The 138,629-nt window shown below is 42.4% G+C and overlaps 2 protein-coding genes across 10 annotated transcripts; one reads left to right on the top strand and one right to left on the bottom strand.

Moving 5' to 3' along the window:
• The first annotated feature begins 11,417 nt into the window (after nt 1-11,417).
• Nucleotides 11,418-33,201, top strand: AMN (amnion associated transmembrane protein). Of its 3 annotated transcripts, XM_053946808.1 has the most exons (12): nt 11,418-11,495; nt 13,538-13,656; nt 13,770-13,814; nt 23,482-23,569; nt 25,103-25,338; nt 26,849-26,986; nt 27,067-27,175; nt 28,249-28,331; nt 29,275-29,461; nt 30,177-30,351; nt 32,449-32,551; nt 32,813-33,009. In XM_053946808.1, the coding sequence occupies exons 1-12, from the start codon at nt 11,435-11,437 to the stop codon at nt 32,906-32,908; spliced, it is 1,440 nt and encodes a 479-aa protein (XP_053802783.1). In that variant the 5' UTR covers nt 11,418-11,434; the 3' UTR covers nt 32,909-33,009. The 3 variants fall into 3 exon arrangements, with proteins under 3 accessions (XP_053802783.1, XP_053802782.1, XP_053802785.1); XM_053946807.1 differs by lacking the exon at nt 32,449-32,551 and having other exon boundaries at nt 32,813-33,201; XM_053946810.1 differs by lacking the exons at nt 13,538-13,656; nt 23,482-23,569; nt 32,449-32,551 and having other exon boundaries at nt 32,813-33,201.
• A 2,185-nt stretch (nt 33,202-35,386) lies between these two features.
• On the bottom strand, nt 35,387-130,383 carry CDC42BPB (CDC42 binding protein kinase beta). 7 transcript variants are annotated; one of them, XM_053944578.1, is made up of 38 exons: nt 129,979-130,382; nt 101,704-101,795; nt 88,751-88,834; nt 85,124-85,219; nt 80,623-80,771; nt 78,588-78,681; nt 77,086-77,286; nt 76,077-76,325; nt 75,039-75,118; nt 73,906-74,072; nt 73,697-73,816; nt 71,739-71,872; nt 69,789-70,031; nt 68,117-68,227; nt 67,419-67,663; nt 67,127-67,232; nt 66,490-66,614; nt 65,624-65,729; nt 63,870-64,018; nt 63,129-63,223; nt 62,962-63,041; nt 60,293-60,382; nt 59,780-59,869; nt 59,275-59,380; nt 56,755-56,891; nt 56,036-56,175; nt 54,401-54,482; nt 51,022-51,238; nt 50,570-50,632; nt 47,705-48,301; nt 44,646-44,743; nt 44,450-44,534; nt 44,183-44,303; nt 43,973-44,090; nt 43,007-43,045; nt 42,769-42,877; nt 42,607-42,677; nt 38,837-40,577 (listed from the first exon to the last, which is right to left on the bottom strand). In XM_053944578.1, the coding sequence occupies exons 1-38, from the start codon at nt 130,154-130,156 to the stop codon at nt 40,446-40,448; spliced, it is 5,199 nt and encodes a 1,732-aa protein (XP_053800553.1). In that variant the 5' UTR covers nt 130,157-130,382; the 3' UTR covers nt 38,837-40,445. The 7 variants fall into 7 exon arrangements, with proteins under 7 accessions (XP_053800547.1, XP_053800553.1, XP_053800548.1 ...); XM_053944572.1 differs by lacking the exons at nt 38,837-40,577; nt 43,007-43,045 and adding an exon at nt 35,387-36,114 and having other exon boundaries at nt 129,979-130,383; XM_053944573.1 differs by lacking the exon at nt 43,007-43,045 and having other exon boundaries at nt 129,979-130,381.
• Between the last annotated feature and the right edge of the window lie 8,246 nt (nt 130,384-138,629).

Here is a 138,629-nt window from a genome sequence, read left to right as displayed (position 1 = left end):
AAAGCATTTGCTAGCCCTGAAACATGCTGATTGCAACCTGCTGTGTTCATCTGCTTCTATTTAATAGCCTGTGACAAGCAAGTCCAGAGACACAGCCTGACTGTGGTGCTCTTTAAAATCCTGCTTAAGCAGAGCAGGCTTGCACCACTGTGTTTTCAGCCTTCGTGGGCTTGAAAAAAACTATTTCATCTCAGCCTTTAATGTCAGGCTGCATCGGTTTTCTGCTTTTTTGAGGCATAGTCACAATTTTTGTCTAAGGTGCAGTTGAATTCATGCCTTTGTATTTCAGCTTGTCTTTGCCGTTGTCTTTTTTGGCTGTGCCTTCACACACAGTGCCTGCAAGAAGTATTTATGGATATACAATGCATGCTAAGTGGTCTTCATGGGTTTTCCAGGCACCTGCTAGAATACTGCCTGCTGCTGACTGTCCTGACCGTCAGCAGCAACTTGTCTTCCTTTTCTTGCCTTCCATTGTCCGGGTACTGTACTCCCTCTATGGTACGTGGCTGTCAACCAGGTGCAAGCTCAGATATGGAGGCACGTGCTAGCATTTAATTTCTAGCATGGAAGGAGGATGTTCTGCACAAGAGATAAATATCTATAGATATACCTGCATCTATATCTCTAGATATCATTGTATGGCACTTGCAGTTTTATGCAGGCTGCATAAGTAAACCCATCACTTACGCTTTAGGGCGAAGGTTCGCTCAACTTGTGTCATTTTAATAATTGTGAATGTAGGCAGCTGAGCTTTTGTGTTTGTGCATCACAGAATTTTACTGAAAACAGGATTCCCAAGTGGAAATGTCCAAAGGACTCTCCTCCCATTGCTAATGCATGTCTCGTAAAATTAAATGAAACCGTTTGGCCATCTCAAAACAGTTTATGTCCTGTTTCAATCTGGGACTTGGAGGAGATTTTGAGTATAAGCAGGGCCCGGCATATTCTGCAGATTTGTGACTACAGTTTCCAACTTCTGTGACAGAATTGCGCTTCTAAATCCAAGCTTTTTAAAAGAGGAGGAAAAAAAGCATTTCCAGCCTTGGTGATTGAAAGAGGACTTTGAAACATGTGAATGTGTAAACCAATAGGGAAGTCTTCCTGAGTCTGCACACAGCCTAAACTAGTAGCTTTAAGAGATCTGAATATCTCGTCTTGGTGGGATATTGACTCAGAAACTTCACAGAGAAGTTTAAATATGAACACTGCTAACTATCTAAAATGCCGATCACTGTAGCAGAAACATCAGTCACTGTTGTATTTCACAGATCTCTATGCTGCTTTCCACATCTCCCAAGTGCCAAAAGCACCAGCTGCCAGAATCTTCAGCTTCACTTGGGCAGCTTTTATAATGCAGTAATGTGCTATCGATATAAAAATATTTTTGCATACGTGCTTTTTATCACAGTTAATAAAACTGAGGCCTACTGCACTTATTTTTTAAAACTACATGAAGCTGCCAGAGAATTTCCAGTTTGCCAACCCTGCGTACTGTGAAATCCAGGATCTTGCTACACAAATGTAGACACCGCCTGCTGTGGAATACCTGAAGCCTTGACTGTAACACCCCTTTCTCCGCAGAACTCACAGGCCATCTCTGTAGAGTTCTTACTGTGTACATAGAAATCGGTTTCCTCTGCTTTCCAGCAAGGAGTATGTAGCATTTTGTGAAAACAAGGCCACTGTATATTCTCTTAAGTTGAAAGGAAAAGACACCTGGTGCTTTACTCAACACTTTTAAGTTATTTAACTGTTTCTCTCATCGCTGAAATGCCCTTTATCCTTTTTCTCTTTGTTCCTGACTGAGATATCCGAAGTTTTCTAGGGACTGTCTGTTTAAAGTGATTCGTGGGACAACACCCTGCCCCCACCTAACGTATACTCTTGAATCCTGGCAAACTCCTCGGGGATGCCACTGTTGCAAGGGGGTCCCAGAGTATTTGCATTACTTTGAACAGAGTTTGTTCAGTGGAACCACGTTGTCCTCTACTTAGTAGTAATTCTTAGCAGCACACAGCTGAAGTCTCTTGCTGGTGTTCTTTCTTCACGGTGACACTCCAAGTTATGTACAAACCTCTTCCGTTTCCAGCTTCCTCTAGGGAGATTCCAGTGTGTGACAATCTGGATGTTGCCCTTTGTGTACTCTCTTCAGCACAGAGTGAGTGCACTTGTTACGTAGAAAGTCTTGAATCGTAAACAGGATTCAACTATTTGGGTGTTTAAAGACCAACCTGCAATTATGATGCATGACCATGTCTGCATTGCTTCTCTGAGCTAATTAATTGGGGTCTTGTTTCAGTTACTATCTACACGGTACACCTTCACCTGCTGACTTACAATATGCAATGTTGATTTCAGCCTTGTACTGTAAATGTTGTTCTTCACAAAGAGAATGTGCAATAGGAAAAGGGAATGGTGGGTGGCATACTTTTGATGGAAAAAACACGCTAGATTTTTTAAAACATGGAAAAAAAAAAAAGAAATGCAGTTTATTTCCTTTTCTCGTGGTGTTTCTGCTTGGAAAAGAAAGGATTAAGATATGTGCCTGTTTCTGTGCCTGGTGAATTTCTCAAATGCAAAGGCAATAGAGATTTGTGTTGGCTGGGATTTAAGTGTTGAACCCATGAATGTTAGGCTGTGTTATATCACTTCTGTTTCCTCAGCTTGCCATGATTATGGCTTGCTGAGCTGGAGTTTAAAAGCTACCACCTATTTGTATTTGTATTCCATCACCTGGGATAGGCATTTCATCAACAGTGCAGGGTATCTGTTGATATTTGTTCAGTTTTTAAAACACTGGTGCTCTTTGGTCCAAGACAGAGAAGTGTGTAGGGAGTGACAAGGAAAGTTGCCTGCACTGCAGAAGAGTGAAAAACATGACTGCAGTATTGATGCCTTTGATATGATTTAACTATGCAAATATACAGATAGGTGAGGGGGGAACTTCTTGGGTTGCATACCTAATCTATTAGATTTTGCTCTGTAAATTACTTGTATGTGTGTAGGTACATACATGTACACACAGACATGCATGCACATAAATATGCAAAGTCTTTTCTTTATGTAGAAGTGATGAAACAAAACCCTTTCCTCCAAGTTATACTTGATCGATTGGTGCAAATATAACTTGTTGCTGCTAAAGGAGGATCTTGGCTAAGGGCAAACTTTGATTCATATCTTTCAGGTTTGAAGACCTGTATGTAGCAAACACTTCGTTTAGCTTTTCTGAAGACTCTGAATTGTAATTTAGGACACATGTTCTTCCTCATGCTCTGATAATTTGGAGATTCCTGTATTTTAAACAACTATAGTGATGGGCAACTTTTTGATTGCAAATTATTTCCTCTAATTTGGAACAAAAAATGATAAAAAGCATCTGGACTTCTTCCCTGGAATTCCTGTCCTGTTCAGTCAATCCCTTCATATTCTGGTTGACCTAGAAGTCAAAGCTACTGCAATAAAAATGATTGGTTTGGCAGTTTAATCTGAGTTTCTAATACTGTGTACAGTGTATAGCAGGTGCTATTTCTCTTTTTTGGAACAAGGAAATCAAGGATGAGATGTGAAGTAATTTGTCCAGAGGCACAAAAGGAATCTCCTGGAGCCGGGACTGAATGAGAAGTTCCAGTTCCCTAGTGTTATCTCTGAATCATGAGGTTTTCTCTTTTAATACATTTGTCCCTTAAAGGAACTGGAAAATAAGTTGACATACCCTGAAGACCCAAATCAGGACAGTAAGGGCTAGAATTAAACATACAAGCTGTCGTGATACGGGGTTGTACATGTATGTGGTGGCACAGACGTGCAGAGTGAAGGCCAGCACGGCATGTCAGTGTCAGAAACAGCAGCAAACCTGTGTCCTGCTCTGTCTGTTCAGAATTATCCAAAAAAAACAGTCTTGTTTGATGCTCCTCTTAACTAAGGAGGAAGAATACCATTGTACAGTGAAGTGGGTTCATCTTTGTTCTACCAGTCAGTGTGACTGACCATTTCTTCCTTGTGGGGCTTTCTCCCTTTTTCTGTAAACCAAATTCTGGAGGGCTTAATTGTTCTTTCTTGCCTCTTGATCCAGGCCTTTGCAGAGAAGCACCAGATAGGAAGGTTGTGGAAACTTTGGACTGCTGATTCAGGGACATCCTCTTAAGATTTAGAAGAGTAGAGTTATATAAGGGATCTGACTATTCCTGTTTATCTTCTAATATATGGTCAAGACTGCAGCTTCTGTCTTCCATTTCATGATGTCAGCGTAGATACTAGGCTGTGTTTTTTCATTATTTCCCCTCCAAGTTAGGATTAGTTCCTTAGGGTTCAAATAAGCTCTGAATTTCACAGAGAAGCACCTGAACCAAAACCCTGGATTCAAACATCCCAGACTTGATGTGGAATTCAAATCTGGATCCCGACTCTGTGGCTTACTAACCTACCCATTCAGGGAAGGGTTTGTTGTCTCTATGTGGTGTTTGTGTTTTTGGTCCTTTGGAACTAAGCTTTTAATTTGGTTGCCAGTTCTGCAAGGACTTTTTAACTTCTTAGCAATGCCGGTGTTCACACGCTCCATTGCTGGCAGTGCGATGCGTAGTGATAAAATTTGACTCTGTCTAAGGGTTACTGAGATAAACCAGCATTATCATTCGTAAAGGTCATTTTCTTGCATAGTGTTCTGAGCTTTGTATTTGAATATAGCTCGCACCTGAAAGGACACATCTTCCAACTATGACCTGCATCACTGGCAGAGAGTTGTGTAATCTGTACTTGTGGAATGGGAAGGTACAAGCTTCCATCGTTGCTGATGCATCGTGTAATCCACCTCTTTTGTTTTTCTTGTAGCTGTTGTTCGATTAATACTTTTTTTTTCAGTTTTATAGAAAAAAAAAATGGGAAGTTCAGGATTTTTTCTACAAGGTATAAAACTCCAATGAAATAGTGGTGACTAGAGAGCTGTGAAAAATACCCCATTAGGAGATGATGGGCTAAATGTAGGTCCATTTCTCTTAGACAAGTAGGATAACCTTTAAGATGCATGGAACAACATAATAATCGGGAAAACTAAAGCTGACATTTGTTTCCAAGAAATTCTGTGAGAACTATCTATGGAAAAGACATCAGTGATTGAGAATAATGTACAAATTAATGTGTTTGAAACTTGTGTATCCATTTCTTTAATCTCATACTCTTCAGTGAACGGTACACTTGTGTTCAGTTTTATGATCAAAAACAAAGACCAAAGAAGGCCAGCCTCATTTGATTGTGTATATTCTGCCTGTCTTAATTATCAATAGCTGTAAGGATACAGTGCAAGTGATCTGGTAACCAGTGGTTCTCGTCCTTTTCTTTTAGGGGGAAAAACAATTTTAAAATGTATAATTTATTGCTCAGCAATAACCATGTTGTTAAAATAATAATAAAAAAAAAGGAATTAGCAACATGTCTTAATTTCCCAATAGCATTATTATATGTTGTATTTCAGTTTACTGTATATTGTGTTTTTGTATTTATTTGTGTTTGGAGGTCTTGCTATGTCTTTTTGTGTTTAAATGCTAATAAACAAGGACAGTGTGTAAGAGTATAGAATGCTGAACTCTGAAATGCTAAACTGTGTTATTAAGGGAAAAATAAATAAGTAGGAAATAATATTTTTTAAAAAAACCTGGTGTGTTGAATTTGAATGACTGCTGTTGACTTGCAGATGGCCAGGGTGCATCCTTGCTCCTCTGTGAGCCCACTGCATGGCTGTTCTGTGCTTTGTGCTCACACACCCAGTAGAGTTTTACTGTGGCATTTCCCATCCTCTGCACAGGTAACTTCCAATAACTTCTGTCAGAGTCCTATTTTCCATGTGCTAACTCTGCTGGAATAAACTAGGCGATGGCATTCATCCTGACATCAGAGTTGAGAACCCTTGTGCAAACAGAGTAGAAATAAATTGAATGGCTTTTCATGCATTTGTGGTACACTGCTTTCCCAAAGAGGTGTGAGAAAGGAGAGTTGAAGCATAGCTTAAATGTCTAAAGATGTAGATTTCTTATTTTTTCTTCTCTTGTGTCATTAGTGACTCTTCTCAGCTCAGAACTGCATGCCAGGTGTGTGCTCGAAGTCACAGAACATGATGCAGTCTGTAAAAACACCAGGCAGTTCTGGAATGTGTGGAGCAATAGTATTTCCACCACGTTTCAGATTCAGCCTAGGGATGAAAACCCTCATCCCCTGGGGTTTTGTATGAAGCATGCAACTTTTACTGAGCACCACACTGTTGTTTCTTCTCTATCGTCCCTCCCACCCCACTCTTACTGAAATTGCAGTTTCCCTTCCTTCACATCACTGCAGGGGCAGTACTGGGTTTGGCAATGCAGGAATGTCCTGCCTGTGCTCAGACACAAGACCGCAGTGTCTTGGCAAAAGCCGCCGCGTTGCTGGCCTGGAATGTGAGAACGACCTGGCCAGCCCATAGCGGTGTTTGGAACAGGCACTCTGAAAGTGCTGGGCAGCCGAGTGCCTTCCCTTGATAAAATGCCAGAGAAATGGCAAATGCAGGCAGGTGGGCATGGTGAAAGGGGAGGGTGGCTAAGAAGTGCCGTCCTCACCTCGTGCAGGATGTGCTGAGGTGGATGTTCCCTTTGCTGCTGAGAGCAGTCACTGTGTGTGACTCCGGGTGCTCCAGCCTCTCTGTCCTGCTCATCAGCCTTTCCACTCACACTCCCAGCCTTGGCACTTGAGGCTACAATGCCTGAAGCTCTTCATATCTCTGCTGAGGAGTGTGAAGGGGTGGTGAGCTTCCTTGTCTTAATGAAGTGAGTTACCTTCCAGCAGAGTCCTCTGCAGAGGAGTCTCCTCCTCCCAAATTGGGGAGCTTGGTGCTGCTCAGATGTGACACTTCCATCATTACAGAGCAGCAGGATAAGCAGAGAGGAAATAAATTGCTTTAAACGTGAAGGCAAACACTAATTCTTCCCTCACCTCCCTGCTCCTCCTCCCCCAGCAAGGAATCCTAATTGAAATGACACATGGTGCCCTTCCTGGCTCCAGTGAGGCTTTATAAAAGGTTGCTCCTTCATGCAAGGTCCCAGAAGGTGACTGTCAGCTTCGTGGGGTGCTTTCCCCCAGTGGGCCATCTGGTACTTAGGGTGACAGGAGCAGAGTGCCAGCTCGGAGAGCACCAAGCAGCCAGGGAGAGCAGGGTGAGGAGCTCCTGGGCTACAGAGGGTGCTGGCTGACAGGAACACTGCCAGAGCCTGGACCTGCTGCTAGGGCCAGCCTTTGGAAGAACTGCAGGGTTTTTTTTAAAAAGCTTTTGGGAAGTTTCCAGAATTTCAAACCTTGGGTTTGCTTGTTGATTGGTAAGAAGTCAGAGGTTTTCAAAATGTTCAGTCCTGTTTATCCTGCTCCCTGTTTGCTTTGATGTGACCAAGTCCTGGAATTGTCTAAGGAATGGGGAAATATCCAGTGATCAAAACAAGTGGTGAAATAGGTGATTTCCCCCAACTGTCCCCAAAGCCAGTTATTTCGTGAGTCAGTTGTGTGGTTCCTTCCTGCACGCCTGGATTGAGCCCTGGAGGCTGTTCCTATCAAGTAATGTGTCTGTCTTCTTGTTTGGCCAAAACAGGTGAAAAACCAAGTATCTTCCCTACCCTCCTTGGCAAATGTGGCACCTGGGGAAGCTGAGCCCACTCAGATCTCTCGCTCCTTCAAGTGGGTCTTTGGCAGTGAACACTGGACCTCAGAGAATGCTCTGGTGTAGGCTCACAAGAATGGGGAATGGCCCAAGCCAGGAACTGAATTCCCACTGGCTGGGCTGGCAAACACAGAAGAGACCTCAGATCTCAACTGACTTCCAGCCTGCAGGCTGCACCTTGGGTTAAGCAATGTTTGGGCACAGCTGGTTTGGTTGCAGCTGTGTTTTGGCAGCATGGCTGTGTGAGTGGAGGTGGGAGCTGTCTGCAGACACTGCTGTGAACACTCGATGGCTGCTCTGTGCCAATGCAGAAGCTTTGCAGAGATTACTTGGATTTCTACCAGGTATTTCTACCTGGCAGGTAGAAGTGGCATCTGCCTCAGCATACCCTGTGCCATCAGCCACTGGAACACAGGTGAGGTGTGAGCCTGTCCCCAGCTGTGGCCCCTTTAGCAGGTGTCCCTGGGGTAGGTAGGGTGGCTGCTGAAAGACACTCAGCTTTCCCAGGACAAAAAGAAATCCCAGCCATGCACAGGGTTGGATGGAGTGGGCTGGTTCCAGTGTGCAGCTTGGCCTGGGCTCAGGGCTGAGAAGCAAACCTGGTTGCTCACACCCCTACATGCACACAGATCTTGCTCCGTAGCTGCTCCTTGCAGACACCCCTAATAGGAAGCCCTTGTTCCCCTGCTTCACCCTACAAGATAAGAAGTGTGTTGGGGTGTGGCTTCCAGGTAGCTCTGAGATCAAATGTGATCCTCCCCAGTGACCTCTCTAGCCTTGCTGCCCTGAGTGTAAGGTGACTGTGTGGTTGCTGGAAGCCTGTAAGCGCTGGGTGAGTTCCTCTTGCTGAATTGGTATGGAGCTCCAAAGAGGGATTTAACTCCACAGACTGTGTATTCAGCTTCAGCTCCTGACCAGCCATGAAATGAGGCTGTGCAGCACACACAGCTCCTCTGACATCAGAGATTGGTTCTCACAGTATAGATGGTGCTTTTGCACCCAAGATTATAATTTTCTTAAATTAAAAGAAATCTCACATGGGGATTTTCTCTGGTTGATGCTAGGGGCTGCCTGCTTTAAGGGCAGCCATGAGACAGAAAACAGCTAGAGGGGCTGTCACCTGCCAGGCCATTTCTCCTCATTTATTTAAGCTTAGCTTCATGTTCAAACCTTCAGCAACACTGCAGTGTGCCAAGGAGACTGGCAAACATTGTCTGCCTGGGTACTGCCCAGTTCCTCCAGGGGGTGACTTCAGCACGGGGGGTTTGGGAGCCAGTTTTTGGCACACCTCTGCCTTCTCCCCTTTCTCTGTCTGAGGCCACAGCACATAATATGGTTACCACAGAGTAATTTTTCCATGCACTTAATGACTCTCTGGGGACAGTGCCATTGCTGCTTGGCTGTTTGAAAGGCTACAAGAAGTGTGTGCTGGTGGGGGCCAGTCATCCACCTTGGGGCCTGGTGCCCACACCATCACTGCTTTGTGCTCAGCCCTGAGCTCCCTTTCCAAATGCAAAGTGCTGGATCTAAGTGCTCATGCTGGGGAAAGTCCCTTGTGTGGCAGGATACAACTTTTAAGCAGTGAGGAGAGATGCAGTTGTACAACAGCGAAATTCTGAGAGGTCCTGGATGTCCCTGAAGGGCTTTAGGAGGTGGCTTTCCTGGCTGGCTAAGGGGAACAGTGTTTTTGGCTTTGACGCCTGTTTATAACTCAATACTGGGAAGGTCAAGCATCCACTGAGTGCTGTTTCCCCTCTGTAGTGGTGATGTTCTTGTCCCCACCAGGGGCATTGTGGGCAGCCAGCACGGGGGAACAGAAAGATGGGCAGGCAGCAAGGAATAAAATGTGCTGATCTCTGCATTAGGGCAGCTGCTTTAATTTCTGGGGACTGATTTCTCCTTCCTTTCAATTTTGTTTCACTCTTCCTGTAACCACCTGACCCAAACCTTGCTCCTGTGCAGCCTTCCATTGTGCCTGTCTTATCCTGAGGCACAACAGCATCTTGGGACAGTAGCAACAACAAAAGCTGGGATGGAAAGGAGTGTGCTCCAGCCAGGGGAGAGTGAGGGCCAGGTTATTCTGACTGGGTTATTCAGTGATGCTGCAGTGAGCACCTGGCCCCAGTAATAACTTTTGCTAGAATTTTGGTCATTCCTCTACCCTGCCCTGTCCTACCCTAATGCTGGAGCAGGGACTGTCCATCCTTGAGCAGTGTTTCACAGGCAGATTGGGGATTTTTGACTTGTGCCTGCTTGCCAGATGAGTTCCAGCTTATTTAAAATCAGGTATCAGCTTTGGTGGCACAAGCAGCACTGACTGAGAAGCAGCAGCTGCAGAGTACAGAAAGTAAAACTAAGGGTGTGGAGCACATCCCAGCACACTGGGTTTCAGGGGCTGTGGCACTGCTCTCTGCACAGGGTCCCATGAGCAGTTTCTCCCATCCTGGCTGTGCTGTAGGATGCTGAGGCCACAGACAAACGTGCACCTGCCCTCTGCACACTGCAGTCCTTTCTCCAAGCTCTTATTGCCAAGTATCCATGATTTATAGTTTTCCCCTCTATATTAAAATAAAGGACATCTCACTGCAGCCAGCATTCACCCCACAAGTCCCCTAGGAGAGATTTGTGAGTGGTAATTAGAGTGCAGGAGCCTTTCACCTCGAGGACATCTCTCAGCATTGAGCTCCCTGGGTAGAAAGTGCTGACTTGTGTTTTGGCTGATGCCCAAGCTTAGAGCTGCAGCTCTAAGGAGCTTTTCTCCTGGCACCTCAGTCTGTCTGCCACATTGGAAGCTGCTAGGCAGCAGGGGGAGTATGAATGGTGGGATGGGGAGGGTTTGCTTCCCACTCCTGCACTCCTAAATCCTCACCTGATGTCAGGTGAGAGCTTCTTGTGGTCTGTGTCCCTTCCACTGGATGACCCTTCCAAGAACTTCTGCAGTCTCTTCCTGGCCTCTAGTAAACCCCTGCATTCACCAATCTTCTGCCCTTGCCCCGCTGGTACTGGGGTCAGCTGAAGGGCAGCTGAGCCCCACTGCTCTCTCCTTGGCATCAGCCTCTGCCACCATCCGTGCTCTCCCCCCACCCTTTTCTGCTCCTAACGCACCCTTGGCAAAGACCTGGGCCTGGACCTGCATGCAGCACTGCTCCATGCTGTGGCAGATGACAGGGATGGTGCAGTTCCCCCCTCCTGCTGCATCCCCATGCACCGGTGCCGCTGCCAGCAGCCGCCACAGGAGCATCGTGGAGCTGTGCCGGGTAATGATCAAATCAGCTGGTGGCCAAAGTACAATTACCAGTCGTGGCTGGGAGCTGCTCCCTTCCAAGAGAGCTAATTGAAAATACATGGAGGCTATTATTAGTAATTACGAGGTAGCCGCTGTTCAGCAGGGGAGAGTGGTGTGGGATGTGCACGCAGCGTGTTCATCCCAACACCCTTCAGCTGGTCCTGGATGGGTGGGGGGATCGTGGGGGCCAGGCCTGGTGAGCCAAGCTGGGGAGATCCCCACTCTTGCCTTCCCAGCTACCTCCTCAGTGGCTCTTTTAGATTCCCAACGGAATCTAATGCCAAGGAAACAGGGAGATTGGGAAAGGAGCTGAGCATGAACCAGCTTCTGGAACAGAGCAAGGCTGAGGTTCGTGCTGAGGTTTAAACCTGCCTCCCATTGTGGTGAACTCCCTGCTCCCTCCAGCCTCCCCGGGCCGAGCCCATCACGTGCCCGGGAAGGTGCAAGGTCCAGCTGGGCAGGGATCGTGGAGCCGAGGGATGGCAGCCGGCTGCGAAATGAAGCGCCTGCTCTTCCTCCTGGGCATCCTGCAGCTCCTTGGTGAGTACGCCCAGGGCCCGGCCGCCGTGGCGAGCAGGGGTGACCGCCGGGCGACCTCCGCGTTTCGCGTGTGCCCCCGGCAGCCCTGGTTCGGAGCGGAGTTGCGGGCTCTGTCACTCACAGCGTACCTGATAGGCAAACGGGAGAAGGCATTTCCAGCGGGACACGGGGAAGGCAGGCAGGGACCGAGGCTGGGATAGCCGTGCGGAGCTTGCTGAGCCTCTCATTTGAAGTCAGCAGCGCTGCGCTGCAGGACACGCTCCCTGTTGAATATGCATGGAGCTTTGATGTTCAAGTACTGCGCTTCCCGGGAGACGGGGCCGATTAAATAGCACACTGGTACTTCCAGGGCTGGGGAGGGTGCAGGCACGCATGGGGCAAAGGGAATGCCTCCGGCCGGCGGAGCCGCTGCTGCAGGCGGGCCGGGTGCGGAGCCGTGTCCAGGGTGGGCCGGGCTGTGAGCCCGCTCGGCCTGCGGGACGTGAGGCTTTGTGCGATGGGGCTGGCCGAGCCTTTCAGCTGGAGCTCCGAGCCCTCCATTCCCCAGCTTCCCGGGGCGGCAGGGACACGAGGGAACCGCAGCAAGGACGGAACAACTTGCCATTGCTGTCTGGGGGCTTTTTTTTCTTTCTTAAGCTCTTTTCTTGGTCTTGTTCTGAGCCAGGAAGGTGTTTATGCCCACAGCACTGCGAGCAGCTGCTTGGCTCCAGTTCTCACCACCGGTAATGTTTTTTCCCTCTCGGAGGGTTTCAAAGGGGACGCGGCACGGGAGTGTTCGCTCTGCCTCAGGGTTCCCTCAGGCACCCGCAGCCCGGCGTGAGGCAGGGGAGCCCCTCCGCGGGTGTACCTGGGCTCCAGGGCTTTCATTCTGGTTAAAAACACATGGTTTCCTGTTCATCTGGAGATGGCTACTACGGCCAGCAGTCTCACCAGAGCCCCTGGCAGAGTGAAATAGCGCAAATTACACCTCAAGGTGATCCCTGTGTGCTGACAGAGCCTCTGCAGCCACATCGCACCCCATCGTTTGCAGGAGCCGCGGCCAGGCTTTGTGCAGCGCACCTTCCTCTCTCAGCTGCGGTCGTTCCGAACCCCTTCCCGCCCCAGGCTGGGCCGCCGTTCCTTCTCCTGTGCCCCAGTCCCTGCCACCATGGGCTTTCTACAGTTTGTAATTTTGTGGGTCTTTCTCCTACAGAAAAGATGATCCATTAAAAGGACAAAAGTAGGGCTGGGGTTTTTTTGTAATTTTCTCTTTGTCTCATACTCACTTGCCTGAAGCCATTTAATTCAGGCTTCTGGAGATTGATTCATCTTTGGCTGAATATGCACCCCCTGCCCAAGCCTGGGCAGTGTCAGGCTGGGAGGCTGCTCTGCTGTGCTTGTGCAAACAGAGAGGTCAGAGTGCAAACCCCCTCTGCCATGTCCTGTCCCTGGCCAGCAGGCTCATCCCTGAGTCCAAGGACAGGACTGCCACTGTCTCAGGAAACCCCAAGGGGAAGAACCCTGTTTCCCAACATGTTTATGCCTCAGGCTGAAGTACACCATGGAATCCTCCCTCTCTAGTTCCAAACACATGAAACCAGCCTGTACTTGTGCTACATGTCCTATGGTAAATGCCCTTTCTTCTCTTGCCCTGTCTTAGTGGTATCACAGCTCTGCATACCTACTCTGTACCTTCTGGAAACCGAAGGCTGAGGAATCTTTCCTTGTTTAATTAGTCTGAGTGACAACTAAACCCCCTGCAAGGATTGCTTAACTACCAGGTGTATGTTATTCTTACCCTTTGCCTGCAGGACACTTCCCTGCCTTCTGTCTGCCTGCTGTTTGTCCCTTGCTTCTCTTCCTGTCTGGGTGGCTAAAAACATTACCCAGCCAAAAAAAAAAAAAAATCCCCCGTGTAGAGAAGGGCTGTGACTGCTCAGCTGGGACAATGCAGGAGCTGGTGTTGGGTAGAAAATCCCTAAATCTGACCTGTGAATGCCGAGCCATCCTAAAGCACATCTCAGAGCAGGCTGAGTTAAACTGGTTTTTCTGTTCCCTCCCAGCTGCCACCGCTGCCGTGTACAAGCAGTGGATCCCCAACACCAATTTTGAAACTGCCTCCAACTGGGATAAAGGCAGAATCCCCTGTGCCAGGGATGTGGTTCACTTTGAGAAAGACAAGGTATAGACATTTTAAATTTATTTTATTTTTGTTTTCACAAAGCACTGTCAGGCATTGGAGAAGCCCCTTTACCTGACAGGGCAAATCACACTTTATTCTTGCTTTTCTTGCAGGTTGTCTCAGTCTTCGTCAGGTCTCCCCACGCGCTGACAGACATGGTAAGGCATGGTGGGCAGAGGTGTACGAGGGAGGGCGAGGGCAGGGCCAGCCCTGGGGCTCTGCCTGATGGCACATTCCCCTGTCCCCCTCTCCACAGAATCATAAAATGGTCTGACTTGGAATGGACCTTAAAGGTCATCAGTCCCAACCCCCTGCCATGGACAGGGACATCTTCCATCAGACCAGGTTGCTCAAAGTCCCGTCCAACCTGGCCCTGAACACTTCCAGGGATGGGGCATCCACAGCTTCTCTGGGCAACTTGTGCCAGTGTCTCATCACCCTCACAGTAAAGAATTTCTTTCTAATAACTAATGTCCTACTGGCCTCTGTCAGTTTAAATTAATTCCATGGACTTTGGCACTTTTCTCCATGGTTCAGGCAGACCAAGGAGGCCTCAGCTAGGGCAAGGAACAGGAGTCCTACAGCAGCCTGGGTTTCTTTGAACGGTGGAACCAAAAAGCCCATTTCTGGTTGTTTTGGTTAGTTGGTTTTGTTTTGGGGTTTTGTTGGTTTGTTTTGGTTTTTTATTTATGGGAGATGAGAGAGAGTACAGCAAAATCCAATTTAATTTGAAAGAAATTGATTTTTTTTTTCTCCTCAAAGGAGGGATAAAGCCCCTCTTCATGTGATGGAGAGCTTAGCAGTAGTTGGCTGAGGAGCGCCAACCCACAGCGTTGCTGACAGAGAGGCACTAGCCCTGGGCAGAGGCTAAGTGAAGCTGACATCAAAATGTCTTGAAATGAAAACAAACTGTTCTGGGAAATCCCAAAATGTTGCTTGAGAAATTTTCTTTCAAGTGTCATTGGGTTTTATATTTTTTTGTGGTATTATCAGTCTAGCGGTGGCAGGATGGGCACGACACCCTGCTGAAATGTGTGTGTTGAGTGATATAAGATTGGGAAGGGCTCAACTCGGAGGGAGTTTCTGAGCAACCTGGTTTTGCCCCACATGAGGAACTCTGCCCCAGAGCAGGCTGACAGGCAGCCATGGAAATATGGGCTCTCAATCTCTGTGGCTTGGAGGGTAAAATTTAACAGGGAGGAATTAAAGGGAAAAGCAAACCCACTGTCCCAACCTGCCAGTGGGGGATGGGTCATCAGTGAGCCCTCTCTCACTGCTGGGACAGGAAGAGATGGGATGGGTCCTGTTTGGAAAACCTCCTCCTCTAGACCTGATGAGCTTGTGGGCGAGGTTCCTCTCTCGCTTTTAGGTCAGCTTTGCTCTTTTATTGGCCATTAAATTTGAAGAAGCCCATGAAATTTATGTGGTGTAATTTGTTCAGGCTGTCTATGCCACTAATAGTTTTGATGCTTTAATAACGCCATGTGCCACGTTTAATCCCTCTACAAATATTTGGAGAAGATACTTTATTTATATGGCATTTTAAATATGAATTTTTGAAGGAAATAATGTACTGGGGAAATACGTACAAATGTAATGTAATAAATGATGTGGAATTTACCCAGAGAAGAAAAGAGCAAAATATCACTCCAGTAGATTTTATTTTACTTACAAATGAATGTATAATATTTCTAAAGTACTTTCATCAGAGGCCTGCAAAGTGCATAATTGCAGAGCAGCGTCAGTCATTACGGCTGAGCCTCCCGCAGCCAAGCTGGAGAGCAGAGCTGAGCAGCCTGAGGAGAGGGAGATCCACACAACCTTTGCAGTGCACAAACCAACATCCACGGCCCTGCCCCCTGCTCGGGTGGATGGCTCCTATTGCGCCTGAGGGATGGGTCAGGGTGCCCCAGTGACCCCTGGCTCATCCCTGTCAAAGGATCCAGAGTGCTGCCAGGAGCCTCTGGGGACCCTCTGCTGCCTTGGGTTTCTCTGGGCCCCTGCTGCTGGCAGGCAGCTGCACAGGCTCCAGGGTTACAGTGAATTTTGTGGTCCCACTGCTGTGCGGATGGGGAGGACTGCTGGGGGGATCTGTGAGGGAATGAACATGGGCTGTGAGGGCACCATTCCCCTCCTGCGCTGAAGTGCACTGCAGGTGAGCAGCCAACCCTGCCCTATAATCCGTACTGCAGCTCACACCTTCCTTCTGAGCATCACTGCCCCAGCCATCCCCTGTGAACTGTCCCAGCATGACTCTTAGTGAGGTGGTTAATATTTCTTTTTAATTTCAGCTCAGGCACTTCCCTCCTGTTCACTGCCATGCTCTGCTGTCACCAGGTGATACAGGGACTGCCAAGGTTAGGGATGAAAAAGGAATGAAACCCACCACCTGAGCTAGGCTGCCACTCATGCAAATGGCATGAAATTTGGAAACCAGCTGGTTAGGAAATGAATTGGTCATGAGGATTTTTGCAGGAAGACTGGGCTGCACCTGTTCGGCTGCCAGCCACGCGCACTGGAGCATTAATCACTTAAATCAGCAAGAATACATTAAGCTTTAGAGTCACCATGGAGATGCTATACAGCCTTTGGCCAAAAAAAAAAAAAAAAAAAAAAAAGCAGAATGTTGTTTGCTGTAGTACCATGGAAGGAAATTCACGGCTGAGGAGGGATTAGGCTCTCAGTGATTTTCATGAAGAAAAGTGCCTGCTCTGGCAAGTGTAGGGGAGGATGCTTGGTGCTGGTGGTGAAGGGACAGCATGAGATCTCCTCTCCCAGCTCCCCAGCTGAATGGAGTGTCAGGTGGTCCTCATGTGTCACCATCGCTCCTCTCCTAGACATTTATATGAAAGCTCACTTCTGTATGGTGAACTCTCCAGCTCCCCTCCCCATCCATCCCATGTGGGCACCAGCCATGTGCAGGGAGATGCCTTCTTGGGAGGAGGCTGTTGGGGCACAGAGCCTGCCTCTCTGCTCAGAGCTCACCCACTGAGCACCCAGCTCAGAAGTTATTTGAAGTTTCAAATGGATCCCTAATTCAGTCACACATAAAATCCAAATCCAGCTTAAAGTGTAAGTGGCTTTGATGCACAACCGTTGTGATTAAGTTGGATTTTCTATGGTGTTTAGCTGCCTAAAGATGCAGATCAGTGTTTAGCCAGCTTTTGGAGGTGCCTGAGACTAAATGTGCAGAAAAGCTGGAAATGGAGGTGATGATGCCTGGCATGGGTGCTCCAGGGCCGGGCAGACTTTGGCTTTGTTTGTCTCCTGATGGGGAAGAAAGACTCCTGAGAGGGAGTGGACCCTCTGGCTATGTCTGTGCTTCCAAAGGGAGCCAGGCCAGGGCATGGCTGCAGCAGTGAGCCTGGTGTTTGCCCCAGTAACACCAGCCCTGGTGCAGTTTGTGCCTGAGCTGGCCAGCACTGACATGTGGGCCACGGATGGATGCTGCTGCTTCTATTTTCAGGGTGGCAGGAGTTGGGTTTATTCACATGGGCAGAGCAGCCTTGCTCGACCCTGGGGTCAGGACACTGGCTGGGGTTACTCAGCATCCCTGACATCACCTTTCCAGCTCTGCCCCATCCCCGAGCTCTGCTGTGGGGCGGCATCTGTCCGTACCCCCTCCCTGCCTGCCCCACGAGGGGCTGCAAGGCTGGGCAAGGCTTTGGAGTGGCACTGGGGTCTGACCAGGGACACCTCCCCCAGCCTTATATTTTTAGCTGCCTAATTGCGAGAGCAGAATGTACTCGGCTTTGCTGCAGGATGCTCCCGCTCGGTTCCTGGCAGAGATTGATCTTGAAATGCCAATTGCTCTCCAGGGGCACCGGCTCTAATGAATTGCCACAGTTCGCGCTAGTCCCAGGCACCGGTGCCCCCTCCCCCACCTCTTCCCAGACAGCAGGGTAATGAGACAACCAGAGAAGGTATTATTTTTCCTTCCCCTAAGATGAAAATAAAACATTTCAGGGGAGTGTGTGCCAGCACATAATTCCAAGATGGAGTCCTGCAGTCTTTTCTGTGTCAGCATTTACAATGAAGGTGCGTGCAGGAAAGGAGCTTGGTAAAACAGCCATTTACACTCATCTTCCCAAGTCTATTTGCTCATTTCAGGCTGTTTTCCAGCAGGAGGAGTTACTAAAGTCTGTGATGAGCAGAGCAGCTTGCCAGCATCCTGGGCTGTAGCAGATGCTGGAGCCATGGAACGTCTGCCATCCCTTCACTGCTGGGCATGGCCCCTCTGCCCACACCTCAAGCCTCTTCCTGGCTTTCTCTGACCTTGTCTGTAGAGGAAAGTTCAGGGAAAGGAGCTTGACTAACCTGAAATAGATTTGGCAAATGGCTTTAAGACTCTCTGTGTCTTCTGCATCCAGAGCTCAATGTCTTCAGCTATCCAAGGGGCTTCCCTTGTCCCTGTAACACCTGATTTCTGTACACTGTCGGGACCTGTTCAGCTAGAAGTCTGTACTGGGCATCTGCAATCAAGTTAATGGGCTTTTTGGGTCTCTTGTTTGTTTTTATCCTCCTATGGCTTTCACTGGGCCCTGTGGGGAGGTTTGGCAGGGGCTGTTCAGGGCAGCACCTGTGTGGCATGGCCAGGAGCTGTGGCTTCTCTGTAGGGATGGGGAGGACCGCGATGTGTTGGGAACCTGATGTGTCAGGCCACCCCTGTGCCAGGGGATGTGGTGGCAAGGCCAGGCTGGGCAGGTGCTGTGGGAAGCCCGTGTGCTGAAACACAACCTAAAACGTGATGAGCAGACGCTGCAGGGGAGCCGGCTCTGGCGTCAGTGACAGCGCGGCTGTGCTGCTGCTGCTGGCCAGGAGGGGAGGGAGAGCAGCCAAAGCACCTCGTTAGCTTGCAGGGGATGACGCTGAAATGATGATATCCCCTGGCACACCGCTCCTGTGCCTGTGCTCCTGCCTGCTCTGGGTCAGAAGCAGAGGGGTGAGCTGCTGCAGGGATCAGAGCAGGGCTGTGGGCATCCCCCACACTGCTGGTGGGCCCAGGGACAGCAGCACCAGCTTCTGTGCCCCAGGTGTGCTGCACCAGCCTGCACGGGCATGGGCTTCATGGGGATACTGGCTGCAGTTCTGGCCTGGTTTCCTTGGGAAGATAAAGCCCCATTCCTCATGGGACCAGGTGTCTGGGCAGGGAGCAGCAAGGTGCTGCTCCAGCAGCAGGTGACCCTCCTCGGCTCACACAGAGGTCTTGGGGTGGTAGGAGGTCATCCTGCCTTGCCGGGGACCTGGAGTAGCCGCTGTGGGATCGAGGGCCGTGGCAGGAACAGGCTGGCTCTGGCAGCAGACTGGAGATGTGGGGTGGCATGTGTGGCTGAGGGGAATGATGCTGTCCTGAGGGTGCAGGTGAAAGCTTCACCTGGACCAGAAGGTGAATAAATGGAGCCTCAGTAATGAACCCAAGAAATGCTGCTGCAAGCGAGGCCCTGGCAATGCTCCAGAGTTGTCAGAGGGATTCACCTGTGGGTGATCCTGGCCCTGTGCCTTTCTGGGGTGTCAGCCAACAGCTGCATATCACCCAGGCACCACCACCAGCTGCACTGAGACCCCCCAGCCCCAGGAGACACTGGGAGAATTCCTGCTGTTCCCACCTGTGGGCAGAATGGGCAGGGCCCACCCGCCTGCTGCCCCGGCTGCCTGCTGCTGTCTGTGGGCTGCCACTGCCCCAGCAGGGCTGTACTGGGAAAGATGAAATGGAAATCATTTCCCTTGTGCATTATTGCTTGTGGTGGGTCACAACAGTCTGTGTTGGAGCCATAGCCCACCTGTATCCTATCCCAGTGATGTTTTTCAATGGAGGGCTACCAGCACCAGGGCCAGAGCTGCTCCTGGGCTGGGTGCCAGGCAAGGGGATGTACCCAGGGGCTGATGGCCACTGAGCTGCCTGCTGGTGCAGCACTGTGGAGCTCAGTGTGCCCAGGCAGTCTTAGTGTTGAGTGATGGGGATGGTGGTACCATCTCATCCAAGCAAGGAATTCAAATGTATTGATGCTGCAAATAAAAGCAAGGCTGAGGGAAGACCTGGCTGCAGTCACAAGTGTTCTTCACCCAGGTTAAAGCACAAGTGCTGCATTTTTCCTGGTCTGATGATGGTGACATGCCAGTCACAGTGCTCTTGTCAGTCATCTCAGCCCGATGCTTGTGACTCAAGGATGTGCCAGAGGCTGGTTCCAGTCAGAGGCCACCTGATTGGAAAGCTATCTCTCGGGACTTTGCTATTTTTTTATTTCACATTTTGGAGGTTATTTTCTTTTTCACTTATGTGTTGAGGGAGCCGATTCCATCTGGTAGTGCAATGCTGGGGCTGGTCCAAGAGCCACATGAGGTCTTTCCTTTTTTTTTTTTTTTTTTTTTCTGAATTTGATAAGAAAAATGGTGCCTGTGTTTCAGTTGTCATTACACTTGATAATGATAACCGAGGAGATAAGTGATTTACCTATATCAGGGATGGAAAATGACTAATGGGACTCTAAGCATTTGCTGTATTAATGGCCCTGGAGTACAGGTTGGCAGGAGGAAGGGAAAGCAGATGAAACAGCCAGCTTTTTGGCTTTGGTCCACTGGTACCTGTCACTGCTCAGTTCAAAATGTACTTGGAAAGTGGCCCAACCTGTATGCGATTTCCATACTAAACTCCCAAAGGTAGAAAACCACTGCCCAACCAGAGTCTCTATTTGTCCTCTGCAGTGACCTGAGATACTTAACTTCTGTTAGGAAAAAAGAAAGGGCAAATTATTTACAAAGATCCACTGGATGATGGAGACACTCCTGAAATGCTGCCCAGTGGTGAGAATCTCAGGCAGAGCTGGTGGTGGATGTGCAGCACAGCTGCCTCAGTGGGCAGGGAGCCATAGCTGCAGGGCCCAGCCCCAGAAATTCCTGTGGCAAAGCAGAACTACAGAGCTCTTCCTGAACTTCATGTTTGTGGAGATGAGGTGACTCTTGCATCATGTTGTGTTGCATCTTAATTCCAGGGCTGATGCTTGCAGTGTTTGGGCAATCCCAGGGTATGAAGGGACATGGTGTGTGCTCACTCTCATTTCCCTGCCACACTGACACCCACATGAGCAGCTTCCTTTGGAAGGCACCCCAGCCTGGGATTTTGGCCTTGGCAGTGGAGGGGGTTCTCCTGTGGTGGCTGGAGAAGCTGCATCTTGTCCAGAGAGCTCAGAGGCCAATATCTCCAGAGCACAGGTCTGCAGGCATGGGGCAGATTTGGCATGAGCCATTTCTCCCAGCTCTCCTCTTGAGCAGAGCTGGTGCTGTGTCCTGCTGGCCCATCCAGACCTGCTTACCCTCCCAAGCACATGCAGGATGCACCGCCTCGTTTGGTCATGGAACTGGTGTGGTGCATCTGTGTGTGCATCCCTAACTGGGCAAGTTGTCCTCTTATAGCTCATCTCCTCTCTTACCATACTGAACTCAGCCCTACCACATGAACCCTCGACATGTTTTTCTTCTCCCCTAGTCAGTTTGTGAAGGTCTGAATGAACAATCCCCTTGGACACAAAAGCTGCTTATGTCTGCATGGGTGTTTGGGAAGCTCTGACCCATGGCCATAGTCAAAGTGACAAGTACAGGGAAGAGAGCTGTCAGGCAGGCAGGGATGAGAGCAGGGACTTCCCAACCCAGTGGTCTTGACCCAGCCACAACACTCAAATGTCAATTTCAGCAGCCTGGGAAAGCAAGTGGAGACCAATGTAATGCTGTGTAACCATCCCCCTCACCAGCAGCTGCTGGATGATTTTCCTTCTTCCCCCCAGAGATCCCTGCAGCTTTGGGTCTGAGTGCCCAGAGCTGACTGCTGTGAAGAGTTGGTACCCTGTGCTGGTGAAAGGATCTCCTGCATCCCATCCAAAGCCCCATGCTGAGCAGCTCAGATGGCCCCAGCAGCCAGCTGGCCACCCTTCCTGCCTGGCCCCGTGGTGCACAGCCAGCCACAGGGGCCAGCCTGCAAACCGGGCAAGAGGCAGGACTGGGCTGGCAGTGCTGCTGGCACTGGCCTGAGCATGGGCAGCAGCTGACTGCTCCAAAATGTCCCATTGCCCACTCCTGCCTGAGCTCACAGGAAAACAAGCCAGGGCACTTGAAGTGAAGTACAGCATTTTGTGGTCGAAGCTGGTGGCGTTGCCCTCACCCAGCTGAATGCAGGCCAAGTCTTGAACCTCAAAACAGACATGTTTTGATGGCTTTTTCATCTGCAGCTAAAGGACATGATACCTTTTGTATCCTGGCAGACCTTTCAGCCTTTTTCAGTGCTTCAGTATTGGACAAATTTCCTCTACTCAAAAGTAATAGAAATTCAGAGAACCTGATGGCAGGACACAGCCTGTGGTCTGATGGAGCAGTGTCCATAGGCAAAGGCTTTTTCCTGGCTAGGGGGAGACTCCACACCCTTGGGGCACATTGCCCCAACCTCAGTTATTCCCAGTGTCATCCCCTCTTGTCCTGCCCAATGTATGGCATTGCTGGGTCCAAAGCAGATGGTGCAGTGGAGTACTGTGGGACTCTTCTTGGTGACAGCCACCCTCTGCTCTCTATCCTGGCTTCTCATGGTTCCTGAACCAAGAGGGCACCAGGGCTAAGGCCTTCAAAGTGCTGCACCAACAAGGCACTAAACTTCTTAACAGGTGCCTACCTTCAGTTTGGGGTTGATGAGCTTTGTGCCTTGTCCCCCTCCCCCCTCCCTTCCCCATGGTGGTCTCTGAGTGGGACTGAGCATCCTCTGGTAAGACTGGCCAGGGACAGAGAGCTGTCATGGCCACCATGCAGCACTCAGTCATAAGTCTTGCTTTCTCTAACCTACATACATATTTAAAGACAATTAAGTAGATGAAACCTTAAAATCCCATTTAATTTTTTCTGCCTGAGCAAAGGACCCTGTACGTTGGCATAACTCAGTCCTGGTGGGCTTTCAGCTGCTGTTTGGAGTGATGCTAAAACACTGGACAGACCAAGTTAGAGAAGGGTGCCTTGAGCATTACTGACTCTAAAATATTGGAAAAAAACATGACTTTCCCTCTGCAATTTCTAAATGTAAAATAAGATGGGCTGGGCTGAATAACCTGTTTGCTGTGGATGAGTTGCCTGAGTCGATCATTTGTCAGGGCCTGTCCCAGAGTTAGCAGTGCTGGCTGGTGACCCACGTGGCCACAGTTTCTTGCTGGAAAAGTTCCCATGGCAGAGCTGTGCCTGTTGAGGTTTGTCAATGGGTGGGCCCTGCAGGCTGAAGCCAGGTCAGTATGGTGACCCTGACTACTGGTGATGTCCTAGCCAACAAGAAGAGAGTCTGGCTATGGCAAGCTGATCCAAATGCCACTGTGTGTTTCCCTTAGCTTGTGCTCAGTGCAAATTCACTACCTGACACTATACCAAGCATAGCCTGGGCCCCTGATTTATATTTTGTGGGGCAAGCACAGCCCCTGGACGTGGGAACCCTTTAAGTGAGGGGGCATCTGGCACTTGCAGAGTAAGGTTGGGTTTTTTTTTTGTGTACCAACCATGTATAAATCCATTCCTGAGCTGCTGCGAGTGTGCACAAGAGGAGGAGGAAACTGTCAACAGAGCCATTTTGCTTTTTCCTTTTCTTGCTTCTCTGAATGCATTTCTGTGTTGTGGAAGACAACATCACACTGCCTCTCCCCATGTGCTTTCCCATGCACATGGGGCACAGCAAGGGTAGCTCCTGATCACTGTAAAGTGCCTGGGAGACTGTGAGTGTAATAGGCAGCGTAACAATTAGCAGTGTTATTTGGTAACAAGCCTGGGTGGCTGGCAGCAGGACAGTAACACTCTGCATCCTTCATCTAGTACCTGCCCCTGAACGGAGAATTCCTGCTGGCAGCTGGTGCAGCCTTCACAGCTTTCGATGGCAGCTGGGATCCAGGCTGCGACTCAGGTATTTAGTGCCCAAACCAGGCACCCCATCAGCCTGTGATGAATCATGTAAATCCAGCCCAAATACCTCTACAAAGGTCTTGCCTCAGAGCAAAGTGAATCACTCCTCTTCAATACTTACCTTTTCTTTGATGACCTCCCTCACATCAGATCATTTTTTCCTCCTAGATCACCTGTCTTCTTAAAAGGTAATTATAGTAAGGAAGCTTTGAAGTTGTAGCAGAGAGGCAAATACTGTTTGTATTTTCCCCTGCCTATTAAGCATGTAGCCACATCAAAGCCCTTATTTTCTCTGCCGTGGTGTTTCTAAAGAAGACCAGTTAGGAGTTACACACTGGTGAACCAAACCATGGCCATCACAACAAGCTGGCCTTTGGCCCCACACGCATCCTTCCCTCCCCTCCCCCCCTCCCCTCCCCTCCCCTCCCCTCCCCTCCCCTCCCCTCCCCTCCCCTCCCCTCCCCCAGCCCATGGCTGAGACAGCAGCTTTGTGTCATTGGTGCCTGCTTTTATCTGAAAGCTGTTTTCTAGGGAGGTGTATTTTGGGTGCTTAAGAACTGCTCCATGCTTTCAGTGGCAAGTAACTCTTTAGTTTCTCTGCAGAGAAGGAAGCATTCAAACAGAGCACCTGTGCCTACATTCTGAATGGAAAAAAAAAGAGAAAAAAGAGAGAAAAAGTCTAAATCAGTCTCTCCAGAGGAAGGATTGTATCTTAAGACTGTCTGGAGCCACTCTGAAATCTTTCATCCCTATAATTTTTTTTGTTTTGGGGCTATTTGCCCCCGAGCAGGGATGTTCTGGCATCTGTGCTTGGCAGTGGGCTTTACCTGCTTACCATGCACTGCTCCCCTGAAATCAGCTGGCATTTCTGGGACAACTTTCACAAATGGACTTCTCTAAAGCATGATTTTAAAATTAATGCAAATAATTCAGTCACTAAGTACCTGCGTGCTGGCTGAATTGGTTAAAGTTCAGCTGCTGGGAAGGGAGAGAAGGAATCAGGGCACTGCATGATAAGACTAACCAGCAGGGAAATGGTTAATGGTTAAACAATTGATAGTTAAATGGGACACTGGCTTTGGGGTTACCTGCTGCAGGGAATAGGGCTGGTCACATTTCTGCAGACCTGCCAGGCTGCTGGGAAACTGGGACATGAATTATCATACCCACTTTTATCAGGTTTAGCTGTTACTCAGCATTCAGGCAGATGTTTTCCTCCTTAACCAGAAGGATAAGCTTTAAAAAATGGGGGAAAAAATATCCTGTGGGATCTGGGCCTGGAAGCCTACAGGCAGATGTGGGATTTGGGCTGAGACCCCAGCCCTGAGTTCTGGGAAGCTTTGCCAAGCTCTGGGAAATGCCTGCAGTGGGTGCCCATGAGGGTGATGCCAGGGCCAGCCCTCGGCTCCCTGTCCACAGGGTGAGATCCTTCACTTCAGGCCAGGCAGCGCCTGGTTTTACCAACCCAGATGCAGCTGCTGGGGCTTTGGATTTGGGTTTGGGTCGCGCTCAGCCTTTTCTATCCCTTTTCCAGGTGGAACAGCGAGGTTCACCGACACTGAGCACCGCTCGTGGTTCGACCCCACGCTGTGGCAGGATGTTCTTCCCAGCGGGGAGCTCAGGCCAAGCGGGCCCATCTTCTCTGTGGATGAGGAGCGCGTCCCGTGCCGCTACGATGATGTTATCTTCCAGCCCGAAACCTCCTTCCGGGTAAACACCGACTCATCGCAGCCCGTGATTCACCTCCGCAGCATTTCTGTCATGGGCCAGGTAAGGTGGGGAGGAAGAGAAACTGGCTCGGCACCTTCTCACCACAGCCCCGAGTGGGGGAGCGGCGCTGCACAGGGAGATGGGGCACACCCGTGGGGCTGCGGCTTCATGAGCTGCTGCTGCTGCTGTGGATGGCCTCGATGGCTTTTTGCGTCAACCAGTTTGTTATCGGCTCCCTCCCTGCAGTGTGGGAGTGCAGGCTGTCTCACTATGAATGTTTAAAAAAGGGCCAATATGCACGGGTCAAACCATCCGCAAAGGGCGGCTTCCCTGGCTCCCAGGGGCCGCTCCCTTCCCCGGCACGTGTCTGCAGCCGTGCTGCTCAGGGACCCTCTGGGGACACCTCCCTCCTGCACCCGACCTTCACATGGCCTGTGGCCCAGTGATCATCTCCCAGCTTTGCTTCAGCACTGCTCTTTAATTGATTGGAGGGATAATTATAGAAGTGCTGGCAGCCTGCTGTGCCACAGCCTGGGAATCAGGCTCCCCACGAGCCCTGTTCCTCCTGGTCAGAGGAGCAGAAGATCATAGGAGCTGCAGCAGTAAACACAGGCTCCTTCCAGGAGTGGGAGATGTGGCAGGCATTTCATAAGTTATTTATTATTTCTGCTGCTGTGCTGGCTGGGATCTGCCATTTCGGGGCCAGGCATTAGGTAGCTGCTTTTTGAGTAACAGACTCAGTCAGTGCCCAGGCGGGTGCAGGCGTGTCTGAACAAGGCAGCGCCCCAGTGGAACTCACCCCAGGCCCACATAGCCCCAGGGATGCAGAGGTGGATGCTCTTGGATGTTCAGAGTGATGCTGGTCCTGCTGATGCTTCAGACTACCCCACAGCACGCCATCCCCCCAGGGACCACTGCTGGCTGTCCCTCAGGGCAGGGGCTGCTGCTGAGCAGTGAGATGGAAGAAGGTGCTTTTTATGATCATAGCATATTTCCTAAGAACTGACCTTATGAGCTTCTCTATCCCTTTGTAGCCAGCCTACTCTGTGCTTTGTGATGACTATTTTCACCCCAGGGCCTGAGAAATCTGCCTGTTGTGCCAGAGCATGGAGACACTTCCTGTGGAAGAGAGTGGGTGAGGGAATCACTGGTGACTTGGCAGGATGAGGCTGGTCAGTCCAGCTCAGTCTTTGCTAATACCAAGCGCATAGAAATTCTTCCCAGATAGAAGGAAAACAGCTCAGACCCAGCCCCCTTCCTCCCAGTAGTGAAAAGCTGGTAACTTGAATTCTCTGAGCCAGCAGAAAGATGGAAAGCAAAAGAAGAAAAGTCCTAGCCATGTCATTGTCATTGTTTTTGGTTTTAGAGAGTTTTTCTGTTGGTCCAGGGGAAAAGATAGAATGGGTGTATTGGCAGGGTTTTCCTGCTGCATCATTGCCTGCAGTGGGGCTTCCACGTGATGGCCATCAGATGTCACACCAGATGTCCCAGCAGCATGGCTGGGTGCCTGGGGCCAGCACTGGGACCTGTCCTGGGATACTCACCTGCTTTGCTGCTCTTCCCTGCACAGGAGCTGAACACCCCATCATCCTGGGCTGGGTACCTGGGGGGCCCCTCTGCCCCGCTGCAGTTTCATGGCAATGGCACTCTCCAGGTGACAGGCACTGGCTGTCCTGATAAGTCTGGCTGTGCCTGCGGGAACGCCCTGGTGAGTCTTCCCTTTCCCATTTTGGGGGTGCCGGTGCAGTGTGCGGGGCGAGGGACTGACGCTGCCCTGCTCTCCTTTAGGATGGCCCCCGCATCTGTGCAGCCCTGCTCAGGGCATCAGGGAGGCAGTGCCCAGAGCCAGCGTGCCAGAGCCCTTTGCAGCCCCTTGGCCACTGCTGTGGGGTCTGTGGTGAGTGGGGGACACGGCCCTATTCCTTCTTCCTGCCACACCAGCTGCCCCAGCCTGCTTCCCCTGGCTCCGTGGGGGAAAGCTGGGAGCAGGGCGTGCTTGCTGCTGGTTGTGAGCTGAAGTTTTGCTGTATCGTGCTGCCAAGGGTCCCATCTGTGGGTCCCATGTACAGATCCCATCGTGCCACCTTCCCAGCATGTCTCTCTGATGAGATCCTGGCTTTTGGGAGCCTGTTCTGAGTCGCAGCCCTTTGTCCCTGCTTCTGGTTTATCCTGTCAGGATGTCACAGCTCGTCAAGCTAATAGGGCTCTGCTGAGTTTATGCAGCCGAAAATATGCAGAGGAAATGCAACCTTTTCCACTGTAATGTCAGCTTCCCAACAGCCAGCTTGTTTAATTTCATTTAAAATAAAAGCATGCAGATTGAGTGTTCTCTCTGCAATGGGTGCTCCTTCATTAATCTGCATAAAATGTTGCTAGGGGCAATTTTTCGTGCACAACTGTACCTGGATACTTGGTATCCAGTACTTGGTATGTCATACCAAATTCATTAAAATGGCACCATATGTTTCTCCAACGTGCTCCTAAAAGCCTAGTCTCTTGCAGTCTTTAGGAAAATCTAAAATTTCAGCAAATGCTGAAATTTTTTATCAGGAATTTTCTCGGGTATTTTTTCTCAGGAAAGTATTTGTCTCCATGACTGCAGTGCAGTGGTGCGGGGAGCACAGGTGTTCCCTCCTCTCAGCCTTCCCACCAAAGCCAGGGTAGTGCTGCTGCACCACAGCCTCATGGCCCCAAAACCAGGGACATGAAGAGCTTCCCAGGGGGATAAGTGGGAGAAAACTTTCCAGGGAAAGTTTTTCTCCAGAATATGATGGAAAGTCAAAAGCCTTTTCTCAAAGCCAGCTGACAAAAAGACCAGCAAGGGAGGTTTGTCCCTCAGCCCAGCCAGACCAGTTGCACAGGGTACCAGAGGGTCCTTCAGTGCCTATTGTGGCAGTCAGAGCTGTGCTGCCGTGGCTGCTCTCTGCCCACACGTGGTGAGTTTGATGTCTGTCTGTTTTCTGGCTGCAGGGGCCACCATTAACCTGGATTTTACTCCCGATTTTGACCTTCAGAAGTACCAGGACAGATTGGTCCAAGAGTTGCTGAGCCAGGTACTAAGCCTGTCAGATTGGGAGGGGCTAATGAAACCACAAGCCACTGGCCACATCTGCCAGTGACTTGATGGCTGTGGGACAGTCTGGGGCAGGCATGCAGTCCCAGCAATGCCAGGGGTGCAGCTCACAGCCCACCACCCTGCAGGGCCCACGCTCCCCGTGTGACCTCTTGCTGTGGGAGCTGGGTCCCTTGCTCCCCACCACAGCCCCACCATCCGCTCAGCTCAGGGCAGGAAGAGCTGCTGGCTTGCAATGGGGAGGGATGCAGAGGGGTTTGCTTGCAACCCTGCTCTAGAAAACAGAGAAGAGCAGGTCTAGGTCCCATGGGAGCTCAGTGCACCCAGCTGGGATGGTGCAAACCTGCAGCAGGGCATTCCCTGGCCTCTGGGCAACGCTGAGCTGCTTTTCCATTCCCCAGTAGGCAAGCACTGGGTGGGTGACTGGCACTGGCCAGCTCTCAGATGCTCTACAAAGCATCACTTCATGCTGCTGCTTGTCAGACACAACATGACTTCCCTCCTCTTTGCCAGGGGCTGCTGGGGGAGGAGGTATGCTCTGCGTTGCACTGGGAGGTTCGATACGAGGATATTGCTGTATTGATCCTGAGCTGAAAGCTGTCTGCCTGCCCTCCTTACAGCCACACGTCTTAATACAGCTTTTAATGGGTGTGATACATGAAATTGCTTTCTCAGCGTGCTCTCCTCCATGGGGGCTCTTTGTGTGCTGGGTGCTGGTCACAGCTTGGGAGAGAGGGGATATACAAGCCTCTCCTTTGGGAAATACAACAGCACTGCTGTGACAGGGATGGCAGCTCTATGGTGGGGCTCACATGAAGGTTCAGGTGGGCCTTGCAGCTGCACCCATCGTGGCTGTCAGGAGATGTGACTAATTTGTGCCTACCCTCTCACTGGCTTTACGTGTCCCCTTGTGTTTTGGGAAGCCCAAATATGCTGGCGTGCAGATGGCCATATCCAAGGTGCACAAAGCACAGACCTTCCTGGGCACCATGTCCCGAAGCGCCGCTCCTCTCATCCAAATCGTGCTGATTGATGACAGAGCAGGAGTGCAGGCGGGCACCGCTGCGGAGCAGCTGGCAGCAGACATCATGCAGAACATAGCACAGCACGGTAACGCCCCTGTCCTCCTCAGCAGGTCCCCTGCAGGGGCACCCAGAGCCACTGCTGGCCAGAGCTTTGTATTCCCTGCCAGCAGCCCACATGTCCAGGGGGGTTTGAATGTCTCTAAGGATGGAGATACGACAGCATCTCTCTGCAGCCTGTCTCCACAACTGACCATCTTCACAGTAAACCAGTTTTTTATATATAAATACTTAGATAAATGTAGGTATTAGAGTAGAATTTACCATATTCAGTATCTGCCCATTGCCTCTTGCCCTGTCACTGGCTGCTGCTGAGAAGAGCTGTGGCTAACCAGGGCAGGGCAGAACAGAGTGGAAGGGTCACCTTGCTTGCCCTGCTGGCAGTTCTCCTCCTGCAGCCTGGGATACTGGTGTGCTTCCATGCCATGTCTGGCCATGACCAGCTTGGTGCCTGCCAGGGCTCCCCTGTCTGCAGAGCTGCTCTGCAGCCAGAATGCTGCTTGTGGAGGCAGACAATGGAAGCTGGCAGATGCTGATGGGCACCAGGAGACTTGGTGGTCATTGTGTGGGTGGCAGACCCACAGAGGCTTGTCCCCAGAGTGCATCCACCTGTGAATCCCATCCCTGTTCCCAGGGAAGGGTGATCAACCAGGCAAGCAGGACCAGACCCAGCTGAAGGCTCCCTCTGCCATGGGTGTGGGGATGTGTTTCCATGTACAATCCTCATTCCTGTTTCTTCCCAGGTGAATCTCTCGGCATTTCAAATGGCAAAATGGAAGTGGCCACTGGCAGCACTGCCAGCGGGCAAGTGGGGAGCCACCCAGTGAGCAGGATCACAGCGGGGACAGTCATGGGGCTACTCTTCAGTCTCCTGTTCCTTGGAGGGATCCTCTTTCTCTACAGAAAGGGAAAGCTGAGGTAGGGATGGGGCTTCTGCCAGCAGCAGATATTCAGGCTGCCTCTGCTTGGGAGCAGCTGCCAGCCCAAGCTGTCCTTCCAGCCTGGCACACAGGGGCACACGGTGCTGCCCAGAGCTCCCACGGAGAGGGGCATGGCCTGGCAGCATGCTACCCCCAACATTACTGTTCATAGAACCACAACATGGTTTGGGTTGGAAGGACCCCAGAGATCATCTAGTTCCAACCCCCTGCCATAGCCAGCGACACCTTCTACTAGACCAGGTTTCTCAGAGCCCCAGCCAACCTGGTCTTGAACACTTCCAGGGATGGAGCATCCACAGCTTCTCTGGGCAACCTGTGCCAGTGCTTCACTGCCCTCACAGTAAAGAGTTTGTTCCCAATATCTAATCTAAACCTGCCCTGTGTCAGTTTAAATCTTGTCCTTGCTCCTCATGGTTTTCTGGAGGTGAGGTGGCTGAAAGGCACTTCTGTACTCTTGGACTGTTGATTCATTCTCCTCCTTGACCAGGAGGAGCTGCCTTTTGGCAGGGTGCATTGTGCTTGGGGCTGCTGCAGCTTGGCTGGGGCTCTGCACAGCCTAGTCATGGTGCCTGGTGACATCTCCTGTTCCTTGGCAGCATTAGTTTGCAGCCCTGCTGGGGAGGGGAGGACTGAACCTGCCAGCATCTCAATAGAAATGCATCAAAATAATGCAAAATACTCATCCCACAGTTTCATAACCATTAAAGGGAGAGAGAGCATCCAAGAGCAAGTGCAGCTTCTGATGCATTGCTTGTTCACACAGCATAGAGTATGGAGTGCAGGTCCCGGGGGGGGGGGGGGCTGGAGGGTGCACCTGACTGCACCACAGCTGGGAACTAGTCAGAAATACCCTTCTCCATCACCATTTTCCCTCACAGCTTGGATATGGGGCCTGGCAGTGATTAGGGCATCCCAGCAGTGCCCATGGCAGGTGCTTGGGGCACCCACCTCTGCTGCTCCAACATGCACCCACCTTCTCGTGGAGGGTTTTGCAGGGTTTACTGGCTGCCTGCTGAGACACTGTGGGCTGTCTCACTTACCCTGCTGTGGGCAAATGGAGTTGACTTTACACACTTGATAACCAGGGGCCAGAAATTGCTTAAATTTTCATGTGCAAAGTGCACCTGTGTCTGCCAGGAGGTGCTGAGCTTCCTGGTGCTGGGGCTGCCGTGACACAGGCTCACAAGTCAGGTTGTTTGTTCCCCCCCACCTCCTCCACTGGGATTTTGTGACCGTGCAGCACTGGCCCTGGCCAGGAACACTTGCCCTGCTGCTTGACACATGATGACATGATATTTCCTAGCAGTAAACCCATGCCTTCATTTAATTTCTAAATAAAACTCCCAGACCCATAACTGCTACTTGATAATTTATTTTTCACTGATGCTTCTTTGGATGCTGGACAGGCCTTTGAAACCAGTTCTGTCAGCAGCAGGAGGGAATTTTGTGTAGCTGCAGGAGACAGAACTGAACTTGAGCCCAGGGCCTGTCCCACTAATGCTGCAGGTCTCCCTTATTTCCACTGAAAGGGGCCTGGCAGAGCTTCCCTCAGAGCTCCTGAGGGGATGTGCATGGACCTGCTGCTGAGCCCACCTGCAGCAGGTGCCCAGTGCTCAGTGACTGAGACCCTTAGGATAAAAGTAATGAAGAAAATAATACAAGTAGTGATGATGATTAAGATGGAAAAATGAAAATGTGATAAATGTAATAATAAAAGTAATGATAAAAGTAATTAATAATTGTTGAGATTACAGTGGGAACAGGTGTCAGCTCTGTTGCAATTCATTTAGGCCACAGGGAAGGAATGATTGCTCCAAAGTGAAGCCTGTGCTAGAGTTGTCTGCCTCTGCAAACTCCTCCCTCCAGAATGCAGGTCCCAGATCTCCAGGCTTAACGATTTCTGCTGGATACAGTTGCTTGTCCCTGGGAAAGGGTACAAACATCCCATTTCAATTACAGCCTGACATTTTGCCCCTGTCTATTTTCCCATCCACATCTTAAGGATGCTGGGTTTCAGCTGGGGGAGCTTCAGGGATGGGAGGGATGTGGATGGTGATGCCCAGCTCTTCCCCAGGTTTCCTGCCCTGCGCCGGCACCAGCCCTGGCAGAGGATGGAGGACCCGGCGTCCCCGGCACCAGCCAGTGACAAAGGCTTCGACAACCCCATGTTCAGCGTGGTGAGGCACCACTGCCAGGGACACCGGGGTGCTCAGGGCACGGGCAGGAGCTGCTGGGTGCCATGACACTCTTGAAAACCGCTTGAGGTTACCCTGAGAGGGGCCCTGCTTTCCCCAGGCCAGGAGGGGTTTGTGAGACATTCCCGTTCTCCCTCAGCTCACCAGCCTCTTGGCTGCTGCAGGGACTCAGCTCTGGGTGGGTTTTGCCAAAGGTTTTGCTTCTCTTCCCCATAAGTTGTTTCTCCTCCCTTGCTGTTGCAGGAGCCTCCAGATGCTGACCTTGGAGAGGAGACACCCAAAGATCTCCAGGTCTTCTACCTCAACCCTCTGTATGATGCAAGCGAGACGGAGACGTGATGGTGTGGACTCATGCTGGGGGCAGACACCACTCCCTTGGGGACATCACCGCCTCTCCAGCCCTCACAGCCCCTCACAGTCCTTCACATCACTCCTGGTGGGATTTAAGTCAGAAGCAGATCCCACCTGAATAAAAGTGTCTGTGCAGTGAAGGAAACCATCGCAAACCTTCACTGTTGGGATTCAGTCACATGGACATGGCCTCCTTGGTGTTACTTCTGGGTTTTAAACTGTATTTTGCAGGTGTCAGTTCTTTTTAGATAATTCAACATTGAGATTTGGGTCTCAGATGGTATCCAGAGAAGCTGGGGTCTAGCTCAGCACCCCATGCTTTAGCCAGCACTGTGCTGGATTTGCCCCAGGGCACACAGCAGGTTGAAGGAAACATCCCTGGATGCATGAGAGAAATTCAGTGCTCAAACACATTTTAGAATATGACCCAGAGCCTTCAGGGCCTGGACCCATTAGCTGGAAGGGTGTTTTGGTTTCCAGCAGCATGCTCAGTGCTGGGGATCTCTGCTCAGGGTCCCCATTCCTCCTCTCACTCCTGTCCACTGGGCGCTGGTGCAGTGCAGTCCTGATTAAACAATTCTCTCCCCACAGAAGCTTCTGGAGCTTGCTCCTTCCTCTGGGCCTGGACTGATAGGTAAGAAACCCTCTTGGACCTTTGGGGATTTATTCTGTTTATTCTCGAGGTGAGAAAGTCTTCTCATGGTAGAAGGGGAAGGAAGCTTGATGCCAGGGTCCCCAGGGGGGGGATACATGCAGGAACTGAGGGCTGGGGACAGTCGCAGCAGCCCATCTCTGCTGAGGGTTGGGGCAGTGGCACTGAGGGGCCTCGTTAGTGCTGGCCTTTGTCAAACACCATCATCTGCCCACAGTGTCAGGCAGTGCATCTTTATGGAGCAGGGCTGATGGGTGAGGTGGAAATTATGGATATGTATGCAAATGGATGCAAATTTACACTCTTCTGAGTATTCAGTAGGGCTTGTTGGCATATTCCATAAGGAAGCAGCTATTTTAAGTTTATAATATTTTGTTCTAGTCTCTGGAAGACATAATCCCTTCTCAAAGGGCTGGGAATTCATCATTAGGTGCATCAGAGCCCTGACAAAAGGAAACAGGCAGCATGTGGTGGTGGGACCAGCCGTGCCCTCTGGAAACAGGCAGGACAAAAGCACAAGGCAAGCAGGGAACAAGGCCCCTCTGAGCTCCTGGGTGCTGCGGTGAATTTGCAAGTGGGGCAGAGCCAGGAGGAGTCCTGTGCTCAGGGCACACACACCCTTGGGATTTCACCTCTCCTGACGGGGCTCCTCCACCAGTACTGGGACAAAAAGCAGCTTGCCTGGACAGGAGTCTCTGCTGCCTCTGTCAGGCACTTGTTGCTGGGTGAAATGGTCACTGGTCAAAAAGCAGAGGAAGCTGTCAGCCTGCAGCAGCTGACATGGGGAATACCCAATCCCCACCATCCTATGGTCCTACAGGCAGTTCATCACTGTGGGGAGCAGTGACCCAGGGACAGTACCCAAAAACTCACCTCACAACACACAGTCACTCCTGTGGCATGAGCCCAAGGTAGATCCCCAGCCCAAGCCCTCCCGCTGACCCCACAGGGCCGGACAGCCCCGCATGGCCAGGGCTCGGTGCAGGTCAGCAGCCGTGGTGTTGCCACGGTGCCTGTGAGAGCAGCCACATCCTCCACCTGCTACAGCCCTACTTTCTGCCTGTGAGGGCCTTTTTGTGTTCTTTTTCCCTTTCACATCAGTTCATTGCAGCCTTCAAATACACACACAGAGGAATTTTCTTTCTGGGGCCAATGCAGTGATGCACACTCTACCAGGCAGCCCATCACACCAGCACTGTCCACACAAGGACAGGGCTCAAGGGTGACCCTCAGGGCTAATTTCTTCCCTCCCTGGCTATTTTTGGGCCTCGCTCATTGTGAGTGTGAATTGTGACCCCTCGCACTGGGAGGGGTCTCTATGGCTGCATCCCCACAACATGGGCAGAAGGGGAAAGGCAAGAGCGTCCCATGGCCTGAGGGAGAGAAGAGACAACCCATTGGCAGCAGGACCATTGCCCAGGATGGTGTCAGCATGGTGTTCTTCTGCAAGTAGCTGAGGACCTCAGCTTTGTGTCCTGCCTGGTCACAGGGATTTGAGGGTGAGCCATGGGCAGGCATGTGCTTGTGGAGTCGGACACCATCCTGGGACACATCACTGACACGGAGGCAGACCACCCCATGGCAGGAATCTCCACCTGGTCACCCCTACGTGTATGAATTTGCTGTTGGTGAAGCTTCATTTTTAAAATGCATTAGCAGCTTGAGGTCACTTACAATAGAGGCTTTAATTAATGCAGAGATCAATTTTTGTCAGTGCACGAGCAGAGCACAGGCTGTACTTTTCCTTCAGGAGCCACGTCCGCTCACTCGTACAGAACGCGCCGCAGGGATGGGGGAGCTCTGCAGAAACAAAATGAAGCACCAGAGTCAGTTTGCAATGCCGGGGACCAAGAGCTGCTGGAAAAACAGCTGTATTTGTGATTGTATCCGTGATTGTATCCATGACTGCTGCACGCCGACACACACAGACAGCCCATGGTGCAGGCAGGGCAGAGCAAAGGCGTTTGGTACATAAGTATCTCCTGGGATCCTGCCTAAACAAGGAATTTAATTCACAGACATCCTTGGTAAGCAGCACATCAGATGGGTGGTTCGTATCACGGAGGCTGTGCACACAGGTCTGGGCACCTGATGGCTTTGTTTTGCTTCTGGTCCTGAGTGTCAGGGGTCCCCCACTGTGACAGACTAATTCAAAATGCATTAGTGTTAATGGCAAGATCTCAGGAGTCATTGCTTCCTAGGGTGTCAAAAGAAAAAGCAACCTGCACACTATTAATGGACACCAACTCGTAGCATAGTGCCTTCCCTTTGCATGATACAGCCACTCAGAGAAGTTGTGCAAACCCAGATTGTGGCAGAGTCCTCAAAATATCCCTGAGCCTGAAGAGAGATTTGGCTCAATGAATTTATTTTTTTATATCTCTTTCAGCAGGAGGTAGCAGTGGCGGGAGGGCATTTGGCAGGGACTGGTCTCACCGGAGTGCAGGAGCTGGCCAAGGCACTGCGGGGTGGCAGCTGTGGCCGTGTCCGTCAGCATGCAGGGCTCCGCACTGCTCGTACTCACGGGACTGCAGAGCAGGGACTGCATAAGAAACAGCAAATGAGGCGAGGCTGAAAAAATCTGAGGGTTTTATCTATGAGAAAGCATCAATAAACCTGCATGAACCTGTGCAGTCAGATGACAAAAAAGTGCTGCAGCTTATTGAGGAGCAGGGAAAATATTTGCTGCAAGGACAGGAAGGGGCTGATTCCTTAGTCCATGTTCCTCCTCTGGCTGGAGCACAGCACTGCAGCTCCCGCTGGCTGAGCACGTCCCGCTGTCTTCTGCTCCTGTCCTCAGCTAACCCTGCCGGCAACGCTGGCCTGAGCACCAGGCACCGCTGGGACCTGCTCTTGCCAACGTTTGGCTTTCCTGGGCATCCCACACCAGGCCTGCAGTTGATGCCTGGTCTCGTCATCACCCCCTGTCCCCAAACACATGTTTAGGACATCTTGCAAGCCCTGAGATTGTGCTGGCTTCCCTCCTGACTTCCTGACGTGGTCCTGTGTCCATGGAACCCCCTCCCCTCAAGCAGAGCCCCTCCAGCCCCACGCTGCCCTGCCAGCACCGAGCCCAGGACACGAGAGCAGCTCTCTCCCCGCAGGAAGGGGCTGCCCTGCACTGGGCGAGGGTGGCAGCTCTTGAGCCCATGAGCTGCCAGGAGCCCCAAGGCTGCCAGGGAGGAATGTTAAGGGGAAGCTGAGAGGGGAGCCACATTTACAGGGGTGCAAGCAGGCAGAAGGGCGGCCAGAGCTGCTGCCACAGCAGTGGAAGGCAAGGGTTGGGCAGCTGAACACTGATTTTTGGATTGTCCTCCTCCCTTCTGCCTGCCAGAGCCACTTCATCCAGAGCAGATGGTGCAAACTTGGAACACGAGATGCTCCAGTAGCCTGGCATGCAAGAATGCCATGTGTCCTTTTTGTTTCAAAATAAGCTAAACTCAGCAAGACAAGGGTTTTGGTCATGATACAACACCTTCCATTCACTAACACTGCTTATTAACTGCACCTCAAGGTGCAGTTCAGTTCCCACAGTCATCTCTTCCCTCAAACACTTTCCTGCTTCTCAGTGCCAGCTCTCAAGGTTTTCACACATCTACTTTCTCTCAGGCATGCCAACCTGGTGCTGTGCAGAACAAGGGTGCCTGCAGCACCTCCAGCATTTCCACACTCAAGTCCCCTCCCTGTGGCTTAACTGTGTTAAGCACTTACCCTGCAAATTAAAGCCAGCTTTTATGCACCCCCCTCTCCCAACAGATTGCACCTATTTAGGAAGCTGTTTATCCTCAGCACACCTGTTCTGTAGACAGAGATGGTGGCAGATGAGTTTAGTTCTTGGGTGGCAAGTGATACCATGACATATTCCAAAATACTCAGCTTTTAGGGGAAAAGATCTGTGTTAGAAGTGACCAACTGTTCCAGTGAGTAGTACACCCACCACTCCAGCTTCAGGACCTGATGTCATACCTCTGTGACAATGGAATGAGGAGAGAAACAGGCAGACATCAAATTACCTTCATTCCTTGCATAGCTCAATTCCTCTCAGTCATAGACTGGTAGCCTCCAGGGATAAGAAAGTGCATTGTCAGAGAATCATTTCACCTGAATTTCTGCATTTACGGAGATTTTCCTGAGGGCTCAAGAGGACTCTTTAGGTAACTAGAATCAAAATCCATATGGGAAAAGATGATCTACAAAGGGCTGTGGTGGAGGACTTGGGAAGGTATTCTGCTTGGCCAGACTTAAGCAGGGAAAAAAAAAAAAAAACGAATAATGTATTCATATGAGCAATTAATTAATTTTTCTAGAAACATTCTCCTGCTTAAATTATAACCAAGCCTTGGCACTGCTGAGTGCTATGATTTAATGCCCCCATAATTAAAGACTTTGTTGTCATCCCAAGCCCTCACTGTGCAGAGAAAAATCAGCTCAAGAGCAGGAGAAATGTTTTTTAAAAGTCAAAGGCTGATTAGCATGAATACTTGTGAGAAGGCTTCCAGCACACAGCCCTCAAATCTCCTGTCAGCTATCACCCCATCCCCAGGGCAGAGTGTGGGTGCACTTTTCCAAGCCAACTCATCCCAGTCTGCCCAGGTAGGTTTGGTCAGGCAAGGATCAGCAGGGTCCAGAACACCCAGCTCGGCCTTTCCTGTGAAGGGCGAGACAAACCAAGAAGCAATTCAGGAACACCTGGCACTCCACAAGGGATGAGGGATGCTTACCTAGGACACCCTAGAGGAGATGTTGGCACTGTCTAGCCACACTGGACTTTGTGGTGCATGAGGAGAACTGTAAAAAAAAATCCCTATACGAGGGGCTGCACCATTCACACACCAATCTTTGAAATGTTCCTAAGCCTTTCCTTGGGAATACTGCTTTGACAAGTGAAAATTATTTATTGTTTTATGATATTTAAGATGCATGAATAGAGCCTGCAGCCTCCTTACCATGCTTCAGCTGTCAGTAACAAGTCATATATATAATTTAAAAAGGAATTAATAGGGCCAGTAAATCAACAACATGACAACACTAAAACAAACTGAGGGCACAAAATTTCAGTGCTGTATTCCACCAAAAGGACTTCCATGGCTCCTGAACACTCATTCACCTTCAGCAATATGCACCTTTCTTGTAGTGCTTGGATATGGAGCTCCAAAATACCTTCAGTTCATGTCAAATGTCCATGTGAACAAAGTGAATTTACCATGAGACTGAAGCAAGTGTCAACAGTAGATTGTTTTCAGATGTCAAGACAGACAACTATAAAATTTAAAACCTCCCTCTTCTGCTTTATTGACATGTAAATTGTTCAAAAATGTTCTCACAATTCAATAATTACAAAGACTTAGACTTACATTAAAAAAGTAAAAACCAGAAAACCCCCAAAGCAGTAGTGTCCAGCTCTAACTGAGCCCCTTTATCAAGAATCTGAGAAAAAGAGCAAGTACTGTCGAACACTTAACGTAACAGGATTAAATGTTGACTAGAACACTCAGTTTAAACTAAAGATAAGTGCACGTCCTATACAGTGTTTCAGAAAAGAACATTAGCCATTGGTATATCATTAGCCCATTTAAACTGAATTTTAAATAAGTGACATCCAACTGTCATAAAATTGGCACAGAAGGCACACTAGTGTGACAATGACAAACTGGATATGCCAGCCACTGAATTAATTACAAGCTTTTAATGAAACATGGTCACAAATCTTTGAGTACTAAATGTATAATACATGGAAGCATGAGATTAAATATACACGCAAAACATCACCGCACGTGGGCCATCGCAAAATATACAGGAGTGTGTTGTGCATTTTTCTACATGATCAATACTTGATTAATAATCATGGGGTCTTCATGCAGGTGAGGATACAATTAATGAGAAAAGCAGCACCCCCAGTTACACATCCTTCACATTCCACTTTGGTAACCAATGAACAGACTGATGTTTTAGTGCGATACAGTCCCTTGGGTCAAGCAGACTGCGAGGGCAATGTGTCCACAAGAAGGCTTGCTAGCTAAACAGCGTAGTGTGTCCTTACACCAAAAACCCAGGAGAAACAACTTCTCAGGAGGAGAAAGGCAGGAACGAGGAGTATGATTTTTTTCACAGCAGTATTTTAAAAGCCCTGACTAATGACTGATGAGGACTAAAAGCAGGGAATGGTAAAGAGATAACTGTCAGTAGTCCTATGTACAAGACTTAAAAAGTTGGTAGAAAGATAGAAAGACAGTTATGCAGCTGTATATGTAATGGCTAAATGAATTAAAAGGCCACAAAACTATAACCAGCTTTTCTTTGACTTCCTGGTGATTCTACTGATGTTGGAAACTACCTACAGCTTCCTACCATTCTCCTTAAGATTTAGGAAAAAAACAGTTACAGGAAAAAGGGAAAAGTGTATTCATCTGAGGATGTAACTAGCCCTGCTCACATTTCCTATTTAGAAGTCCAAATTCTGTCTAAAAGGATTTCCTGCTAATCAGACATTACATCATTCTATAGAAAAATAATATTCCTGATACTGTAGCAACATTATCAGTAACTCTCTCTATTTCTCTTTCACCATAAGAATAAGACTATTTACTGGTGGCCTTAAATGCTCCTATGCAATAAAACTGTGTCACAGCTGTGCAGAAAGGAATCAACCGTAACCGAGCAGTGAACAATTCTGCATAAAAAGCTCAACCGCTATTAGTAAAGAATTTTCTTCATTTCCATAGTTTGTATCTACAATCTGGATATATAATTATTCTTGTACAACCCTAGAGAGTCTGTGTCAGTCTTGGCACTAGCATCTGAGACGGCTTTGCCCTGCTGTTGAACACCATGGAGTAGTGGATGACAGGAGCTGGAATGGCGAGAGCGGTGGCATTACGCATCACAGGTCGACTGGTCCAGTCCATCTAGTGTAAGCTGATTCCTATGAGGAGAGTTGGGACTTGGGGGACCACTTGGATTTGAGCTGTTAGATGGAGTAGAGTGTTTGGTGGAGTCTGAATCAGGCTGTTAATGAGAAACATTAAAGAATTATGTTTACTTGAAGTGAATTCTTTACACTCAAAAGCTTTCAAAGGCCCTCAAAAATAAGGGTGAGCAACATCTATGAAGCAGTGTGCATTAGATTATTCCACAGTTAAACATTTGAGCAATTACTTCCATTACCATCAACAGGCTCTAGTGCAGTCCTAAAGGTGACTTTCTGACACAACTGGAATTATGGTAAAATATGTGGAAATTGCTACATCTCTTGCTCCTCTCCTTTAGCCATTGCAAAGCTTTCCTGATGGAATGCATCTATTTGTTCACTGTTTAGAATTTACCAGCCTGCAATTTTTATAGCCCAGGAGTAGCTTTACCTGCCCATGTAAACATATAAAAACTATGGTCAAATCATCTTCAGTTTGGTGAGGAGGAAGGAAACAAGCATCATGAACTGTTTAAAAAACAGCAACAAGCCTGTGATGTGCCTGACAAATGAGTGAAGGCAGCCAAGAATCTGTCTGGAGATCTGGAAACAGAATATACTTAGTGGGTACGTCCTACATCAATATCTAATAAAGACTACCCACAGTTATTTCCCCAGTATGAGATTAGTTGTTGGATATTTGCCTTCACAGGCTGGTCTCACTTCAACAGGATGGCTGGCAAGTTTCCCACCATTCTGGCATGTTACAATTCTGAGCACTGCACAGATTCACAGCTAATGAAATACTGCACAAAAAAAAAAAGAACCTGTTACCACTGCAGCAGGTTATTTTGAAGAAAGGGAAATATATACTTAGCAAATAGATTGAAAGAAAGGTAACATCCTTCAAGAATGCTGTTCAGAAGATTTTGCATGGCTTGAACGAAAATAAGATAATCTATAACAAGATTATCCTAACAGGATCTGGTTCATAAAGTCAAAAATCATGGGAGAAATAGTATAAAGCCAAAAGGTGTTATTAGACCCTCTTTCCAGTTTCAAACTACTATTTTTTTAAATTTAACAAGTCATAAAAAATTGTAAGTGCTACCAAAAAGAGAAAACATTGTAAAAAATCCCTTTTGAAGTGTACCTCTCATTAGTCATGCCTACAAACAACAATTACCACTAGAGCACGGAATATAATGGAGTTTGGGAAGGGTGAGCAGAATAACTAACATAGTCCACCATAACCACCTTTGAAAACCAAGACTGTTTCAAAAATACTCATGTTTAGAGATCCCCACTTTCATGTGCTTTTAATGGCTAACTGAAGGTTACAAAGGAAGTCAGACCACAGGTGCCATCAGAACTCTGGACTTGGCATGTGCTAAGGCATCCAGCAAAAGTCTGGCTTCACAAAAACATGCTTTAAAATTCAGAGCATTATATGGGCCTGCAGCTGGGTACCAAAAAGCACTAAAAATATCTTAATCAGGACTTTGCTTCCCAGGAATAATTCCTAATGCTTTCTTTGCACAGACAGTGCTTTAGCAAAGCTTAGAAGAAAACACATGATAAATCACAGATACAAAAATCATCTATCTTCTCTATTTAGATTCAGGAACATCAGTTTTGTAGAGCCAGGACATTTTAAGTTTGGTGACTACTGGCACTTACTCTTATTCTTGCTAAAAGCAGTTTTATGTATTATAAATTTGATTCTTTCTCAAGTTACATGACAAAAAGTCTTCCTTAAGGCAGCACAGAAAATTACTTAACTAGTCATATTACTTTGCTATTCTATGCTAATATCCCAGAGAACATTTTTAGGAACTTTGAGGACATTTCAGCAATTAGTCAAATTTCCGTTGCCTATAAAGCTTAATCGAAGACATTACACTTCTTAAAATATCACCATAAGAAGATCTTTTCACAGCTTTGCTTTTGTGCTAGCATATCTAACTTGCAAACATGTATTACAGGCTGGGAAAAACACTTATGGAAAGAAAACATCTCCATAAACATCTCTGTGAAGTATTTCCTTGGGAATGTAATTTACTGGAAAAAGAGAACAATCTACGTCAACAGGATATCGTTGGTCTCCATGTACAGAAGCTGTTTTACCTCTTTGTCAAACTCCTGGTCAGGGTCAGACATACTCCGGGAAGGCATGGCTGCTCCCACATCGCTGCCACCTGGAGAGAGAAAAGGACAAAAGGCACTTTACAGCTCCTGTTGACATCACAGATTACAGCTCAGAAGCGAGCAGCTTGCTCCCAGCCTTACCTGATGAGGGCCATGAGATGTAGGTTTTGTTTCTCTGCTGCTGCTGCTGCCGTGACAGGTTAGCTGAAGATGGACAGGATTTTTCATCCTGGGCAGGAGGTAGGACACTCTACAGTGTAAATGAAACACCTTGTTAGCCAGCAACAAAAGCTATCCAAGAAGAAGTTGTTACTCATGAAAACTTTACTGTGCTTTTGAAGCTATTACAACCCAGTGTTGGTAGAAAAACTGAACTTACTTGACCACATCCACATATTTTCAGTAACAGACACAAACCCTGAGAAAGACAGAGAAAGAACTAAGCCCCATAGCAGCCACTGGAGCCTGTCAGCCAGTAAACCCTGTATGAAGGGGCAGGGACTGTACTAACAGCTCCACTTTCCTTCCTCCTCCTGCTGAAATGACAAATGCCTGACCCATATCTGGGCTATCTGAGAAAGACAAGAGAAAGCCTGACTAACAGCTCTAGCACGGAGGGTACATACAGAACATAAAAGTGTACCTTTACGTCTTCCTCTTGTAGATTTAACACTAAAATAGCTCATAAAATGCTATATTAGTTAAATACAAAATAAAATTAATGCTATAAAGCACTGCAAGTCACATGCATTTTAGTTACCTCCACAGAATTAGTTTTTTTCCCCCCTTGTTATTGCTCTAAATTGGTGAAGTGCCACAAGCATACCATATTCCAGTTCCTAACAGTTTGTAGCTACTCCTACCCTTGCTAGGGAAGCAGAGGAGGGACAGGAAGAGGAAGAAAGCAGAAGGGAGCCTTGCAGTGAGGAATGGTCACTCTGGAGAGAGATTTCAGCAGAGATAGAGCTCATGTGATAGACGTGCTCAAAGCCTGTTGGGGGTGATACCAAGAGCAGAATGTTGAGAGGATGAGGGGAAAGGAAATTCATTCTGTTGTTTTAAGACAAACAAGAAAAAGGAAGGAGGAGACACTGATTATATACAAAACTATTAACAAGCTCCTGGCAGTGGTATCTGTCTTTCAGTGTCTCATTCATAAGTCAGCTAACAGTATTTCCTTGCACAGGATTTAGAAGCATTGCACAGCAGGAAGGTTCACCTTTCTCAAAAGGATTTAAAGAAGAATTCAGTACAGGGATAATACTTGAGCCCATCCAGCTCTTCACAGCTTTTGTGAGCAAGAACAAATGTACATATGTATCCCTCCCTTATAAATGTATTTTACCAGTGGGAGGTCCATGAGGACCTGCATTCCATCTCCTGGTCCCATGTGAGCCACGTGGTTGAAATTTGTTGGGTTAGAAATCATCTTTGACCTTAGCTCAGGGTCTCTAAGCATTTCCCTAAAAAACAAGAGTGATTTTTACTATTAGCATTCCCAGTCTCTGCATGTCATCATGTATATTCAGTTAATGTTTTACAAATAAATTCTTACCGCCTTTGCTGTAACCGCTCTTCCTCGGGAACCTTAAATACGAATCTTCTTTTGCTCCTGGTTCGAAGCATTTGCTTCTTGCTATTGTCAGAGGTTTCTGGTACACTGAGGCCAGCTCCTGCTGTAACAGCACAAACTAATTTCAGACACAGAGGTCCAGGCTGACCCAGACACATTCAACAGAAATTTAATCTAGTGCAAAGGTAACATGGTGAAAATTAACCAGTTAGAATGAGTTCCACGTTTCTACCCTTGTTCAGGACTCACCTGAAAACTTGTTCTTGAAATATATTAACCTTGGTGGCTCACAGTTAAGGAGGTTCAGTGTGCCATCCATGTTTAATGGTCTGATCTGTTTTGAGGAAGGAGATAGAGAATTACCTCAAGTCTAGCATACACTCTGAAGAAACACCTCATTTGAAAGTAACCCTATTAAGTTCAATATTCAAAGAAAATTACTTACCCTTCGCAGGCCAATAGTCTGGACCCATTCCATAGTGTTAACGTCAAACACATCAACACCATACTCGCTATACACTGTTACATATGAAGAATTGCAACCTGCATCGATGGAAAACAAACAGAAAACCCTAATGTCATTTCAGTAGTGCAGAACTGACAAACATTTGAGCAGATTTCAACAGTTACAAGTTTTCTACTATGTGCAAGATACATTTTAAAACATACTTTTCAAAGCCCCGGTTTCAAACAGATTTTTTTGTGAGAATAGATTTGCTAATGACAACTACCAGCACTGTGGAAATATTTAAATTTGGCTCTTTCAGTATTTTTAAAACTTCACATTGCCATTTCATGAAATTGCAAAATGGCATCTGAAGTTTTCAGATGCATACAAATTTGCTAGGTGGTAGAAACTGAGCAGCTAGCTTTGCTATGGATTACTTCACTTCAGAAGAAGCAAACTAACTACACATCTGCTGAGTGCAGAGGAGATGAGAAAGCCACCATCTGTGAGCTGGGTCATGAACTCATGATGCAGATCTGCTCTCAATTTCCTTCCTCTTTTGCTTACAATTTTCTAGCTTTAGATATTCATGTATGGGTTACTTTCATCAAGTCGACAGAAAAATGTCACAATGCTTAAAGCCGTAACTCATCTTCTCTTTTTAACTTTTTTTTTTTTTTTTTTTTTTTTTTAAGCATAAAAGGCATCAGCAGACAAGTTTATTTTAGGTCAAACAAAAAGCAGAGATCTCTAGAGCTTTGTATCAACATGCTTCTGCTCATGTAAAGACTGTCTCCTGATATAAAAAGCAGTTACTAGAAACTTAAGGGACTTAATATGGAGAAGATGCTTCAATACACAAAATGAAAATAACCCAACAGGACACTAAACACAATCCAGAATTTTCTTAGAAGAACTGAAGTATAGTTGTGGTGCTATTTTTAAAATTCATTAAAAGAATGCCTTGGACAGCTATCATAAAAATGTAAACCAAAAGTGATTTATGGTCAAGCATCTATCACATGCGGTCTTAGTTGGCTTGGATGTTCAAATCAAGAGGGAGAACCGAGCATCAGGCAGAAACATCATCTGTAGCCAAGGCTGGCACTTGCCAGTCAGAGCTGATGAGCTTGACCAGATCTCAAGTGGTTCCCAGAGAGCGGTGTCAGTGCCTGCACTGGGCTTGCCCATGCTCCCGCCTCCAGACCAGCTGGCTGCAAGGCTTTGCACCGGGCTGTGCGGGAGCCAAGCAGCCCTAGGACACCCACCCACGCTGGCTCAGCACAGGACACCAGCACCGGGCTGCTGTAGGGGCATCCCTGGCGTAGGGTAACAGCTGGGCTAGTGCTCACCCTGCCCTCTCTCGGGGCAAGGGTACTGAATGCCCCACACACAAATTCTCTGTTTTAGCCCAAAACCTCTCTACAACATGGTGTTTTACCACAGCAGAATCACTTCCACTTTGTTGGTCTCTCCTATGAAGACTGGCTGAGAGGGTTGGGGCTGTTCTCAGCCTGCAGAAGAGAAGACTCTGGGGAGACCTTACAGCACCTCCCAGTACCTGAAGAGGCTACAAGGGAGCTGGAGTGGGACTTTTTACAAGGGCATGGAGTGATACAACAAGGAGAAATGACTTTAAACTGAGAGTGGGTTTAGACTAGATATTAGGAAGAAATTCTTTATTGTGAGGGTGGTGAGGTACTGGTACAAGTTGCTCATGGAAGATGTGGAAGAAGCTGCCCCATCCAGGCTAGTACTCAAGGTCAGGTTGGACGGAGCTTTGAGGAAATTGGTTTAGTAGAAGGTGTCCCTGCCCATGGCAGGGGAGTTGGAACTAGGTGATCTTTAAGATCCCTTCCAACCAAACCATTCTGTAACTTTACAACCTCCTGATGGGATAGTTAAACCCACCATCACTAGTGACAGACACTAGGACTGAGAAGGGAGGACAAGTCTAATGAAAAGGGAAATAATTCAGTTTCCTTTGGCAGCAGAAAATGTTGCTCTTTCCAAAAAAACAGCCTGAGGCCAGCACCACTCAGGACTGCACATACAAGAATGTTATAAAATAGTTTACAGTAAGAACACTTCTAATAATAACAGACAAAACCATTAACTAGCAAGTCTAGTTTGCTGAAATGCAAAAAACTGTAAAGCTGATTAAGGAAAAGGATACATTAGTTTTAGCTAATAGTGTTTTAAAGTAAATTTGCCACTACATTGTTTCCTTGGGACTTTGCTTCAGACTTCTGTACAGAACTAGGTCAGAGTAAAGTAAGCAAACAATTTCGGTTCAAATCAAATACAATTAAACACATTCCTATTAGGGCCTGGCCTGATCAAACCAACTCCTTGCTGTACTACTTAAACAAAAAACTATTTATTTCCTTCAATCATTCAAAATTCTTAATTGCTATTTGAGCTTCAAACAGAAATACCAGATTTATCATCAACTGCCTTTGACTACTGAATATTGAAAAATGCTCTGCATGTGCCTCTGTTCTACTAATTATGATAACCAATGCTCTTGAAACAAGCAGAGTGGTTCAAATATTACCCTCTATGTATACTATTTTGCATATTGTCCCCCTAAAATTAAAACCAAAAGGAGAAAATTTTTATCTCTTATCTTTATGAACCTTTAGACTTGCAGTTACATTTCTTCTTCAACTTTCTACTGTTCTTTGAGTACAGTACACAGAAGACACCCTACAGGCAACTGGACATTCATGCTCTCTAGGTGAACAAAAATCTCTACAGAATTTCATGGACAGGTAGTCTTGCACTGTCCTGCATCCAGGACTACTCTCTGTAAAAATTATTTTGCATCCCACTATTTATTCTTCTGTGTTCTGTAGTAAGACAGAGCATTTCTTGCAGCATCCAGGATCTCCAAGTCCAAAACTACCACCAGGAAGAACCATGTGTCTGTTAACTCATCAAAACTGAAACTCGATATTCAAAGACAAACTGAAGCAAAACTGAATACAATGCTGAGTATTTTTTGACAAGTAAAGCAGCAACAGGGATATGGCAACAGAAAAACATATACATACTACAGGCAACAGGAGTTGCAGGCCACATTAGTTCCTGCATGCGTGACCTTCGACCTTGCGAATCGACGTAAACTCCCATATGGCTGAAGCAAAGCAGGTATTCCTCATTACTGAGCTCCACAGCACAAAGGGCATCAAAAGACTGCTGTGAGAGGAAGATAAGCGAGGGGTCATTAGGATTTACCAGGTTTATAGATTGTCCATCTCCCTGGATGGTCAACAGAGAGAACCCAGACTGGTAGCCAACACAGAGCTTGTCCTTGAACACTGTCATCCACTGTACAATTCCTGGAGCCTGAATTTCACTGAATTTTTTGTGGAAAGGTTTAGTTCTGTGAATTTCATAGCAAAAAACCTGTCGTTTGACAGCCACAAACAAACAAGTAGAAGAACTCTTCTTTAGCGTTCCAGTTGTAATCAATTGGCAGCCTTTAGTTTCTGCAAGCTTAATGTCAAAGTTTCCTTCTGACCCATCCAGAGAGGCCCAGGGGTAAAGGTGGACATGATGGTTCCGACCACAGATGAGGATGATGATTTTTTCTTTGGGAGCAAGCTCTATCTGGTACACCTTCTTGCAGTCAGCAGCTCGGACTATCACTGCAAAGGAAACAAGAGCTGCCATAAGTTAAACAGGAAAATTACCAGGCCCGGAAACACTGCAGTGCTACGTAGTGATGCCTGAAAATTAATCTAAACACAGACATGTACCAGGTGAGGAAGAGCACTTATTACACATGTTTGATTCTCTGTTATTAATTCTCAGAGCAAACAATGAAACAAAGCATTCCTGTCACCCTCTCTATTCATAAAAAAAAAAAATCTCAACAATACTTTGTGGGAAAATGCTGCTTAACATGTAGGATAAATGAAGAAATTTCTTTATATAATTGTATTGGTACCATCTGTACAGTGAAAGATGCTGCATCTTTAGAAGTGGGTCCCACCTCCAGGAAAACATCAGCATCTTCAGTAAATTTTGGAGGAAGACCAAATTAGCAGAATACAAAGACAAGAAATATAAAGTATTTAATCCTGAAAAGTGAGGAGACAAAATGCTGTACTGTTGGCAGATCTCTCAGCCAGGTACAAAGCAGTACAGTAAGGGGGTGTAAAGCACATATATGGAAAGGCAAAAAAAAGCTCTTTGTGATGGGGAAAGGATAAGTAGGAATGGGCTTAGGCTGCAGGAAGAGAGGCTCAGGACAGGCACCAGGAAAACCCTTTCAGAACAAGGACTAGTCAGGCTTCCCATGGGGAGTTTTGCTGTTTGATGCATTCTTTTAAAGCAGGGTTAGAGGCAGCTAGTGGGGTTGGGTACAATGTGTGCTCTTTGGGGATCTTGGCTATAGAAGAACTTTCAAGAATGCAGTGAGTATTTAATATGGTACAAAAGAAGAGCAGTTCTAAACTAGGAAACTTAATAGCATAAGTCAATAAAATTAAATAGCAAGTTTCATTTTTCTGCTAGCTGAATATATGAAAAATATTTCTGAATTGTAGTTAAAAAAAAAGAGAACTCTTCACTGGAAATTCTTTGCATTTTTTCAGTAATAGTTGAGTAATGTAATCAAAGTTATGAAATTCTTTAAACTTGGCAATAAGACTTTAGCTGTTTAAATCACAAAGTGCTGTTGTGGTATACCCTCACCTGAATAAACAGATGAAATGTCTGAAGAAATGCTCTGTGAAATAACGGGCTTTGCTACAGAGAAATGGTTTCCTTCCTAGCTCCAACTCCAGCTTATTTGTCAAGAATTAAGCAATATTCTAACTAAAGACCTTTGCTATAAACAGTTGGCAGTTAATTAACACTAAAAATTACAAGTAAAATATGAAAAACAGAATATGAAAAATGAAAAACAGATTACGATTTATAAAAACGCTATTAACACACAGAACTGGCCATAGAAAACTCCTGCTAAACATCTCTTAACTTAAAACCAAAACTGATAATTAATTTAATTTTCACATTTACATATAACATGGTGATGCAGTTCCTTTAGGAAATGACCTTTCAAATTAAATTTACACCTTTTTTTTATGCAAGAATCTGTACTGGAATTCCTGGAATTATTTGCATCTCAAGTTATGTTTATATCTAACTACTTAAAGAATGGTGACCACTGGACGTTTACTCAAAGGAAATTCATTACTCCTAAGAAGAATTCCAAATATCTGCTGTCTCCATGTATAAAGCAGTTTCTACTGGAATTGGGCAATGTCTTATTCTAAACAAGAATTTTCTTTTGACCCAGAACCACATCCCTGATATAATTTAATTCTGGAAGTCAAGTAAGTTTTTAAAAACCTGTATTCACTGCTTTATTTTACATTGAAATGCAAGCTTCAGCATGAGTAAAACCCAACTTTCAAATAGCCACATACTAAATTACACAGAAAAAGGAATTGAGAAGATCACTGACAAGACTAGCACCCCAAGATGCATTTGCTTTGGACACCATTGGTCTTCAAGAGAATGTGAGTGGTTGACAAATTTCTGGAAGAAATAGACAAGACATGAAGGCTTTAAATGGAAGTCTACAGACTTTGTGTGTGCTGTGCATGCTCTGTGCCTCTGTGCTGAGGCATTTTGATACCTGCTGTGGGAACACAGCTACGGTGAGAATGTGTCAGAATATGCCCAGTAACTCATCCCTTTAATTTCAGCCAGTCACCTGAATGCAATGATAATGACCAAATTAGTGCTTGTATCTCACATTTACTTTTCCTTCTCATCACTTAACTGAGTGCTTAATACTTACTATACATGAAAGGCTGTTGGGCAACCTATATTACAGCAGCACTAAAAGTTATGGAGCTCATTATTTTGTATGTAATTACTGCATGCATTATGGCCTAACTTACCATCACGGGTCACCTCTATCACATACAGTCCTTCTTCTGAACCAATTGCTATTCTATCTCGATCTAAACCAAGAGGGAAAAAAAGGCCATTAATTCAGCTATGCTTGGTCTTATCTTTAAAACAGGCTGTTTGTTTTGGACAGCTGAAAAAATTTCTGCACTAACAGATTTTCACCAGCAAATCAATTTTGCTTGAGTTCACACAGTCTGTCAAAAGCATGCTAAGTACCATATTGCTAAAACAACCTGCTGAACAACTCAACAGTATTATTTTCTCCAAGTGGATGAAGAAACCTGAATATCAATGCAAGATTAGCATTTTTCGCCCATTATTAAATTCCTATGAAGGAATTCAGCTGAGGAATTTATTTCAAGATGTCAGTGCTCTCATTATAAAAGCCCATCTAAAAGTTCCAACCTTCATACACTGATAAAAGTTAAAACAAACATACCTACAATAGCAGCAGCTAAACTTGCTTTAATAAGAGGCAGTGTACTGTCATAGGCTTCTTGTGGAATATGCACAACCTGGTTCCTCAGCCTGTTTTTCAGCAGGATAGACTGCAACCCTTCTAGGATTCCAACCCACTTTCTCTTTTCATTCTCATTTTCCGTCAGGATCAGTAGAGAACAAGACTTTGAAGGCAAACCTAAGAGAGAAGCTGTCACCTTTTAAACAGAGAGAGACAGTGAAATTAGTTAGAGTAATAAAAGCTGTTTTTATCACACAGAACTGTGAAAATAAACTACACCTTCTCATGACAATGTAATGAGGTACCCAAGGGGCATACACAATACAGCTAATACAGCCACAGTGCTTCAAAAAAATCGACCAAAAAACAACCACTGCACAAGCCACAGTGGCTTTGTCTAGAAGTACTCAGCCTTGCTTAAATATTCTGAATCCTAAAATATGGGCAGGGAATGCTACAATAATCGATGCATGGCAGTAAAAGGTGCCTTCCTGCTCTGAACCATTGTTTGTCCTGATCCCTGCCTCCCAACCAACCATAACTTACTGAGAGTGACACACATGCTTTGTGAGCCAGATTTAAACCCAAAGGCATTGCTATCATCAGTTTTAGATTTTAATTTTGTTATCTAATTTTCCAAATATTTGTCCAGGGGAAGAGCACATCATATCTGCATTCAAAGGTCTGGAGGAAAGCAATATTTGAGACTGAAGTACTGCATTCTCTCATGCCCCTGTGTTAAAAGAAAATCACTATGGCTTCACTTAATTTTCAGTTAAATCATCCCATAGATCTCAAAGCAGAATGCGTTCTAAGTAGAAAAACTATCCAGGAACTTCTGTTGCCTGAAGAATGTATACAGTAATTCTTAATATTTTGGGTTTTTGTACTGCATGAAGACACTAAAGGGTTTATGGTATCATGAGAACTATACTTTCAGCCACAGACAAACAGGCCAACAGCCAGGATCAGCCCACACCACAGACTCAAGTAACAACAGTTAAAAAGAAAAAAGCAACGAAAGGTGTAAAAGTGCAAATCTGAAGGCTGTACATGGAATATCAGACTTTAGCCTACATGCCGTTATAAGAAAATCATTGTAAGGATGGATGTTGTGATAATGCAGCACACGCACACACACTTCCTGGAAGAGTGAATGAAACAGTCATCTTGAAGATAAAATATATCTGAAAGTAAGCTTGGGACAACAGGATGTCGAAGTCAGAAGTTCAGAAGCAAGATGAAGGTGGAGGTGAAGGGAGGTAAGGAAAGAACTGAGTTGTTGCAACTGCTCATAGCTCTTACTACCCTGCATAAAGGTTTGCTCTTGTCTAAACTGTAACTAAGCATTAATATTTTAAAGACAGATAGAGGCATAATGGATAATGTTTAGAAAACAAAACAAAACCAGATTCCAGCAATGGTTTTCCCTTTGAAGTATGAATTACTCCTCAATCTATTGAAGCTGGCAACTTACATATAGTAAAATGCAAGAAAAAAAAAGTGAGCAGTTGGTCATAATATACATTGCATTATTCATCATACAAAAATCCATTATTTGCTACGAAACTCAAGGCTTCTTAACTTGGACTGCTAAGCTGTGGGAGCACTCCACTACAGCCAGCTGTTACACTATTATTAGAAATGTGTATCGATGGCAGAACTTAAGACTGCAGTGTCTGAATGTCAGCATGACCTAACATCCAGCTTTAAAAACTGGTTACCAAGGAGAAATGTTTGAATCTGAGACAAATTCTTCTCTTCTTGAATTCATGGGGGGGGGGGCAGAGGTGGGAACATTTTAGTGTTTGGCAGCATTCTGCTATTGTTTTCTGCTGGTAGAATATCCAGAAGAAATGAAAATCTGTCTTTCGTAGACTACCTATATCACCATGTGTTATGTGCAATGACATACAAAAGAAGGACCACATTTTTACACAGATTATATGAATTAACAGTTTAAACTGTTCTGTACATGCTACTCTATATGACTGTATCAGCAAGATGCAGATCTAGAACTGCAAATGAAATTGATCAGATTCAGTGGTTTCCAGTTTTAGAAATTCCTGCTTTTAAAGGAGGACAAAGAACTGAGAAAAGAGGTGCAATTCAGCAGCTTCTCTGGTCCCCTACCTAAGTGGACATAGTCACACATCAAGTTCATTCATCATTCCAGTTAATTCATCACATCTCTTTAGTAGGGGACAATCTTATCAAACCATGGAGATATTTGGTCATGTATATCCACACAAGTAATTTTACACAGGGCTATTTGACAAAAATTATTTTTATTATTTAGATACCCTTTCAGTTAAAAACTGCAGGCAGAAATTAGAGCAGCAAGTCAGGCAGGCAGAACTGTATGGATGCCTTGTTCTTAAATGAATGAACCATCATTCTGCACAGCATATTTTCTCTCCTCAGAAGTCCTTTCCTACAGTATTTCATGTTTGCTAATTTAAGAAGAGAGCAGGCAGATAGGAACTAAAAAACCCAAAAGCCAAAATACAAACAAGAGGAAACTTAATGTAAAGGTAGTAGTAAACCAAAGTATGAAAATTTACTGCAGAAAATACTTTTACAAGAAAGAAGAAAAGCAGAGACACAGACGCAGACAAGTAGCAAAGACAATTCCCAAGTAAAATACTGAAGGACCAAATTATAGGGACTGCAACTGACTGACAGCTCTTTGCTTTCCATGTTTTCCTGACTTGATTCTAAATGCGTGAAGATCAGAGAAGCTGAAAACAATGAGTTTCTGTATTCAAATGTAAGGGACTATAGATACTGGCTACTAATGTATTCTTTTCTAAATTTTAGAATTCCAGATTTAATATGATTCACACAAAACATAGGAATTAAATTCCTATTGTTAAAAACTAAATACAGCATTCAGAGAGAACATACACTAAAGGGGATATTATAGCTCAGTTAATTATTTTCTCTTCATTTTATTTTTCTTCTCCTAAAAGTATATTTTATATACTTAAATATGAAATTCAGGAAACTAGATCAGTTTCAGAATATTCTGTTACAGCATTGGTTCCTAAAGCAAGAAAAAACAGAATCTGGTAGTACCAATCGAAAAAGAGAGAAAATATATGGAATTATAATCAGGAAAATAAAAATGTGACAAACTTTATATATAATGAAGCAGCTAAAGAAGGAGAACTTAGTTCTTTACATTTTAGTTATAAGAGGAGCACAATATTGCTCTTCTACATATGTCAGCAGCCCTTGTCAATTCTTACACTTACGTATAACTTAATCAGCATTAGACATGGACAGCATTTGCCATTATCAAAACAAAACACTGGTATTTAACTGGTATTTTCTGTAAGTCAGTGGGTAGCCATACCCTGAATATACAAGGGATGTCTTTCCGAGTTGCGTGTATTACATCCGACGCTAGGACAGAGCTCACACAAAAATCTTCATCTCTAGTGAGAAAAGAGAACAAGAATATCACATACAAGCACATACACAGATTAGTCAGCAAAATCTAATTGATATCACCACTGTTTCAATAGGCTGCAATCTCCTAACACCACACAGAGCTCACAACTGCTTTGTTATGCTCTAACCATCCTTGACCCAAACAACTCACAAGCCTCAATAATGTCTCTACAGCATCTGGTACGTGTATCTCAGTCCACCTGAAGTTAAGCGGGGTGGCTTTGTGTAGTTTTGGTGTCCAGCCACACCTGTTCTACAATTAAAAGCAAGAATATTACTCTTCCAGCCCAGCAGACACATTAGAAATGAATAATTCATACCTCAATGTGTAGCAAGAGAGGGGCCTTTGGAAAAAAAGAAAAATCACATAAAAAGCTCTTGGCAACATAATTATAGTTTGTGGGTTTCAAAATAAGGGTTTTCAAAACAGCTAGATGTTATTCTCTATTACAGTAAAATAAACAGACATCAGAACAACTTTTGCATTTTAGAGTGCTCCACCCCAGAGGGCTTGTCTATACTAGCCTTTTTAAACTGAATTTGACCAAGTTGATCACCGTAATTGCCAATTTTAGTCCAAAGATGACACTAATATCTGAAATCTGCCCATGCTAGAATTCATAGCTGTGGTGGTTAACATCTATTAAAAACATCTGAGAACCCTCAGATGACAGCCTCAAAGGGGCAGCCACAATAAGCAGATAAAGCATGGGACAGTTGGTATATGGCATCTGGCTGAGTTGCTCCAAGCAATGTACTGATGGGAATGCTGCTATTTGCAATACTTCCACATTCCTGCTCCTGCTGCCAGCATGTCAGAGAGCTGACACTGACAGCTCCCAGTGAGTGTGAGAACAGCACAGCAGTGCTGGTGTAACCCCACAGTACTACTGTCTGGAAAAAATAAAAATCAAGGTGCTTGTGAATGCAAACTTTATATTCAACACAGGTACAAAGGTGCTGTAACATTAAAAGGTATTACGCTTTCTTGATATTTCCATAAATTGAAATAGAAAAACTTCCTTGGTTACTCTGATCAACATAAGTCTCTGATATTTGGTAGACGGTGTTCACTGGTTCAGATGGTTTCCCTTGAAGTAAAAACTCCTGTTAAAAGGCAGAGTCAGAGCCATTTGCAGTGGAAATCAGTTGGTGCTTTTCTGCAGACTACTTCAATTTTTCTAACATTCCTGAACTTATTGGGTATGGGATGATCTGTGACTTGATGTTGAGGTCAGAGTGCATGGGAAAAGCAATCTACCAATATATACTTGATTTTTACAGATGCATATGGAATTCTAGGAAGAAGCATGCTAATGCTGTGAATACTGGTGATTGCAGTGTGAGTGACTGTAAAGTCACTTAAGTTGTTGAGACAACTTGATCAGCCTAAACTCAGTTGCAGTTTATGTACAGAATACATGAATCTTCTTAGGCCAGAGCTCTCAAAATCTTATAATTTCTTGTGTACTAGGAATAAACACTCCTGTTAAGAAAAAAGTAAAGGGGATTTCTACTCTGCTGTAACAATACAAACCTGAGATCCAAGACTTGACTTGCCACAACTCCAGGCTGGGTGGATTTTCCTTCAGGCACATCATATAAGAACAGTTTACAGTCACAGACAACTGCATAAGCCCTCTGCCACCCTTTCTTAACTCCTGTAGGCTTTGGGACCTGCAGGTAAATAATTGATTGCTTATTACGTGTTAGCACATGTAGAAGACATAGAAAGCAGGACATTTAGAAAAGCTTATACTTAGATCAATGGAATTAGAGCACATTCTACTTGTCATTCAAAACAGGATGAAAAATATCAAGTAATCAAGCTATCATTTTTCCTCTTTTAAGTTCAACCACTCCTTGTTACAGCTTAAAAAATATATTAAGACTTGTATAAAGATATTAGGTTTGGATATTCCACCAATGCCAAAATGGTAGGACAGTTTAACTTTTGTATTATGCTTACATCAAAAATGACAGAAATTCTTTCTTAAACCATTCTTTTTTTTCCCCCTGCTGCTTATGAACATTGTAGCTACTAATCTACTGGCCTTCAGCTCTTGTAGTAAAACCAAGTGTTTCTCCCACATCTAAAGCAACAAAGGTTAAATAAGTTACATAGAAGGCACACAAAGCTTTAAGGCCTTAGCACTATTTAGGAGATGTGTTTGAACACACTTAAGAGGTTCCAAGCTGTAGAGCTGTAAGTGAAGTTAAGTATTCTTCTCTTGTCCAAGAAGAAAAGACTGTTACCTTGACATAACCTTTGTAGGCTGTTCCTATTCCTCTTTGCACATCTACTCCAAGAGGCCTTTTGGCTTGTTCAGGGGGTATAGGGCAGACCTGAGGTGCACTATCCTTGCAGGAAACATGGCATGCAAATGAACACACTAAGTACAAAAGAGAAAATTCACAGTGAAATATGTGTATGAGTCAACACATCATAACAGGTGATTAACATAGTCTACACTCAGCAAATTAATTAATCACACTGAAACTGGCAGTCAAATATTGCAATAGCTCACTATGCTGAAGGAGTGAACACACTTAGATATTGTAAGAGATTCCCCAAAGTGCTTTTATTTCCTCTTTTTAGCCTATTACATTCATAAAGGGCAGGAACTGAGTCCACATTTCAAGGAAAATGAGTTGGGCAGCCTTGCTGGTGTTAAGCACTAACTAACCCAGTCACAGAAGAGGAACAGTATTAATAAAGAAGGAATAAAAATTACAGGGTAGTGCTAATAGATGTTTAATTTGATCCACATATACAAGAACACTGCAAAGACAAAGTAAAACTAAACTGATCAAAAATCAGAAAAACACATTCATTAAACACAAGATATAGACATAAATAAAGCATAAATAAAGTAGAAATCAGGGACAAGGACTGAAATACTGCATGATGGAAGAGCCATATATTCCTATTGCCCAGACTTCCAGTATGTTCAAATAAAAAGCACTGCATGCTTTCTTACCATTTACACCACTTTGTGCTGCACCAGCAAGGGACAGAGGTCTCTAGGTCTTGTCTACAGAGCACTTCACACAGAAGAAGTACACAGAAAAACCTCATAATACATGCTATTTCACATGAGACATGCAACAACTGTGGAATGAGTTAATGTGTTGTATCGAGACATCTGACCCACAGCTTAGGGGTGAGATCTTTCCACTGAGATTTTGCTTTGTTTGTCCCAGCTACCCTGGTTCTACCAGTAGGCTTGGGAAGGCAGGAAGAGAGGGGCACAAGACTCTGATGTGTCCTCTGTTTCCTCCTAACCATAGTAGAAGTGGGAGTCTGGCAGATATCCTAGGTACATCTTGTTCTGTAATTATGAAGTTTCAAAGGATTCCAAAAAACCTGGAAACAGCCTGCTTCTGCTACAGCCACAGACAGGGCAACAAACCTCCTCCTCATGATGCCTGAGGGAAGAGACAGCAGAGGGGGCAGCCCAGATCAGATTGCCTGGCTTGTTCTTTGAACTACTGTCTGCTCCCAGGAGGGCATGGGTTACCAAATAGTCATACACACACACAAAGTACTGTAGGTGCTCCCCAAGATTGGGTAATAAATTCAGCTCTTTGAGGAGGCATCATGATTATTTAGGACTGTGGATATTAATGTACACCAGTTACAGAATAGGGAAAATCCACAGGATAGAATCAGTTCCAGTCTTCTGTCAGTGTAGCTGTATCCATAGTCTCCAGGATAAGAAAGAGGAAGAATTGGGAAATGCAAGTGAGAGAGGGGGACGTTTGGCAAAGTTTTGCTCTATTGGAGTCATCTCTATTTTTATATCAGTGTGATTTTAGTTTTTTCTGTAGCAATCAAGAACTGATGTAGATTAGGCAAAATGGAAAACTAACGATGCAGAGCTTAATCAAAATACACAAGACAAAAGAAGAGTGAAGCCGATAGCTACACTAAAGGAAAAAGACAGTTTCAAGCTTGCAAGAAGAGATGCAAAACAAGAGCTCAGAACTGTCAGCAACAGGAGACAAAAGGCAGCCCCAGGGCAAGTGCTGGCAGAGTGGTAGGTCCTCCTGGAGAAGAACTGCCACCAGAAGATCTGCCAGGAAAAAAGCCCTGAAGGGCAGATGAGGCAATCTACACGTGATACTGAGGGTGTCAGTGGAGAGGCTGCCACTAGCAAGAACTAAGCTGGCCACAGAAATAAAGTTGTTTATACTGCAGTATGTATACAACACGGATTTGTGGCCAATTTACCTAAGCTCATGTGTCTAATCAATATACAGTAAGTATTTTCAAATGAAAATACCTCCATATACTTGAACACGAATTCAGTAGTGATACATGCATCAGAGAAAGCATTTTAAATAAAACTAATGGACAGCAAGACTGTCCAAGGCTACAGGCCAAAAAACAGAGCAAACAGGCCTCCCAACATATGGGGTTTATGACCAGAATAGCATAAAATAGACATAATCAGATTAATATCACCAGGTTATTCCTGCACTTTTCTCTAGTACAACAAAAGAAACCAGTCCTGCCTCCCCTCCCCCCTCCTTTGCACTGTAACAGCACTAATGGTAGTAGAATTAACAATATGCAAGGAAACCATACTTCATTATGCATCATCATTCTCCTAAAGAGACTTCAGGAATATGCTGTGATGCAATAGAAAGGAAAATCATTCAGTGGCACCCATCCCTCTCATTCCTTCCCCAAAAAAATTGTTGTCTTAAAATACATTGGGATGCTTTTTTGAGGGGCTTGCTGGAAATGTACAAAAGGTTTCACCAACTCACCATCACAGGCATAACCTTGTCGAACTAATCCCACCATAAGAGAGGTGCAATGACTACACTGAGTGGGGCTTGTGAACGACTTGATACTGAGCTGGTGAGCTTTAGGCTGAAAGATACATTCAGGATAAAAAATAACTTCATTTTCTGCACTGAAGTAATGCAAGCACCTCCCTCCACCACCCTCCAGTTTATCAGTGTGTACATTATGAAGCCTGGGCTTCTTTTATGCAAGTGCATCTTGTAGCAGGTGCTGCAAGACAACAGTAACAGTTTTATTTCCAACTCCAAAAGACACTCAAACCCAAAACTACAACCATGTTTTGTCATCCCCTCCAACAAAACAAAACCCACTGATATGCATGTGGAAACATTTGATTAAAAACACAGACCTAACAAAAACACACACATGACAAACCCAAACAGGACAAGAAAACACAGATGGCTAATTTATAAATGATATTTTTTTCCTTTGTTCTTTAGAATAAGGTTAGCACAGTCCCCCTACCTTTGGTACAGCTAGAGAAATGGACTGAATGGTGGGGGAAGGAGCAGCAGGCATCCTCTGAAGCCGAATTGGTTCCTGAATCACAAGAAACTGTAATTGAGCAAAATAAGGCTTCAAGAATTTGTTTCAAGATTGGGGTGGCAGAGCTTGTTGATCTGATTTTTTTTTTCATTTTTTGAAAATTATCAAAAATTTAATCATCATAAATATTGCCATTCTGATTTAACAGAAACAGATTGTGTTTTAAAGCACTCACAGGAAAGCCTGCAGACTAACAAACAAGCAGCAATACAGAAAACATGAAAATGAGATACATCAACATACACAAAGCCAGTGAAAAGGTTTCATTTGCAACTGTCCTCAAAGAAGGTGCAATTAACACTGAGACATTGCAAATATGCAGCATTCAATCCTGCTTCTTCATAATGAATGCTGCAGTATGTATTTATCATGAACAAGACAGAGAGACTTTCTGGTGAATTACTCTTCAGGGTAAAATAACGGGTCTCTTACTTCTTGTTGCTGCTCTGCAGTTACAACTGAAGTAGATGGTGAAACCTCTGACTTGGGACCCTGCATTTCCTGCTCACTAATAGAGCTGGTCTGCAAAAGGGACAGCAAACATGTTAGATTAGATACCACGTATCTGATGAAGTATCCTCGTGTCCACAAAATGGAAACAAGACCCGGTGCTGATTTCTATATGAAGTACACATACATTTAACATCCACTCTGAGAAAAGATCTTTCCTCAAAACAAACCCTGACACCTGATGGAAAAGCTAGAAGTACTGAAACGCAAAATCAAAAGCAGACAGCATAAATGCTCTAACAGTTGTGTTCTCCCAGCGAGGCTGTGTCTAATCTCTTGCTTGCAGGTGTGGAATGATGTTTGAGTAGCTTGGCAATCATCCCTAAAATAGCTGATTTCTCATGGTAGCTTACTACACTAGGATTTTTCTAGCATACAGAAGCCAGCAAGTCTGCCACAAGAAAAAAATCTTACAGTAATAATACTCAATCTTTAAAAAAGTTGTTTAAGAATTATTGGCCTCTGTCATTAAAAGAATCATGTCTAATTAATCACAGTGTCTTACATTTCACTAACATTTAAAGCTAGCATCCATTACAAGCCATCTATTAATTTCACACTTAAATTAGCAACTACTAATTGCCAGCACAAGGGGGAAGTATGCTACAATTGCAGAGCTAAAGCAGCTGGGTGTGGAAGTAGGATTCTGTATTACTGTACTCTCAGGACATCATGAAAACTGTGATTAACAAACATGAGATTAGACTTCACATCAATGATGTAATTAGCACTAAAGGCAACAAGTAATGAATCACTCACTTCCCAGCCAGTTTAGACAGGAAGACTTCTCCAGTTAGCTCACTAAATTTGTTCAGATACTTGTTATTTTTGTTTTGTTCAAAACTGATTGGAAGGGCTGGGCCATTTAAAATCAAATTGCACCATTATGTAATATGAACAATTTCAAAATACTGTGTGATTCAGCTTTAGTTATATAGATAGTCAAACTATAAAACAGTAAGCCCTGAAGAGGTTTAGTGGATTAAGTTACAGAGAAATTAAGGAAGAAAAATATCTAGTTTTAGAGGGCCATTCTTACTAAGACAGGTCACAACAAAATAAGGACACAAAACTACCAGCAAAAACTTACTTCTTCCCAAAAGGCTAGCAGAGAAGATGTAGACGAAGAAGAAACAGAATCCTTTGTTGTAACAGATATGAGGGATAAAAACGATCGCTTATCACCCACAGGAAAACTTCAGATAGAATATTAGTTGACTAGCTAAATAAAATTTTATATGGCCAAATGAAAATCATTCAAACTAAATTAATCCCAAAGCAGATGATACCAAATATCTTTATATGTAATTGTGGAAAAAAAAAAGTTAATGTAAGTTACTAAGCATAGTATCAGCAATTTTAATGTAATTCATCAGAAAACGCCACCTGCATTTCCATAGAGAATATGTATTTATTTCAGGATCCATCCAATGGAACCTTATTTAGTTATGGACTTGATATTTTACATGTTACTGTTTTACATCTATCTGGTACTTTTAAAGCAATGTTTTAAAATAACAAGGTTAGTAGATAAAAGCTAGTATTGAGAAAGTAGCATATATCATGCTTCTCTCTCTTCCCTCCTTGTCACCCACAGAGCACATCTTCCTGCTTCAACAGAAAGGCAGCATAGCCATTTTGTGACTGGGAGCAGCAAATACACAAACTGTATGAAAATATCACAGCATGTCCATGGACTTTTCTGTTTTTAGCAACTGTGACAATTAAAAAAAAAAAAAAGAAAAATAAAAAAGAGCGTAGACGTCTCAGATAGAAAATCTAACCAGACTGATGAGGTTTTAACCTGAGCCCCCCCCTCTTAACTCCACTTCATAAACACACTGTTACAGTTCAAGCCCTTGGTTTTATCCTAAACTGTCTATGCTTTGCAAAACAAAATTTTAAAAAAAACCAGAAAAATCTTCAAGGATCAAGAGTTCATAAAGTAAGGAAATGTGATTCAATGTTGCATTTAACAGCTGCTTCCTCGGGGAATGCACAAATCATTTGAAGTGAAACACCTACTTGGAGCTGTGATTTGAATGATTAGTTTTCTAAGGATCACAGGGTGTGTCATGATTAATTTATTATACCAACATCTGTGAGTCCTCTGATTTTCTTCCCAGCTCCTTCTCCTCTAACCATTCCATTAAGATTTGGAGCCAACAATTTTAGAAATCTGTTTAAATCCTCCTTGAACTGTGTGAACACTTTTTCTTGTAATAATCGGCATCTTCCAACTGCAAAGCATTTAATTCCTTATTTGTAACAGGGTGTGCCAGCATTTCCAAAAAACTCTGAATATATTTCATTTAGCAAATGTTTGAGATTAATCTAACCAAAGGAGCTAGAATGGGTAATAATTAAAGTGAACTTCTGAGAATATTTCCCAGAGATGCCAGCTTCTCTACAAAATGCCAAGCAAACTGACAACTAATGGGCATCCAATTCTGTGCCATGCTCATTTGGCTAATATGCAAGATACCAATCTGCCTTACAGTGCCTAAGAGTTACTTTTACATTATAAAAATATATATCTCATTTATAAAATATGTATCTCATTTTTGTAGTTATTTTATGTAATAACTCACTCTGAAAGTCAAATCACGCGCAAGAGGAGAGGTGTTGAAATAGTCAAAAATGGAATCTTGAAAGTCTGGAAGTTTGAGACCTAAAACCAAAAGCAGAACAGGCTTAGCTAAAAGGCAACATCACAGGTTGTGTTAGAACTCTGTTAGAACATGGTAAATGTAATTACCTGAATCTGTTCTGTATTTTTCTTCCATCTTTTTCTTCAGACCTTCCATCTCTTCCAACAGTTCTCTGTTTTTTGCTTCTGATTCCTTTAATTTACTAAAGTAAAAAAATATGATCAAAATGTAATCTGAAATGTCTCAAAGGCAGGAATGCCAGTACATAAGGTTGTTAATTTCTGGTCCTAAATCTCAAGACTTTCGGAAAAAGCCTTTTTGTTTGTTTGTTTGGGATTTTTGGGGGGCTATGTTGGGTTTTTTGAAGGGCATTGGGGTTTTTTTAAGTGATTTTTTTAAACGATGATTAATTTCACTCTTCCCCTGAACAGACATCTCATTATTTGACTAGATATTTAAAACTGTACTTAAGAGTTCTGCTACCACTGCAGGTATCTGCCAAACAAAATTATTCTAATAGTACATTGACTCTTAATTCCCAAAAACATGTCTAACTCTCCAGTTAGAGAAGAAATGGTAGTGAATTTGCTTTGAATTTCCTCTTACAACTTTTTTTTTCTCAGATGCTCAAGATTTGTAACTTACTATAGCAGTGAAGTGTTTACTTGAAGAAATTTTTACAGTTCTCATTTGACTATGTAAGAAATGCATTGTCTGTAGAATGGAATCCTTCTGACAAGAGTCCAATATCCCAGGCACAAGGAGCCATTTTAAGGAAGTTGCTGCTATTCTAATCAGCAGTTTAGATCAGCACATTAATCCCCAAACAGAACCAAAACCCTCATTACCTTTCAAAAGATATGTTTGCATCTTTAACTTTCCGTAGCTCTTCTTGAACTAGTTGTTTGGCACGAATTTCTGCATCAAGGGCCGACTGTAATTCCAGCCTTGCTGACATATCCAACTTCTGACTGCGTCGCACTTTCCAAAGTGGATCCTGTTGCAATAAGTTACTGAGTATTACTATCAACTGTCTAAGGATATTTCTCTTCTTGCCCAAAGACATAAATTAGCTTGCACACTGGTTCAGAGAATGCTCTTTCAATCAGCTATGGATAGCATACCTGCTGCATGAAAATTAGTCAATAGTCAGTCTTCATTACACAAAAATGAAGAAATGAACAATTTTAATATTGGTTACACCATTAACACACTATGCTGGAAACCAAAATGCTGGATCACTGAGCACAGAAGTCAGACAGAACCCACTGGAAATGACTAGTTTTCACTGTCCAATCTAGAACTGAGTGTAAAACTTGCACAGTGATATAATGGACTTTCAAAGATGAGTGAAATGACAACATTTAATGTAAAACATACTAACATAAAACATACCAAGAGTAGCAAAACTATGAGAAGAAAAAAAGGAAGAAAGAATCTGGGTCTGGACATGCCCAAGATACCTGGAACATTTGCCTAAGCAAGTCTTATGCTTGCTAAGTAGCATATACTATATATGCTGCTATGCATCTAACATATGCTACATACATACAACATATGCTATACTTCAGCACACACCATGCAATTCCTCCCTACTACCCCAAAAGCTAACATTCTGAGCTTTTCCAGGCATTTTTCAGTGTGGACTACATTTCTGATATTCCCTAATGAATACCTGTCTAGTCATAGATGAACTTGCAAATCACAGTCATGAAAACTGAGAAGCACTTTTTATGTTGAGAAGTAAATGCCTTAGAGCAGGTTCTGTAGAAACTAGTTATAATACAAAGAATAGACAGTGTTCTTTATTCTGGCAGTACCTAAGATAAAAATGCAAACTGCATTTGATCCAATCTTTCTCCCCATTAAACCTCTCAATATTGTACTATAGTCTCCTTATGATGCAGACAAATGTCAGCTCACAGAAATAAAACTTTCTCTTATTCTCTCATATTCATAGGTTTGGAAGGGGTGAGTAATTTCTCATGCACATAAACCAGCAGCAGATGGATTCCGGATGGCAAACTCGTGATTGGCATTAGTAGGGATGTGGGCTCCCATGCCAAGCTGCAAATGGCTCTTCCTTTCCTTATGCAGGTGTTTTTCTCTTGAAACCATACTCCTTTATGAGAGCTCTTTTATTAAATTTTGGGGAATTCATGTTACTATTGTATGGGAAAATTATGGCACAAAGGTCTCATTGTTCTGCATGTAAATAAAGCCACATGCTCTGTGTGTCCCTAGTTTCTATTGGTATAAGACAGATAATATTTTTTCACAGAAGAAAACTTACTTTGTTGTCTCAATGTAACAGCAATTATTCAATTGTGCATAATATGGTAAGGTATATTTCTGTACTCCCCTTTGATGGTTTAACTTATTGTTTCTTTTCTCATTTGTAGTGTTTAATATCTGTGATGACAGATATTAGTATGAAACAACTGCCCCCTGTAATGATGAAATTCTTATCAGATTACCTAGTTGGATTTGCAAGCAGTAGCTAAAAACTATAAAGCAGAGCAGAGGATTAATTATTTCTAGGTACAAAAATGTAGCTTCTCAGACATGCCCAGAGCATCCTGAGTGTTTCCTATTTCCTTACCAGTGTTCGTGACCCCAGACTGGAACTTCTCAATGATTCCAGTTCTTCTGTCATCTTGGAAGCTAATGCTTGGAGATAGCCACGAGCATCCTTCTCATCACTTACCCTGTTGTGCAATTACAAAAACCCATAACTTAGCAGTTTCATGGTTCACAGCACCAAGTAGTGTACCACCAAATTAACAGAGGGTCTGCGCTGGGTTTAGGGACATAGCAGGAATGAACAGAGCAGGGAAAACTCTCCCAGCAACAGAAAACTAAATACATCTCAGATTGCCTGCCTTAAATTTTTCTTTAGTCTGATTTTCTTGATTGTGGCAGTTGCTAGGGAAACTGAAACCTCCCTTTTTCCATTAGCAGGAGTTCTGCAGAGATTAGCTGTTATACGAAAATTATCTGCATATTACTTGCTCAATTTTTGTAAGGGCTACCTTCCAGTCCTTTTTATTTGCACGCTGAAATTCTTGCACACAGCTTGCTAAGACAGTGAATTATATAGCAGAGAAGAATGGAAGTACTAAGTGCTTGTCTAGTACAGCTAGCTCTGTATGTTCTATATGTTAGAGGTTCTATATGTTAATGTTGACCTTTTAAATCATGACCAAATTCCTGAATGAATTTATCAAGATATTCCAAATTGGATGATTTAACAATCACTTTAGAGACTGAAGAAAGTTGACACCCAGACTCTGCTTTGTGCTTGTTTTAGGGGCATCTGGCAATTTTAACAAAATCAGCACTCAGAAGTACCATGCTTTTGCTGGTCTCATAGACAAGGCCTAGCTATATGTTAAAAAAAAAAAAAAAATCCAAGCAGTATTTCAGAAGTTGAAAGTGGCCACCTCTGGATCTCTAACCAGCACATACCATTGAATGATTTCTGCTATCTGAGCTTCCCAGTGAGCAACAGACTCCTTCTTTGCTGCTAGGTCTTGGAGCTCATCTTCCAGCTGTCTGTTCTGTGCTGTCAGCTTGTCCACGAAGGAGCAGAGCTGAAACAAGAGATTAGTTTCACTTGTGACTTAGGGCAGTTTCAGACTTTTTATACATGTGTACGTCTACACACCTTTAGAATCTGAACAAACAAGACCATCCTGGGCTATCTGGATGGGCTTCCTTTTTGTGAAACTATCAGTTCACAGAAAATAATCTAAAACAAAGGAAAACAAAAAAGAAAGTGTAGAGGTCAGAGAGGAATAAGGTTTAACTGTAAACCACCAGGAAGGCAGGGAGTGTGTGTCAATGATTCCCTCTCTTTGCAGCCTTCATGAAGAATCAAAAAGGGTGGTGTCCTCTTAATTGTGGGAATCATTCCCCCAAAGAGCAGAGTAGCAAGATGCTAAAGTTACTATGTAGCCAAATCTCTAATATTTATATAGCAAAAATTATGTTTTTAAAATTCAGATAGTGCCTGAGTATTCACAGATCCTGTTTTGATCTGTGAGTAGACTACTTCAACATCAGAGATTAATGAAGTATGAATTATGTTTCCTGAAATAATTACCCTCTCATTTTCTGTAGTTAGTTTTTTGTTATCTTCCAAAAGCATAGATCTTTCACGCTCATATTTCTCCTTCATTGTTCCTACTGCTTCTTCCATTTCACTGTGCCTATAGAGAAGGGCAAGAAATAGAAACACTTACACTGTCACATTGCTGAACCTGTAGACTGGGATTTTCAAAAAGGAACAAACAGAGTTAGGGTGAACTACTAGCCTGCACAGGCACCCATGCAATGCAACACGTACACACAACAAAAAGAAATCCACTGTGAGGGAAGCATGCCCAGAAGCTTACCTCTCTCGCTTTGTTTTCTCTAATTTGTCCTTTAATATCATGATCTCTTTCTGGAGTGCAAGCTGATGGCTCTCTGAATCATGTACTTCCTTTTTTACATTTTTTACTTCCAAAACATGTGATGCTTCTCGTCGGACCAACTCCTCTTCATAAAATAAGATTTTCTTTTCCAGCTCAGACTTAACTTTGGAAAGCTCCTGCTGATGTTCCAGTGTGGCACCAGCTGCCCGGCCTCCCTGCTTCAACTGCAAAACAAGAGGAGAAGCTATCAGGGACAAGCTATGATCTTTATATTTTGAGTATGTTCTTAAAAGTCAGAATTGTCCAATTGGTGGCACTTTGGAAAAATTTTTATTTGGGCACCGAGTGATTTAAAAGGTGCCTGTCCTCAAGCATTATAAATGACTGCTCTGCTTACATGACCCGAATAAGGGGCTGAAATGGCTTGCAGAGGTAACAAATTTGGATCACATTGGTTTACTAGCTGCTTAGAAATTATATTAACTGAGCATTTTCAAGACATTAGTATCCAGCAATTAAAGGCTTTCAAGCAAAAAAGGCAAATAAATCTGGATGGGTTAGGTCAGATTTCTAGTAATGCTGCAGTTTTTAAGTTTCTCACTGGTATCAACAGTTGAGTAAGTCAAACTATTGCAGCTTCTAGGCCATGAGTAAATATTTGTCAAAAACCATGTAACCTTTAGAGCTTCCAGTTCATTTTCCAGTTGTTTGGAGAAAACCTCGCTGTGCTCACGGAGCTTGCGTTCTTTTGATGCTTCTGCTACGACTTCTTCAAGTTGGGCTTCAAGCTGTAATGAGTCATTTTAGGTCATTTCAACACAAGATAACACTATCTGGATCATTCATTTCCTTGCCTCCATATGGCCTAGCAGCAAGTTTTACTTATTTCTATTTTAAGTTGCACCACTATAACAACCATCTCAGAATGTCACGATAATTGTTTTGCCTTCAGTGATTCAGGCATCCATCTGTCACATGCAGAGAACTATTATTTTATGACTCTTTGTACTGATGTGAACTACATCAAGCCCATTCAGGGATAACTGCAGAGCTTCTATTACAGAAAGGAGAAGGAAATGGCACTAAGAAGACACTGCAGCTGAGAAAAAGGAAAGTCTCCCACATTTACAGGTTAGCTCCATGCTTTAGTATATCTAAGTAAGGCAGCTTAAAAATATCAACCTTTAAAACAAATTACTGCAAAACACTTTAAATATGAACACTGAATATTTTTACTTTGCAATTATGGAACAAAATAAGCTTGATCATCCATTTATTGACTTCAGAAAGCTTATCAGAAAGACAAATTAGATTTAGTGGCAACTAAGGCAACTGCTGGAATTCAAGTAATAGCAGCACAGTTTCAAACCCTGACAGGAAAAGCAAGATTTGTTTTTCTGTGTTCAAATTAAACTAGCAAAGTTGTTTTTAAAAGGACGGTACTTAGAACTGTGGAACAAGATAATGAACTTCTAGATTGTGCTCTGAATGGAAGATTGATAAAATTGTTATGAAAGGGAGCACAGAGGAATTTTTAAGAACAGACAGGAGATTTTTAATGCTCTACATGAAAGTATTTAACTGCATTAGCAACAGCACTTGAATGCCTGCTGCACTCTGCTCTAGAGATGAGATGCCACAGCAATTCATCAATTCCTAGTTAACTATCACATCTTGTTCATGGAGAAAAGCCTTAGAAACTTCATCATCTACTACATTTTCATAGACTACCCTTCAATTTGCCAGAAGTTTTCTAGCAATGCTTATATGGCTCTTGAATTTCTCTTCTATACTTCACCCAGAGAATACAGAAAACATTGTGATTTTTCAGTGATTAAAACACTCTAGATTAACCACAGTAATTTTTTCTTACGCTCTCTTCTGGTTATCCACTCCATCTCATGAAAACTATAAATTGCCTAGAATATTAATTGGAAATTAACTCGCTTAAAGACATTACAGATACTCTTACAATGACTTAAGTACAGAAAAAGGAAAACCCCATATTTAGTTTTGCATCACTATTCCTCATTTCAGCTGAAGAGAAACATTCAGTTAAAAAAACAGTGAAGTCAGAATACTCCAACCTCAGAGCACATGAAGACATTCACTGAGCTTTATAGGTTCCAAGCTGACTGTGAGTCAAGACTCTACAAGAATCAAAACACCAGAACTAATAAACTGGGAATGTAGAAAGAATACTTTCCTCAAGATTCAAATCAGCCTGAGCGCAAATAAAACCCCCACAAAAATCTCCAGAAGACACTCAATTTTTCCATACAATCACATATGAGGTACAGGGTGAGCAGCAGCTGAAACACATGAGTGCTGGCTATTTTATCAAGCTACCTCCTTTCTCATCTTCTCTGATTTACGGACGTCCTGCCGCAGCGCATCAATTCTCTGCATGCTCACTTCCAGCTCCTCCTCTTTGTCGCGAAGTTGCCGGGACAGCTTCTGCTTCTGGGAGCGCAGGTCCCCCATCCTCTCACTGAGCTCAGAGAACTCCTGCACAGCCAGCTTCCTTTGTTGGTGGGCATCCCTCAGCTCTTTGGACTGCATCTTTAATCTCTCTGAGGCTTCTACCAGTTGCTGGTTTAAAAAAAAAAAAAAAATATATATATATATAATAAAAAAGAGTAAATTGAACTCCATATATTCTTTCCAAGAAGAAAGAAACTGGAGCTACATAATAAACTTGTTTTGACCACCTCTCATAACTACTAAAGATTTCTAATTCTTAATTTACACAGTTATTTAGCTAAGCAGCTGCAGTGACATACAAAGACAGCCATTACTCTACTTCTAGTGTGGCAGCTCCAAAGCTACCTTTGGTATCCCCAGAAGTCTTTCTTATAAATGTGACTACACAAGGCCACCTCACCTCCAAATAACTTAATTTTAGATTACCACCATGTACCTGCACATTTGTAACCTTGTTTAAAGGAATGCTTCAGAAGACAGGAGATTCAGGAGCAACATTAAATAGATTGTACCAGCACTGAGGGGTACAATGTGAGATTTTTCAGAAAACTGAGGAAGATTCCTTAAAACGAATTATGAAACTCTTAATACTTAATTGAAAGTATAAAAACTATTTCCTTTACTGAAAGTAGTTCACAAGAATTAACAGGATTAAAATACAAATGGAACGTTTGACATAAAATCATTTGAGAGTGGGAGGAAAAAATAAGAAAAAGAGCAGAATGACACAACCAAATAAATATATACTGTACAAGGGAATTCTAAAAGTAGGAGCTCCATTAGTAGGAGCATTGCAGGAAGATTAAACTCCCAAAAAGCATGCACTCAGACCAGAAGCAGCATACTCATACACTCTGCTACTCATACACTCTGGCAAACAATCCCTACCAGTGGTTAACAGACAGAAGAGAGACTGTTAAAGTCTAGTGTAGAAACAGCCCAGAAATTCTGACCCAAGTACTACTTTTGGATCCATATGAATGCTCAGGAACAATATGGCTGGCAGACTTTTGCAAAACTAGTTATTCCAATACAGCTAGCTTTTTTTACTATTATTGAAAGTGGTAGGGAGTTTATGCAAATCCCTATTTACTTTACAACAGAATATGTTGCTGACTTAAAACTGAAATACTGCTACATTTTAGGAAGAAAACAAAAGGGATAATTTACACAGCAGCAAATAAACTCAATGATTACATAAAAGTCATCATTAGCCTTAAGCAAGAATTAACCTTTTGCTTTAAAAAAAGAGTAAATGGGCTCTTTCAATGAGCTCTGCTAACTTCTGTGCAAAGATCCTTTCCCCCTAAATAGACAGGTGTACTCCAAATGTCACCAGCAGGCCGTGGTGTCATGTAAACTGACCCATGGACAAAAACTCTAATTCTGCCAGGGATACCAGCCAGGTATCTGCTGGGTCTGTTTCCTCCCTCATCATTCCCTGAAACTGGAAGAATAGAGGAGAATAATACTTGTGTTCCTGATCCCTTAACAAGTCATCCCAAGGCTCTGAAGTCTCTCCTGACTACCCTCAGGCTTCTACTGAAACAGCTGAGGAGAATTAAACAGCTTAATTAAAACAATTTTAGGTGTTTATTTCATCTAGCAGAACACAGTTGAAATAAGAAGCCCATCAACTTCCAAAAAATAGAAGAGTGATACTTTGGAAAGCTACTGTACTGTTCAACAGTTTCCCTAAGATCTCTGCATAGTGTTAAAAAGCAGCATTTAAAACACTAAAATTGCAATCACAACAGAACTGTTCTAGAACTACTCTACACGACCATTTAAAAAACTCTGTCTTTGGATCAGTACCTTATGAAGGTCCTCCTTTTCTTGCCTCAGTACTCTGCACTGCTTTTCTAGTCCTTTCAGCTTGTGCATGGAGTCTTCATGTTCTTGTCGAAAAGCCACTGCGTCCGCAAGCTGCGCTTCCAGTTTGCTTATATCTGTAGATTAATACATATTAAAAGCAACTGATCCCAAATTAACACCAATAAAACAAGCCACATTACTCATGCAAATTGCCATCACTTTGCTTGGAAAATCAACTTCTTTCCTATTCTCACCATTTTAGACTGTTTAAAGTACTTTGGGACATTGATACCTCAAAATAATTTTATTTTTCTCAGCCCCAAGATTGTTACCTCTAAGTGAAAAAGCCTTAGCACAAGGCTTTGCTTTGTTTTTGAGGACCACAACTTCTAGGCCTAGAAAATCATAAACTAAACTTGAAATGTTCCAATTCCAGTTCTAGTAATGTGTTTCCTAGATAGTTTTCCTTATGCAACAAAAAGGCAACAGTCATTAGTGCATCCAGCAAGACAGGCAAGGACTATTTATTTTCTAGATAAGAACTAATGAATAGTTTGGGAAAGAAATACCACCCTGCACAAGGTAACCAGGAGACCTGATTGACCATACTCCGGGCAGCTTGTTCTCACTTTACTTTCAAAGACAAATAAACAAATTTGATTTGAAATTATTGGTTTTAAGTGCAAAAAACCCAACACAGCCACCTTTATATACTCCTGCTCAGTCTTACCAATTCTAAGAAAATGAACAGCCATTCTCTATTTGGTTTTAATTACCACTTCTATTAAACAAATAAATAAGAAATTTCACAGGGAATAACTGTCTCACTCAAGTTCCACTGATATCTGTTGCAGAACAGGAAAATAGATCCAAGTATTCAGGATCACAAGCAGTTATAATGCTTGAAGTATTATTCCTTTCCTCACCTCAGAACAAACTTTCTCCTACCCTACATGAACGAAATCCACTTCTTTTTAAATAAGAACATACTATTAGAATTTATATTTAACAGGACATCACTGGTAGAAGAACTAGATAAACCTGAACCCTTCGCAAAAGCAGACTATTAATCTAACTATTGTGACTCAAACCTAATTTCAGAATACAGAAAAATAGCTTTTTTGGGGAAGATAGTCTGTGTAGGAGAACAGAGCTGATTTTTGCAGTGCATACACCTACAAAAGAGTATATTGTCAAATGAAATCGGGAAAAGACACTCTAAAAAATTCAGCATCAGCAACTTAGCATCTGAACTCACACTATACAGGCCTCTATAAAACTCTCAGCCAAGTCATTAGGATTCAGAACTACCACTTTATTTATCACTGATTCCCACTTAAAAATTAAGTGCTAACAGGAGGTTTGCATGGATAAACTAATAGCATTGTCAAGCAACAGATTTTCAGTGATATGGGTGAGTCAGTCTTCCCTCAGGACAGATGCCAGTATTTGTTTTTCTGCAATGCTCAGTGCTTCCTAATTAATGCATCACCAAACACAGAAACACAAAGGGAGCAGAAGCTCAGAAATATTTAAATGCGAACTACTATTACACATCCCCCATCTACTCCTTTATGTTACTGGAGAGCAATCAGACTTCTATCTCCTGTCTCTTACACCTGCTTACAAGTAAAACCTCTCCAACATAATACTCCTCCCCAAATGGAGGAGTAAGAGAACAAGATCTCCTGAGATTTTTAGGGAAACAAATATCACACAAAATATTTAACTAAATCCATCCACACAATTCATCACACTCTGGACTTCCCATGCTAGTATGTGCTATCAAGCCAAGCAAGTGGAAGAAGTAGCTAAGCACTCATCTGGAAAAGGCTGAAATGCCTCTTAATATTGAACAAGGCTTAAAACACCCTTTGTTTCTTAAATAGCTCAAGAACATTAATTCTACTTATTGCAAAACAAATTGCATTACTATAATTACCATGCCAGAGGCTTACCTGTTAATTTGTTCTTCAACCGTTCAATTTCTTCATTTAGTTTTTTGATCTCCTTATCACGGCTTGCATTTGCTGTAACACACACTGGACCTTGGAGGTTCTGCACTGTCTGTGTAGATTCTTAAAATCCAAAAAGAAAGGAAAAGATTTTCAATAGAATATATTCCAATGAGCAGAGCTAAGAATCCAAACAAATATAAACCACTAACCTTGCAGTTTTCTGTTCAAATCCTGCTTTTCTTGCTCTAATTTCCGTATTTTCTTTTCATAGCCTTCTATTTGTGAAGTGTTCTTTAAGTCTCGCTGTACATCTGTATCTTTGGTTACAGTGTCAGACTGCAGCACACTCTTTAAAGTGCCTCTATCAGATAAAGAGCTGAAAAGAAATACCTAAGTTAGGACATTTTAATAAATACTCACAGCAGTCTATAGCTGGGACATGCTGCGATTCCAGCAAATATGCACCTTAAATTTACAAGTACAATTAGTGCAGTAATTGTTACTGTAGAGACAATTCTCAGGGTAAAGTTATTATTCCCTAGCTACTGCTGCTGTAGAATTAAGATACCTGCATGCAGGACTTCAATGATGCAGGTATACTTTGACTTCATAAAGTGCCTAAATGACTGAAAATGTTAACTCTCCCATGCCAAAGGTTACAGGTACCTGGCAGAAATGGAAGCAGGTAAATGTACCTGCACTGAGATAGCTGAGGGACAACCCCAAAAGCTTAAAGCATGGTAAAGATGGATTTCAGTTAATGTTTCACATGATCTCACTGTGAAAAGGATGACATACATGTTTTGGGTTCATGGGGTAACAAACCCCAGCAAAGAGAAATAATGGAGTAACAAACAGGTCAGAATACCCTAAGATCAGAGACAAGCATATGTTTGAGAGATCTCTAAAGTCAGATGGAGGCCATTTCAAAGACATGCAAAGTGAGCCACTTTGTCCATGCTCAGAACCCTCTATGTTAACTTTGTCTACCAGCAGGACAGTGAAGCAATGAGATAATCCTGAACAGTTCCTGGCAGATGTCCAGTGTGGATAAGACTTGATCTCAGCCTCTCAATGCAGGAACTGCAATTGACACATCTATTCCCTTAACTTTCTTTCATTTCAAATACATAAAATATTAAATATCAAAGCACCTAATCTTGGCAAACAGGATCAAAATATGTTCAGACATTAAAAAAAAAAACCAAACAAGGAATAAAAGTTTGGCTGCATGTATCCCTATGGACATCAACCTTTCTATATGTTTATAAAAATGAGAATTCCTAGGAACTAGCTGCATTTGGGAAACAAGTTTCCTTTATAAAACATATCCTTTGCTTACCTGTCAGTTGTGTATGTAAACCCAACGAATGGCAAATGCAATCCAGAAAAGCCTGTATGAGAACTTGGTGGCACCACTTCCTGCATGAAAACAATGTGCATGAAAACCCAAGAGAGAACCCATGCAGAGTGAAAGGCATTTCATTGACCCACAACAGCTAAAAGAGAGACAGCTAATGGAAAGATTTTTCTTAATACACCAACTGACAATTGGCAGTTATGCTCCACTGCCCCTGAACAAGCTTTATTTCAGATTAGGTCGCCTAATAGAATAACTTGAATTTTGGAGCCTCTTGAACTGGCACTTGAAAGGGCAGCATTTCAACAAGTTCAAAGCACAATGCAGCCAGTAAAAGGAAACCCAAAATTTCAAGTTCCTAATTAAAAGTGACCTGGTACCAAAATGCATGCTGTTAGTCTTACTGTTCTAGTTACTGTCAGACATGTAATCAAAAAACATGCCAAAAGCTCTTAATTTCTTGGAATACAAGCCAGTGAAAAAAATACCACAAAAGCTCTCTACTCCTCCTGAACCATTTGTAAACTACAAGAAACAGAAATGGAGGAGTGCAACACCAATGTTCCCTAGTCCAAGAACCAGCCTCCTGCTTCTCAAGTCAGTGGAGAAGTAGCAGGATGAGTCCTCTCACTTGGACAGCGGTGCTTGCAAGCTACACAGAGAATATATGTGTATTTGTAAAGACAGCGGGGTTTTTTTTCACCTTTGAAAAAGCATAAATCCAAATACTAGCTCTCTGTTAAGGTAAACTGAAAGGGCAACTAAGAGGCCTTTTTCCCTACCTAAGTATGTTTTAACTTTGACCATGTAACAGTAATGCAGTCTGGCAAGTGCTACCACTTAAAAAAGCAGCTCCCGATTTCTGATAACACAAAATGCCAAGAAGTGAAAAACTTGAATTTTTCACATTTGGAGTGACTTATTTTTCATCTATTTATTCTGAAGTAAGTTCTCACTACTACTTTACAATGCAGCAAGGATGCATACTTCCATTAGTAATAGCTAAAAACAAAGACTCACTGGATTTCTTAGTACATCATCATCTACATCAAAGTTCGAGGTGTCAGAAGGACTGCTAACTTCTGGAATGTAAGGTGCTTCTAGGTTTCGGATGTTATCCCAATTAAGTCCTTCAAAAAATGCATGAGACTTAAAATCCTCTATTCCATTCTGTCCCAGTCTTCGCTCCCTGCTGCAGATAAGTCGCTGAATAAGATCTTTTGCTTCTTCAGATACATCTGTAACATGGGATGGAAACTGAAATCGTTCCTAGAAAACAAACAGAGAAATGCTTAGAGAAGGAATTAATTCCAAAACTTACAACTGTAGTTTTAAAAAAGCCATTAAACTACACCGATAAAACGGGAAATGAATAGTCAAATATTGTTCTAGTTACACTGAGTAATGACAGATCACAATTCAATACATTCAGTGACAGACCTTTTGTCTTAAATCGGATCTCAAGTACAAGAAATAATTTTTCAATTTCTTTAAAACAGGTCTTTTTGATCTGTGATTACAATAACTCTGTTAGGAAAAACAAACTTTTTTTAAGACATACCAGGATTTTTGCACACTACAATATATTAAAGTTCATACAATAAAGACAGACTGGTATTCTTAGTCTCTATTCTGATCTCTGTGGACCTCTGTAAATGTAATCTGCATTTAGAAAATATTTCTATTATCATAAACAAATGTAAGATCTAAACATTGTAATTACCACTAACACCTGAAATTACTGTAGACTGAAGAAATTGGAGCAGATTTTAATTTTCATTTTGTGATGATTGCTTAGATTTTCCAACATGAAAATCAGCATTTAGAGAAAAATTTCAATTTGACAAAGAATTACATTTCTGCAGTTCAGAGAAGCAAGCATTCCTAAAACCTGAACCAAGAAACCTACACATCATCAATCTAAAATACTGTGAAAAAGTAAACATCTACCATCACTTCAATATCTTTAAGTGATGAGTTTCTCTGTAAACATAAAGTCAGAACACAAGAGACTTAACACAGCTCTTACTTCATGATTCATAATCTTCCCATAGGTTTCCACTAGTGACTCTGCATAGAAGGGTGTTTCACCATACAGCATTTCATACATGCAGACACCCAGTGACCACCAGTCACACTCAGGCCCGTATTTCCCCATTCCATCTTCCATTGCTTGCAGTATCTCAGGAGAGATGTAGTCAGGAGTACCCACTGCTACTGATGACTGTACCTTAAAAATAAGGCAAATATAATTCTCATAAATTTCCAGTTTCTCTCAGCAACTGTTTTACTCAAACACTAGTATTTATGACAGAGACTCTCCAACATGGTTCTGGAGAAGGAAGAGATTCATAAAATCACAGCAACATAACAAAGGAAATACTAAGAAAGTAACAAAGACTGCAAAGATTAAGTTCCATTCTACTGCTACGTAAAATCAGTTGATATGTTTTATTCTGAACAAAGTAGAAACCCAAAATAATCGCAGATACTGTGAAAGCAGAAAGACAAAATATATTTTGCCTTTGTGTCTGTTTATATTTTAAAATTGCAATTTGCTGCCCAGAAGTTGAAATGAAAAATGAGTAAGTAGGGAGATCAGATCCTACCTCTGAATTTTACAGTTTCATTTGAGGATTGTAGAACAAATTTCCTGGGTAAGTTTTATTATGTCAGAAATCAGTCAAATGTTTATTGCCTTATGTGCAACTGGATCTACTACAGGAATAAGGTGGAGAAATTACTCTGTGCACAAGTAGTAGGGAAGCCCTGACCATCAGGGCAGACTAACCTCTAGGAATATGTTCTCAATTCTAATGGCTCTTTCATTTTACATTTTTTATGGTAAAGCTTTGACAGGCATTTTATGACTAAAGAACATCAACAAGATACAAGCTTGTGCCAAAACCAGTGAATGATGCTGTATGCCATACTTTGCCAGGACTGGCACCCCTGGAGGTGCCCTAAACCAGGCAAAACAAACAAAATCTGTCACAAGCAATTCAGCTTTTAGAGGTAAATCCAATCTGCTACACAAGATGGCCAATTACCATCATGTTGCTGCTCCATTTGTCAAAGGCATATAAAACCAACTGCTTATTAATTGTAGAATCAAGACAATCATTTAGGTTGGAAAAGACCTTTAAGATCCAGCTGTTAACTGAGCACTGACAAGTCCACCTTAACTGTGTGCCCAAGTACCACATCTACACATCTTTTTGATACCTACAGGGATGGTGACTCACCCTACCCACTTGGGCTCAAATGGTCATTAGAAGAAAAAGTGAAAACCAGAAAAATATAGCAAAGGACAACTAAAAAAGTTAGCAGCCTGTAAAATAAGGAGATGAAGATTTCAAAAATGCATTTAAGTATGTTCAGTTATACTGCACCCTCAATTTTCAGCGTGTCAGAAAGTTCAGTCTATCACATCCCTGATGCACACTGATGATGTCTAATCTCTTTAAAACCATCAACTCACTTAGAAGATCCCACTATCAGCAACCCAAATAAATATAGCTTCATACATACTGTGCCATCTTCACTCATTTTCAGACAGGACCCAAAGTCTGCCAGTCGTATGTGGCCATTCATATCCAAAAGAACATTATCAGGCTTTATGTCCCTGTTATAACAGATAGAAGTGAAAGGATTTAAACATAATCTCTACTCTGTTTGTAGAGATTAATCTTGCATCAAAATAACACAAAATCTTACCCAATGATGTAAACTCTTTTTGGTACTATTTATGACTCTCTCCCCCTGACCAACCTTAAACCCAGCAGTTTTGTTGCACCATAAAATCTGCGTTTCTTTTCAAATGTGAAGTTCCAAGTGTTACTACATGTGTTGAAAAACTTAAAAACTGTACAGCACCTTCACTTTAATCTTTGAGGAGACTAGAATTACTTGGAGTAAACAAAAATAAGGTGCTCGAATACATCTTGCTACATAGATGTGGAAGCTGACAATGGTTGATTTTTAAGGTGCTGAATTCCAGTTTCACACTTGACATTTGTGAGAAAAACCATGACAGATTTAACAAAGGGTCCTCATATGTGTAAAAAGCCTGCCAACTTGATACATTTTTCCAGCACAAACTTGAATTAACCTTTTCTAACCAAGGGCTAATGCTCTGAAATTAATTACTGAAATATCACTAATACTGCTGCTCATTAGCAGTATTAATACAAAATAATAAATGCTAATCTATGCCTGTCTACATAAATTTAAATGTGTATTTACTTGTGATAGTACACAAAAATATGTGTTGAGAAAATTGGACTATGTCACTATGCTTACCCAAAAAATAATCAGTAATTCTGCATTGTTAAACTTATTCCATACATTTCAGTTCCAGATATTGTCAACGTTCCACAACCACAGGTCAAGCTCAGTAGTTGCAGGGTACTATAAAAACTAATATACAACTATGCACTAATTTGTTTGTTTTTTAAAGAACACTGCTCACAGTGGCACTTGCAGCATGAGCCAATCTCTGCTTGGCATGCAGCTCTCACTTGCCTCAGGGACCAGTACTGCTGTTCAGAAAGGCTTAATGCCTCCTCTCTGAGCCCCACTGTCTCCTATCTGCAGCTAACAGGTCATATAAGCCCTTAAAGGGTCCTTGAAACCCTCTCCAGAGCAATCATGCTTCTTCCTAATCCATTCCAGTTGCCAAGCAGTAATTTCTTGGGCATTGGCACACATCCTGTTCAAAGCACGTGTTTTGGCCACAGAGCCATACACTCCTACTGCCACAACAGACCTGCATTCAGCCCTGTGAAAAGATGTAGCTGCCCAGTAAGTCAGGCCACCTTCCTTGGAAATTGGTGCAATGGTGCCTCTGGTGAACTTCTCTGAGGCTGTAACATTTTTAAATCCCCAAATATTGTCCACATTTACTCACAGGAGTTTTAGAGAGTTTAAACACCTTTTCAATTTTTAAAACAGCAATCAAAATGCAAACAGAAGAGTTCAGAGCATTATAGCTGAGAATTCCCTACGCTTTTTGACCTTTAATTGTACAGCTACTACCAACCACAACCTAAGTTTACTTGATGGTAACCACTGATTCAGAATACACATCTTGTGTGCAAAAACAATTAGACCAGCACATGCCCACTGATCAGAAAAACTGAAGATGATCTCAGGTAAGTAGATGCGCTGATGTTATCATGGGCTTACTGAGCATAAATTTTGCAGAACATCTAAACATCTGTAGAAAGTTCAAACCTTTTCAAACTGCTTCAAACTTCTAGGTTGCTTGGACAAAGGCAGATAAATATTTATTAAGTGAATTGAGAATAAGTCAAAAGCCCTGTTTAAAAATAGAAAAGATCTTAAAAGGTTAGTCAGATAAATGTCACTGCTTCCAATACCAATCCATTAAAACTTGATATTTAAAATAAAGTAGCTTATACAGCTATTATACAGCATAAAGTAAGCATGTATCTATAGTCGTTTGCTTTTGGCTATTGTGTGCATTTGTATACATAAAAGTAAATTTGGAGTTAACTTCAAATAACTGTACTTGTATTTTTTGCCAAACGAGAAGGTATTTTACCTGTGCACATAATGCAGCTCATGTATGGAATGTATAGCAAGCACCATTTCACCAATGTAGAATCTAGCCATATCTTCAGGAAGCTTGTCTTCAAACTTACTGAGAAGTGTCAGCAAGTCACCACCAACATAGTAGTCCATCACTAGATACTGAAAATAGAGAAATAAAGCAATCAAGTACTGAGAGACAGCTGGCAAGAAAAAAAAAATAAAGTTCATCAGTTAACCCCTGAAAAAAACCCTTTCACTACTTTTTTCTGTGCATGTGGAAAGCAGTCAAAATTAGTAGTCTTCTGTTTTACTTTTATTTACTTAGTATAAAAAGGTATCATATTCCTTTAATAATCACAGTAAGAATGGCACATCAGCATAATGATACAATAATGATTGATCCTACGATAAAAAAAAACACGAACAAAATGTGACAACAACAAAGAAATAAATCAGGATGAGTTTATTTCTGTCTTAACTAGTATCACAAAGAAAATTATCTAATATCACCCAAACTGATGTATTTTACTGACTCTTAAACTGAAAATTTCCAGAGGATGATAAAAGAAAAAAAAAAAGTATAGTTAAAATCAATATTTGATGCAGCTTAGTCTAAAATACACATTTCATTACTACTTTTAATTATAGTACCATTTCAATATTACTCGTTGCTCCTGAAGTGGCACTTATCACATCAACATCTTCAAATACGCATCTTGGCACATTCCACATCATGGACACGTAACAGCTGGCAGGAGTCTGATGACACTATACATTACTATACTATACCTGGATGCCCATGACAAGCCAAAAGCACTGGCAAGCCAGGGGCACTAAAGTGGAAAATTTAAAAGTCAAACGTTGGTGTTCTTTTGAATATATTTCAGTGAAAAAGTAAACAGCCTCCTAGGCCAATCAGGCACCATCCTAACCATGGAAAGGACCAATACTGATAGGCTAATATGAAAGAAAAGGACTCAGGCATGCTATTTGTTTCTCATACCACAAAACAAGGATTATGTTTGAGGTATTTCTTAGCAATATCCACCTAAATCCAGACCATCACATCAAGTATAATGACTTCATCCAGTACTACCAATCTTGAGCCATTTTGTTCCATGTTTCCCAAGATGATTTGATATATGGTTTTAAGACTAACTTTGCTTATTCTGGAATTCAAGTTTACAAAGCCATCATGTTATTTTTCTCCTCAAAGTAAAGCGACCTAGAATCCACTGTCCCTGCCACAGATTCATCTTCCATAAGGGAAACAAATTAAAGAAGACAGAAATGCAAAGAACATGAAGTGCAATGCTAGCCATTTCCTCACTATCTTTTGGATTAAAAGAGTGACTCCAAAAGCCACAAGTTTTGATATCTTTCTCTGTTTTATTCAATTTATTATTTATTTATTCTATTTATTACCACTTAATCTGATAAGCAAATTGTATCCTTTATGTTGAAGTCAATCTGTGGATATTGCTCCAAGGAACTTCAAACATGTACTGAACGTCTACACATGCAACATTTATGTTTGAAAACAAAACGCTACAGACAGAAACCATCAATCTTCTAAAAGGGATATTAACTTGAAGTATTTCCTCTCAAATTCAAGGTAAAGAGACTTTATAGAACCTTCTGTGGGAAGTGAAATATCCTCCCTGTCAGAGACAAGGTAATGTACTTCTGTCAGCTCCCAAAGCATTTACAACTCAACAAGAACTCAGGTGACACATGAAGGAAGGCACTTGGATCACAGAAAGATGGTGACATCTCATCTTTGAGGAAGCAGAACTTTATTAATCTTTCAATTCAAAATTATCTGCTTGCCAGGAGGTGCTTCTGCTCCCTTCTTGTGGGGTTAAAATAAAAGCTTTTCTGATGCTGAAATCTCACAGTAATGCATTTCTTCCAGGGAAGTGACTACATAGAATGGTGAGAGTCGTTAGGAATCAAAGGAAAAAAGGATATCAAAATACTCTCATGAGTACCACTGAGAGGCTGACAAGAGGGGAATACACATATGCTCTTTTTCATGAATGAGACTGGGAAAGAAAATTAAGAGATCTGAATCTGGAAGAGATAGAGACGTTCAAGTTCCATGCAAGTTTTCAATATTCATGGACTATGTTTCACTTACATCATATCTACTTCAACTAAATCACCAAAGGCTGATTTAAACCCACCTTGACATAGGCTGTCTCTTATGAAAGCTTTTTAAGAACCAGAAAAAACTTATGCAGCATTTCCATGTAATGTAATTTAAGAATTGTCTGTTTAGAAAACAGTAATGTATGGTGCATTGACTTGAAAGGTTTTAAAACTACAAGAGCAGAACCAGAAAATGAATTCCAGAACATATATATTTCATAGAATTTTGTATTTCTTGCTTAAATATAAGTTCTCCATTATCAAATGCTCTGTTAATATCACAGGGAGAGAATAAAACCCTAAATACTTTTAGACTCTCCAAAGGCATCTACTACTTTTCTACATTAATATCTTACTTTTTCTTTGTCTCGCTCTGAACCCTTTATCATACAGCCAGAGGAGGCAGAGCACTAGGTGGGAGAAGACACAAGGCTCTCTCTCTGCTCAGGGTTAGCTTATGTGGTTTTGCATTTAAGAATCACTAGATATAATGCATAAACATCACTGGGAAAAAACACTGGAAATCTAGAGATTTCTCTTGCAGAGGATCAGGTTGGAAAACCAAGCTCTGTAATCCTTTCTTGTTTTGTTCTCAGCTTTGTATTCCATTCTGCAAGGACCGTGGATGAACAGCACAGCTAAAAAGTAAACTAAATCTGTCCAGGCTCTGTAACAAGGCAGCACTCTCCAGGATGAGGAAAAATGTAGCTATAAAATTCTTCAAGCTCCAGAGAGAATTGAACATAGATCTCTTAGCCCCTGGACAAGTATTAGATGGTATGGAAGAGAACCTTCTGTCCAGCTTTTTGGATGAATTGATTTCTTGATGTGTTTCACCTTTTCTTCATGCATCACTTACAATGGTGACTGAGATGCGGATCCACTCCATCTGTGAGCACCAGACATTTACAGGAGATGGTTTCTGAGTAACAGACCAAATTGGAAGGCAGCACCTCAGCACATGCAGAAGCAGACCTCAGGCAAACTGGGAATCTGCTGACTTTGGCTGCCAGGCAGAACTGTTGTCTTCTTAGATACTGGATATTAAATTAGATGTCTACATTCTGCTGTCAAGTGAAACTTCAGTATCTAAACACCTTTGGGAACTTTGGGAAAAGATTCCTCCTTTGTGCTGTGTTTGCTATTGCTTGTTATCTCACACAGCTAACAATTTTTCCTTAGGTAGCTCCATTCTTACAAGGTACTTGGAAATACAAAACAGGATGCTTTTTATGCAAGTCTGAAGGTTGGTTCTGTGGGAATTTGAAACTACAAGCTGATTTGAAATCAAGAGGCAGTGCTAGAGACAACTAAACTGTGAGAGATTGAAAATCTGGACCTATCACAAACAATTCAATGGAAATAGCCTGTAAATGAGGGCCTAAAATGTGACTGCTTATTTTCCTACTATGTGCTTGTTATTCTAAAAATACTCCAAACATGACAAAGTAACGTGTTTTGTCTCAGCATCTGTGGAAATGTTTGAGTATTTACTAACTCTTGCTTAGTTCCTGAACTCTTTGGCAGCCTTTTAAAAATACTTTTTTTTTTTTGATTTATATTCATGACTTGCTACCATGCTGCTAAAGTGTTAAGAAGGTGAAAACTTTCACATTACAGCTATGTCAGATGTAACAGAAACAGCAGGTTTGCAAAGCCTGAAGTAGCCGCAGGGAGGCTGTTCAGTATATTGCAGAATATTGGGGCTCTACTGACTTTGCTCCTAACCAGTATTCTGCTGTGTTCTGTGACTAAAGTAAACAGGCTTGTATGTCACAGTTCTAGTAACCAATCATAAAGAAATGTCATAGGAGTACAGATTTTCTTTATAACTGTTTGCTGAAGTCCCTCTAATTACTGAGAGACCAATCTGCTGATTTAAAAACATATTTTATAGAAATACTTTTTAAAAATAGGTTATTTTCCCACTAAGGATTTTAAAATACCAAAATTTTCAATTACTTTTTCCAGTTTAAAACAAAAACTTGCTTTAAAAGACATTATGAAAGTTTAAAATAAAATATTTCTTACTTTCACAGAGTTAACACATCTCAGATTACTTAACTACAACCTTATCCAAAATACTAAATTTGAACATGGTATTTTTTATGCTAGGGGAGATTAGTTAATTTAAGATGCTTAAATAAATCTCTATATACTACAGTCCTACACAACTTTCTCACTCTCCTGCGTTACAGGCAGTCCCTTTGAAGTTTTGCTTCAAGGAGAAAACAAGAATGTTGAAACACTGCTGTTAGGCATGAGGTGGACTGATTTAATGCGCTAATATTTTTAAAATATACCAAAAATAAAGCCCTTTCACAAGCCAGAGCTTTTATTTACTGATGAATCAAACATACCAAATAGTTCTCATCTTGAAAGGCATAGTGCAATGTAGTAATCCACTGACAATCTCCATTCACCAAGACATTTCTCTCCTCTCGGAAGCAAGCTGTCTAAAGGAAAAGAGGGGAGAAAAGCCACTGTCAACATCAACAAGTAGTTTTCACAGGATGAATATATATGGATGTTTTATGGGATTATTTCAAATTACTGAATAGAGGTTTCTATTCATTGGAATTCAGTCTACACAAGTGACATGCCAGTGAATCTCTGCAGGTTTTAGTTAGGCATTCAGTCACTCTAATCCTGACTGTGACTTTAAAAAACCAAACCAAACCAAACCAAAAAAACCCAAACCAAATGAAAAAAACCCACCAACCTCCCCTCCCCTCAATCCCAAAAAAACTCCACACCAACACACAACACCTACCAAAAACCCCACAAGCCAATTCAAGTCAAAGCTAAATCTTTGTTTTACAAACCATTTTTAAAAGTCAGAAAATAATAACTTGTCACTACCATCTGCAGCAGAAAGATAATGGCTCTAGGAAAGTACATCTGATTCTTCTGATAAAGACCCTTATGAAAACAGTTTCATGTATACTTTTATTACATTACAGTCCCAGTCCAGACACTGCTAACACACTATGGGAAATAAGCAGATTTTACTATTACTGTCTTATCTTTGTCCAGAATAATACATTTTCATTTTCAATAATCTTTCCTCTACTTCAAACAGCACACTGCAACACTTCATAGAAGCAAGCTCTGTGTAACAGGTTTTCTCAGCATCTTTACATAAAATGAACTTTCATAAACTTCAAGCCAGTTCTTCCCAATAAAAATATATTAATGTTTTTATTGGATTAGAACTATCATGAAACAGACCCTGGGACTCTTCTATTACTCTCAATCCAGAGAGGCATTATCAGGATATTTGACAGCTATATATTGAAGTGTTTGGGTTCTAGAAAAGAACTAAATTTTTTTTGGTCACTGCCACTTCTTCAGATGTCTTAGAAAATGTACTGTGGAAATGTGCCTGGGAAGCCCAAGCCTAACCATATACTGACTACACCTTACAAATGCATCTCCAACTATTTTCCCCTCAAAAGAAGCAAAATTCAATCTACAATTTTACTGAATAAGACCATGCTGTGGTCACATTGTAAATTAGTAATCACTGGTGCAAAGAGGAGTAAATTGTAATTAAATGCCAACTGAGTGGTTTAACGGTTTATGAATGCAAGGCCAAAGTAACAGTCTGCAAAAAAGGCTGGCAGCTACAGCAGCTCCAAGTAATCCTATCCCCTTCCCACAGCACCAGAGCATTGCACTTCTCAGCTCTCCTGGCACCACGATGTGAGCAGGCTGCCAACACAGAAAACTAGTTTGTTTATTTTTGAAGACATCAGTCCCTTGATCCAGTTCACTGTGCAACCTCAAATAGCGAGGGAATGTTATGAACACTGAAAACCCAGTAATGCTGCTGAACACTGCATCATGAATTCAGAGCATAAAATTCTCCTTCTCTGCTTACACTAGCTTAAAAGGCCTTGAGACATGGCTTGAAAAAGCATGACAGGCTACCTAATCAGCCAGTCAGGACTTATTTGGAACTGTCAACAGTAATACACTAATGACTACGTATTTTGCTTGAGAACAACGAATACAAATGGTCCTTATCAATATAAATGGCAAGCCTATTTTTGCTTCCAACCCATTTATGGATGTCAGGTGATATTCACTAACCTTTCCTTAATTTTAGTGGCTTGCAACCATATGGGGTTTTTTTCTTGCAGCTAGTATATGAATAAGCAGTATTTTGCTAACTTCTTGCTACGTTTTATGTCATGCACAACAAATATAAACCAGTGTAACAACATGCTTCTAACCCAGTCATAATAATAATATTTTTAATATAATAATAGGTGAGGTGGGTTAATAAAATATTTGAAGTCTGCTTTTTCAGTTGAACTCTCCATTTAAGAGGCTACTGTATTCTTGCAGGCTTAATTTTAAAAACGAACACCTAGATATTGCATGAACTTGATATGCAGGCTGTAACGTCCTGCTTATCCAGAAAAGCCAAATCAAGCAAGCAAACTGATAAGGAAAATACAAAGCAGTCCTGCAGAGAAGACAGTTCCTTTATTGTCCTATGCAGATGGGGAAAATCAGCAGAGAGAAAATTTTTTTTGACTGTTACTTTTCCTAAGTTTGTATTGGGAAAACTATTGCTCATTATACATCCTTCATGCCTGCCTGAGAGGATAAGACAAGTTAGTTGCATGATTAGAATACAATTTGTAAACAGCTGTCTTCTCTACATGCAAAAGATGCATCTACTTAGGCCACTTAATGAAATCACTTTAAAATGACTGAAGTAAGGCAGAATAGCTGTATTTTCATTAGAGTTTGGGAGACCTCTGCAAATATTTGTGTTTAAAATAATTCTATACTGACCAATGAATTAACATAAATGAAATCTGCATAGAAAGGGCACCAAATTTCCCTCTTATAGGGAAAGGCTTAATGCAGGACCGCTGATGCAGCACAGCCCAGGGTGTGAAATCTCCTGACAGCTCAAAGGAGAGCCGGGTGGCAGCGGCTGCTGCTGCCTCTAAAGTGCATGGATGGATGGATGGACAGACTGTGACTAAATCAGGCAAAGGCAGTGGTGAACAGGGGCTTAACAAGAGGGAGGAGATTCTGTCACAGGAAAAGGCCTGGCACTGACTCACTGAAAGGAAGGGAGGGACTAGGAAGGGCAGGCTGGGGGGAGGAGGTGTCAGGAAGGGGACAGAAGAATGGGACAGGGAAGGGTCAGCAAGCTCAGACCTCAGCAAAGCCACTATTGCTTGCCCCTTAACAGAACTGCTGCAAGTCCTGATGCAATACATGTCTTTTCTCTTCAAATCTATTGCTCATTTATCTGCTAACTTACATAATATTATGTATGTGCCATGAGGTTTTCCTCTCCCATGGAGGAGTATGTATCCTAGAAATACCTAGCCTAGAAAGCCGCTTCCCACTGTGCATTCTTAGTATTCTTTTCCTAATGTGTGAAGTACCCATTCACCTTTACATTTACAGAATTTGTTGTGACAGTGTACACCTCCTTTCGCCAAAACACCCCTTCTTAAACAGATTTACCTTCTTAACACGTTTTATTTTACAGTCTGATTCCAAAATATTTAGTTATAGTTTTACTAGCTATATAAATCCTGTTTCAAACTGTAGGACGCAAAGCTCCTTAATGGATGCTTTCTGAATGGAAGAGAAGAAAGACCTTTTTCATAACATTTTTGTATACAGCTGTGAATGTCACAGTAGCACCAATCTCAGCTTTCATGTAGTCTTTAACTTGCCTTTACTGTAAACAAAAATCTGGCCAATAAATTCAGGGTAAGAACTAGGGCAGACTGTCTGGTAAATGAATACACAGTATTGCTGAGAACAACAGATGCCTGGAAGGGACTGTCAGACTTGATTGCATTAAAACAGCTTAAGGGAAAAAAAAAAGAGAAAAGAACGAAGCTCCTATGCTCATGAAATAATTCTTCTTAATCTGGAAGAGCTTTAATGTAATCTTCCTAATGTAATTTTAAAAATTCTCTGTGTTAAAAAAACGTATTACTTACCTCTGCCCTTTTAAGCATTTCCCATTTATTTAGAATTTTCATTGCATAAATGCGCTCTGTACACTTCATTTTAACAACTGCAACCTGAAAAATTAAGATATCTTTAACAGGAGCATAGTCAGAAAAATACAATATTTAAAGAGATCAATACTCACACAAAAGCATGGTCAGAGAAATACAGTTTTCAAAGAGTTTAATTTCACAAATCCATAAAATAAGTTACTAAGGAGTCATCAGTGATCAACTGACACATTGATAAACTGCAGTCTGAGTCTTTGCTCCTTCTGTATTCCTCCAACATTACCACTATGCGCTTGATGCACCCTGTGTGGTCAAGAGCTCATGATGAAGTACATGGGGGATGATACAGGAGGAGCATGAAGCTTTTCATATGAAGATGTGCAGTAAAGCTGCATTGTTTCCCAAGAACAAGTGGGGTTTGTAGTCATGCCTGCAGCCAGTGGGGCAACATTTAAAAGGGCAGCCTGAGAAAACAAGAAAGGCTGCTGTCAATAGAAATACACTACATTTGACTAATTTGTTTTCACATTTCAGGTCTCAGAAACTTGAAAGATATTTGCAAATTAGCATGCTTTTGTGTACCTTATGCAGATATTTTAAAAGAAAAAAATATTCATTTATTTATTCACCATTTTGCTTACAGCATCTTACTATGCATGCTGTGTATTAGACTTGCTTACACTGATCTATTATGAACAGTAGCTCTGCACACAGCTGTAAATGGAAGAAAAAAACAAGAATACAAAAACTTCAAGGCTTACGAATGCAAAGACTTTATTTTGACCAAGAAAATGTATAGTCATTGACCAAAGTCAATGTATTCTCAAAGACCAAAAACTAATTCTTCTTGTGATAATGCCATAATTTCCACAAAGTTCTTCCAGTTGGCTAAAGAAAAACAGGCATCATGACTAACACAGCAACATTTTCACAGGACTATACATGGACTGCTTAAATATTTCTACTGCTATTTCTACTGCTTCTCAGCTCATCTCTTTTTTAGAAGCAGAAAACCAACCAGCTTTCACTGCTTCCAACACAGCCCTTGAATAGCTGTGTGAAAAGGAATGACATCACCTCCCCTCTTCTGTTGTTTAAAAACTCTTATCTAGAAAGGATTCAGCTACAACAGCTTTAAGAAGCTGCTGACTATAAAAAAAAGGTTGGAATAGTGCATGAAGCAGAGCAACATTATAAAAAGTCTTAAGTCTTGAGGAGTGAAGAGGGAAATGTAGTATCACCCTGCACCTTACCAGTAAAGAAGTTCCAAGTGAGGGGCAGGGAAGCTACTGCTTCTCCAGTAACACAAGAACAGGATATTCACATTTACACAGATATCTCAGCCTGCAGGTACATAGCTCAGCCCTCCAACCTTTAGAGAGCGAAGCTCCACTCACCAGGTCACACAGTGGGTGACAGCACCTTGTACACACCTGCACAGCCATGTAACAGGCACATAGCTCTGAAAAAAGGTACCCACTGCAGGAAAGACATGGCAATCTGGCCCTGGACACAGCTGGGAAAGGCAAAGCACTAAGAAGTGGCTTCTCTAAGTGAAGTAGAATATCCAGAGCTACATTACAATCCCAGTGTCTCCTGGCCTACAAACACCTCCCACAGATACTGCTCATGCTGAGGGGGAAGGATAAGCAAGTCAAGAAAGTCTCACACGCGGTTCCTTGGCACACATGAAACTGTTCAACTGACCTTCTGTAATGGCCTTAAATGTAAACAGCCTTGCTCCTCTTTTCACCACAGTTAAAAGTCATTGTAAAAACCTCTCTCCATGTACTTTATTGGGTCATTACCCTGATCCAGCTGAAGGCACACTCTAAGTCAAACAGCGCATTAAAAGCTTTGAGAAACTGCAAGATGCTGACATTACCCACTACACTTTTTAAACTGTTCCAGAGAGAACATGGTGACTCAGGAAATGCCCACACCTCCACTGCAGGGACAGGGACAGAGCAACACCAAGGTTATCTGCTGCAGAGGAGAGGTTACCTACTGCAGAGGAATGAACCAACGCTCTGCGGCAGATGCAATTTGCAAGCGTACCTCTGTGAGCCCTGGTGTAGCAACGTTGAAGTTTCGTAACACCACAAAACTAGAACTGCTCAGCTATTTGAGTACAAATACAGTGCGCAAATCAGAACCCAGATAGGCATCTACTGCACTTCATCTAAGGCCATCACTGTCCAAAGGCATTGCAGGATATCACAAGTTTAAAGCGTGCTCAACTGCTGAGGAACGATGGAAGCCTGGCATCATGGAAGGCAGGCACAGCTGAGGAGCTGTGTAAATGTTAGAACAAAGTGGCAAATGAAACAGGCCTGGAAAAAGAAGAAAGGAAAAGAAGAAAGGATGCCAAATCTATATTTAGCAATTCTCCAGTCACTAACTATATTAGTGCTATTTATGTTCAACTGAAAAGACTGCTTTTAAAAGGCCAATTTAAACTTTCTGGAGGAAGATAATTGTCTTCTGTGGAAGAAAAAGTATAGTTCATAAAAAGAAAGCTGACTCATATTTTCACATTAAGTGGTTATCAAGTTATGGCACCAGTAAACACACTGCTGCTTTAGTTATATGGGTGACAGTGGGACAGCTTCTCATGACAGCAAAAAAAAATCGTTGAACACAGCAAATTAGGTAATTCCCCATTAATTTTATCTCTGGAAAGAAGTCTTAGGACTGAAGATATCTCACAGAACTGACAGAATTTTTGCCTGACTAGACCTGACTCCTCAACCAATTCAAATAATTAGGATTTTTTTTAAGAAAACAGATAGAAAAGCATAACCCAAACTTCACTGATATTTGAACTGAAACAGGGAAGCACAAATAAAATAATGCCCTGATAAACTCAGTGCTATTATAAGGAAGAATACGGTTACAATATTGGAAAAGATCCTTTCTTCCATAAAATACCTCAGCGTTTCCTTGAATTACATTTCTTTTACATTCTTCATCAGGTGGCGGCATTTCTAAGTTTACTTTTGTCATATAATGCTTTGTCTCCTTCTGAGATGCTGCAGTGGAGTTGTTTTTTCTTACTTTTATATTAATTCTTCCTTCTCTGGCACACCTCAAATTCAGTTACAATAACCACACTGACCACTTTGCGAGATCAAACAGAAGCCTCTTATACTGCAGTTGTGCTAAGCATACAAGATGCCTGGTTTTAAATATGATGGTTTTTATCCTACATACCGATCCACCACATCTACTAACGTATGGAAAAACCCTTCAGTTGGTGTTCAGAGGTATTCCAAAGGACATAGATTTGTACACTGCTACAAATGTCTGCTTTAACAACAAAAGCATTGCTTCTATCTTCAGAGTTTAAAAGTCTACTGGCTGAATGAGACTAGGATTTCATACTGTGTTCACTCTCCATTTCCAAGCCTAATACAATTTACACACTATTAGAAGTTAAAAAAAAAAAAAAAACAAGAAAAGAAGTATGCTAAGAATAATGAAAGGAAAAAATGTACAAGCAGAGGTATGATAAAACAGCTTCTCAAGAAGAAGATATAATAACCTAAAATATTCCAGGCCTGGAAGAGGTAACAGCTATGACAGACACAGGAAACCATGAATGTCATGGAGAACATGAACAGAGAACAATAATTTGCCATTTCTAATAACACAGACATAGAAAAGCATCAAATTAAAAAAAAAAAACATAAGAAGATTAAGGAAGTATTATTGTCACAAGAAAGTTCTGGAACTCAGCCACAAGCTGCTGTGGCCACCTAAGTATTCAGAAAGTATTTAAATACAGACATGCTTAATACCTGAGTAACACACACTGCAATGTGGGCCTCGGTGACTACTGACCCCCGCGTTAGAGGGGTGGGCTGTGGAGTCCCTGAACCCTCAGCCACTGGAAACTCTGAGGATTCAGCTTTGCTCTGTTCTTGGATTTCGTTCCTACACCTCTCCACTTGGTCAAATGGGTGGGACATGGGCTAACCAATCCACACACCTTTGGCCCAGAACTAACACTTTAATACCTGTGTTAAACTAAGGAAATTACTTATTCCCAATTTGCATCTCAAAATGTCTGGCTGGAATGCAGAATCAGGGGGGCCAAATGCTCAAATAACAAAGTAGTCTGGTAGATATTTAGGTGATTCTGTTTTATTAAGTCTTAAAAATGTGACAAGAAAAAATTGCAGGTGCAAGGGTTCCCCCACCACTACAACCCCCCTTCCAGTCTGTATAGATTGATTACCATCTGATTTGATTAGCATCACCATGACTTGTCATGCTCAAGACTGAGGCAACAAGAAAACTGCAATAAAGCTCAAGTATATTTCCTCAAGGATTTCAGAAAGCCTAATGAATCCTAGTGCCTTCACTTCAACCAACTTTCGGCATATTTATGTAAAAAACAATGTATGACAAGTGGGGCTAAAGCATAACTGAGATCCCTCTAAGGTAACTACAAGGCACATGTATTGCTTCTGCCATCCATTTCCTTGTCATATTTTGTGTCTCAAAGCTCTGTTTCACTTGTAGTAAAATAAAATAAAATAAAATAAAATAAAATAAAATAAAATAAAATAAAATAAAGAACCAATATGGCTAAAGTAGCTTTCTAGACTTCAGCAAGAGTTAGTATTTTGTTTCTTTAATTGTTTTATAGGAGTATTTTGCTATGTTTTGATCTTCAAAACCCACTCAATACTGACATTTAGGGCTGCACTGTGCAAAGCCATCCCAGGCCAAGTTCCACCTTTCCCAGTGTTCCAATGAAATCTACAGGGTGCAAATCTGAGCCAAATAATCCTCTACAGACAAGACGGAACTTCCCAGCACTGTACTGTGCCCTGTGAGTGACATGATCAGCATTAGTAAGCAGCATCAAGTTACAAATTTTATTTTATGTAAATGGTAAGTATGGTGCAATAAAGTGCAGAAATCATTTAAATATAAGACTGGCTTTCCAGAAAACAATTAAGACAGTTAACAAATACTACTTAAAGATCATGCTAGCATTAATTTCAAAGCAATGACAAAAAAACTCACTAGGACACTATTCATGCTCATGGCACCTTAAACTTTCAGGTAAAACTTATCTTTAAGGACTGGACTTACAGGAATAAGGTGGAACTGCAAAATGCTCCTAGCTGGAAAGAAGAGGAACACAGACATATAGGTGATAATACTTGTGCAAACAGCTCATAATGGCAGGTAGTTAAGAAAAAAAGGCAAAGTGAATCTGGAATTCACAGGCAGATACGCACCACTGGGGATGGGTAAACATTACTGCCTTGCAATACAAACTCACTGGAAACTCCACACACAGCCACACCTCAGAAAAATAAACTTCATCTGGACCACGTGTGAAAGAGGACGACTGAGGTGATCAAGAAACTAAAGAGCCTCTCATGCTAGTGTGGGAATAGAAAAAGCCTTACTTGCTAAAAAAAGAAAAAATAAAGTGTACATTATTGTTATTATTCAAGGCCAGCGTGGATGGGGTTCTGACAAACCTGGTCTAGTGAAATGTGTCCCTGGCCCATGGCAGAGGGGCTGGAATAAGATGATCTTTAAAGATCCTTCAAACCTAAACCATTCTATGATTCTATCTAAAAATAAAATTGGAAGGAAGGGCATCAATAAAAGTGGATGATAAAAGATCTCCTTAGTCTAACAGACAATAAAATTACATGGATAAAACAATGTAAAATACCATGAATTAACCTTTGATGGGAACTTGGAAAGGCTTTAGACATTTGAGGAGAGACTTTAGTCACGCCTTTCAACTGGGAGAAGAGACAAAATGTCATTTCAGATGTAAACAATTTACCCATAATGTCTTATTACCAGATTTATAATCGAATATTACATTCATTTCCTTTGGCTAAAGCTTGTTTATGCCACATTTACTTTACTATTTCTGTCTCATGCTATTGATACCCTGCACACCAGCTACTGCAAAAACACTGCAGCAACTACTTTATCCTCCTGACACTTTCAGATAGGAAAAAGTCTTTGAAATAGACCTCATTAGTTGATAGTTTTAATACTGCATCTTTGAGGAAAAACTGGTCTGGGCTGCTGTATCAGTTTTTTAATGTGTATTTTACATATACATTTAAAAACCAGAATGTCTTTTGATAGAGTTCATATGCCATGATGCAGATTTCCAAAGCAAAATCAGATGTTTTTGAGCATGCAGTGTAAATCTTCATGTTGTGCAAATAAGAAATCCCTTACAAGTCCCAGCCAGAAAGACTCTGCAGAAGAAGAATAAAGGCCCCAAATAGCACCTAAGCTGTTCCTCAGGACCGGGGGGTTTGCAGAGACAAATGTCTGCTCCCACAGCAGCACCACAATGAACTGTGTGTGTCTCTAGCTCCTTGCAACCTGCCTGTCTCCATAGTTACTTGGTGCTGCCACACAAACACACACGGAACTGGGGAGGACTGAGATAGCAACCAGCTCTTTTGAAGCATTTTCAAAACAAAGCAGCTTCTTTCTTCATCCATTTCCACAGCAGAAAATAGCTTGCTTTGATTTAATTTTCTTTTTTCATGAAGAGCATATTAAAGAAAAGCAGGGCTAATTAAATACTTCTTTTGCATCGTATTCTGAATGCTTTGACTCTCTGAATAGTTGAAAGAAAAGTGTCACATGTGCTGTACAATACTTTGGAATTCTGTTAATCTACAGTGTAGGAAGGTACGGTCCCTGCTGGGCACCTAACAGCAACCACCAAAGCTTCTGAATAGGTGAGACAGCCTTAATTGCAGTCCATAGGCTACCTTTGCCCCAGGTTAATTTCTAGAAGTACTTCAAAACACTGAACTCAGTACCCTACAGCTGTGATTACAAGGTGGAAAGGGCACAAAGAGCTCTGCCTCTCACTGCCAAGCACGACTGACCGCGGGAAGCTTAGGTTTTACATATTCACTTCTGACTCTCACTGCAACCTCAGCCAGTATCTCTCTCATTAGAAATCACATCAGTGATCAGAAACTGTGGTACACAGGGGATCAGCCTTATTCTCTCTCAGCCATTATTTTCTTCTGGAAACACATTTTTCTGTCTGTTGATCCCAGCTGAGACTGTGACTGTGACTAAGCATCCCGAGTTGAGGTGACGTATTATTACCGAACACTACACAGATCAAGCCTGTACACAACAGCATTTACATGAGAAGGTATTTCTAATCCATCCAGAACAGTAATACTTAGGTGGGGCACATTAAGAGTTTTAGTTATTTTTGTGCTAAGCAAGACCAAGCAGTTCCACCCTTCTGCTGGAACCACGGTAAGTATTGCTCATTCAAGAAATCCTTGCTAACAAACAAGGGAAGGAAGACAATTGTTTCAGTCCCACGCTGCCAAATTTCCAGGAGGTGTCAGCCACGTTATACAATCCAAGTTCTCAAACAAGGTACATTTTGACTCATTCTTCCTCCAACAACTGCTCTTTGACTGGAGTGTATTGATATACAGCAGTGTACCTAAATGGTCTTTTACACAAAATGAGGACAGGTGACCTTAAACAAGCACATTACTGAGGGCAGATGAAGCTTGCAAAGAAGCACATGCAAGTGTTTAGAGCTGCAGTTCCCATATACAGTGTCCTCTTCCTATCCCTCTCAGCCTCCTGTAAGCACAATTGCTCCCAGTTTGTTTGGCATGTGCAGCCAAACACCAAGCAAACAGAAAGCACTTCTCAGGCTGGCCTGAGTTTCCCAGGTAAGCACAATCCCACCAAGCACAGGTTCTCATTTCATTTCAAGTAACAGTCCATGGTGTTTCTAGATGAAAGGAATAGTCAGGCACAGGCAAACTTCAAACTACAGCTCGACTGCTTTTTGGTTTCTTTGTTGTTTTGGTGTGGTTTTCTAAAGGTTGAAAATCTGAAAGAGTTTTGCATTCTATGCCGATATTCCTTAAATCTCCTAAAGATTGTATTTTCACTTCTGTGTAGTTTGCAAAAGTGATTTTCACTCTTGTGTAATTTGTGTGTTTTCTGTGTAGGTCACAAAATACTTCATGCTGCACAAAACACTCTTTCTTGTCTACAAATACAGACATCTGCAGTCATTTAATTCATAGAGACCAGAATTAAAATAACAGAAAACCATTTTACTTCTGAATTTATTTCAGAGGGCTTTTCACTATTAGTTTTGTTCCTTGAGGAGTTTGTCCCTCTGTACATGAGTTACCTGCCTGTATGACATGGAAAATGAAAAACTGAAAGTAACACTGGGGCACTCATGAAAATGTTCCTCCCAGCTGGGTATATATCCAGGCAAATATAGCCTAGGAGATGAGGAAGAACCATGACTACTTTATTCTCCTTCTAGCACTTCAAATTACAAGCATTTCTAACTGTCACACACTCAAATAACATTTAAAACTTTTCTTCCCAACTATGAAACTTCTGAAAAAAATAAATTATGTTCTTAAACCAGTGACTTCCTGAGTCAGGGCCATACATGCTGCGGGTAAGGAATATTCAGCATTCAGTTCACTCTGATCGAAAAGTGGCTGGCTTCCTTTATGTGAAAGGAGAAGTCCAGGTGGCTACAGAGGAAATCTCTAGGCTCTAAGACAGGCTGTTTCTCTCCTAGAATAATAATGAGAATTTCAGAAACATTCTTCTCTTGTTTTCTTAGACATGCCATGCTACAAGAACTTTCATTCAGGTGGTTTTTCATTGGGTTTTGTTCTTGTATTGCTGGAAAAAGTGTAAAAAACAAAGCTGAGTTCTGCAGAGGAGAAAGAAAGAAAGAAACAGGTACTGACATGCCAATACAGATGTAGTCTGGTGATTGTATCAATCTGCCTTAGATACTGATTTTGCAGTTGTGTTCCCAGCGATAAGCTCACATGTGCTCTCAATCCTCTCTTTGGTCAAATACCACATTTCCTTCCTTGGCTTACATCTTTTCTGGCAAAAATTGACCACTGATCCTGACAAATAACTAATATAATGCTTTTATTTTGTTTGAACTATATTTCTTCAAAGCTACTGATTTATGCAAAAGTTCTTTGGGAAGAATAAAGCTCCTGGCATTCTCCAAAAAATCCAAAGAAGCTAAACTGAGAAGAATGGAATGTAATTTTCATCCTTTTTGAAGTCTACCTTGTTTAGCTGTTTAGTATTTAAATTGAACTACTTCATTCTAACAGGAATATGTTTAGTTTAATTTTGATTAATTTCTTTATACATTTAAACAAATATTTTATAGGCATTCTTAAAATGTATTTTTAGCACATGAAGTCCATCAAGTAATTTCTAACATAGTTCCCATGTATGTATGAAAGTATTATGAAAAATTACTCACAGCTCCTCCATTCAGTTTTCTCAAGTGTTGTTTTATACAAGATGCCACCACTTCCTTTCAAGAACCTACATTTCATTTTCTTATTATGGAATGTCAACCTTTACATAATTACTATTTTATAATACCTATAAAATCTGGCAGTTATAGCAGTGCAGTATATACAAGGGTCAAAGGATTCTTTCATAAGCAAAAAGCACAAAATACTCTGTGGCAAGAGGGATTAAAGTATAATGAACTTAAAATCAATGATTCCTGTAGTATTTAAACTGATCAAAAGTTTCAAGCTGCTGCAAGCATAAACGAAAACTTTTCCAGATAAGAGATGAACAAGATGTGATATTGACAGGTAACTACACCACTGACTCTGTGAGCACTCACAGCTCCAACAGAAGGATGAAATTAAGATACTTTCTCATTTCACTTCTGTGAAATTTCATTTCCACTGGGGGGGGGGGGATGGGATGGGTGAATTGATTTTGTAACATTCCATGCTTTTCCAAATGAAAGAGTATGAAACACATTGTTGATTCTGGCACTCCAAACACTCTTAACACAAGTTTCCACTCAACATTTGTATCTTTCATGCAACTTAAGACTTTGATCCAAAGCTAAGAAAGGTCATCCTAGCAAATATAAACTGAAGTCTCTTGAAATGCATATAAATACTTCATCTACTGTTGTACTGAGATTTCCAGCTGGTCAATTATTTAAGTAGAGAAGAGCATCTTTTGAAAAAGAACAGAACAAGTACTATGGAAAACAAGCCTTCCTTGAATATTATATTGTGGGAAGGCATTCCCAACACTGACTCCATCTGCAAGTCACTATAAAGGGTTCCCATTCTTGATATCCAAAGCAATCACAAGTCTAGTTCTGAAAAGATCCAGAAACTTTTTCTAATCCTGCCAAAAGACAAACTGCCAAAATGCTAATCTAAAATTCTTTAGATATCAGTGGTCACAGCCACTATAGCAAGTCATTTGGCACAGCAAGAGCAGAACAACATCAAAGTCTCCTCTGCTGAGTCTTCCCATCTATACTGTATGCAGCTCAGGAATTTTGTTTCAGACTCTATCTAACCTGATTTCCTGGACCAAACATGCTTTGAAGCTGTTAGGAGAGTCAAACCCAGTGACTGATTCTTATGTGCTCCTTGGATCCAAAAAGCCATTTGGTGCACACCTGGAATGGAGGTTCTGCTTAGTTTCCTCCAGAAGAAACCCAGCTCATGGAGAGTAAAATCCTTATGCAGTAGGAGGGGGCATTGTTTTTGTCGTGGGGACAGGACATTTTCATGCTCATTATCCCAATCGTGGTTTCTGCTCCCTGTTCTCAGTTTGTTTTGTCTTGCTTCCCCCCCCCCCGGCTGGCTGCTGGCTTGCTGCTTAGCTTGCTTGCTGCTTTTGCTTGCTGCTGGCTGCATGCTTTGCTGGTTCTGTTTTCCTCTCTTTTTTTCTCTGCTTTTCGCTGGCTTGCTTTTTTGCCATTTTTTTTTTCCTTTTTCCCGGTTTCCGTTGTTCCCTTTCCCCCCCCCCCCCCCCCGAAGACATCGGACCTACTCCGGGCAGGAGCTCCCCCGGGGTCTGCGAAAGAAGCTTCGTACCCTCCGCTGCAAAGAGAGATACAGCTCAACCCCCTTGGACTGGTGAAAACATCTGTGGTCATCTTGGGCTATTTCTCTTGTGCTGGGGAGTGTTTTTTGTTGTGCCTTAATAAACAAGTTTTTCCACTTCCCCTCTGAAGGAATTCCTCCCGAACCCGGTGGTGGGGGGAAGTTGCGGAGGGTTTGGTTTCCAATAAGGGGCTCCTTTGGAGAGGTTTTCCCCTAATTTGTCCTAAACCAGGACAGTTTTCAAAATTGTGCCACTGCTTTGAACCAAAACCCTAACAGAGAGGCAGTCAGGTACCCACTACTGTCTTGATTCTTTAGCCCTTTTATCTACTTATAAACCTTCCTCCTTAGACTTCTTTTCTGGACTAAGTTTGTAGCTCTCAGTCCTCCCTTAGACTAACCAATATTTTTCCAATTATTGCTTTTTCCTAACAAACTTTTTACAGTAACTTTTTTTTCTCTAAAATTTGTGTTCAAATAATACTCAAGTGAATCACTCAAATGAAATAATTAATTTTCATGCAGTATTTCCATTACTCTCAGATATCACTTCCTTTTTTGTAACAAATATTGCACTCATCAAGTTCAACATCCACTAGAAAGTGAACTTTTGTCTTACAGGGCAAGTCGTTATTGCTAATCTGGACATTTTATTAAAATGCTCCACTTCCTTCAGCAGCTGTGTTCATGATGATTATATGTAAACTACATGTTACTGCATCATTAGATGATGGTACACATGAAGAGATATTCTTGAGACATTAATTTCTGTCTTAGATGTCCACTTTATTCAAAAGCAGCTTCTGAGGTAGCTTAAAATTACGTGGATATGAAGTCATTACTTCACCCACTACCAAGTGCATAGAAACCTTGTTGTTTTCCAAACCCAGGTCAAGTAGGGTCCTGGTGTTCTTCTAGCTGAGTTTCTGGTTGCCCTCTGCTACTCCTGTCCCGCATTCAAACCCTACATGAAAGACTTTGAGGTGTCCAGAGCACACCATGCTTGGAAGGAATGCCTGGCATGGCAGAGTCCTGCTCTCTGTGGAAACAACAGGACATGGGGATCAGGAAGTTTCTCCTTAGCCACTGGAAGCAGAAGGTGCAGCTGAGTGCTCACAGGCTGAAGTGAGCCACTAATGGCAGTCTCTGCGTTTCACTTTAGTGTGGCACTACTACAAAAAAGTTTCCTGAAAGAAGTAGAAGGGGTTTTTACTTCTAGAAATTCTCTAGTTAATAACCTTTTTTGCTGACAGCTATGACTTTAGTTACCTGTTCTTAAATGCTGAAATGGTTGTCTTTGAGGTCCTCCAGAAGCCTCAGGTATCCTATACCTGCTGTCTGTGAATGCTTTTGCCAGTGGCAAGCCCTACCAGGCTTGTGTGATTGATGAGACTTTCATCAAATATATTAAGAAGTTAAGCTTCAGTCCAGGGTCCCGGGACTGGCGAGTCCTCAAAACACAAGGCGTTCCTATCATCCCAGCATGATTCAACTTGCTGTCCAAAAAACAGATCCAGCAGCCTTTGATCTTCAAAGATGACAGGGAACAGCCTTTGAGGCAGCCAAATGTGTCTTTCTGCATTACCAGATTGCTACAGAGACAGGCAGATGGGTGGAGCAGCCTCCACGCTCCTACCATAGAAGCAGCCCAGCTCTGTGTTAAATTAGAGCAGCAGTGAGCAATACATATGGCAAGTGGGAGAAGAGATCCCAAATTCAGCTGTGCAGCTGCTAGGTGGGACCATCCCACTCATACACACATCCAAGAGACACTTGTTTGGCTACACTGAAGTCAGAAAGCCAGTCACAGAAATGGCACGCCTGGACACTGAATAACCTGCTTCAAAGGGACCTTGCATTAGGTACCTAGCTATATCCCACATTTGGAAGTATTTTAGCACATCTGTGTGAAACTTTTGTCCTCAGGTCAACTGTAACAAGAAATCAGATGCACAAACAATGAAAGTTTAATTACTGCAACTAAAAGTTAAAGTCTCTTACCTCTCCGAATGCACCTCTTCCGATCACTTTTATAATTTCAAAGTCATCTCGATGGAGTTGCATTTCCTTTACCAATTTTGTAAATGGTTTTGCTGTTTAACAAAAGAAAAAAAAAAGTCAATTACAAAGAGAAACATTGCAAGCCAACCCATAAACTGGAGGTCAAAAGTATTCATTGCGTACCCAGAGCAATAGCATATTTTCAACTATTAAAACTACAGAGAGGAAAAAAAGCTTATTATATTATTTAATTAACAATTAAATTTTTTTTAGAAGTTCAGTTGCACAAATGATTCTGCCTTGCTGCTAGTAAAAATATAGAGCAAAGTGGTCTTTCAGAAGGATTTCCCTACCTTTCTTTAGGGTTTTGTGACTCAGTGAAGGACCATGTGAAAGGGAGATCTCATTCCTTACTGCAAAACCCTATGGACAATCTGTCCTACCCTGCAGGCACTAGATTAATTCTCTTCTAAGTAGAGTGAGCTTTACTTTTTATTATTTCAGCTAGTACCAGCTAAGGCTTTAACAACCCAATCTCAAGAGATTGCTGTCTCTACTCAACAGCAGCAAAACCATTTCCCACAAGATCTGTGGTTAATTTAAGGTTTTTACTTTGAACTTTCTGCTAAGCAACATTCACCAGATCTCAATTAGACCTCAATTAGATCTCAAGTAGTGAAGGGCTGCAGTCTAAAAAGATGTCCAGTGATTAACTAACTTACACTTACTTTGTTCTGGTGGTCCCACATTTCTCAAAATATTTGGTGGATGAATTCCACTATACCTGTAGATCCATCAGTTTTCTCCTCTCTAGATCCCATTCAGAATACTTGATTTATTTCTAGCACATCACGGGGATCGCTATTTAGATAGAACGTTAACAAACATTCAAGTTTGTTAACAAGTCACTACTCTGAAGACCAGATCAATAACAAAAAACAGTGGTCTAAGTGCAAGCAAACTGCACAAGGACGAGTTTGCACAAGCACAGCAGCAGTTTACTCTTCTAAGCACAAACTAAGCACAAAAAGATTGCTGCTGTTCACCTCCTCACAAATACTGTTAGACTAAAAAGACCAAAGTTTTCCAATACATGTATTTTTTCCTAACTGCAACTGAATAAAACATCACAGAACTACTACTTGTAATTCAGCCCAGACTCCTGTTTTACCTCACCTTACATTATGATTAAGCTAGTAAGTTATAAGCCAAACAGAACTCCTACAAGAGGGGTCACTACCTTAAAGGTGTATCTCAGATGCTGACACAAAGAAATCAAACCTTACAACCACACAGAGATACAGAAGTCTGAACTGGAGACTGAAAATTTCATTATGAATTCTAAGCAAGGATGCCTGAAAACCTTTCAGCAAAAACCCGTGAACTGCTAAAATACTGAAGGAACGAAGAGCTGTACTGAAGAACAGTCATGCTGCTGCTTTGTATTTAGGAGGGTGTTACTGAAAAGACCTCCTCCAGAAGCAACAGCCCTTTCACTGAGAGTTTCTTGTCTATCCAAAGTATGAAATTTAAAGAATGAGACACTGCTAGATTTTCTGCTAGACTCCCTATTTCAGCTGGGAGAAAGGCCAATCACACTTTCCTCACCACAAGGTCACTGAGACTACTACCTCAACCCCAAAATAATTTCCACTGAACCTCCCCAGCACCACCACCTCAAACCAGTTAGAGATCTATACCAGTCCAGTCAGACACCTGTACAAGTACAGTACACAGCTGTCAGCAGTGGTATTATCAACTGTTTTGCAAGGTTCTCTCACCTCCTTCCCATCAAATGAATACAGATGGAGGAAACACAACTGCAGACAAGAAATAAACATGCAAGGTCGCGTATTAAGGGTTTGCTACTACAGAATGCTGGTCATTGAACTAATTTTGCAGAACAACAGCTTCTGTTACTGAAATTCATGGGGAAATGAAATCTAGTATTTATTTCTGAAGGACACTAACTCAATAATAACTTTTGTTTTAAATAAATAGCAAATTTTAGCAATAATTCTACTAAGTAAAGAGAATATCAAAATTAGAGAACCACAGAATTATTTGGGTTGGAAGGGACCTTTAAGATCATCTAGTTCCAAGCTCTCTGCCGTGGGCAAGCACAACTTCCACTACACCAGGTTGTTCAGAGTCCCATCCAACCTGGCCTTGAACACTTCCAGGGATGGAGCATCCACAACTTCTCTGGGCATTAAAATAATTGCTTCAAGTATTAAAAGCTCTGCTGCTATAAATTGATCACAAGCAACTTTCAAAGCCAGGAGACACAAACCTAGTAAGTTCAAGCTGTATTGTACACTCAAAAAAAAAACCCCTTATATCTTACATTTCTGCTGACTGGTGACAAAATATTTTATTATTTCATCTACAAATTTCCTCACTTGGAACTGTATCAAACTTCACACCATTAAAACTGGAATTCAGTTTAGAAATGCATAAAGTTGAATAAGAGCAAGTTAATTTGATTAGTTCTGTATTTTAATAAATACGTGTATTGAGCAGAGCACAAACTTAAGTTTCAGTAAACAGAAGAAAGAGGGAAGGGCATTATTGCCATCTTTCTAGAAATTGTATTCTTGAAGAAGGAAGGATGAGCAGCCCTCATTTCCTTGACCAACATTTCTGATAAAATCTAAGAGAGTCCTAGGTTGGTCCTGCTTTTTCCAACTCAATTGGTCAACTGAAGTACTAGTTCATAAAATCACTGCTTTAACATCTGTAAATTAAAAGAAATATTCACTCCTAGAAGGAAGTTACTGTCTTTACAAGCCATTTGTGCACTTAACTAATGCTTGCTTTCAGTATTTAGTAGGTGTTGGTGTTCAGAAATACTGCAGCTTCAGTGGTCTCTGTTTTAGGAAGCACCAACATGAACATCTGAACGTACAGAAAAATTTTAAACTTGGCAGGACTTCCCCTGAACTGGAAGAATTCAGAGTCTTTGTCAAGGCATCTAAGATTCCTTAAAAGTAAATATAACTCGAAAATAAAACAGAGTGTCAAAAGACTCTAATGATCACAGAGACTGCAACAGCAGTTACAGAACAGATCAGAGCTCAGAGAAGGCAATAGACCAGTAATTTATTTAAACTGATATATACTTTAGTGGCATTTTGAAGTAGAACCCTGTTTACACCAGGATGTGAACTGCTGCATTTAAGTACTGGATTCCACAATTTTTATCTCTTAGTAAGTTGAATCAAAAAATATTTCCAATTTGCATTCCTGCAGTTGTCCCAGGAGGCTGCTGTTCCTCAACTGCAAATATGCTGATCAGTAGCATGCACAGAACTGGCAAAACTGAGTGAGGAGAAACTTGCACCAAAATGCATCAGAGACAGACTGTGTCCACTGTGCTTGCCAGAAAAATGCCAAGTGATTTATCACTACCTAACTGGTAAAAAGAAATACAGTTTTTCCCTTTGCATACCCCTATTTGATAAACAGGGAACTCAAACCAAACTTATCTCCATATACTGGAATGAATATTTACTTTTTGATCCTAATACTGAAGGCAGAACTTATGATCTGGAGTTGATTTAATCCTTAATGAAAATATTTCATCCTGGCAAACAGAAGCATTAGCTGTACTGGGGGTTTTGTTGGCAGTGATTACTGAATTTTGTTATATATACACACTGTTGTCAGGGTAACATTAGCTGCAAGTAATTGCAAGAGTTTGTTTATTCATGACTGTGAGGATGTAATAAGAATTTGGGATAGACATTCTATGAGCAGTATCTTTGTATGCACCATTGCCTTTTCTCTCAAGCTGATTTTGCATTACTGTACTTATTCTTGTTTGGAAGAAGTGTGCTTTCTGTAATGCCAGGCAAGGAAAAAAACCAAACCCAAACAACCAATTTTCAGAAGCCAAGTAATGTATGCTCTCAAGAAAATAATACTAAACAGTAACAGTTGATGTTTTGATTCATAATGAGAAGTGAAATGCCAGCATTTATTTCCTCATTGAAAACCAGGGTACATGTGAAAGACACAATTCTCCACACACCAATTCTATTCTGATCATATTCTCCTCTTCCACTGATAGATGGGATTAGGATATTTTATTTATGCAAAAAGAAAACATAAATCTTAATAATTTGAAAACGTAATTTAAATGTTTTACTCACGGGTAAATAGGTATGTGATTTAGGTTTGAGAGCTGGTGCATCTACACTGCAGTCAATCTGTATTATGCCACCTAATAGAAAATATTTGGAGGCAGTTTCAGAATGACTGAAAGCTGCAGGAAATGCCAGCAGAGATGATCTGACACAGCAGACTGGGCACTCTGCACTGCTATCCCAGGAATGGGTGCATGCTGGCTTCATATGTCAAATTTCCTCTCATTTCTGAAAGCAGTTCAGGGAAGGATGCCAGTGTTGTCAACATCACCCTCAAAAAAATAATACATCAACTCTTCCCACCTGCAGTGTGGTTAAAAAAGAGAAGCCTCAAGGTATGTTTTGAATTTCTACTTTCTGTTCATATTCTGGATCATTCAATTTATGTCAATAATTTACCATCTGGAATCAGAAAACACCCTTACACTGCAATGGGCAAAAGACAACCCACTGGATTATGATCACTGCTGCTTCAGTGGTGGAGTTACCCAGGATTCTTATTTGAGGACTCGTCTAAATTTTGTTGGGCAGCACAAATTTCCAGAAATTCACAAAAATCACTTAGCTGAAGCTGCCAAATGTTCAAGAACACCTGATGTTTTGTATCATTGGCAGCTACAAGTTTTAAATAAATATGACAACGGCAAGAAAATAATACAGACTCACAATTCAGGTTGAAAGGGACTAGCTGGTCTCTAATCCAATCTTCTGCTCAAATCACAGTCAATATTGATTTCAAACCACGTTACCCATGGTTCTGCCTGGTCAGGTTTCAAAAACTTCCAAGGATGGAGACTCCATGGGATCCGTGGATAACCTATTCATACAACAAACTGCCTACACCAGATAGTTTCACAGTTGATGGTGTAAGTGATTTGGGGTTTAAGTCATTATATAACACGATAACAACATTCAGGTGGATCTACCCTGAAGGTATGTCCAAACTGTCTGGTCAGACACAAGTTCATCTGCCACCATGCTCCCTTTATCTCCTCATTCCCTCTACAAAATATTGTGGTAGGAAACTATGTGAATTGCAAAATATTAATGTCAGGGAAAAACAAAATGACGCAGATAACTGTCTGTGGAGCCATACTCCCACCAGGCAGATCCAGTATTTTATTTAAGATGTTTTCTTTGGAGGAAGAACATGAAAGAGCAGCAAATTTTACCATTTCCCTCAGCCATCCCTCAACTTACATTCTAGAAATCAAGTAACTTGCATGCCCTTTGTGCACCCTTTTCAAAGAAACAGCACTCCTATGATATTGCTACTAAAATGGCAGGCTGGCAGGTTTAACAAGTTAGTGCTTGTATACATGTCTTGGGAGATACCCACACCCAGGTAGCCCCAACCTGCTTACTAAGGTGATAAATACCTCTTACAACCCACACTTGAGTTTTAAAGAAGTACAATCCTCTTGTATCAGATTGTGAAATTTCCCCTGTATTTTAGAAATGCAAATTTTTTTTATTCTTCCATCCTATGCTGACTCCAGTTTTAATTTTTCCCAATATAGATCCTTGCTTCCCTTTTCCTGTGCTGACCTGTTTCCTCTTACTGTCTACCTCTGTGAATGCTTTCTTTCAGTCGGGTTTCCTACGGAAATAAGGTAGGTGTGATCACACTGTTGGGTATTCTGAAGCCATTCCTCTCACCCAGTACCTTTTGATCCCAACAAAGTCCCTTCATATCCCCTTTACCAAATTTCTCGGAAGTTGTCCAAAGATACAAAGCTGCTACAAGTTTTATTTTAAAAAATGGCAGTGAATAGGAGACATCCATGGTATCACCTCCACTAAGGGAAAGGCAGCAGCAGGAATAAAGCAGTCACCTGCTTAGCTGGCAGCCAGCACACACCAGGTGCAAAGCAGACATATCTCACTGTCCACAGTCATGCAGAGACAGTGGGACAATGCTGCACAGAAGAGGGAAGAAAGGAAGTGTGCAGCAGAAAAGAGAAGTTCATGCAGTGGGAAGGGCAGGCAGTTATTCCACTGAGCCTAGTAAAGTTGATAAACACAAATTTACAGGAAGACAAACTTCACCAAAGTTCTGCTGTTTACAAGTCAAAGTGACACATTGTGTTCTCTGACACATTTGCTGCAGTGCCTTTAACTTTATTAAGCTAAATATCAAATTGTTAGTCTTTATTTGGTATACAAATGCTTAAAAAGCCTTCAAGCTTTCTCAAGACCCGTTACACAAAGGTATCCATTGGCAGCCAGTTATGGATTTTGCTTCATTTTATGAAAGTTTTCTGACATATGTAAAAGAGCATCTGAGCACCTTCAATCAGATACCATGCTGACACTTAACAGAACTATGAATTTGGTAACATTTGGATTCGATAATTACATACAAAACCCCTCAAAGGTTTAAAAGGATAAAAACATCATTGATTTTAGGCATAACCCAAGTGTTTGTAGCTTCTGCATCTCGCTCCATAACTGGCTTTATCAGCTTTAACTGATTCTGGCATTTGGAATTTGTACACTAGTCTGAGATAACTGCATGAAAAATTTATCATCAAGCTAAAGGCTAATGGCATTGGGAAATGCTTTCAAGAAAAATATCAAGTAGTAGTTCTAATGTTGATCCTGTTAGTGTTGCTAAATTTGCCAGCAGAGGAGCAAGGCATTTACCTCAAAACATCATCTGTGTTCACTGTTATTCTTTTTGTGTGGCAAGCCCCAGAAGCAAGTGCCACACAGAAGGACTCAATCAGCAGCAATATGCCAGCTCGCTGATGAATGTTACCACAAACACTTAATAGCTGGCTGCCTGCCTGCCCAGCCCATTCACTGCTGTCCATGCTTACAATGAAAGGACATCCAAGATAATACTCAAGGTTTGTACAGACAAGTACTGAGGAACACACAGATGGTTTCCAGTAGTCCAAGTGACAAAACACATTGCCAGTGTAACTCCTGCCAAGGCCACTGTGTGTCTTTGAGAGCTAAACAGAAACAGGGTTCTAGCAGGTGAGAGGAAGCGAGGGTTAGCTCACATACCCGAAGAAACACACCAAATGACTATTTGCTGTACTCATATATATGCAAGACCTTTCTTTGCCAAAGGAAAAATAATTGGTAAAATAAAAACCACATGCCAATCAGACCATGGTGTCTGCTAGTACTACAAGGGATGCAAGTACAAGGAGAGAAGGCTTGCATCAGTATCAAAGAGAGGGTTAAGCTCACTGCCCAATTTCTCATTTAATTCATGTTACTGTCACTGAATGATCCAAATTTAGGGAATTGCTCCTTGGTTTCTAGAACTAATTCAGGCAGGGCTTGTCTTATTTATTTATTTATTAATATTGAAGTTGATCTTGGAAGATGAAACTGTTAGTACTAACACTGAAGAAGAATGTGACTGTAAGTAGCATTGACTTCAGGAAAGCCAAAAGTGAATTACTGTGTACACAAACCTGGTGAAGCTTCACAAAATGTAATATTTCAGGATAACACTGTCAGGACACAGACTTTTTTAAGCAGGAAGAAAGACTGGACAAGAAATCTGCACCTTTATAAGTACTCATAAAGGCATTTCAGAAAACACCCAGCAATTTGAGATTAAATTCTGGCTTAACTCTCATGGGAGAATGAAGAAAGCCCTTAGAGAAAATGTGCTCCTGACTGCACTTGGTAGTCCAGTTTTTCATACTTCTTTCCAACTTCCTGGGAGAGGAAAAGCTGCCATGCTTCTCTAACCTATTCCTAAGATTTTTCCCATGATTCCCAGCTTTTTTATTAGACTACATACCAACCATGGATTCCCTGGTGGTCCATCAGCCTCTTCAGCCTTAGAACTGTCACTGATTAAAATACTGAGCAGAAGTCCAACAAAGTCTGCAAGTTGGCACTTTCTGCAGAGACCAAAACAAATGGATCTTGCTTCTACTCAAATTTTGCAAGATTTTTGAAGATGGTACTTTCCTTCCTCTTAAGTCTTTCTAAAAATCTGCAAAGAAAAGCTTACTATTCCACAATAAAGGAACTTTTCTGCTTTTTATAACTGTTGATATCCAATGCCTTCATCTTCAGTCCTTTTATTTTCCTCAAGAAGATAGTACCCGGCCTGGAAGACATGTGTACATCAAGCCATATACAGATTTTCCTTGGGACTGTCTGACATCCCAGACATTTGAGACAACTGAAAAGAGAGCTACACAACAACTTCAATCCAGGAAATTCATTCTACTGCTGAAGGAGTTCCTCTTTGTTCCTTCTCACCACACTCCAGTCCATTGTTTGGCTCATCAGACTTCATGTGGTATGTCAAACAACGAGCATTTCCAGGCAAAAGCTAACTTGTCTATCCCATTCCATCCCCTCCCACCACACCATTCACCCAAAGTGACTCCCATACAGCTGTGACACTGGAGCCCCAGCCCAAGGCAGGGAGCAGGATGAGGCTGCAGAAGGGTAAAATAGCTTTCAGAACTGAGGTGAATGTGGTGTGGAGCACAGCAACCATGGAAGTAGCTATACCATAGCCTGTTACTAATGAACCTACACCACATTAGGACAGGCTCTTCCAAAACAGATGTTAAAACTTTGTAAGAAACACCACAGAATGCAGTATCTGTTTAATTAAGCTTTATTCATGCCTCAATTTTTCTGTATTCCTAGTTCAGGGCCAGATTTTGCAGGTGTTGGAGAGGCCATTTAAGCCACAGCAAATGGCAATCACATATTGAAGCACATCAGTAATGGAAAAATTGTCTCAGGGGGTTTACATGAATCACTAGCTCCAAACAGTAAAATTTCAATTATTCCATTTCTTTTATTCCGTAACAACACTGTAAATATTGCTAAAATCCATTTATTTTACTGCATGATGAACAATCTTAACAGCATAGTTAGTAATTTTTTGTAGAATAGCCTGAGAATTGTGACTGCTCAGAAAAAAATTTTGTTATTTTTCAGATGGTTTCAAAGTAGAGATTAAGAAAATCTCAAATTTGAGCTCACTCAAATTTCAATAACATAGGATGAAACTAAATTTCATCAGACCCAGCACCTCTTGCACATCCTAAGAAATAAAACAATTACAGTCTGATGACCACATTGTGCTGATATAAGCATCCATATACTTACATTAATTAAGCCACCACTTACATCATCAATGTATGAGCAAAGTTCTGACTGCACACTTTATTTCATCTTAGAAGTAAAACTTAACAAGAAAGCAGTATAGGTGTTTTACCAATCACAGTAAATGCATGGGGTTTTTTCTCCAGATATACACAAAATTTTCTCTCAAGTTACTATAAACACAGTATGTGCATTATGTAATAAAACAATTTACACTTTACACAGGTGCTGTATTTACCACATGCCACCTCCTTTATTTTTAGAGCTTAGAGGTTCCCAATAAATTCTTCTTGCCAAAGCACCCTACACAAATGCACTTACAGTAACAGGAGTGAAATCCACCTTATGATGCATCCCTTTCTCTGCTTATAAATTTAGAGTAAAGTAGTTCAATGGCACAACTCTAGTGGATCGCTGCGACCAGAGCAGCAGTTCCAGAGATCTGCTCTCTCCCATCAGCTCCAACAAACCCAGCTGGTCTCACCTCACTGACCTGATTCTACTCACTAAAGCAGCAGGATCCCAAGCTACAAAGACACATAACACATCTATCACTGTGTAGTTGAAGAAATTGAATCAGCAAGGGTCGGGAGAGGCTGCTATGCCAGCACAAGCAAGGAGGGTAAAGGAGGGGAGCGTTTCCTCCAAAGGCACTGTGTGCAGCAGCACAGGCTGTGGTGAGCTGCCCACGCACCGCGTCCAGCTGCTGCAGAGGTGGCCTGCCTTGCTGCTAACACAGCAAGTGCCACAGAAAGCTGGATAAGGAAGCACACCCAAATGACAATTACCTTTTGCCTGACACTTCAGTTACCAACCAGATCAACACCATAAACCAGGAAATACAAGACTAAAGGGATGGGACAATTAGGTGAGCTTACAGCGCTACAGAACTGCACCTGACTGCAACACTACACATATAAATACCCTGAGCTGGTTTTCAATTTTAAGAGTTCAGGTAGCAACAGCTACTTTAAGAACAGGTGTGGCACATCTTTCTCTTCACTCCACTTCCTTCTAAATGGCACTGGGCAGGAGGACATTTTCTCAGACATTACTCACCCTGTTTCAAAACTTGCCTAGAGCTGGAGATCTAATTAAAAGGTCACTGAAAGTCAGATCTTTGCTGAAGGAAAAGGCCATGAAGACATGCGACAAGCAATTACTGTAACCAGGCACAAGAATCTTTGGAGTACCTCAAGCTACTCAGAAGTAGAGAAGAGGGGAACTGTCTTTAAATCTGCAGAGAATACTAACAAGTCCCTACAGAGAATACTAACAAGATGCTAAGATTTACTACACATGATACTGGATGGTTCAGAGTTGCTTTTTTTATTATTACAAATACTCTCAGGATTTATAACTCTTGTTCACTTCCCCCTCTAGACCAGGAATCTACAGCCAAAGCTATTCTGTCTTGCACTACTCATTCCAATACCACTGGCCAGCAACAAGCAAGAGGAAGACCATTTACAGCAGCACTATTTTCATTGACTTCAAGTGCCAAAGGTCATGACCAACAAAACTCAGGGCAAGCAGGGCATCAGGAGCATGGCTAGCTGCCTGTAACAGAAAAATCACTGGGATTTGTGGTACTCAGAAGGTAAGCACATCTTCAGAGGGCATATCAGGATGCTTCCTGACACATTACTTACTCAGACAGGATGGAAAGAAAGTCTAAAGGGAAGAGAAATATATTTCTCAGCCTTCCAATGCATGGTGAAAACTTCACCCAGATAAGGCAACATGCTTCTAATTTCACTGTGCAACTTTTCCTTAATGGCTGACACTGCCTCAGCATATTTTTAAATTTGTCTATATCTATTTCCAGGCTTTCCACATAATACAGTTAAAATGGATAAGAAAGGCCTAAATTTTTACCACGAGTGGGGGGGTGGGAAGAATCTACTGGAAAACTGAGAAAATCCTACCCCTGGTCTTAGACACAGCTTTCAAAAAATGGAGTCAAACTGTACAATAATAGATTATTAGCAGTAGAGATTTTTTTAAGTGCTTATGGCTAAAAAAAAAAAAAAAAAGCCAAAAGATGTAATTACCAATTAAACAAACCAAGAAGCCTGCAGAATTCTGTTTTAGAATACTGCCCATTTACCAGCTGTTAGTTATCAGCTTGCTAGCATCAATTAATTATTCTGAAGTTTCAAACTGACCAGGACATCTGCTATTAAATTAAAAAAAAATCATCCATTTAAAACAGGGTTTGGTTTTTTAACATACAGTGAATACCCATGAAACAAAACATTTTGGATAAATGACAATCTAGAATTTTAGACATATGACAGTTTATACAGGTTCAAAATTTTAAACTCCCATTCAAATCAAAAAGTCATTGTTAGGGGAGGCAAATCTTGGAACAGTTAAATTTTTAAAATCTAACTGAATTAGAACATGACTAAAGAGCTTTAACACCACATGTGTATGCAAAGCATACGGAACAGGAACCTAAAAATAGAACCCCAAGCCTCTTCCTAGAGACATTTCCAAGTCTCCAAGCATTATAAATTCAGCTTTCTCTAGTACAGGCAGGATGAAGTTCTTCCTTCTTCTCTCCCCCTCATTCTGTATTTTTATCATGCTTTCCTATCCAAATTTTTGGTAATTTATGTACAGTACACTGAATAAGCTCTTTCCCTTTATCTCAGTATTTTGTGTATCAAAGAACAGTTTTGGTTTTCTTTAGTATTTATGGCCCATCTTTTCTTAACATCTTCGCTGTGATATCTTTCAGAAATTCTTAAATCCAGCTTCTGGATCATGATTTTAAGAAAGCTCTCAACCAACAGCCAGCCCACATGACATGTTGTTTAATGGACATGCTTCTAGGCATTCCCAAACCTCTTGTAGGCTCCTGGAATCTTATATCCTCCACACTACCATTCCAATCCAGATTATACCTCCCATTACTGCACACTCCAACATGATCAGCAGCAGGCCAAGATCCCTGGGTTCTGCTGCTTCCTCCTTCTTACATATTCCGAAAGCCGGGAGGGAACAAAAATCTGTTCAATCACTGTACTCACAATTGCAAATACCACGTCTCACCTCTACATCTTGTTCCTCAGCTTTTCACGATAGGCATATCAAGTGAGGATCATCCCAGCAAGTTTTTATGTCAGGTGCAGTATCTTAAAGCATTCTGCTTTTAAGCTTGTCATTTTAAACGTAAGTTTTCAGTTTTGTACACTCCTCCTTAAAGTGTAACATTATCCATGTGCCATCTATGTTTAATAAACAATACATCCATGATCCTTTTGCTTTAAGATTTATTTCCACGCATTTAAGCAGAGAATTCCTTTTTTTCTTCCTCATTTACAGTCCATCTAGACAGGTGTGTTGATTTCAAAACAGAAAATCAAGTACTAAAACATTCAGAACAAGCTTGTAGTAGGCTGGCAATCTCAAATCTTCATCTATACCTCAGGCTCCATTCTGTTGGCTTCCAACCTTTTTCTTTACTCATACTTGGAAATAACAACCAAACATTTGGAAGCTCCTATGCAACACCAGGGTGAGCACCTGCATGCCTGTACAGATGCAGTGCTACACTATGACACGAAATATCTTACAGATGTATGTTATGTAAAAGAGGGAAGAAAAAGAACTAAAAGAGAGAACTTTATTTTCTGACTCTACAATATATAGTAACTTAAAAGTGAGAGTGGATTGGAGGGTGAAATTGCCACCTCTCCAACCACACTGGTCAAACCAACAGTCTATCAATTCTCTCTCCCTACAAAGAAGAATGTAAAACAATCATCATTTACATGAACAGTGTGAGAAAATTCAGTAGAAATATGTAAACATTAGAAGGTATAGAAAACTTTTAGAAGAACTTTAAAACTCTCAAAAGAACAAAGTAACAATGCAGATGGAAAACCCTTCTGGTGCAGATGTGCTTTTACAAGTTCCCATTTCCAGAGCAGGAACCAGTAAAGATGCATGAACTTCTTTCCAGAAATCTTCCAACATAGCACTCAGCCTCTAAGGAGACCACAAACAGAAGAGGTCACCACAAACAGAAAACTAAGGAATTTCAGTCAGTCTACAAAATGTTTTAATCTACTTCAATGCAACTGCAAACTAGTATAGACATTGAGCCAATATCTACACAGATAAAAGCCAAATGGTTGCCCTTCTACTTTCTTACACATCATTTTAGTTATACCCCATTCCTTTTTCTTTTTCCATATAGAATTTAATATTTTCCTTTACTAATTTGTCTCCAGTGTCATCTAAGTAAACCTTGGGTATGCTACCCATTTAATGACTGCTTTAGCTCTTCAGTAATATTTTCCACTTGTATCAACGCACTTTAAAAACACATTCAGTCCCAAACCACAATCTTATAAAGACTGTCACACTTTTCATCGTTGATGCTGTAGTTCAGACAAGCTAGGATCATTTTTGATACTAGTATTGTGGAGCTGAGGCTATGTAATCCTTTTCTTCCACAAACTTCTTTGGAATTCTCTAACATAAAAGTCTGGAAGAGCTGTATATTTTTTTTTTCCTTTATGCAAGCTACTCAATATATATGTCACTTAGGGCTTTTTTTCTTCTTTTTTTTTTTTTTTTTGCCTCGTGAAAAAAGTGCTCAGTAATACATTATTCCATCTTTGGACTGTCACTGTGAATCAAGCAAGGACATGACATTTACCAAAAATGTTTTTAATCTCTTGGCAGTTTCATGGTCTTTAACATACATCTTCACTCTGGTTCTCATGAGCAGGTACACACACAACACAGGTCTGTGGCAATGGTCTGCAGGACACAAATACCCCACAGCACTGAGGGGAAAGATGACTGCCTATGAAACTTGCTTTTTTGTTCATCAAATTGTCTGTAAAGGAGTTAAAAAGCCTTGAAGACTCTACTTCTGGCAACTGTCCTACTGTTTATACCTTAACAGCCCAAAAATTTCACTTTTATAATAATTTCTTGATGTTTAACTCTTGTTTCCTATATAATCTGAATTTTAAAACAAGTCCACAGAAGCATCATTAAAAAAAAACAAAACCAAAAACCCCCAAAAACCTAGGTCCATAAAATCTCTCAAAACAAGTAATGAGAAAAAAGAAGGAAGAGTCATGTGTTAAACTACTCCACTGCATTATCTGCATGAGCAGCAAGGGTCACTTTGTCACTGTGTCTGTTACTATGCTCAGACTGCATTAGTCCTTACTCTTACACAGAACAAAAACGTACCTAATTGTTTAAAGAAATTTTACAATGGCAGAGTAGTTTATGCAGTTGGCAAAAACTCACTCCTGACTGACTATTCAGCTGTATTTTAAAGGAAGGAAAGAAAACAGGACCACTTACAACTGTATTACATGAAATCAAAATTTAAGGAATTACTCTTCTGAAGAGCCACTCTCTAAGGAATGCATTTTTAAGGAACCAAGAAGTCACTTTGGAGTCTCACCTTTCTTATGTGAACGTACTTGAACAACTCAAAATCCCAAGTCTAGTAAGGATCTTTGTTATCTCATGTGAGAAGTTTTTCTTTGAATACCATCAATTCCATCTCTCCTTAAAAACTTCTCTTAACAGACATTTTAGTAAAAAATCTCAAAGTTTAGTTTAAGGTACGGGAACTTCTGGAAGCACCAGGTAAAGACATCTGGCTTGACCAATGTTTGGAGTATATTGACCAATATTTTGGACTTTAAATAAGGGTTTTTTTTCACTCCTTTCTAATTCACAGGCCTACTTATTTTTTATTTCAATACTATAAAATTTAAAACAAATACTATGACTCTCCAGCAATCTATTTCTGGATATGTGTTAAAAGATTACAAGCAGACAGTGTTGATTTCCTCTTCCATGAATTGTTATGCACAGCTAAATTTATTTCCTTGCCAATTAATTTTTTTTATTATTTTTTTTAAACACAACAGTGATAACAAGCAATCTCCACCCAAGTCCCTCAGAAAATGGAGAGGACAGGTTCTTAAGTGTTATATGGGACATGAGGGGGGAGGAAGAGATGAGGGCAAGGAGATTGATGTAAGAAGTAGGTCTTGCCCATGCTTTCCTCTTGCAGAAAGATAATCCATTATCTTTCACCAGCTGTCACCCACAGAGCTCTGAAGGTGAATTACTGGAGCACACTTTCCAGTGAGGTCTGTATTATTTATTCTGCAGTTATCAAGCATATCCTTGAAGAAAGAGCTATCACTACCAATGAGGACAATGACATTACAGCCACAAAAGATCATTGCTGCCATGTGTGCACAAGCGTGCACTGCTGTTTTAAAGACATCACTGCAAAGTGCCTTCTCTAAATACAAGTAAGAAATGAAAAGTGAGGAGTCTGAACAATTAAATGAAAGAGGAAATTCGGGCATAAGAGGGGGAGAATGGTATTTCTCAGTAGTTTTAAGCAGCAAGACTCAGTCCATAGAAAAAGTTACTGCCATTATTTCACTGTCTTCTTTTTCTCCCAGGGTACCTCCACAGTGTGCAACCACCAAAGCATCTGAAACAACTACACAACACTTTGAGAAAAGTTTCTTCTGAAAAATGAACACACATTATAAACTGCTCACAGACACAGTCCTTGCCCCAGAAGGGCAGTGGGCCATGACATTATATAGTGCTCTCAATGACTGCCTTCATGACATAGCTGACAATGTATGTTCTCTGAGAAGGGTATCTGCCAGACTTCCGGGCATTTAGGAATGTAGCAATTTTGAAGAATGTTATTATTTTGCAAGGGTTTTGCTATAAGCAAAATACTCAAAGACACAGATATAAATTCATTGTATGGAAAGTCAAGTGGCACTTTGGATACCTTCTAAGTACAAAACAGCACTAAAAAAGGATTAATTTCTTACATTTTGTCCCATTTGTACATTGTTATCCTCATCACTGATTTCACTTCCATATACCAATATGATTTTGAAACACTGAATTTGTTGTGCATTTTGGTTAGCTGAGTCTACTATCATCAGTCAAGAATATCAGCATTAAAACCATGTTGCAAGTCCAATTTCATGTAAGCCACATGAGTTCTCAGTTTACAGAGGAAACAAAAAACCCTAGTTTTTTAAGCTAGTATCTCCTATTACATCTTCCTCTTATGAGGAACATTTGTTTCACCCTGTTGTTCACCTGGGTAAGCAACTGCTTACCCAGACTCCTCATAGTGCCAGATATAAGCATATTAGGAGCCCTACTAGATAAGAGGTCCTTTGTGATATGAGAACATATCTAGTACAACAACTAAACCTGTACTTTTCATAAAGGATGATTCAGGCTCGCAGTCATGCAGGGAGGGCAGGCTCTTCTGACAGCTCCACAGAGGAATGCTTTAAAATATCCAAGTGCTATCAAGGCTAACTAGACAGAAGGAAACCACACTTGAGAGACAGCACTAAACATAAAATATAGGTTCAAAGTTCTTAAAACCTGTTCTGGCAAATTCACTGCCAGGAACAAGGAAACTGGTGCTTTCTTTAAATACATGGAAGAACAACAAGAAGAAATTTAGTTTCCCTTCATTTAACAAGCCTAGTTAAAAGCTTGTCAATACTTAGGTTCAGATTGTGGTAAAATGCCAGCCAACCAAGGTGACCACCTGAGACTATCAAAAAACCAAGTTGTGTTAGCTACTTTATCTACAGCAAGAAGATGCTACTTCAAATATTGCTTTTCATTCTGAGAAGTATGAAGAACAACTATTTACTATTAGAGCAGCCGTGATGTTAAATGTATCTGTTAACTCGAAAAAAAAATGTACTGAACTACAGAGTAAACTTAGATTGGAAGGGACTTCTGGACATCAGAATCCACCCAAATTACTCAAAGCTGAGATAACATCAAAGTTCAATCATGTGACAAAGGCCTTGCCCAGCTGAGGTTTGTTGCCAGGATAATGAGCCTTTCATCTTTCTGGGTGACTCTTCCAGTGCAAGACCATTGTCAGGAGGAGTACTTTTATTTTTTTCTCATGAAGAATCAGAATCCTCCTTGCTACAGCCTGTGTCCACTGTTAGTCCTTCTTGGCAGTGCACCCAGGAAGCATCTGCCTCTCTGTTCTCCCTAACCACATGTGTGGCAGTGGAGGATAATGATGAGATTCCCTTTCTCCAGGCATCTCAGGCTTTTGTTGCATCTCATGTACTTCAGGCTCTCAGCCACATCAGTGGTTTACTCCTAGACTCACTTCAGTTTCCCAGTGGTTCTTCTGTACTGGGAAGCCCTGAACTAGACACAGTACAAGAGAAGTGGAAGAGTGGTGTAAAGAGAGAAACTACTTCCTCAGCCTGCTGGCTACACACTCCAGATGCAGTCCTGCACATAGGCAGCTTCCATTTCTACAATGATGCATCACTGACTTTTTCAACTAATTGTTTACCAGGATCCACGAATCCTTTTTTGTAAGGCTGCTGTCTAGATGGTCATTCCCCAACTTTTACAGCTGCACATAGCAAGATTTTGCATTTGTCATGCTGAATTTTGTGATGTTTCACAGTGTGAAGGAAGTATAATGCTGTATAGAAAAGGTAGAGGATGGAATGTAGTATCTGCTATTCCCACCCTCAAAACATGCCTGAAACATTAAACACAATCTTTATGATGTTTAACACTACCCACAAGAACAGGAAGTCTATACCTAGACAACCTACAGCTTTGGTTCTGTCAGGATAAACCAGGGCAACTTCTCCTGGTCTGACCCACTCAAATGCATGCATACCTTTAACACTGATGCGAATTACTGCAAAGCCCTTTCCTAAGGGCAGTAAAAGCTTCTTCACAAATAGCTTTTAATTTTCTTAATTAAAAATCTCTCACTTCCCTCCTTCAGAAAATGTTAGGGCTTTTATCTTCACAATTCACATCAGAGTCAACTTCAGGATGCACAAGGATTGATTGTTTCTAGCCACAGATGTAAACCTGACTAGGTCATGCGTGCCAGGGTCAAGCCTGCCCAGCATAGCCCTGTTGGTACAGCACTACATCCAATCCAGTAAATCCTGCTGGCCCACAGTAGCAAACACAGCCTGATAACCAGAGTTCAGTTGCCTTAATAACCAGTAAATACTTCTAGGGTAAGATAAAGACAGTCTGTGGGTCTGATACAGCCTCCAGTTAGGCATCCCCACACTATGTTGTCCCATGTTATCTGCAGTACCAGGCCAGAAGAACCACAGTTTAAAAACAGCTGTGTGTATATTGACATTATTCCCCACTTAAATATCAACTGCTCAGGAAACCAAAGGCTGAACTAACTGGTAATGGAAATCTTCAATTACATACCAGAGTATGTTAACACAGTCAAACTTAACTCCTCTATGCAGTGATATGATGCCACATGACCTAAGGCATTCTACTACAACTAGTTAAAGCTGGTCTGGAAGGAAAATGTGTGTGCTTCTTCCCTGTGACACAGCTGACCTGCAAATTCTCAGACAGTCTACTCTGACAGACAAAGTGCTGTGAGTTTAGGAAAAATACCTATTACCCAATAAAGGCAGAAATATTAAATACCACAGGCTCCAGCCTTCACTCTACACTTACAACCCAACATCTATCAGTTACTCCCCTATGACGTTTAGATCACTTTTAGCCTCTTGTACATGTAAAACTTTTCTTCTCACAGCCTCCTCAAGGAAGTCCCATGGTTCTGAATCACAAAAATGTCTTTTCCTTCAAGATGTGTAACTTGAGAGCATTCCAGGGCAACAATGCCACCCTAAAAGTAGCCACTGATAGGGAGAACAGAATGAGATTTCCTCCTTGGCTTAAAGAGCATACAAACTAAAAAGAAAGAAAATGTGGTCAGATATTTCATTCCCATTTCATGCTGACATAATTTAAGCAATCACAAACTAGACACAGAAACCTAAATGCTTAATTAAAAAATTTCAATACCAACATCTTACTCAAGTACACCTAACTATAGGAAAAACACCTAACCAAAGGAAAAATGTGCTTATTGTCCTTTGGATCCAGAGTCCAAAAACTAGAAGCCTGTGGAACTAAGCCTGCAGAGCTTGCACACTGGGTGTCCATTTCTCAGGGCTCATAAGAGACAAACCACAGCCATGCAGTCATGATACACAGAAATGGGGGTGGAGGGAACAACAACACATGATAACCTAACTAATCCTATCAGAAAAAGAGCTAAATCTAAAGACTAGACGCACATATTAAAAAGCAAACCTTTGGGAACACTTTTCAAAATTATGTAATAGGATCTTCATGCCTGAAGTCACCCTCCTGCTGTTTCTACTCTGCCTTAATTACAGTAAAATAAAAGGCACTCTGAACACTCCAGCATTCTGTATTGATAATCCAAGTCACATGAGCAGCAGTAAGGCTCGCAGCATATAGAAAACCTCCATGAAGAAGCCAACTTTTGAGGAAGGATGTGCAAAATGAAGATCATAGAAGCCATATTATAACAACATCAGCAATACTAAGGTGTGCAAGGCAATGGAGACAATCCCCATCCACTCCCAAGGTACAAGTCAAATCTCTGTAAGTGGTGGGGGAACCAGAGACAGAGGAATTCCTCAAGGGTGGGAAAAAGATTACAGATGTCCCATGAGTATTACCATGCAATTACTAGAAACCCTGTCCTTCCTCAGATGAGGACAGAGATTTCAAAGGCATACAGTTTAGTTCTTAGGCTAAGGGACCATTACTGGAAAGGAAATAATAACATACAACCCCCCATACTTCTACAGTGGTTGCTGTGCTTTGGGTAAAGTTATACGTCCTGCAAAAAGAATGAATCCACATCCCACGAACTACACAGTCACAAATAAAAAGTACAATATTGCCAGAATAGCTGTAACACTTCTTTAAGACTGACTTCCATATACCAACTCAAATGAGTTTAAAACAGGTGTCATTTTACTTGTTACTTCACCTTTCACCAAATCTTTTGATGACAATTAAAACAACATAACTCAGGTTTAAGCTGAATTAGAAGTCCAGACTTTTGTATTGACTTTTCCAAAATCCTGAGCATGCACATCTCACTAAACTGGCATAAACACATTCCAAGCAGGACTTCACAAAGCAATTATCCATGTTTATTTTTATGTTGGAGAACAATTATAAATTAGGAAAAGAATTTGGGATATATTTGAAATTGGTGCTGCTTCTGATCTTTTCTTGGCATTTTGGGGAAAGGCACCTATACAAATTCACCCCTCAATGGCATTACACTTAAACAAATTAAGAACTATACCTCAGACTTCACTAATGCACATCTGATTCATAAATTCCACAGAGTTTCTATGATTTAATACTTGATAAAGATATCCCCACCATTTTCTAAAGCTCAGACTCCTTTAGAGATGTCTTAGGTTGGATATCCAGAGGTACTAATCACATTTGAAGCTTTAGGCCATGGTTAAGTAATAACACATTTCAGTGTTAAGACCCTGATGACATGAATGATAGAAATTAAGATCTCAGGCACTTCAGGATGCCTAAGGCCTCAGCTGGAAATGATGGATGCACACACTTAATCTGAATGCACTCTAAGTATATCTCCAGACATGATTACTGAGGTCTATGCAAAATCAGGGCTTAAGAAAACAGTGTGTAGTTTCCTACTGAAGAAAGCTACATTCATTATAGTGAACAAGATCTTTATAAATGAAAGCCTGCATTCTGGCAATCTGCATATGCTGATGAGAAAAATAGGCTGGAAGCTTTTAGTGTTAGGAGACAGCTAAAAAATGAACAGATCACATTGAACCACAGAGCAAATGTACATAAAAGTTCTCAGACCTGGAGAATATTTTAAATTAAATCCCTTAAAAAAAAATAAATAAAATAAAATGCAAACCCCCCTAGCACTACAGTGGGCTATAACAGTGAGCATGATACAAGCCCTTTGGTAACATCAAGAATACATTGGAACTCTCAAGTGTACCTTATGAGACTTAGGAAACAAATGTCAACTCTATTTAAAGTATTACCAAAGGCAAAAATACATTAAAAAGCTTTAACAAGTCCTTTCTAGTTTTCTAAACAGTTTATTTGTGGTCCATTGTCCTGTGAATTTTTTCAGACTTTGGTAATGAAAGAGATGAACCCATAAAATTTTTCATAATCCTAGGCACTGCATTCTGTTAACAGCACAGATAAATTTGCAATTGTTAAATATTCTAATTCTTCCTTTTTGTAATACCCACCTTAAACCAGCTTGTATGAATTGCCTCAAATTACATGCAAGGGGAAAAATGTAATTTTTTATAAATTTAAAGAATCTGTAGTTTAACATTCCCAACTAATCTCAACTACAGATCAACATTCCAAAAACATTAATATACAACCATAAAGGAGAAGTAACTTGCTAAAAAAAACTAATGAAAAAAGTCTTTTCAATTCCGATTCACACAAGTTAAAATCATTTGTTCTAGTTGGTGTGGAAGAAACTGACTCATTCTCATACATTAATTGTTTGCAAAAATAGATTAGTTCAACTTAATTTCATAAAAAAGTTAATTGTATTAGATCTGTTGACTAAACTGACTTTCAAGCCATTTCCACTGACAATGCGTAATTCTGACAACTGTGCAAGCTTTAAGGATGTAAATTGAGTAATATTTTTTGCAAAATATTGTATCTTAATATTATCTGTGAAAAATCAATATGAAAATAATTTAGATTTGCAAGTGAAACAAGACAGAAAAAGTTAGATTTATGGATGCTTATGAAATCCTTCTTCTGCATTACAAGCTTACACTTTATCATGTACCATCAGTGAGAAACTACTAGCTGCACACATATTTTCCTGTACAAAGACAAACTTATCAGTGGCTTATTTATCCCCTTCTGAGTTTTCATAGATAAACAAAATTTAAATGCAAAATATAGATCACAGCCTTCAATATACCACATAATTCCTCAAGCTCTAACTAAAGACTGGTGCTATTTATTAGCACCTTCATCCACTGGAGAAAAGCAGTACCAACTTCCTTCTATGGGACAAAAGACAATCTTCACCCAGGCCATCTGTCACTTTAACAGCACATGCCAATGGGCCTCTCATCCTCCAGACCCTGTTACTTTGCCACTACTAAAACACGACTGTAACCTTCAGTCCCAATGCTTCACAGCATGAAGTTTTACTGAAAGCGTCATTAAAAGACTCTGCCTCATTCTAAAAATAACAGATTAAAACAGATGTCCTGTAAAGACTCCAGCATCGTACAGCAGCAGGATTTTAACCACAAGCCCTCATGTCACTAGCCCTGACTACAATGCTGCCAAATCTAACATGGCAGCTTGGGCTACTTCAACATGAATTAGTCCTACCATACATCTTTGAAAAGAACAAAACCAGTTTCATCAAAGCAGAGAATGCAGGAAACTGGGATTCAGCAGCCAGGGTCACACTATTCTGCCAGATGACCATCATGCCTCGTTACAGAAGGTGATCCAAGCTATGGTGTCCTATCTATGACCACAGGAAAGCTTTCAGGAGGAGGGAAGAGTTCTAGCTGCATCCACATTGCACAAAAAACCCCATGATCACCACCACCACTCACCTTTTCCAGAACATCTGCAAGGCACCTGTAGCTGTACCGTCCCCCTCAGTGCACACCCTCCTGCCACTAGCTCTGGTACAAGGGATTGTAACAGGCTTTGGTGGATAGAGGATGACGTAGAAGAAACTTGGTCAAAATCTGAAATTCAGTTTTCTTGTTCATCAGCTGTCCTCATTATCCAACCACTGTCACTTCACACACGTGCCCAACAGGCTTATCACTCACTGCACAGCTTCTGCCTGCACAGAGGACATTATACAAGCTGGCAGAGCCTGAGGCCCCTTCCTGGATTTTTATGTGTATTTCTGCAAGCAGGGGAGAGAGAGCAGTGCCAAAGGGAAGGAAGAGAGGAATTTAAGCCCTCAAGACAAGAGATATGACATGCTATCAAGTGACAGTTTTTCCTGGTGTAACCCCAAAAGACAGACAGATCCTCATAAGCAACCCTAAAAGTCCAAAGTCCTTAAGCTCTGAGGTCATCTCAAAAATACTTGAGGATAGCTCTGCCTCTTATGCTAGCAGTACACTTGCCACACATTGTGCCCCTGCCCTTTCCTAGTACTTTTTTTAGTACAGCAATACCTGTGGCACAAGACTAGGTCAACCCTGCAGCTAGTTTAGAAGATGCTCTAGTGCAGGGTGGAAACACCCTTTCCTCAGGCTCACATGTACACTTCTGAACACAACTGTTGTCAGGCTGAGAGAACAGGCTCTACACTGTTCTGACAGAAAGGCCACCCTGCAAGGTTATCCCCTCCCTAATTAGGTATTTTTTTATCTGAAAGGTTAAGGTGTCTCTTTAAGCAGAACTGAAAGGAGGAAAGACTAGGCCTCAGAGTCAACTTGCAAAGCTCATAGAGCCCCTCCAAATGGCAAGATCCAAACTTGAAGCACCAGTCCTGACAGTGACCTAAAGTTATGAATCACTGCACCAGCACAGCAGCCCTTCCTGGCCAATGTTTTGTGCATGATTTTTCCATCTATGGTCCAGACTAAAGTGTAACAAATATATACCCAAAAGTGGCAAATCAGGGCTAGGCTAGAGGTTGTTTTGAGCACTCTGTGTGTACATTTTTTCTCTCCTCTAGTTCAGACTGGGAATATATTGATGTTACTACAACAGCATCCACTGTTTATTATGCCAGACTGCCTTCAAGAGCTCAGCAGCAGGTGCCAAGCTGGCCTACTTGTGCTAATCATCTGCATCTTCTTCGTGTTCCCCACAGCTTCAGCATCCTTAGAGTTTCTCTCAGCAAAAAAGAAAAACACAGAGACAAAAAACACCACCACCACCCAAAAGCAGAACAACACTCTAGCTGGGTAGAAGACCTTGCACAAACTGAGAGCACAGAAGGTAAGTCAGCATTCAAACAGACAGCTCATAATAAATGAGAAACAGTCCACAGAGGTATCTTATGAGCCTGTGTCAAACAAAAACAACAAACATAGATCAGTCTAAATTACTCTGACATGGATTTTGAGGTGTTGCCACAGAGAGAACCAGCCAGTATAGAGTCTGGAAGTGAGACAACACTAAATGAAGTGTATGGGGACATGTGCCACCTTGCCCTCGTAGCAGGCCAGCAGTATGAAACAGGGTCAGAGGAAACAAAGGCTGAAGCAAGAGAAGCTGTTCAGCACCAGGATCAGTTTGAAGACAAATAAGGCCCATTCCTGAGACTCTCCTCTGAACACGTTTGACTACTGGCTGCAAACTGTGACAAGCAGCTGTCCAAAAATGGAGCAGCCGGTTGCGCCAGTCCCTGGTGACTGGAAGGAAGGGGTAGCGAGCACCAGCCACAGCCTGCTAAGATAACTCCTGAAATACAAGGTGATGTCAAAACAGCACAGAAGTGATGCCAGCCAGCAAGGTGCCCTGCAAGCAGCCACTCTAGCACAGGGTTATGCAAGACTCGGATGCCTCAGTATGAGAGAACAAGAGGCTCCATGGGGAGGAACATGCTGTACCTGAAAGCTAAAGGACAGGTGGTGCAGACACCTGAGCTGTGACTGTGCTGCTCCCGCACTCTTGTACTTCTCTCCTTGTCAGGGTAAACAAGGGACAGCATTTTCTGCAGGAAAAGTCTCTTGGGACATCCCTCTGCAGAGTATGGACAATACCATACTGCAGCACCCATAGTCCATCAGGTAAGTCCAAAGTCCATGCAGCCTCCTCGGTGCCTGCTGATAGCTTCAGGTAGTCTCACTTTCAGAGAGGAATGGGCAAATCCAACTAGAATAAACAGGACTCTTCACTATTTCTCACTCTAGGAGCAGCAGATGCAGCAACAGTTTAAAAGACACTAAGCACAGATTTGGGAAATTCTTTCTGAACATGTAGACATAGCTCTGTTAAGTAACAGGCTTGGATTCAACTCCCACTAAGAATATTGAGCATTATCTATTGAGCATTATCAATATCTATTATATAAACAATATAACAGTGATAACCAACTGGGTGCAAGCTTATTCAACAGAAGTTATAAATAAAAATAACTAGAAGAAAAGGACTTTGGACTCCTCACTTGCAGTTCAGTTAGCTCTTCTCCAGTAACACTTCGCATAAAGATATGTGTATTATACATTCAGTATAGGGAAAGAACAGTCTGTTTGAAAGCTCCATTCACCATGGGAAAGCTATAATTGACAAGGTTAAAATGGCAGATTCTTGCAAGATTTGTAAAGCAATGGAAGCCACAAGCTGCCTCAAGGCGAAGGACCACACCCTGCACTCTTCTATGGCTAGCAAATAGAAGAAGATTTAAGCCTGTGGCAGGACTACCAGGAAGCAGCAGAGGAATTAATAGGACAGAAGCACTGGGATGCACCATTTGGAGTTTATCAGCCTCCACAGGTAAGGTGCAAGGCTTCCGCAGATGTTGAATAGAGAGAAGGTAGCTAAGTCTCACAAGATGAACATGGAACTTAATTTTCTGGACTCCTCATTTCTCCACCACCCACCAGCTACAGAGTATGAGCAGCACCATGCTCTGTCAGAAAGCAGAGATAGCCATATCCAGCAACTACACCGCACAACCCAGAATCAACCTCCTCTGCACCCCACAGCCAGAAAAAAACCCTGCCTCAACTACCACACCTGAACTCTTATTTTCTCTAGCCAATTAAGAAGGCAAGCAAGTCCATAAGCCACACTGAATCATTTCAAGGGAATTTTACACGTGTAATACCTCACACCCAGTTTTAAAATCACAATTAAAAAAAAAATGTTTGTTATATAGCTCATCTTAATTCAAATTTAATACCTATGCAGCTTATTTCCATTGCCAGTGGTAAGTGTCCATTTTGTCAAAAGGAAATTCCTTCTGTCTCCAGTTGATAAAGAAACACTGATCTTCAAAGTATATCCCAAATATTTAACTACACTCTGATGCTTCTACAGACACTTAACAGCACAGAAAACTTGTGTACATTAATCCAGAATATCTTCTAACAGCAAATCAGTCTGTAATTAAGACACATCATGACATAAGGAAGATTAGCATGTTTGGCATGATATTTTCCTTATTAGCTGGAGGCAGAAACAAGTTCCTTGTCAGTGGAAACACACTGTGAGGGCATTAGGACACAGATAAAAGGTGTCTTGTTGCTAGCACTTAGTTGTTTTTAACAGCTTGAAGGAAAGGAAAGGAACACACAGTATCAACTGTAATTGGTTTTAAGGGTACCCCTTGTTGATGGAACACAAATATACAGTCTAGACTTAGGTCCACCCCCTTACCATCAAGAGCCTGGATTATAAACTTTTATCCCTACTCTGCAGCACCAGATGGTAGCTCACATACATTTCAATTATTTATTGAATAGGCACTTTGTTATACCAGAGTAATCCCACACTGCAGTAAAACCTACACACTGTTTTTATTGCGAGCTATACTTTTCATCAAGTCAGTAACCTTTTCACATTCAGTGAACACAATAAATAGAATTAAAAGAAGCGATTTTATAAACAATTGGATAATCGGCCTCTCCATCACACAAAAAATGACAACACTGAGATCAGTCAGTAAGACACAACCACCAGCAGCGCTATAGAAAAAGCATATCATTCTCTGGCCTGCCCCAAATCCTTCCAACTTCAGTTTTCAAAGTATGCTGCAGTCTGATCTATCACACTTAACAATTTGCTGGTGCTCACTCCTTCAAGCCATCAGCTTGAAAACAAAAAACTCTGAATGCTCTTTGCAGAAGACATACAAAGCTCCCATGACAAAACAAATAATCAATGTTCCCCAGGCTGCAGCCTTGCGGGGCAGATGTGATAAAGTGGTTAATTATTCAGTTGGCAATCGCATTACTGACGTCAATAGAAGAGTCCAGGAAGTGAATCCTCTTAGTTTGTTAGTGTATGACAAAAAGTGGTGGTCCCCACAGAAATTAAGGAGAACCAGCTGTCCCTTCATGTTAGTGCTCCCGTCTCTAGTGTTAAAGACACACATTTGCATTTACTGAAGTAAATCTGCCCCTCCCTCTCCCTTAGGAAATCCTTTGTTTTGTTGGTTGGGGGTTTTTGTTGTTTTTTGATTTTTTTAAAGAGTGCTCTTTTAAAGCCTAATTAACTGTACATGCATGGAACAGCTGATAAACGGGGCAACGTTCTCGTGAGCAATGATCACTCTTCCCTCCCCTCCAATTCTTATTCCATGGAGAAGTCACCTTCGTCATACATTATTATTCATAACTTACTCAGCTGAATAAACCAGTCAGCCACCATGGCCGTTTTAACATAAATTCATTTAGACATGCAGTAGGGAAGGATCTCTGCTCTCCACATACCTCTAGTCAACAGCCTTAACTAACCAACACTGGATGGAAAACTTTTATCCTAAGTGCCATCAAAAGTATCCACATCTTCTTTTGTCAGCATGCTCCGGACTACTGGAGGTCTGTCGTTATCAGTCTGCTTAACAGTAGGGAACCATTAAACAAAGCTCTTAGAAAGGCTGCCTAGAAATACTCTGTCCTTGGGGGGCATGCCCAAATTAAAAAAGACAGCATGATGAACGGGAACTGTTGTTTCTTCGAGCCACACACACACACACACACACACGCCCTCTCTAAAGCAAGGAGCCGGCACCGGAGCAACATTTCAAAGCCTGAGCCTGGTGCTCTCCCCTCCTCCCCTCCCCCAGGTAGGAAACCCTCCGAGGAGCACTGGATTAGCCTGACGTTTCGGGCTAAGCCGAGCAGGGTTTCAGGCCAAGGACACTCCGCTGCTGCTCCTGCTGCCGGCTGCCAAGCGGTTCGCCGGGGACCGAGGGAGGAGACCTGGAGGGTCAAGGCCCGGCTGGCGGCGGGGGTGTTCCCCAGGGAGGCGCCGCTTCCAGGGGCGGCGTCTCCGGCCGCTGCCGGGAGCGGCGGTCGGAGCGCGGTGCGGGGCCGGGCCGCCCCCGGCCGGCCCGCCGCCTCTCACCGGGCACCGCGCGCAGCCCCCGCCACCCGGCCCCGCGGCCCCCGCCCGGGCTCACCCCACTCGAGGAAGTCGGACACGTATCGGTCGCGGCGGAGCGGCGAGTCGCGGCTGCACTCGGCGTAGACGCCGACCAGGAGGTCGAGCAGGGTCTCCACGCTCAGCACGCTGTCGTTCCGCTGCGGCCCGTCCAGCACCAGCTGCTCCAGCCGCTTCAGCCGCACCTTGGCCGACATGGTGCCGCTCGGGCGGCGGGCGCGGGGCACGGACGGGACGGGGCGAAGCGAAGGCCCCGGGGCTCAGCCGCTCTCAGCCGCCGCGCGCCGCCTCCCGCGGCCGAGCGGCTCTTTCCACGGGCTCCGCGTCGGGCACGGACGGTCCATGGGCCGGACCCGGCCACCCCCCGCCCCGCTCCGCTGCGGCCTCGCCCCGGCGGCGGGGAAGGGCCGATCCCGCTGCCGCTCCCGCTCCTCCTCCCCGGGCCCGGCGCGTCCCTCGCAGCGCCTCCGGCCACGCCCACCGCGCGGCGCCCGCGCGCTCCGACGTGGGCAGGGCCGCGCGAAGCCGCGCAGGAAGGTTGGGCCGGGCGGCGCCCCGTAGCGGCAGATTCACCGCGGAGGTCGCGAGGGGCGGTGTGGGCTGCGCGTCCGCGTCGGCACTTTCGTGTCTGTGTGTGTGTGTGTGTGTTATCCCCAGTCAGGAGGTTCTTTGGGGTAAGAGCTGTGTGTGCTTTCAAGCACGACAAAGGAGCCCTAGTCAGTGGGACAGGCAGCATCCCTCACTCACGGACCTGCTGGCACTGAGGAGCTTCAAGCACGCGGCACATGGCGATGTTGGTGTCTGTCTCCGTGCACAGAATCACAGGCTCTCGGAATGGGTCCGGGACCACAACGGGGCGTCTTGTCCAACCTCCCTGCTCGAGCAGGGTCACCCCAGAGCACATGGCACGGGATGGCATCCAGATGGCTCTTGGATGTCTCCAGTGAGGGAGACTCCGCACCCTCTCCGGGCAACCTGTTCCAGTGCACGGTCACTGCGCAGTGAAGTTCGGGTGGCACTTCCTCTGCATCAGTTTCTGCCCATGGCCTCTTGTTCTGTCGCTTGGCACCACCAAGAAGAGCCTGGCTCCATCCTCTTGCCACCCTCCTTTCAGATACTTGTAGACATTGATGGGGTCCCCTCTCACTTGTGTTTTCTCGAGGCTGAACAGGACCTGCTCCCTCAGCCTTTCCTCATAAGAGAGATGCCCCGGTCCCCCAGTAATCCTTCCTGTCTTCCACTGGACCTGCTCCAGGGGCTCCATTGCTAACTTGGGCAAAATACTCAAGGTCCAAGTATCCTACTGCTGAACTATCTTAAGTATAACACTAAAGATCACACCTACAGGTCAGAAACATCCCTGCCTAGATGAAGACCCTTTCTCTGAGCACGTGTGGAAGTTAGCTGGGGTTATGTAACTTGTATGGAAATAACTAATCAATCCTAGTAGAGGAGCTGAGCTTGGGAAGTTGCTAACTCTGAATTTCTGTTTATGAATAATGGTGCAGAGGCTCTGGTGGCTTGTGCTTGATTTGTGCAATACCACTGAGCACCCAGACTTGCACAACCCTGAAATAAATAATCAATGTCTCTCTTGAGTGTGCAATTCATGGCTTGTTGCACACCAGATAAAGATTCCCATTTCATGGACAACATGTGTGCCCAGTGTGTGTGCTCTGACCTGTGCCATCCCGACAGGGCTTCAGGGCAAAGTCCCCTCCCCAGTGGTCAGGCAGGTGCCCTGGGGACCGGGCAGCCCGCCTGAGCCACCCAGCTCCTGCCTGAGCCACCAGCCCCACACCTGGCCATGCCAGGCCATGGGTTCCTATGAAGGATGTGGTGACCAGATGCTGTGGCCATTGGGAGAATTATCTGACCACACCTGGAGTGGGACCTTCTCTTTCCCAACCCTGGTCATGGTTCCCTGCTCTGTGATTTGCCTCAATGGGGCAGGCAGGGTAGGCGGGGCTTTGCAGCAGGACGTGGTGTCTGGAAGATGTGGCTTTTTATGCCTTTTAGAACCTCCCTGGTGACAGGACTAGCAGCAGCTAGCCTGGGCAAAAAGAGCCCTGCGTGTTCACAACTGCTGTCCTTGATCCCTTGAAGGGGAAGGGAGCTGGGTGTAAGGCACTCAAACCTTTCCTCAGCACTGGTTTTTTTTCCCATCACAGCTTATTCTGAGAACTGTTCTCTCTGGAAGCTGCAGCACCTCAAGGCAAGATGCTGAGTAGCTTGGGATGGGAGTTTACTTCTGCAGGAATGCAGCCAGTCAGGTCCTGATGCAAAGTTGAACTGGCAAGGATGCTGTTTCCTTGCCTGTCTCCCCCGGCAGGTAGTTGAAGTGCTGTGCGTTCAAAACCATCGCACCGGAAAGGAGGCAGCCGAGCGCTGGTTCTGTCTGGGCTGGGAATAGCCTGCCCCCGGCAGCAGGAGCCAGACTGGGCTTTGTTCATGGTCAGACGTGACATGTCAGTCACTGCAAAGACCTGAATTTTCCCATCTGTCACCTCCAGGGCCAATGGCGAGGACAAACCCAAGCAGTGCTGCACACGGGGAGCTGTCCTTTCTCAAGGGTCAGGAGCACACCCAGGCGGAGCGATGGGGATATTTATTGTGGAGCAGACCATGTGACACAGAGGGCCAACAGCTGATTACAGAAATACGGAAATGTTTCTAAGATCCCTTGGCCCTCAGGCATGTTTGATATCTCTTTGACAGCAGATATCTGTTACATTTGAAAGCTATTCAGTTCATAATAATACCATCCTGTGCATTTGGACCTAGTACCTGGGTCAAGAAGATACAGGCATGTAGGGACCTGTTAATTCTAAAAAATGCAAGTTGATAGAAGATCCTATGAATCACACAGAGAACCTATAATTTTTAAAACAAAGAAAACCCACAGTAGACTAAAATAGTTTTGTTTTTCCTGAATAACTTCTATCTCTTTGTACTTCCTTCTGCAAACATCCACTTGAAAAAAGTATTTTGCAGCAGATCTAGGAGGTTTCATTGTTCTCTCGAGGTGTTCCTCCTTGGTTACAGTTGCTTCATCTGACCTCATACTGTGTCATATCACAGATACATTCATTTAGAGGAGCCTTGGTATTTTAACAATCACAATTGTTCTTCTGGTACTGTTGCTTTATTTAAAAGGAGAGCCTGACATTTTCAGCTTCTTACCACTTTGGAGAGTAATTTTCACGCAGTTGATCAGAGTAATGGCCAGCGAGAACAGAGTTTTAAAGATCCTGTTACAATATCTGTCTTTGCCCTTCTTATCTGTTCCCGAAGGTGGTGATTATCATTACCTTCTTCTGCAAGAAAGAGATAAAGGAGACTGCAGCTGGTGAAGAAATAGCCATCTCTACCTACCAATCGCTCTGTTGTTTCCAGTCTCCTCAGTCTGTTTTGCATTAGCAGAATTCAGGGGTTTCAGGAGCTATTCCTGACTGGCACCAGTAGCAAGGAAGAACTGGGTCCAGTGCTGGGACAACCACAGATGGGTGACAGATGATATTGAATCCGGCTTTAGCAGCTATGGAAGCTTTAGTACATCAGACCAGCACGTGCAGGATTATTTATGAGTGATACTGTAGGTATTCCAGAATTACTTGAAATTTTGTTTTAAAAAACCCTTGCGAAGAGTTAAAGGTCATGTGCATTGTAAATAATTCTGGGTTTTCACAGCAAGGGTTTCAGCTACAGAAAACTCTACTGAGCTAAAAGGTGGCATTTGGTATTCCTACTAGGAATTGTATGTAAACTTGGAAATGTAGCTGAAGGTATTCTGCTTCTGTTACTCATCTGTGCCAATTCCATAGGCTAAAAATAAATGTGATCTGGCTAAAATGAACTAAATGATCCATCTTACCAGTTCCTTTTTCCTATAGCATATTTAAGTGGAAAAATACAGCTCCTTTTTCTGGAACAGATCTGATTTTAAAATTTTTAAGGGTTTTCTTAGCTTGTTTAGTTTTTTGGGGTTTTTTTGGCAAGTGAACAGGTTATCAGTTTTTTCACTTATCTGGAATCATTGTAGATCTGCAGAACTGAATGCACAAAGTCCATGTAGCTACTGAAAAGTTTTTATGAATCCAATCAACTCAATCAACTTAGGTCTGGAGTTTAGGGGCTTTTTATTTTGGGGGGTTTTTAAATTTTTTTATTTTATTTGGGTTTTTTTTTTTCCTTTTAATTTGTGGCTGTACTCCAAGTAACTTAGTAACTTGTAGAGGGAGAAATTCTGTTGCAGAATTTTGATGGTAACAGGAAATAGCTGTGTCACTGCTTTATGACTTCAGGAAAATCCACCCACAGATCATCTTGGAATTGAGGAAAATAAAGAAATATAGAGTGTGGGCAGAAATTGCAAACATAGCTCATTAACAAGGGAAACACTATGCTAAAAATAAAAAGTGAAGAAGTTGCAACTATCTCCTTTGTTACATTCAGACAGATAATTCTAGAAAAAGAGAAAAGAAGCATCAAGTTGCAATATTTTATTTGGGTTTTGCCTAAATTGTTTTTATAATAATAAACAAAGGGGAATCTAAATAGCTAGAAAACCTAGCTAGAAGACTTAAATATATTCTATTCATTAAAGAAATTAGATAAAATTTTTAACTGAGAGAGACGGTGACTAATGTGCAGCAAGGGAGGAGTTTTCTAAGGATCCAGAATGCAAAATATAATTAAATTGAAATCAGAGAAGGCTCATAGTAATGAGTTTCACAGGTAGAATATAAAAAAGAGTTAAACATGCCTAAAAGTCACACGACTGCTTTGTATCTTGTTGTTATCATGGACTTTCCTTCCTGGAATTATTTTTTAGGAAACTGTCACCTTTCCAGCTCTGTTTGTATTTGGCAATATTCTAAAAAAACCCTTCTTGCCAAACGTAGTGTAAATATACAGCTGTCATGTATATTGGGAGCCAAAAAGAATCTATCAGTGGGGGCTGTCTTTGATGACATTGCACCATGTAAGCCTGAACATTGAGCTAATGCAGTCAATATTAACAACAACAGCAAAGTCTGTTTTTAACAAGCCACTGGTTTGTTAGCCATGATGGCAAGTACAAAGGAAATTTCTCAAAGAAGACAAAGTCTCTGCTCCTTTGTTGGTGAGTGCTAGAACTGGGCTTCAGCTTGCAGGGAGCTCTGTCTGCTTCAGCTCTCTGCTAATGCAATATCTGAGCAAGGGAGGTTCACTAATGCACATGATGATGAGTGAAGTGGGAGGAAAGAACGGGCAGTTGTTCACGGGAAGGTGCTGGGAAAGGCTGAGTTTGGTCATTTCCAATTCTCAGTAAAATGTTTTCCCATAACATAAATTAGAAAAAAAAAAAAAGAAAAAAAGGAGAGCAACAAAACTGTTTGGCAAGTTACCTCCTGTTAAGTGTGTTGGGTCATTGGGTGCATTTGTTGGCAGTGCTTCTGTTTTGCTCTTGTAAGCATCTAGATTTTAGTGATGGTATAACCCAACATTTTGACTGCAAACTAGGATGTGAAAAGATTTTGTACTTGCTGCATGCTTCCTTAAAGAGAACAAAAAACAAAGAAGCAAAAATTTATTAGGTGTATTAGTAAAGACTTTTAGGGATACTGTCACTTCTGACTGGTTTGCTTTGCAGGACTTAGGGAGCAGAGTGCCTTGATAAGCAAAGGAACCATGCTAACCCCTCACTTCCCCTAGTCTAGCTGCAGCAGGTTCCCAAACACATTATTTTAGCTATTTTTTCATGCTCATATAGTTGCCTTACTCAATAATTTATGCTCATATAAGTTCACCTGAAAGAAGGGATCTTGCCTGTCTGCTGGTGTTTCAGGAAGCATTGGTCTTACTGATCTACATGTTTCCTCCTTACGGGCAGTTTAATTTGAGGAGCCTGAAATGGATCCCATCAAATTAAAAGGCTTCCCATTCCATTCAGACTTTTGAGTGCAGCATTAACTGAAGTGGGCAGCTGCTTTCATCAAAATCATTATGAGATCACTTGTTCTTTTCTTTCTTGTTTTTTTCCCCCCTCCCAGTATTTGTCTGAAAAAGACTGAAATGTTGAGAACTATGGGTTTAGATGAGGTCATTGTCGTGGACATCTGGAACAGAATGTCATCACCACATTTAGGCAAGACAACAGCTCATTTTAATTTCAGTTCTGATTTCAAGTCCACAGTATCCTAAAGAAAACACTGCCTCAGTGATCCAATCTGTTTAGGCACATGGCAGTGTTTAAAGAATGACAAAACAAAACATAAAACCCTCCTTAGGCTCATACTTCTCCATGGATCTCCCAAGAAGGTGGAAGCAGTGGTACAGAGATAACATTAAAACCCCCTAATCTTGTCAACAATTATGATGTCTTGCAAGTCACAGCACCATGTCTTGCTCTCTGTACAGCTGCCATTTTGTCATTTAATAGTGTTTGTTACTGCAACTTCACATCTGCCAGACTTGGTCAGATCAATCTTTGTACAAAGTGTGAAAAGCATCGTTGCTGGAGGCGATTTTTTGCGCCTGGGTTGATGCTAGACTGAGATTATCTGATTTTGTTTTGGGCTTTTTTGGTTTTTGCTAGATGCTCTGGCACCGTGGTTCAGCCAAGCTGACAGTTGTACTGTTCGTTGTAGAGAATAAGGGGAGTTTTAGGTGTTATGTGCAATAATACACAGGAAATGTGTTCCTTTTTCGTAGCTAATCTGTAGGATTAGTTCTCCTGGGTTGCTGAGAGTAGCAGTGTTATTCATACCACATTTTAAATTAATACTGCATTTTATTAATTTTTAATGTCTTGAGAGGAATGATAGGAGATGAAAAATAACACTTCTTCTGTCTTCTTTCTTGAACCTTTAAAAATCTGTCACTGACTTTAATAGTAGTGTTCCCATGGAGATAAGCACAACTAAGTCTCTCTAAAAGGAATAGAAGTAATCTGCTTTGAATGAAATATTTTTGCATTTTAAGTAATGTTACTTTAATACATACTTCATTCTTCTCTGACAAAGTGCTCTTTGATTTTTCAGAAAATGTGTAATCAAAATAAAGAGCAAGTTCTATTGTACTCTCTTCCCCAGTTCCCTCTCCACAATGGACAATTCATAGATAATAATTTTGTGGTAATGAGAAGTTGAAATCAGAAAATATTCCAATCTCTTTCTAAGATACAGGCAGAACCTAAATAGCATGCAGGAAAAATGCAGTTGTGCACTGCCCTAAAAGCAGCAGGAGACACTGTGCAGAAAAATGCTTTTACTTCTTCAGTAATGATGACCTGGCAAGCCATTCCCAGCTGATGGTTCTTTATTATAAATTGCTGAGCACTGTTCAGAAAGACATAGGTGGGACCAAAATGGCTTCAATTCACAGTATCCTGAGACAGTGAAAAAATAATTACCAGCATCAGCATCAAATATCCTGAAAGACTCTTGATAATTCTCACTTTTCTGTTAGATAAAACCTCTTCTAAAAATAAAGTGATTTTTCTGACAATGTGCAAAGAAGACATTTTGCTGCTGTTAATTTGCTCTGAATAAAGATTTCAGCCAAGCTTCAGGCTGATCTTGACTGCACCATTGCACATCCAGAGGCACTCAGTGTGGATCTGCAGTTACCCCGCCACAGCACGGAGCTGTGCCAAAGACCTCCGTCTCCTCTCACATGCTAGCAATTACAAAGATTTGTAACAACATTGACAGCACTTCAGAAGAGATCTTGACTTCACAGCACTGCAGGCAAGGGTGAATGCTACTCCTGCCTGGCTCCCCTGCTCCCAGACACCGCCAGTCCATCACCCACCAGAAATTTTTGATTTACCCATGTCCCACCTCTCTGCTGAGGGCTGGCTCTCTGTCATTCCCCATGTTGACCCCGTTCTTTCTGAGAAGAGTGATGAGTTACTCATCCTCTAAGTAGCACACACCTGGACTTTTCAGAAGTCTATGGAGGTCATGTGGAAGTCGGTGTCTGCAGGAATCAAGGAGAAGGGCAGACAAAAAGCCAGGGAGGATCCTGAGGAGCTGGACATGCACTAACTAATTTGGGGATGGGGGCTGTATGGTGACTGACAATGCCCCAAGTAGGGCATTCACCTGACTTCAGAAGGAGTAGCAGCAAGGCTGGCTCTCCAGCTTCAGTGAAGAAGCAGAGGACATCTGCTGGTCCTACACAGGTCTCCAGCCAGCTCTGTAATTGCCAGCCCTCAACCACTCTTGGCAATATAAAGTTATCTGCAGCCCCAGCTCTTTAATCATGTTCTCTTTTTAGCTGTCTCCATATAGTGTTGAAATGTTCCCCATGTCTTAGAGCAACCTGAATTTCTAAAAATTCAGTCTGTGATGAGCTGCTTCAGTTGGGATTTCAGCTTCCCAGACAAGACCAAACACCATGTTGCAGGTGTGGGTGCAATTCCTACTAACATGGGGGTAGAGGCTGCATCGGCTAGAGTGTGTGACAGTGTCAAAAATCCATTTTATGGCATCACGAATCTCTTATCAAAGCCCTGTTTTCAGAGGTAAAAGACCAGGCAGTGATTACTATATGGTGCTAGGAGTCTCTAGTCCCATGTGAGGAGGTCTTCTGACTAGCAAACACCGTGGGAGAAACAGCAATGAAGGATTCCCCAAGGAGCCTCGGGTTTGAGAGCTGCTTCTCTGACATGAGATATAAGAG

The sequence above is a fragment of the Vidua chalybeata genome, chromosome 6 (genome assembly GCF_026979565.1).
Source record: "Vidua chalybeata isolate OUT-0048 chromosome 6, bVidCha1 merged haplotype, whole genome shotgun sequence".
Taxonomy (NCBI): domain Eukaryota; kingdom Metazoa; phylum Chordata; class Aves; order Passeriformes; family Viduidae; genus Vidua; species Vidua chalybeata.
Note: the sequence above shows the minus strand (reverse complement) of the source record. Positions and strands in the feature narration are given on the sequence as shown.

Bases quoted from the DNA above. Each gene is read 5' to 3' on its own strand.
- AMN (XM_053946807.1), top strand. From the start codon at position 11,435: ATGGCAGCCGGCTGCGAAATGAAGCGCCTGCTCTTCCTCCTGGGCATC. The intron at 13,815-23,481 runs GTAAGGCATGGT...TCCTTCATCTAG, and splicing joins CCCACGCGCTGACAGACATG to TACCTGCCCCTGAACGGAGA. The intron at 26,987-27,066 runs GTGAGTCTTCCC...GCTCTCCTTTAG, and splicing joins GTGCCTGCGGGAACGCCCTG to GATGGCCCCCGCATCTGTGC.
- CDC42BPB (XM_053944578.1), bottom strand. From the start codon at position 130,156: ATGTCGGCCAAGGTGCGGCTGAAGCGGCTGGAGCAGCTGGTGCTGGAC. The intron at 68,228-69,788 runs GTAGCTTGATAA...GACTCATTACAG, and splicing joins CAGAGAAGATGAGAAAGGAG to CTTGAAGCCCAACTTGAAGA. The intron at 44,744-47,704 runs GTATGTATATGT...CCATCGATGCAG, and splicing joins TGCAACTCCTGTTGCCTGTA to GTTGCAATTCTTCATATGTA.